The sequence below is a fragment of the Molothrus aeneus genome, chromosome W, assembly GCF_037042795.1.
Source record: "Molothrus aeneus isolate 106 chromosome W, BPBGC_Maene_1.0, whole genome shotgun sequence".
Classification (NCBI taxonomy): Eukaryota; Metazoa; Chordata; class Aves; order Passeriformes; family Icteridae; genus Molothrus; species Molothrus aeneus.
In genome coordinates, this window is record NC_089679.1 from 3,472,459 (window position 1) to 3,616,637 (window position 144,179).

The window sequence follows — 144,179 nt, forward strand, 5'->3', positions numbered from 1 at the left end:
CCACAATAATAGCAGCGCCTTTCGCTCAAAGGGACTTGAGGTCTTCCCATTCCTCTTGTACCTGACGGTACTGGCCTATCCTTGCCTGCTCCTGGTGGTGGACCTGCCCACTCTTTTGTTACCTTGGATCATGGGATAGAGTTGCTTGCCCCCACACTTTCACTAGCTATAGCAACCATGATCCTAGCCTTGGCCTTTGCTCTTTCTTCTTCCCTCCTTAAATACACCTTCAATGCTTCTCTCAGTAACTCATTAACGTCCTTCTCTTGCCAATCTTCAATCTTTTCCAGTTTTCTCTGTATATCAGGCCAAGATTTAGTAACAAATTGGACTTTTAGTAGCACTTGACGTTTTGTGGTGTCTGGGTCTATTTTGGAGTACAAGTGCAAGTTCCCCTTTAGGCGATTAAGCCAAGTAGCAGGAGTTTCATCCTTCTCTTGTGCACCCTCGAATGCCAATTTGGTATTAGTTCCTTTGGGAACTGATTCTCTGATTCCCTGAATTATCAAAGACCTGTATTCTATCATGGCCTTCCTCCCTTCCTCCTGATTAGGGTCCCAACTGGGATCTGCTAGTGGCAATTTCTGTTCACTTGATGGCACTTGGGGTCCCGTATGGTTATCTTTTTCCCAAATTCTTATGCTAGCAGCTCTAATCATCCGGACATCTTCTGGGGAAAATAATATATTTAAAATAGAATTCATCTCCCCCCAAGTATAGATATTTGGACCTAAGAATTGATCCACTTGGTTGGCAATGCCCACTGGGTCCTCAACTAAATTCCCGAACTTTCTTGAATCCTCTCACCTCAGAAGCAGTTAGAGGAGCATTCACAAAGCCAACACCTCCCACTACTCCTCCCATAGGAACTTCCCTGAGGGGAAAAAGTCTCTCTACCTTGGAGGTCCTGGATCGGGTACTGCAGTATGGCCCATCCTCAGACACAAAATTACTCATTTGAGGGGTATTAGCATTTACTTGGACTTGCTGTAGGTCGACAGCTGTATTTGGTGATAAGAGGTTACCAGGTAAGGAGGCATTTGTGTCCCAATTAGGAGGAGGTAAAGGGACAGCAATAGGAGGGGAAGAAAAGCCTGAGTGCATGTTAAGTGGAGCTGGAGGTGGAGAGTGCAACAGGTGGAGTAGGCACTCGTGGTGGTGCAGAAGCAACTGGAGGAGCCGAAAGGGGTGGTGAGGGAATGGCCACCAGGGGAGATACCGGATCTACCATAGAGGAAGGCAAAGAGGTAGAAGAAGGAATTAGAGGAGGCGATAATAGGGTGGCAGATGGGGGAAAAGCCGGATCTGCCATTTGAGGTGCCCGCGGAAGAGGATGATAAGGTGGAGGGGCATGAGGAGGCAAATAGTCCAGGGGGTCCCACCTTTTACTAATCTCTCTAACTCCAGTATCCCCTCTTTCATTCCCCTCTTTCTTCCTCTGCACCTTACAAATTCACACACCTTCATTCCCAATAGCACTCTTCAACCAACAAGCTACATAGAATAGTTGCTCAGGATCTGTATCCTCTCGAGCTGTCAGATAGTGACTCAGTTGTTGACACATCCACTTGTCTTTTGTCCCACACCACAGCCATCCTCCTTGCACATCTAACTCTGGCCGGACTTCTAAACAGTAATGAATCATCTTAACCTTATCTAATCTTTCTGTGGCCTCTATAGAATCCCATCTCTCTAGCAGTTCACCTAAAGGAGTATGGGGGGGGGGGGGTATATTTCTCAATCTCTTGCCTCTCTTCTTATTATTACAACCTCCCATTTTTTCAGGCCTCAACAAAAAAATCACCAAGGTGCCTCTACTCGAAAAGAAATGTACTGACAGGTAACTCAAAAGAAATCTCTTTTGAGAAGTCCCAGCCTCCTCCACCGAAACTCAAATTTGCCTGACCCCTTTCCTCAGGACTTAAAAAAAGAGAACTGCCTGATTTCTAGTTTGCCTGGTCTCCCTTGTCATGATTTACTTATCAAGACTTTAAAAACTCGAGACCTTGGCCACCTCCGCCGAGACTCGTGCCTGACCTCCTTTGTCAGGACTTAAAACAAAAACAATGGCCTGATTTTTAGTTTGCCTGACTTCCCTCATCAGGACTTATGTATCAGGACTTTAAAAACTTGAGACTCCGGCCTCCTTCGCCGAGACTCGTGCCTGACCTCCCTCGTCAGGACTTGAAAACAAAAACTGCCTGATTTTTAAATTGCCTAACTTCCCCTTTTAGGACTTACATATCAGGACTTTTGGAGTGCGTGCCACTCACACACTATTTCCTCCGCATGGTCGGAGGGGGGCCCTCTTTACCCCTTAGGAGGCGTCTCAACCACCAATCCCACTTGCTTCCCCCCGTTCCTGGCCAGCCCCCTCGCGGGAGTCTGAAAACGCGGTACTAGGGGAGCCTCACTCACCCCGAGGGTCTGAGCTGCTGGCCCTCGTCTCACACTCCACTCGCTCACCCTCTACTCCCGCCACCGGGTACTCTCACCGGTCTGGCACTCCTCCGCGTCACTGGTCCCAAACCGATCTTCTCTGGTCCTGATAGCCAGCTGCCCTGGAGGTCCAGAGTGGGCGGCCGTCCCAGTCGTGGTGTCCTCTTCAGGCGTGGCTAGCCCGAACGAGCGCCCAGCTGAAATAAATAGGGCAAGAGATCTTTCTCCTTTTTAATGCCTTTATTAAAAATCAGCTCGGGTGGGGAGAACCAACGGGTTGCACACACGCTGCCGCTGCTCCCAGGAGTGGCACAGAGGAGGAAGAAGAGTGCAGCTGTGTCTGCTGGTATGCAGGCAGAGCTGGGGCTTCCATCCTCACGAGAGCACCAGGACATTGCCAGTTTTTTAGTTTGACATTTGAGATCTTCTTTCTAGCCGATATCTTTTAGGTTAGGGTGAAAGGTAAAAAGGGTCTTAGCAGACACTGGAGTCCGTTCCTCACCTCTAGACATCACTTAGATCTCTTAGTTCCATGGTGGCTTGTTGTTTTAGGGGTTTTTCCTGCTAGATTTGGTGAGATGTTTCCACATTTGCATACCAGCCCCGATGTCACCTCCTCCTCACAGTCCCAGGTGCCATTTTCCAGGAAGCAGCAGGGTGATGCTCGACAAAGGGGGATTTCTAACCATCAACAACAGGTGATTACAACATGAAATTATTAACAACAAATAGTTAAAACTCCAACTTAGCAGCAAGTGGTCTAACCTGTTAACTCTGCAACTTTTTTTAAAAAAATTGACAACTTTTCTACTCATAACAGTCTGCACTCTGCTGCCAGAGGGACTGAGAAAAATGCGTTAGCAATGTCAGTTGCGGCAAACCATTTGGATGCTTTTGACTCCAGCTCATATTGGAGTTCCAGTATGTCTGGTACAGCAGGACTTATAGGTGGCATGACTTCATTCAGGCCCCGATAGTCTGCTATCAGCCTGCATTCCCCATTTGACTTTCACACTGCTCATACGGGACTGTTGAAGGGTGAGGGTGTTCTGCTGATTACTCCTTGGCTCTCCAGTCAACTAATTAGTTCATGGATAGGAGTTACAGAGTCTTGGTTTGTGCAATACTGCCACCAGTGCACTGTCCTGGTAGCAATTGGTACTTGTTGGTCTTCCACCTGCAGCAATCCTACAATGAAGGGATCTTCCCCCTGTCACTCCAGAGATCCAGATAGGTTCTGCACTCTTGTGCCTTGATGGCATCAGTGTACACTGTGCACCAGTATCTACTAAAGTTTTATACTTCTGTGGATTCAATGCCTTGCACATTGCCCAAAGCGATGAACTTTACCTTGGTCAGACCCAATATACATGGTGAAGCAGGTTGTCCCCCTGCAGGTCATGGAGGTCCATGGGGATGCAAGAATACACCCACAGCCTGTGGAGGAGACCCACACTGGAGCAAGTGGGTGACTGAGTAGGCTGTGAGCCTGTGGGAGGCCTGTGGAGAGAAGCCCACACCAGAGCAGCCTGTCCTTGAAGGACTGCACCCCATAGGAGAGTGACCCATGCTGCAGCAGTTTGGGAAGGATTCAGACAAGCAAGGGGCAGTTATAGGACCGTTTGTAGGAGATTTAAAAGAGCTGATCAAGAAGCTCCTGCCAACTTGCCAGCTATTCAGGGAAGCAATGTGTGGTCACAGGGTCATTTGCAGGAGATTTAAAGGGTTCTAGGGAGTGTGGTATGGCATTTTGCATGGCAGCAGGAGCAGGAAAGGCACAACCCGCTCCTGGTGGTGGGCTGTGTTAGGTGGGTGTAGTGTTTTGGCTTGTTTTTTGGTTTTTTTTTTCTTGTTGGCTTATTTTCTTTTTCCTCAACTTGGCTAGATTCAGCAATGGTTTACAGCCATTGTTGCTGCTGCCAGCAAGAGTGTGCTAATACGAACAGAACCCCCCAAGGAGCACACAGCTATCCAGGTCACTGGCTGCAGAGAGTGTCTGAGCCTGGTGTTAGTACCAGAGGACAGTGTAAAAGACACTTGCATGCGGTGTGAGCAAGTGAATCATCTGCTCTGTCTAATGGCTGAGTTTAAAGAAGTGGAAAGGCTAAGGAGTATTAGGAAGAGTGAAAGATAAATAGATTGGAGTTACACCCTTCCAACCCTGAGAGGACCTCAGCATGAGTCAGAGAAGCCCTGATCTTATTGCCATCAGGCAGAAGGAGGCCAAGTAGATGAGGGGAATGGAAATGGGTCCCTGCTTGGAGAGGTAAAATATTCCCCTCCTGACCCTCTTCACTTTCCCAGATGCCCTTACAGAAGAGGTACGAGGCCCTGGATCTAGAGGGTCAGGCAGATGACACTAGAGAAAAAAATCTGTTTGGAGGGTCTCCCAGTTGTACTCCATCTATCAAACAGATCACAGCCTCAGGTATTAGGAAGAAAAGAAGGGTAGTTGTACTAGGTGACACCCTTCTGAGGGGAACTGAGGGTCCTCTATGTTGACCAGACCCATTCCACAGAGAGGTCTGCTGCCTCCCTGGGGCACAGGTATGGGATATCACCAGGAGACTCCCTGAACTAATGTGGCCCTCTGATTATTATCCACTGCTGGTTGTCCAGGTTGGCAGGTTGGTTGACAAGAAGGGTACCAGGGTAATTAAAAAGGACTTTGAGGCTCTGGGTCAATTGGTTGATGGGACAGGAGCACAGGTGGTGTTCTGCTCAGTTCCCTCAGTAGCAGAGATGAATGACGAAAGGAACAAGAAAACCCATGTTATCAATAAGTGGCTTAAGGACTGGTGCCATCAGCACGATTTTGCTTTTTTGATCATGGGACAATTTTTATGATACCAGGCCTGCTAGAGTCAGATGGGCTTTATCTATTGAGCAAGGGCAAAAGGATTTTAGCTGTGGTTCGCCTTTTTAAAAGCCGCGCCGTCTTACGCAAGCAGCTTGTCTCTCCTCCGGGGAGAAGGGGTGGGGGAGGAGAGGCTGCCCAGATTTTCCCAGATTGGCTGTGGACTGAGTGCTTTCAGTTTTGTTTGTTGTAATAAGTAGCAATATGTTTGTTCATTAATTAAATCAATAGCTAAATAATTATACAATATAAAAGCAATAACTAAATAGCTAAAACCGCTTGATTCTTAAATGTGCAGCCACATATGGTTGCTTGGCTTGCAGGAATTGTATAGTGCTTTGGGAATTCCATGGTAAAGATATACCTTATAAGGAAAAGTTCACCCAGAGGTCACAGAGGAAGGCTGTAACAACAATCCCTAAACTCGCAAGAATTGCTTAGGCTTGCAGGAAGCGTATAGTGTTCTGAAAATTCCACTGTATAGATATGCCTTATAAGGGAAAGTTCACTCAGCGGTTAAAAGAGGAAGACTTGAAGCCTTCATCCCACGACCACCAGAAGGCAGAAAAAGACCCCCTAGCAACTGAACGAGCAAGCGCAAAAGACAGACCATGTCATCCCTGGACCCGGGAGAAGAAGGCAATAAAAGGTGAACTTTGGGGATAGGAACGGTGCAAGCCTGGAGGAGCGGAGACTCCCGGCCACCCAGCGCTGAACTTTGCTTATTCTTGCTTGCATAATAATAATAATAATAATAATAATAATAATAATAATTGTATGATCCTTAAATCCAGTGAATTCGTTTATCACAATTTGGTGCCGTGACTCGGATCCAGAAAACGGGGTTGGTTCGAGAATCCTGGGGGGGCGCCCCACCACCTGGTGGCCCTGGCCTTCTCACCCGACCCCTCATCTGGACTGACGAACCTAAATTCGAGAATAAGCAAGGAAAACACTGGTAACCCTGTAAACTTTGTGCATGAAGATCCGAGCAACGACGCAGGATGCATGAGTATACGAGGTGAACTGCTCGGTTGGGGTTGGGATCCCAGGGCACGGTGAATGAGACGTCCACCTGCAGACGACGTGAGAGGGACCCTCTAGTAGTGCGGTTCTCGTAGCCCGCGAGGGAGCAAGCCACGACCGAGGGGTTTTGTGTGTGTGTGTGTGTGTGTGGAGGTGCCTTGGAAGATGGGGCAGAAGAAAAGCAAGCCTTCTGATCCCATGGGGGAGGGTCCCCAGTTACCCCCAATACCTAAGGACAGTCCGTTAGGATTAATGATTAAGTATTGGGATGACTTTCCCTCCAGAAAGGGGAAGGATAAGGCAAAAATGATAAATTATTGCATGGTAGTGTGGGGAGGTAAGAATCTGGATTCAGGAAGTATATACTGGCCCATTTTTGGATCCTTCGAGGATTGGGTCTGTCAAGCCCTGAACATTTATGTGAATTCTAAAGAGCCGGTGAAGCCGGAGGAGAGTGCATATGCTAAATTATGGTTGTTAGGAAGTAATGAGCAAACAGCTAGGCTGTTCCCCCTTAAGGGAAGTCAAGGGGAGGAGGAAAAAAAGAAAAAGTCTCGACCGGAGGAATATGTTCCTATTTATCCTCCCCCGTATATACCACCAGCTCCCCCTGAACCCCCCCAAACGCACCCCCGGCATCGGCCCCGAATAGACAGCAGGTCACGGACTCCCTGGATTGCAGAAGGCGTACTCGGAGTCAGATGAGGACAGTAACTGAGGAAGGAGAGAGAAGTGGGTTGTTCCCTCTCAGGGAAATAGCATTAGGAGGACCTCAAGCTGGGATGGTGTTTGTCACTGTCCCCTTGAACTCGGGAGATGTCCGCGAGTTTAAGAAAGAGATGGGAAAATTATTAGAAGACCCTATAGGAGTAGCAGAAAGAGTGGATCAGTTCCTAAGGCCAAACATATATACTTGGGTAGAGATGCAATCCATTCTAGGCATCCTATTTACAGCAGAGGAGAGAGGGATGATTAGAAGGGCAGGAATGAGGATTTGGGACACCCAACATGTTCAAGTCCCGCGGCTGATGTGAAATGGCCCTTGCAAAATCCCAACTGGAACAATCAGGACCCCAACCATCGTGGTCATATGCAGGACTTAAGAACCATCATAATCCAGGGCATACGAGAGGCTGTGCCCCGGGGACAAAATATAAGCAAGGCATTCAAAGAGTGCCAAGGAAAAGGTGAGACCCCCACTGAATGGTTGGAAAGATTAAGGAAGAGTTTTCAGTTATACTCAGGGGTGGACCCAGAGACGCCAATGGGGCAAGCACTCCTTAAAACACAGTTTGTAGCCAAATCATGGGAGGATGTTCGAAAGAAATTAGAAAAGTTAGAGGATTGGCAGGACAGAGGACTTGATGAATTGCTCGGGGAGGCTCAGAAGGTATATGTTAGACGGGAGGATGAGGCACACAAAAGACAAGTTCGGATGATGGTGGCGGCAGTCAGGGAGGGACATCGAAACAACCCTCCACCACGAGAAAGAAATGGCATGAGGAGAGGTCCCCGGGATTTAGGAGGACCTCCAACTGAAGGGAAAGAAGGAACAGTGTGTTACTATTGTGGTGGAAAAGGACACATGAAGAGGGAATGCCAAAAGAGGCTTAGGGATGAGAAAATGTTCAAAGAGGATTAGGGGGGTCAAGGGCTCTATCTATTGGGGACCCAAATGTTATTGGAGCCCTTGGTAAAACTTAAGGTGGGTCCCCAGCAAACCCCCATAACCTTCCTTGTAGATACAGGGGCTGAGAGATCAACAGTTCAATCTTTGCCCCTGGGATGTAAGATTTCACCTTCCACAGTACAGGTTATTGGGGCAAAAGGAGAACCCTTCAAGGTTCCTGTAATTAAAGATGTCTTAATAGAATCAGAGAAGAAAATAGGGGTAGGATCACTGCTACTGGTCCCTGAAGCTGATTACAATTTATTAGGAAGATATTTAATGGTGGAATTAGGGATAAATATAAATATTGAAGAAAAACAGCTGAAAGTCAGGTTGTGCCCCTTACGGGTCACTGACGAAGAGAAAATCAACCCAGAAGTCTGGTATACCCCTGATACAGCAGGAAGATTGAATATAGAGCCCTTCACAGTAAACATTCAAAACCCAGAAATCCCAGTAAGGATAAAACAATATCCGATGTCAGATGAGGGGCGAAGGGGACTAAAACCAGAGGTAGAACGGTTAATTCAACAAGGGCTCTTGGAACCTTGCATGTCTCCCTTCAACACCCCCATCTTACCTGTAAAGAAACCAGACGGAAAATACCGATTAGTACATGATCTAAGGGAAATAAATAAGAGAACCATTGCCCGGTTCCCTGTAGTAGCAAACCCCCATACATTGATCAGTCAATTGAAACCAGATGATCACTGGTATAGTGTTATAGATTTGAAAGACACCTTTTGGGCGTGCCCCTTGAAAGAAGAATGTAGAGATTATTTTGCATTTGAATGGGAAGATCACGATACCCACCGAAAGCAACAACTAAGGTGGACAGTGCTCCCACAGGGATTCACAGAATCCCCGAATTTGTTTGGGCAGGCACTAGAGCAAATAATGAAATCCTATACCCCAAACCAAGGAATAACCATTGTTCAATATGTAGATGACCTTTTAATTGCTGGAAAAAGTGAGGAATCAGTTAGAGAAGAAAGCATTAAGCTTCTGAATTTTTTAAGCATCCAGGAGCTGAAGGTGTCCAAAAGTAGATTGCAATTCGTAGAAGAAGAAGTGAAGCACCTAGGACACCAACTTAGTAAAGGAACTAAAACACTAGACCTAGGGAGGGTTAAGGGAATCCTCTCCCTTCCTCCCCCAAGAAATAAGAGACAAATCAGGCAGCTATTGGGTCTTGTGGGATACTACAGACAATGGATTGAAAACTTTAGTAGTAAATTTTTTGTATGAAAAACTTACTGCTGAAGGTTTGATGAAATGGACTGAGAAGGATGATGAATCATTAAAATAATTAAAAGAGGAATTGGCTAATGCCCTGGTGCTAAGCCTCCCGGATGTTAGGAAACCCTTTTATTTGTTCGTTAACACTGAGGCAGGAGTAGCATTTGGGGTACTGGCTCAGGACTGGGCTGGCAGTCGAAAACCAGTAGCATTTATTTCTAAAATACTAGACCCCGTAAGTAGAGGATGGCCAACATGTTTGCAGATTATAGTGGCAACAGCCCTCTTAGTGGAAGAAGCTCTCAAAATTACCTATGGAGGAGAACTCAAAGTCTTTACCCCCCATAACATACGGGCAGTATTGCAACAAAAGGCAGAAAAATGGATAACAGACTCAAGACTTTTGAAATACGAGGGCATTTTACTGTCATCCCCTCAGTTGATACTTGAAACCACCTCTCTGCAAAACCCCGCTGAATTCTTGTTTGGAGATCCACAGGAGAATTTAACTCATGACTGCTTACATAGCATAGAAAAACAAACAAAAATTAGGCCGGACCTCAAAGAGGAAGAACTGGAAGAGGGAGAAAGGTTATTTGTGGATGGGTCCTCTAGAGTTGTTGAGGGAAAGCGAATCTCTGGATATGCGATTGTAGGAGGTGAAAATTTGGAAATAATAGAATCTGGACCTTTGAGTCCTAGTTGGTCAGCCCACGCCTGTGAGCTGTATGCAGTATTGCGTGCTCTAAAATTCTTGGAAGCTAAGGTTGGGACCATCTACACGGACTCAAAATACGCCTTTGGAGTGGTACATACTTTTGGGAAAATTTGGGAAGAAAGAGGGTTAATAAACTCCTGAGGAAGAGAATTAATACATCAGGAACTAATTACTCAGGTACTACAAGCTTTAAGAGGCCCAAAGAAAATAGCAATAGTACATGTTAAAGGACATCAAAAGGGTCTCTCCCATTTGATCAGAGGAAACAACAACACAGCAGACAGAGAGGCAAAGGAAGCTGCTCTCAGAAAATTCCAGGATCAGGGGATAAGGAGAACGCGAGATGATGAGGAAGTTCGAGTCCTGAGCTTTACAGCCCAGGAAAAGGAGAAATTAGACAAAATGGGAATAAAAGAGAATGGGGGTATTCGAAAATTGCCAGATGATAGGAAGGTACTGCCAAAATCTATGGCCTGAAGAATAGTGCAGCAACTGCATGACCAGACTCATTGGGGAACCCAAGCCTTAGTAGATCAGTTTACTATTAAGTACATGTGTATAAGAATTTATGATATAGCAAAACACATAGTTAGGGGATGTATAACATGCCAAAGAGTTAACAGACATCAGGCTCGAGAAAGGATTCCAGGAGGAAGGGAATTAGCACACTGACCTTTTTCACATGTACAAATAGATTTCACCGAGCTACTGAAAGTAGGGAGATACAAGTACTTATTGGTACTGGTAGATCATCTAACCCACTTTGTAGAAGCATATCCTACATCACGGGCTACTGCAAATGTGGTGATTAAAACCCTGCTGGAAGAAATAATCCCTAGGTATGGACTAGTAGAAATATTAGACTCTGATAGAGGTCCCCATTTTGCAAACAAAGTACTGAGAGAGGTAACCATGGCCTTAGGCACTAAATGGCAATATCACACCCCTTGGCACCCTCAAAGCTCAGGGAGGGTGGAAAGGGCAAATGGAGAAATCAAGAAGCAACTCACCAAGCTCATGGTAGAAACTAAAATGTCTTGGGTCAGATGTTTACCCATGGCATTGCTAAACATTAGAACCCAACCTAGGACGGATGTGGGAATCTCTCCGTTTGAAATGCTTTATGGAATGCCTTACGACTTAGAACTTCTGGGGAACCATCCTTGCATCCAAGATAGTCAAATTCAGGGTTACATACAACAGTTAATGAAACGGAGGGAGGAATTAAAACGAAAAGGGCTATTGGTACAAAGACCCCCTTTGGATATAATAATGCATAAGCTTAAACCCGGAGATAGGGTCCTAATTAAGACTTGGAAAGAGACATCCCTAACGCCTCAATGGGAAGGTCCCTATGTTGTCCTGTTTACCACAGAAACAGCCATCCCAACTGCTGAAAAAGGCTGGACACATGCCAGTCAAGTGAAAGGACCCATCACTGCAGACACCCCTTGGGAGGTGACCAGTCGCCCTGGAGATCTACAGCTAACCCTTCCGAAGGCACAGGAACCTGCGCCAGCTGGTAACGTGAATGACTGAATTAGGGGACAGAGAACTATACCGATTGAGACTCTTGGTAAGAAAACCCCTACAGGAACTGGAACAGGAGTTAAAGTGCCCTCTGCCGTGGAAAACCTGGAATGAACTGACGCTTGCTCTTTCAGTAGTGGCTGAAGTGAGGCGAGAATTATTCCATTACACTGAGTGTCTTAAATGTCGGGAATCTTCTTGTCGGGTGTGGGTAAAAATCTTTTGCGGGGGCTGTAAAGACAAATAGTGGATTCTCCAGTCACATTTGGTAGGGAGTGCATGGTGTCTTACTTGTGATTGGGATTGGAGAAGAGCAAATCCATTAAGAGCCTTAAGAGAATTTATAAGGATCCCTGGAGAGCGGGAGATCCCTGACAGAGAAGCAGCATCACTAGTTGAAAATCTAGAACAGAGAAGAGATTGGGCCCTGGCATGGGAATTCCAACACCAATTGCATAGGATCACACGCCAAAACCAGACAGTCATATTAACTACCTTGTGTAAGAAGGGAATCCACGTTCCTCTGGGGTGGCAAGTGAGGCCCGACGAGTGGAATAGCACGATTCGCCGCTATTCCCGAGTCTATAAACAACAAAAACATAGAGAACGTAGGGAAGAACGACGTAACTCTAGGAAGACAGGAGAAAGGGAATGAAAGGCAGAGGGTGGACCCTAAGTCGGTGTGGGACTCAGGCCCTGTAAAGCTTGCTAGGGACGGCAGAGAGTCTGTCGTAAAATCAAAGAAATCCTTTGCAGGAGACCCTTTTCCTGGAGGCCTGACAGCCTGCCCTTAGGAGTGGGGGCAGGAGTTAAGGAGAAAGCCCAAATAATGCACCCCCTGAAGACTACCCCTGCTGCCGAGAAGATAATGATCCCTGCAGACCGATGCACCCGGGCTGGCAGGTGAGGCAGAGAGGTAAGGAGTAGTGGGGGAGAGCAATGGACCACAGGAACAGGAACGGAGCACAGGAAAGCCCCAGGTAAAAGAGATATGAGTACGAAAGGAGAAAGAAATTTGTTGCTAGGACCCTGCCCTGCTTGGCGAGCTACCTTAATTATTATAACCCTGAGCCTCCCGGCTGCCTGGGGAAACCCTCATCAGCCTTACAAAGAGAACATGATCCCCCTAAATAAATGGACCCTGACCCCTGACTGGTCTCAGGCCTTTTTGCAATCTACCGGATCTATGGGGAATACCACAGGTTTAAGTTTACTAACATTAGTACTGCATGACAGTCTGCTGTACGCTAGACACGAATGGAAGAAGCAGAAAACCTGGCAGCTTCAAGGAGTAGTGGGAGAACAAATTAATATTGGATGTTGAATGGTTAATGGGTCTGACTATACTAACGCAATTGCAGTCAGTGTTTCCATGGGTCAGGAGGATAAACAAATAGCAGATTGTGCATACCCAATAACATGAGACTGCTGGCAAAACTTCACATTAACTCACACTGCAGAGGTAGTCTGTCTCTGGTCAAAAGATACACAGGGCCTTTCTTTTAAATTTATAATAGATACTAAAACGCACTCTACCACTGCTGAACCTCACAATATCACCACTCCACCTGCACCACCAGTTATACTCACCCCAAAAATTTTCAAAATTGGACCTTATATAATCAGGAAAACTGGTCAACAACAAATATTATTCAATCCAGTATGGTCTCTCAAACAGGTCGAACTGCTGATGCAGACCAATGTTTCAGACATCCAGCCAGCTTGTTCTCCGTTTTTGCAAACATCCTTTGAAGGCTGGACCATTTGGCTCCGGAAATGCAGCTCTTTTAAAACAAGGAAACTTAGAGATGTGACCGGTGTTCTAGGTACAGGATTGGGAATTCTGAATAGCATTGATTCGGAAGTACTAATGAACAAATTGGCTGCTACGACTAGAGATTTGTCCAAATTACAGCAACCACTGAAGTCATCTCTGTTAGCCTTGGGGACACACCAGTGGATGCTGTCAAACATTTTGCCAAATTGGGAAAGAGTAAATGTGAACGATCACAAATTGGTGATTGATGCACTCAGTGCTGCACAAAATAATGTTTCCTTAGCCCTCAGCTGTATCCAAGCACAATTGTGGATGCAGTCAATTTCTGCCTCGATTATAAGAGAAGGCGAGGAAGGCACTTTCCCCAGAGAAATTCGGAAAATAATCTGGGACAATGCCAAAGATTTTGAAAGAGAATTCCAATCCTGGTGGAAACTGGTAAATTTTACCTATAATGCTATTTCAAATACAGCTACTGCTTTTGTCTTGACCACACGCAATGCCTCTGTATATCTAGTTTTTCCTGTTATTGCATTAGGAATAAACCATGACGGAGCTGTTCTCTATCCTATGGAACATAGGGGATGGGCCCATCAGTTTGATGACAAATGGCAAACTGTTGATTTGGAATCTTGTATTATCTGAGAACAACTGGGGTTCATCTGTGAAGGCAATGTAATTATACCTCAAGATATCTGTTTAGACACGGAGCAAAACATTTGTCATTTTGAGATTCGTCCTAACGAGACTTCTAAAACAGTTCTTATATACATAGGCAATGGATGTGCGTGTTTTAGAACTATTTGTGATTCTATGCTTGTAGATGATATTGTGGTGGATACAAAGAATCACTCAAACTTCTGTGCTTGTAACTTCACTAAGATTACAGGTTGTGATATGACTTATGAAGCTAAAGTCACCTCTCACCACCTATTACAATCCAACTACACACTGCTTCACAAGCTAATGCCCACCCCGATTGGGATGAACTTCACTCTAGTGAGACAACTGATGCTCCATCAAGACTTGATCCAAATCCTTGAGAAAATCAAGGAAAGCGGACAGAAAACCCTAGTGACTGTTCATCATGACGTAGGAAAAATACACCGGGCTATAGAGAGGGTAAAGCAAGATGGTGAGCATAGGTGGTGGGATACCCTGTTCGGGTGGTCTCCTACTACCACAGGTGTCCTAAACAGTATATGCCATCCCATTGTTGTTCTTTTGATTCTGATTGTGCTTGGTTTCATTTTGTCAGCAGTTCTATTCGTTATGAATTGGAATATGATGAAAAAGCTAAGGAAATTAGCATCTATAATTAGTGCACATAGCTTAACTGATGAGGAAACTCAGTTAACGCTTTCTAGGAAGGAACTAAAAAGATTTAATGAACAAAATTGGTAAAAAAAAGGGGGATTGTAATAAGTAGCAATATGTTTGTTCATTAATTAAATCAATAGCTAAATAATTATACAATATAAAAGCAATAACTAAATAGCTAAAACCGCTTGATTCTTAAATGTGCAGCCACATATGGTTGCTTGGCTTGCAGGAATTGTATAGTGCTTTGGGAATTCCATGGTAAAGATATACCTTATAAGGAAAAGTTCACCCAGAGGTCACAGAGGAAGGCTGTAACAACAATCCCTAAACTCGCAAGAATTGCTTAGGCTTGCAGGAAGCGTATAGTGTTCTGAAAATTCCACTGTATAGATATGCCTTATAAGGGAAAGTTCACTCAGCGGTTAAAAGAGGAAGACTTGAAGCCTTCATCCCACGACCACCAGAAGGCAGAAAAAGACCCCCTAGCAACTGAACGAGCAAGCGCAAAAGACAGACCATGTCATCCCTGGACCCGGGAGAAGAAGGCAATAAAAGGTGAACTTTGGGGATAGGAACGGTGCAAGCCTGGAGGAGCGGAGACTCCCGGCCACCCAGCGCTGAACTTTGCTTATTCTTGCTTGCATAATAATAGTAATAATAATAATAATAATAATTGTATGATCCTTAAATCCAGTGAATTCGTTTATCACAATTGTGCTCACTGTAAAGAAGGTAGATTGACGTGCTGCAGGAAGCAGATATGGGTGCTAAGTTTTCTGCGGCACAGAGAAGCGTTTATACCCTAATTTTAGAAACCCTAAGTAGTGGAAACATTACGGTTTCCAAAGCAGTTTTGAAACGGTTTGTTCACTGGATATCTTTTCATTTCCCTCAGTTTACCCAGCAGAATGTTAATTCTGTCTGTGCCTGGGATAAAATTGGAGCCTTGTTAACAGCTAAAGCAGAACAGGGAGATGGGACGGTGTCTCAATTTTTTCCTGTGTTCCTAGTGATTCAGAAAGAAGTGCTGAAGAGGGATTTGAAAGGACAGCCAGAACAAATCTCCCCTCCTGTGGCTTCCTCTACCCCTCCCCCCAAACGCTCTGCCCCTGAACTGAGAGGGAGGAGCGAGGCACCCCGGCAATTTCAGGGTACCTGGCACTGCAACTGCTCCCCTGGCTTCCCACCTCTCTCCCAGTACCCTGGCCCTGGCAGTTGTTGTGCGCAGGCTGACAGAGCACCTTCCCTGCACTCCTCTAACCTAGTTCCTGTTACCCTGAAGTCCTGTTCTAACCCCCCCCCCCCCCCCATTCCCAAAATGGCTGCGACCACATGGTTGGCATTCAGGATACTGCTGACCACATGGCCGGAGCCCAAAATGGCGGCATCCGCGTGTTTCAGCCCTCCACCTACCCTTCTTCTCCCCACAATCCCTTTCGCCCACCTGTCCCCTCCGCCAACCTTTTCCGGTCCCACAACCCCTTCCTTCCGTTGGACGCTCCTCCCCCTCCCAGTGTGTCCCCGCCCCCTTTTGCGTCATCCTGTAACCCCACCCCTGGTTCCCACGGTTGCCCTGTCCCCCTGCCTGTTCCCCACGCCCCCTTGCCCAGGTCCCAAGAGGGTGGGGCCGAGGGCTAGAGGGGTGGGGCCGAGGGCTGGGGGGGTGGGCCCCTGCCTGGTTCCCATGGGGGTGGGGCAGGGGGAGGGGATGTCCCTCCTCCCAGTTACCAAGGTGCCGGTGTGGGGGGGGCAGAGGCAGGGGGTGTACCCCCTCCCAGTCTCCATGGGAGTGGGGTGAAGGGTGTTTACCCGCCTGCTTCCCAAGGCAGTGGGGCTGGGGGATGGGGTGGTCCCCTTCCCGGTTCCCAAGGCAGTGGGGCGGGAGGAGGGGGTGGTCCCCTTCCCGGTTCCCAAGGCAGTGGGGCTGGGGGATGGGGTGGTCCCCTTCCCGGTTCCCAAGGCAGTGGGGCTGGGGGAGGGGGTGGTCCCCCTTCCGGGTCCCACGGGAGTGGGGCTGAAGGGAGAAATCCTGGGGTCCAAAACAGGGAGGAAGAAGTCATCCCCTTGGTAGCCCCTGTTCAATACACAGGTGGTAGGGCTGGTCCTAGAACTTATCAGCCCTTCTCATATCACTCAAAGCGTGAGTTATGTAAAAGTCAATTAGAATTTGGGAGAAATAGTGAAATTTTTAGAAGCATGATGAGAGCTACATTAACATCCCTTGAATTTGTTCCTGCTGACATTGTAGACCTTTTCCGGTGCCTGCTTACCCAGTCAGAGTTTGATCTATGGGAAAGCTCCTGGAAGAGATCTCTCAGGGATCTCGTGGAAGAACTTAAGCAAACCCCTCAGGGTGCCAAAGATTTAGAAAATAATAACATTACTTATGAACATCTGTGCGGCGAGGGGGAGTGGGCTAAGCCTGAGGACCAAGCTCGGGTGTTGTCAAAATTCATCCTAGATAAGATTTCAAACGCTGCAGATAAGGCTTTAAACCAGCTACCAACTGCTGAAGCTAGTGGTAGTTTCCTTGACATTAAACAGTCTCCTTCAGCAAGTTCCTTGCAGTTTGTCGACCGTCTCCATGCACAGGTTGAGAGACAAGTACAAGATCCCAAGACACAGATGGAGACAGTGAAAGAGATGGCACAGAGGAATGCCAATGAAGTCTGCAACAGGGTGCTCCTGGGACTGCCTCTCAACCCCCCACCTACACTGGCAGAGATGATGGAAGCCTGTGCTAGGAAGGCGGAACTGTTTGCTGCACAGGAGGTGTGGTCAAGGCCGACAAACCCAGAGACAGTGGCAGCTGTATCTCCAGGAGTGAGGAGGCAACAGATGTCACCAGAACAACTTCAGCATGTCATTTGCTTCATATGCAAAAAACCAGGACACTTTTCCCAGGACTGGCCCCAAAGCCAGCAACAAAAGACACCCTTCACACCAAAAAACCCCGATGCCAGCACCCACCCACCTGGTGCCATGACATAAATGCAGTGGGCTTCCCTGAAGGGGAAACCTCCTTCAAAACAGAACAGGGGGAGGAAGGGAAGCGGGGTGTGGGAACACAAAATAACCATTTACAGGATAAAATCTGGTGGTGTCAGAGGCGTTTCAAGCTTGTGACCACCAAAGCTTTTGCTTTCAGGTCTACCCAGTGGACAGTCATTGGAGTGGACCTGCCAGAGGACTGGCAGAACTTAACAAAAGATCGCACAAGATTGGACAGTGAGTACTTTGTTATTGGGGACACTGCACACACAACTATGGAGATTGAGGTGGCTCCCATGACCATCAAAGGGGACATACCTAACCTCATTCTCCTGGCGCGCTGTCCACAGCCACCCTTCTTTTTGGCCAAGGGGCAAATCATCGCCCAGGCCATTCCTGTTCCAGCAGAAATTTCAGTAGATGACAAGGCACCAGGTGTATACTGGGCAGAAGTGGTTGGCGAGGACAAACCCGTTATGGGATGCAACCTAATGCGTGGAACAGACCATCTCCACATGGAAGGGTTGCTTGACACAGGGGCAGATGTGACAATCATACCTGAAAGGTTGTGGCTGTCACATTGGGACTTGCAGCCTGTGGCTGGTCAAATCCAAGGTGTAGGAGGATTCACATTGGCAAAGATATCAAAGAGTATTGTGCAAATTGAGGGACCAGACAGAAAATTGGCCAGTGTCCATCCATTTGTTACTAATTACAAAGCTCCCTTGTGGGGTAGAGACACCATGTCCCAGTGGGGGCTCAAATTGGTCATCCCTAAGACACTGCAGGATTTTTAGAAGCGGCCACTGTCGAGCGCCCCGCTCACAAATTAACATGGCTGAAAAATGACCCAGTCTGGGTAAAACAGTGGCCACTCAGTAATGAAAAGATAGAGGCGCTCAAGGAGCTTGTGGCAGAACAGTTGGCTAAAGGACACATTGAAGAGACATCTAGCTGCTGGAATTCCCCGGTCTTTGTAATAAAAAAGCCAGGGAAGGATAACTGGTGGCTCCTCCATGATTTAGAGAAATAAACAAAAGAATTGTGGACATGGGGTCTCTCCAACCAGGGATGCCCTCCCCAACAATGCTCCCCCAAAATTGGCAATTGGCTGTCCTAGACATCAAGGACTGTTTCTTCCATATTCCCCTACACCCGGAGGATGCACCACGGTTTGCCTTCTCGGTTCCCACCATCAACCGAAAAGCCCCAATGAAGTGCTACCACTGGAAAATATTGCCTCGGGATGAAATGCAGTCCATCCATCTGCCAGGGGTACGTGGCTTCACTGCTGTCCCCAGTGCGTGCCCAGAAAAAGGAGGCAATCATCCTGCACTACATGGATGATGTGCTTGTGTGTGCCCCCGATGACATAATACTCCAAGACACACTTGACCTAGTGGTTAAAGTTTTAACCTCTGCTGGATTCCAACTGCAGGAAGACAAGGTTCAGAGGATGCCACCTTGGAATTACCTGGGCTTGCAAATCACTGTGCAGACTATTGTTCCACAGAAATTGGAAATTAAGACTGATCCCAAAACCCTAGCAGATCTCCATTCCTTGTGTGGGTCTTTGATCAGGCCTTGGCTGGGCCTCACCAACAGGGACCTAGCTCCCCTTCTCAATTTGCTGAAGGGAGAGAGAGAGCTAGCCTCTCCAAGGGAACTGACCCCAGAGGCAAAAACCACCCTCCAAAAAGTGCAGAAGGCTTTGGCCAAGAGGCAGGCTCATCGTTATAAGCCCGAGCTGCCTTTCGAATTCATTGTTTTGGGGAAGCTACCACACATACACAGGTTGATATTCCAGTGGTTTGAAGTACAAAAAGATCCACTTCTAATCATAGAGTGTGTTTTCCTCTCCCATCAGCGATCCAAAACCATCACACAGCCACAGGAGCTAATAGCTCAGCTGATCTGGAAGGCCAGGTTCAGATTGTGTGAGCTGGCCGGTTGGGACTTTCAGTGTATTCACCTTCCAGTCCACCTTGCTAAGGAGGGAAAGAGCTTTCCCGAGAGGTTGACCAAAAAGAGGTTCAACAACCTGCTCCAGAGCAATGCCAGTCTCCAGCTATCCCTGGACAGCTACAGTGGACAGGTATCAGTCCAGGCCCCATCACACAAGCTGTTCAACAAGGAATTCCACCTCATTGCTCCTGAGAAAAGGAGTTGTAGGCCACTCAAGGTGCTTACAGTTTACACTGATGCGTCCGGAGCATCCCACAAGTCGGTGATGACTTGGAGAAATCCCCAGACTCAGCATTGGGAAGCTGATGTTGAGTTTGTGGAGGGGTTGCCCCAGATTGCTCAACTAGCTGCAGTCGTAAGAGCCTTTGAGAAGTTTTCGGAGCCAATTAATTTGGTTACCGATTCAGCCCATGTGGCGGGAGTAGTGTCCAGGGCGGAGTAGGCAGTTTTCAAAGAGATCGAGGATGGGCATCTCCACAGGTTGCTCTCAAAACTAATTTATTTGGTTTCGCAGCGGGAGCACCCTTTCTATGTGATGCATGTGAGGTCACATTCCGATTTGCCAGGCGAGCTCGCAGAAGGTAATAGCAAAGCAGATTCCCTTTCCACCCCAGCAGAAATGGCACGCCTTCCAGACATCTTTCAACAGGCAAAGCTAAGTCACCAACAATACCATCAGAATGTTCCAGGTCTAATCCGTCAGTTCCAGTTAACACGCAGTCAGGCTCAAGCCATTGTGGCCACCTGTCCCAATTGCCAGCTTCAGGCAGTGCCATCCCTGGGTGTTGGGGTTAACCCCTGAGGCCTTGGGAGCTGTGAAGTGTGGCAGACATCACACACATTCCCAGTTTTGCTCGTATGAAATACGTACATGTCAGCATAGACACATACTCAGGTGCGGTTTATGCCTCTGCCCATGCAGGGGAAAGGGCTGCGCATGCCAAACAACACTTGCTGCAAGCCTTTTCAGTATTGGGGGTCCCCAGGGAGATTAAGACTGACAATGGCCCAGTGTATGCCTCCAAGGAGTTCCTAGAGTTTGTCCAGCAGTGGGGAGTGGAGCATAGAACAGGCATTCCCCACTCCCCCACAGGTCAAGCTGTGATTGAGTGTGCCCACCACACACTCAAAGAGGTCCTGGCTAGGCAGGGCAATTCTGCAGTGTGGATGACTCCACAACAAAAGCTCTGCAAGGCCTTGTTTACCATCAATTTTCTGAATTGTTCCTTTGAAAACATGAACCCTCCGGTAATACGTCATTTCAATAATAACAATCGGTTTAAGTTGTCACAGCGTCCACCAGTTCTCATTAAGGACCCAGAAGCCTGGGAAACCAAGGGTCCTTATGAGCTCATCACCTGGGGGCGTGGTTACACGTGTGTATCCACCCCCTCAGGCCCTTGATGGATACCCCAAAAGTGGGTAAAACCTTTCGTCCCCAAAAATCCAGCTCCAGCAGATGGGGATAAGAAGCAAGCAGCTGTCACTTCCAAGAGAAGACGCCGCCGGAAAAAGAAGGAAGAATCTCCCTAAGAGAGTTAGCTGCATTCCGGCAGACCCATGAAATTGTATGTGTTTTTTTTAAAAAAAATGTTTGTTTTCCTTTGTAGATCAGAAAGTCTACCTCCTACCTAACCTCATGATGAGCCCTGTCCGAGTTGTCATCCTGTTCACGCTGTGCAGTCTCACAGCTGCGTGGATCGTTCCTCAGCCACTCCAAAACATCTGGGTGACCCTGGCACATACGCTCCAACAGGAAAATATATGCCTGTCCACAGCAGCAGCGAAAGACCCAATGTCTACCTGCCTGGTAGAGATTCCATTGCAAGCTGGAGAGTTCACAGATAAATTAGATATGCTTATACCTCCCCCAAGTCCCAAACCAAATCACACACAACCACATAATATCCGTCACCAGCGAGCTGTAATGATTAAAAACCCCATAGAGGAGTGGCTTCCAAAGTTACCCTGAGCTGCTCAGGAGCCTCAAGAGTTAGAGCTCTTGGGCTCCTCCCCTGCACCATACTGCATACACTTCTTTATCCCACGTTCCGACACCAAACCTTTTAACAACATTAAACAGTATCGAGAGGAATTCACTGCCAAAAAGTGGTGTAAGGTTTTAAGCCATGTTGCAGCAGACAATCCAGACCATTCACATCCCAAGAGCCTCCCCAAAGGTTTGTTTTTAATTTGTGGGGATCGGACATGGGCAGGAATCCCTTCTCAGCTTTTAGGAGGGCCATGTACCATCGGGCGGTTGTCCCTGTTGACACCCAACCAAACCATGATTAGCAAGTGGACTCAAAAGAGCAATTTGGTCAGCAAAATTCATAAGAGAAGCGTAGACAATTTGGACCCAAATTGTGATGCAGACATCTTTCATTGGGCCAAGTCAAAGCAATTCGCTGTATCCCTGTTCTATCCATGGGTTGCAGCAGCCAAAGCTCTAGGTGAATTGGGCCACCTAGAGTGCTGGGTAGTCAAACAGGCAAACTTGACATCCACGGCCATCAGCTCCCTCCTAGAGGACAAGGAGATTACCAGGCAGGCCACACTCCAAAATCGTGCAGCCATAGATTTCCTCCTGCTGCTGCATGGACATGAGTGCCAGGAATTTAAAGGACTGTTCTGCATGAACCTAACATCAAAAGCACCCAACGTCCACGCAACTCTCCGAGAAATGAAAAGCCTGATTGGACGAGTCAAGCAGGAATCCGAGGACTGGTTCAGCGGATTGTTCAAGGACTGGGGACTCTCGGGGTGCTGGACCTCTATAATTAGGACAATTTTGTTGGTTTTTGTTGTTCTTTTCCTTGTCATGTTAGCATTTGGTATTCTACGTCACATACTTTTAAAGGCTATCAACGGTTTGGTCTCCAGTACCGCCGAAGTCAACTGCTCAGAGTTTGTGCAACTAAAGTAAATTGGCAGGCCCGCAAAACAAGAGTGGTGGACAAATTCATAATCAGCAGCAGAAATAGTCCGATGCATTTCCTTTTAATTTTAGTTAACAGAAAAGGTGGAGGTGTTGTATTGCACTAAATAGTTTATTTAGTAGTTGTTCTGCACTGGGTAACGGGAATTTTGTACTGAGTGTGGTATGTCATGTAGATTATTCCCCCTTCCTCATCACATGGTTTCTCCCCATGCACTCCTTTCTACACACCTGGTGGTCTGCCCCATGGATACCCCTCCCCTCGCCCCTCCCCAATGGCATCCCATTGGCCACAGTCCTCTTTCCCTGCCCCCTTTCCCCTGGGGGATAAAACCCCACTGCAGGTAAAGGTTCGGCCTCTTTTGCCACCTGGGTGGTTGCTGCAGCCAGCAGCGTCCCATCACAAGCCAATAAACAGGATACTCGTCCCCACGTGGTGGAAGAGCGCTCCTCGTCTTTTATCTTCAGTCCATGCAGGTCCGTGTGGGCTTGGGTTCCAGCTAGCCAGATTGGACCCATACAAAGCCCAGAGAACACGGATTACTGCAGCCCATGAGTTGGCAGGACTGATTGAGAGGGCTTTAAACTAGGTTTGAAGGGGGAAGGGGATAAGACCAGACTCTCCAGAGATGAGCCTAAGGGTAGTAAGCCAGAGTCAGGGGTGAAGTCAGCAGCCCAGCTGAAGTGCATGTACACTAATGGCCACAGCATGGGTAACAAGCAAGAGGAACTGGAAGTCATTGTACAGAAGGAAAGCTATGATGTAGTCACCATCGTGGAAACATGGTGGGATGACTTGCATGACTGGAGTGCTGCAGTGGATGTCTACATGATCTTCAGAAGAGACCTGTGAGGTAGGAAAGGTGGAAGGGTGGCTCTGTATGTTAGGCAGGCTCTTGACACTATAGAACTTGAGGTTAATGACAATAAGGTTGAGTGCCTATGGGTAAGAATTAGGGGAAAGGCCAACAAGGCCAACATCCTGGTGGAAGTTTGTTGTAGACCACCCAATCAGGATGAAGAGGTGGATGAGTTATTCTATAAGCACCTGGAGGATGTTTCAAGATTGGCAGACCTCGTTCTTGTGGGAGATTTTAACCTGCCAGATGTCTGCTGGCAACTCAACACAGCTGAGAAGAAGCAGTCTAGGAGATTCTTAGAGTGTATGGAGTACAGCTTCTTGTCACAGCTGGTGAGCCAACCTACCAGGGGTGAGGCTCCACTAGACCTGCTGTTTACAGAGAAGGGCTGGTCGGAGATGTGGTGGTTGGAGTCTATCTGGAGTACAGTGACAATGAAATAATAGTTTTTAATATTTGGTGAAACAAGGAGGGACATCAACAAAGCTTCTACACCAGACTTCCAGATGGCAGACTTTGGCTTATTCACAATGCTGATTTGGACGGTACCTTGGGAAACAGCCCTTAAAAGCAAAGGCGTCTAGGAAATATGGACATACTTCAAGAAAGAAATCTTGAAGGCGGAGGAGCAGACTGTCCCTATGTGCCAAAAAATGAGCTGGCAGGGAAGACAACCAGCTTGTCCAGGCAGAAAGCTTTTGAAGGAACTCAGGGAAAAAAAGACAGTGTATTGAGACAGAGTAGAAATCCATTTTAGGTAAAATGTACATCTTTGAATTAAGTCTGCAGCTTGCAAACACAACTGTTTGGTCTAACTGCCTGTTCTCGCAAAAAAACCTATGCTCGAAGAAACTGCTTCAGCAAAGGACAGAGATAAAGGGGGGGCCCTTGAACTTTGAAACAGACGAAGAGACTGGGAGACAGGGCAGGGTGACTCAGGAGTTCTTTCTGTACTTTCTGATAAAAAAACTAGCTGCAAGGGTAACTAGCTACAAGGATAACTAGCTGCAAGTGTAATGCAAAATCAGTAAAATGAATATGTATGAACCTATTGTGAAATTCCATGCATATGGATTAGTAAGGGAGATAAAAAGGATCTGGAGTTCCAGAGGTATGCATGTCTTTTAAGGGGAGCAGTCCCCACATGCTCCAGCGCTGTAATAAACATACTGGCTTTACAACTTTTACAAAGTTGTGGAGTTTGTTTTCTTTTTCCGTAATTCAGTATCACTTTTGGAAAAAGGGGCGGGCAACTCAGGAAGTGTTTAGGATGTCATTAGGTCATGTAGAAAGAAAATTAGAGAGGCAAAAGCTCAATTAAAACTTAATCTGGTCACTTCTGTGAAGGATAATGAAAAATGTTTTTATAAATACATTAATAATAAAAGGAGGGGCAAGGAAAACCTCCATTTTTCCTCCAGGGGGAAATATAATTACCAAAGATAAGGAAAAAGCTGAGGTACTTAACACATTCTTTGCCTCAGTTTTCAACAATAAAACAGGCTGTCCTCAGGACAACTGGCCTCCTGAGCTAGTAGATGGGGACACGGAGCAGAATAGCCCCCCTGTAATTCAGGAGGAAGCACTTAGTGACCTGCTGGGCCACTTAGATGATCACAAGTCTATGGGACCAGATAGGATCCATCCTAGGGTGATGAGGGAGCTGGCAGAACAGCTCACCAAGCCGCTCTCCACCATTTATCATCAGTCCTGGCTCACTGGGGAGGTCCCAGATGACTGAAAGCTGGCCAATGTCATGCCCATCCATAAGAAAGGCCAGAAGGAGGATCTGGGAACTACAGACCTGTCATCCTGACCTTGGTGCCTGGCAAGGTTATGGAATAGATCATCTTGAGTCTGATCACACAGCACCTACAGGACAATTGGGGGATCAGACCCAGCCTGCATGGATTAAAGAGGGACAGGTCCTGCCTGACCAACCTGATCTCCTTTTATGACCAGGTTACCTGCCTGGTGGATTCTCGGAGTCTCTGTGGTCAAGATGACCCCGATGTGTTAGAAAGTCTCTTTTTCCCAGCCCCGCAATCGAAGGAGTCAGGATTCCTTGGCTCTGGTTTTCGAGGTTGTTTATTTTCTCTTATCTAATGCATTCTTTTTCTGACCCGCTGAGGTCTGTCTAGCAGGTCGGTCCGTGGCACACTGCACGCCCCTGAGGCGGAGTTAGTTTTTTTATACTAAGAACTACGTGTACTTTATTTACAATAATTTTCCAATACCTATCACCTATGTTAGACAGTCCGTCTCTACTCTAAACCAATCCAAAAGTGCCACCATCACCCAGAAGATGGAGGCTAAGAAGAAGAAAGAGGAAGGACAAGTCATGCCCAAATCCCTTCATCTTGGCTACTGAACCCTCATTCTAAAACCCCAAAATTCTACTTTTCCACCCTGTGACAAACTAACTACCATTCTACTTTAACTCTCATGGCTTGTAAATCTTCACATAAAGTTGGTAATTTTCTCCATGGGTTAAAATCAAAGGCACAGGTGTCTTTGGCTTTGTGCCAAGGTCTCTGAGCTCCTAGCCAGGGGCTTGAGCCATCCAGGACAGCCAGAGGGATGTCCTGGGTTCCAACAGTGGATGAGGGGAAGGCTGTGGATGTAGTGTACCTGGATTTCAGTCTCCCATAGCATGTTCCCAGAAAAGATGGCAGCCCTTGGGTTGGACAGGTGCACTCTTCACTGGGTTAAGAACTGTCTGGACAGCCAGGTCCAGAGAGTGGCAGTGAATGGTGCCACATCCAGTTGGTGGCCAGTCACTAGTGGTGTCCCCCAAGGATCAGTGTTGGGCTCAGTCCTGTTTAATATCTTTATTGATGATCTGGATGAGGGGATCGAGTCTACCATTAGTAAATTTGCAGATGACACCAAGCTGGGTGCGAGTGTCAATCTGTTGGAGGGTAGGAGGGCTCTACAGAGGGATCTGGACAGGCTGGATAGATGGGCTGAATCCAATGATATGAGGTTTAACAAGATCAAGTGCCAAGTTCTGCACTTTGGCTACAACAACCCCCTGCAGCACTAGAGGCTGGGTACAGAGTGGCTGAACAGAAGCCAGGCAGAAAGAGACCTGGGGGTACTGATCAATGGCAGACTGAACATGAGCCAGCAGTGTCCACTTGGCTAAGAATGCCAATGGGATCCTGGTCTGTATCAGAAATAGTGTAGCCAGCAGAAGGAAGGAAGTGATTTTTCCACCGTACTCAACAATGGTTAGGCTACACCTTGAGTGCTGTGTCCAGTTCTGGGCCCCTCAGTTTAGGAAGGATGTTGAGATGCTGGAGCATGTCCAGAGAAGGGCTGATGAAGGGTCTGGAACACAAATCCTATGAGGAGTGGCTGAGGTAATGGGGTTGTTTGGCCTGGAGGAGGCTCAGGGGAGGCCTTATCCCTCTCTACAACTACCTGGAAGGAGGTTATAGCCAGGTGGAGGTCCGCCTCTTCTCCCAGGCAACTAGCAATAGACAGGAAGACACAGTCTTAAGCTGTGCATGGGGAGGTTTAGGTTGGACATTAGGAAGAAGTTCTTCACAGAAAAGGTGATAGGCATTGGAATGGGCTGCCCAGGGAGTTGGTGGAGTCACCATCCCTGGAGATATTTCAGACTGGGTGTGGCACCTAGTGCCATGGTCTGTCACAGACATATTTTGTGAAAAATCCTTTGCTAGGATTTTTTCTCCTGAGAAGCTGAGAAGCCTCAGAGGAAAAGAAAAACAATAATTAACTGCTGCTGTGGAATGCAACAGGTGGATCTTTGACTGGTCTCATGTGGTTGTTTTTAATTTATGGCCGATCACAGTCCAGCTGTCTCGTACTCTCTGGTCAGTCACAAGATTTTATTATTATTCCTTTCCTTTCTTTGCTAGCCTTCTGATGAAATCCTTTCTTCTATTCTTTTAGTATAGTTTTAGTATATAATTTTCTTTTAATATAATATATATCATAATAAATCAGCCTTCTGAAACATGGAGTCAAGATTCTCATCTCTTCCCTTGTCCCGGGACCCCTGTGAACACGACCACAATGGTCTAGTTGACAAGGTGGTGTTACGTCATGGATTGGACTCAGTGATCTCAAAGGTCTTTTCCAACCTAGCTGATTCTGTGATTGTGTGACTGTTGCCTGTGGGATGGACTCAAGTTGCAAGTTTGGAGAGAACTGCTGCTCATGAGATGGACTGATGTTGGAGATGTTTGTGGAGAACTATCTCCCATGGGAGGGACCCCATGCTGGAGCAGGAGAAGAACTCTTCTCCCTGAGCAGCATGAGAAAAGCAGGTGATGAACTGACCATAAACCGCATTCTCCGTTGTAGTGGGTTGACCCTGTCTGGATGCCAGGCATCCACCAAAGCCACTTTCTTACTCTCCTCTGCAGCTGGACAGAGGAGAGAAAATTTAATGACAGGTTCACGGGTTGAGATAAGGACCGGGAGAGAGATCACTCATCAAATACTGTCACTGGAAAAACAGATTCATGTCGCTATAGGACACAAAATAAAATGACACGCACGCTGGAACCTCCAAGGTAAAAAAGAAGGGACGTTTATTTTCTGACTCCAACATTTATAGACTTTCAAAAGTGACAGTGGATTGGAGGATGAAAGTGCCACCTCTCCAATGACACTGGACAAACCAACAGTCCATCAAATTTCTCCTCCTCCAGAAAAGAATGTAAAACAGTAATTATTTACATAAAAGTGCGTAAGAAACTTCATTACAAGAATGTAAACATCAGAAGGCTTAGAAGAACATCGAAGAACAGGGTGTCATCTCACCCTTTTTCCGTTTTAAAAAAGAAAAATTAACAATGCTAAAAGGAAATATTGACAATGTTCAGTGTCCACTCGTGGAGGAATCATTGGAGTGATCACTCATGTCGTCTGCATCTGAGTCATCACTCGATTCATCCACTTGATGACTTTTGCTTTGGTCACGGTTTCCAGTTTGCCTGTCGGCTGGATTCTGTCTCTGTGAACGCAGGTCAGGACGAACACACTTCGAAGGTACCCAGTGTACCCCAGTATCTATGGATACACACGCATCCCCATGCCCCAAAGCGATAAGGTCATAGGGACCTTCCCACTGTTTGGTGACTAAATTCCGCACCCGAACCTTTGCTCAAGGCTGATGCGTCTCGTCCGCAGCCTGCAACGAAAGGTGATGATTCAAAATGAAAGGATTATTTGAGTTCTGTGGCACAGTAAGATGGCATACAAAGCTTTTGCCAACCGACTGTGCGGGGTTTCACCCTGCATTCCCCATTTTTGTTTTTGAAGAACCCGCTTCAGAGTACCATGAAGGCATTCTACAATAGTTTGACCAGTCAGAGAATGAGGGATACCAAACTTGTGCGAGACACCCCACAGCTGCAGGAACTGCTGCACCTTCTGAGATGTGTAAGCAGGACCATTGTCGGTTTTCACAGCAGAAGGTATGTCCAGAACAGCAAAGGCCTGCCTCCAGTGGGCAAGGACATTGCGGCCCTTTTCTCCAGTGTGAGCAGAAGCCCACATTGCAGAGGAGAACGCGTCCACAGTGACACGCACATACTTGAGCCGGCCAAACATGGCAATCTGGGTGACATCGGTCTGCCAAAGCTCCAAGGCCCTAAGGCCTCTGGGGTTTACCCCTGCTGGCAAAGGCGCAGTGAGCATGTGACAGTTGTCACATGACTCGACAATGTCACGAGCCTCAGTTGGCGTCAGCTGAAACTGCTTCTGCAAGGTATGTGCATTCTGGTGGAAAAACCCATGCAATGCATTGCCCTGCACGAGTGTGTCAGGCTGAGGTGCTACTCACGCTGGGTTAGCCAACTTGTCAGCCCTCGCGTTACCTTCCACTACAAACCCTGGCAAATTGGTGTGACTCCTCACATGCAGAACGTAGAACAGATGAACCTGGGCCTGAATGGCACATCACAAAGTCTTCAGAAAATGAAACAAGGCAGGATTACTGACCTTCAAAACTGAATGACCCAACCCCTGTGCGATGTCGGCCACATAGGCAGAATCTATGACCAAATTGAAAGGTTCCTGGGAAAATTTCTCAAATGCCATGACAACAGCCTTCAATTCAACCAATTGGGCTGACCCATCCTCATGACCTTCCAGGACCTGCCACTCAGATCCATCCCTCCAAGTAACAATGGCCTTCCCTGTTTTCCCCAAACCATCAGTGAAGACGGTGGGTCCTTGCACGGGGTTCCTGGCTATTTTTGGACCGCAAAGAGATTTGTGTGAATTTAGCCACCTGAAGTAGCTTGTGGCTGGGCAGATGATAAGTGATCTGCCCTGAAAAGTTTTCCAGAGCACTTTGCAGGGACACACTGTTTGCAAAGCTCCAGTCAAAATCCTCCCACTGTACCAGGAGTATGATTTTTGCGGGATCCACACCCATCAATTGCAAACACCATTGCTGGCATTTGATTATCAAGCAAGCAATTAGCTCAGACAATGCAGTTGCTATCTTCTGCAGCTGATGGGGCAAGAAAACCCATTCCAAGATGTGCAAGGAATTGGACCATTTGTCACTCCATTGGCCAATGATGCCTGTGGGATGCGAATCTGGAGTGGTAATGAACACAGTGACATCAACGGAGGGATCAATGCGATAAACCGGGCAAGCAGAAACAGCTCGCTGAACCACCTCCAGCACCTGACATGCCTCAGGGGTCAATGTGCAAGGAGACTTTAAATCAGAGTCTCCTTTCAACAAATCATACAGAGGAGACAGTTGTGCATTGGTCAGTCCCAAGTGTGGATGTAACCAAGTGATGACACCTACCAATTTCTGGTCATCATTCAGTGTTGTCACCGAATGCACAAATTGCACCTCCTGGTGTCGGATTGTCTGTTCCAGAATTTTGACCCCCAAATACTTCCAAGGAGGTTGTTGTTGAACCTTTTCTGGAGCCACCTGCAGCCCATGAGAATGCCCCCATTAAAAATCTGTCCCGATGTGCACCCCCCACGCGGATAGAACATCCCTTCCGCAGAGGTCAGCAGGAGTTGAAGTAACACGAGGCCAAATTAAGGCCACCTGTCCCTCCGGATTCGCAACCAGCACAGGCTGCTGGCTCACGTAGCATTACGCCGTTCCTCCCAATCCCATGACAGGCATCTTCACCAGATTCAGGGGCCACTCCGGGGGCCAGGTGGCAAGGGAGAGAACTGTGACGTCCGTGCCACTGTCAAGAAACCCGTGGAGACAGATCTCCGTTCGATCGCGCCAGGTATGGACAGGGTACACAGCATCTCGGGATGTTCTTTGGTCAGGACAGTGGTCCAGTAAACTTGAGGTGGCCCAGTGGATCCAAAGCCACCATCTCCACAAGACCAGTCAACTGTCCTGTGAACAGAAGATTTAAAAGGCACAAGTTGAGCAATCCGCGTCCCTTTCGGGATAGTGACAAGGGGGGGGGGGTGGAGACCATGGCACAAATCTGTCCCATGAAATCCGCATCAATAGGTCCCAAGTGCACAATGATGCCTGTTGTAGTGCGTTTTTATATTTTGTAATATTTTGAAGTAGTTTTGTTTTGTATTCCTATATTTTTCCCAAATGGTTTATCCCAGACTGTACTCCCCTCCCTTTATCTGTGTTATCCCTCTCCTGGGATGAGATCATCCCCAAACCCCCACCCTGGCTCTCTGTCAATCACTCAGCATCCCATCCCCCCCATCCAGAAGTTTCGGTCCAAGTTGTCGAGTGATTTGCCAGAGGCCAGGGGTCAGCCCCCCAGGCCTAGTCCCATACGCTGCCCTATATGTCTATCCCCCAGTTCCCATCCCTCAGAGATACCTATTGGTTGGTAAAATGTTATCTACTTTTGGTTTCCTGCTCCCTTGAAATGTGACCTTCGGAGATCTCCCGGGGCTCTCGGCAGGAGGCCCCCTGAGGCGCAGGAGCTCCTTTGGGATCTGAATAAAACCATGGACTAACCCCTGCTAAGAGTCGGCCCTTTATCTTCTACCGATGTCTCTGGTGTCTCTTGTGCTGCACAGGCGCCCAGCCCAGGTGCCCTCAGTACCCTCGGGGCACAGACAGTGTCTCCCCGCTGTCGGCCGTGTCGGGGCTGCCCTCCCCGGTGTCTGCCGACTCGAGACTGGCCCAGGGTTCCTGAGAGGCTCGCAGAGAGATTGAGACATTTTGGCGACCAACGTCGGGCTCTGAGACCATCCCCGGACCTCATGGACGGGGCTCGGACATTATTTCAGACTGTTCGCAAAGCCTTTGGCCGGCAAGCTACCTTAGAAGAACACACTCCGTTTTAATGAATTGCTCCTCTGTGCAAGAAACTCTTCCCTCAAGAGTCAGTTTCAGGTAGAAGTCACCATCCCAGGACCTCCTGTTTTCCTGTCCCACAGCTGGATTGGTAAGTTTACCTTCTTCCCGTTTCTCCCCTCTTCGGGAGGGGGGGTGTTTCCCTGCCTTTGTTTTCAGGCTCGCTGCAGAGAGCCGAAGTTTTTTTTTCTCTATTTTTGGCAGGCTACCAGCTTCAGGTTTTTCTTCTCCCCCCCCACCTGGGTTGGTGAAATTTGAGATACAAAATTTAAAATCACAGCTACAATGGGTGCAAAGCTTTCTGTATCTCACAAAGATGTCTATTACCATTTTTTGAATTTTCTTAAGAGTGAAAAAATCCGATTTTCAAAATCAGATGTTAAACAATTTGTTAGATGGCTGTTTCTTCACTTTCCCGATGTATCAACTGAAAATATTAGTGATTTGGCTTTTTGGGACAAAATTGGTAATGAGTTATTGAGAGCAGGGAAATCTGGTGACACATCTCCGTCAAAATTTGTTTTTTTAGCCCTGCAGATAAGAAATGTTGTAAAATCTAATTTAAAGATGCAAGAACAGCCATCCGGAAACAGTTTCAACACCTCTGCTTCCCAGAAACCCGATCTACCCCCCTCCAAGTTACGTTCTCCCTCTCCTAACCCTCTTTCCTCACCCCCAGCCCCGGCACAGGGCATTCTGAAGAAAGTTACACTCCCTAGCTTCCCTCAGAAGCTCCCTGTCTCCAACCCGGACAGTTCTAGTCAAATTCCCCGGGACCCTACCCTTTCCCCTGCTTCCCCAGGTTGTGAAACCCCGTCCCACAATCTTAGTGCCCGCCTTTGTACCCCCGATTCGCTTCAAGTAACTTCCCCAGACCATGATGGTGGATACCACATGGCAATGCCTGGTTCTTCTCTCCACAATCCTTTACGCTCTCCCAACAACCCATTCTGGTCAGAAAACCGCGCCCCTGAAACCCTCCCTCCCGGCACCCTCCCGCCGCCCCCCTCCGCCCCCTCAGGGCTTTGCCCGCCAGCCGCGGCCTCCCTCCGCCCCTCCCGCAGCCCGCCCTCCAGCTCCCAGGTCAGAGAAACCGGAGGTGCTGAGTTCGGCAGCCAGAAGCCGGAAACATCACTGGTTCTTTCTGCAGCCCCTGTGTCATATATTTCAGATTTAAACGGGGGGATTCAGCCACATTATACCCCCCTTTCTGTTGATTCTGTCAAAGAACTTGCCAAAGCCCAAAAAGATTTTGGTAGATCAAGTGAATATTTTAGAGGACTCCTTAAAGCTACACTTTCTGCTAATACCTTAACACCCGCTGATATCAAACACCTTTTTACCTGCCTGTTATCCTCATCTGAATATCTCTTGTGGGATGCAGCATGGAAAAAAGGATTGAGAGAAATTTTACCAGCTGTGTGGGCTGATGAAGCTACTGCCCATGATGTTTATGGTAAATTGATATCTCTCGACCATCTCTGTGGACAAGGGGAGTGGGAGGAAAGAGCAAGTCAGGCAGAGGGCATTCCCAGAAAGGTTTTCAAAGAATGTGCTAGAGCAGCTGAGAAAGCTTTCTTTGGGCTCCGTCCTGGTGTTCCGCTTGAAAATTATTTGAAAATAACACAATCTTCATCTGAGTCCTTTTTGAGTTTTGTGGAAAGGCTGAGAAAAGCTGTCGAATTTCAAGTTCAGAACGAAAGAGCCAGGATGGAAATCCTCACCGAGATTGCTAAAGAAAATGCCAATGACAAGTGTAAAGCTGCCATCCTGAGCCTGCCTCTCGAGCCAACACCAACACTACAAGCAATGTTAGAAGTGTGTGAGAGGAAAGTTACCATCACTCTTGCTGACCAGGAAGAGAGACCAAAACCACAGAGAAAGATTGCAGCTGTGGACGCCCCTGATCCACCATCCACCAACCAGCTTCAGCGCGTCACAATGCCACAAGAGAGAATCTCCAACTCTAATCAACCTTGCCATCTTTGTGGGAAGTTAGGGCATTGGATGCCTGACTGCCCTCTGAAAAAGCAGTTTTTAGATTTTAAATACAATAACCTTGAAGATCAGAATTCCCCAAAAGACAACCTTTCAAAAAACTGAATAAAGAGCGCTCTTTTTCCCAGCGCTATGACAAAAATAGGGTGTGTTCAATTCCAGCACAGGACAGGGCCGAGCCTGAGCACAGCCGTCAGCACCAGGAGCGGAATGCATTTCATACAGCAGCGCACCAGCAACACCAACACAAACCCACTGGCAAAGGTAAAAAAGTCCTTGCCATGAACATTTTGGGGACAGTAAAATGGTTCAATGTAAAAAACAAATACGGTTTCATAACCCGGAATGATAACAAAGAAGATGTGTTTGTTCATCAGACTGCTATAAAAAAGAATAACCCCAGGAAATATCTCCCCAGTTTAGGAGATGGAGAAATTGTGGAATTTAATATAGTACAAGGAAGAAAAGGCCCCCAAGCAGCCGATGTGACAGGACCTGGTGGAGTTCCAGTACAAGGTAGTAAACATGCTCCAGACTACAAACCTATAAAATATTATCTACATCATAGAAGTCCTCCACATGTCTACCAAGGAAATAGAACCCAAAACCAACAACCATCAAGCCAAAGCAACAGCCTAAAAGGAAGAAGAGCACAGAACACTGGCAAGCTGCCCTGCATTCAAAAGCCCATGTCAATAATAAAAGAACCTTCCAGTCCGATAAGTCCCACTTCTAATACCCTTCCCCAATTCCTGTGGCCTTCCTACCCCTCTCCCACTTTCCCCTTTTCCCTTCCATTGTGCTATTACCCCTTTTTTATGTTCCCACAAATTCCTACCACCCTTTCCCCTCTCCCATGGTCTCCCTCCACTAATCCCTATCCCCAGAGTTCCTTTAGAATACCAGAGGGAGCATGAAGTTTCCCTAAAGTAACCATCCTTTTCTTAAACTAATGATTTTTATTTGGAGTTTCCAACAGGCACACCACCACCTACACTGCCTTGTGCAGAGTCTATCACAGCCAACCACTTTACCACAGGAGACAAAGAAACAGCCCCTGCTGAAAAAACCTTTTCCCGACTCAGTTTCCTGAAAAACCGCGTCTTTTTAGTGTTTCCCCTTAATCTGAACTCAGCCCCTCTACCATCAGAATGAGCCCCATCCTTCTGCTGCTCATGTTGACAGCCATCCATCCAAGTCAGATGTGGAAGAGTTTGAAGGTCTCTGTTGCCTGAATCGTTGCCTGAATCTGTCATCCAAAGCTGAGGATGTCCACAAAATCATCAGAAAGATGCAACAAATGGTCCAAGACATCAAGCAAGAAACAGCAGACTGGATGGATGGACTTTCCCAAAAATGGGGACTCTCGGGCTGGGTCAGATCCATATTGAAATCTGTATTTTTAGTTTTGTTTGTTTTTCTTGTTATTTTGATCAGTTTTGGGATCATCAAGAGCATCGTGACCAAACTGATATCGAAAGCTATTTCCCCTTTAGAGATTAATCAGGTGACTGTTCCCACCTCTTCTGAGGAGGAGACAGAAACCTCTGCAGAATTTACAAACCAGCCTTGGTTTGCTTGATGCTTGATATCACTCCGAGCTGAAATTTAATGTCTAGGTGCCTCTCCTTTTTTTTATTTAAACGAAAAGAGGGAGATGTTGTAGTGCGTTTTTATATTTTGTAATATTTTGAAGTAGTTTTGTTTTGTATTCCTATATTTTTCCCAAATGGTTTATCCCAGACTGTACTCCCCTCCCTTTATCTGTGTTATCCCTCTCCTGGGATGAGATCATCCCCAAACCCCCACCCTGGCTCTCTGTCAATCACTCAGCATCCCATCCCCCCCATCCAGAAGTTTCGGTCCAAGTTGTCGAGTGATTTGCCAGAGGCCAGGGGTCAGCCCCCCAGGCCTAGTCCCATACGCTGCCCTATATGTCTATCCCCCAGTTCCCATCCCTCAGAGATACCTATTGGTTGGTAAAATGTTATCTACTTTTGGTTTCCTGCTCCCTTGAAATGTGACCTTCGGAGATCTCCCGGGGCTCTCGGCAGGAGGCCCCCTGAGGCGCAGGAGCTCCTTTGGGATCTGAATAAAACCATGGACTAACCCCTGCTAAGAGTCGGCCCTTTATCTTCTACCGATGTCTCTGGTGTCTCTTGTGCTGCACAGGCGCCCAGCCCAGGTGCCCTCAGTACCCTCGGGGCACAGAGAATGTCTCCCCGCTGTCGGCCGTGTCGGGGCTGCCCTCCCCGGTGTCTGCCGACTCGAGACTGGCCCAGGGTTCCTGAGAGGCTCGCAGAGAGATTGAGACAGATGCCCTGAAGGGTGGCATTAGATCTCCCCATAAGGAGAGCACTCATGCCCTCACCCAAGGGACCAAAGGCATCCAGGGGGACCTTGTGTTTTTTGCAAGATTCTAAGACAACTGTTGCTATGGTGCAGACATCAACACCTGCTGAGCCGTGGGTGCTGGCTGCAAGCTGGCTAAGCAGACCTCCATCGGCTCCAGGGTCTGGAGAGAAGCTTGTGTCTGGGCACGTCTCCCCTTCACGCTCTGCTTCTTGTTTTCCTGTTTCCCGAGCCTGGCAAAGCCTGGCCATTAACATGAACAGTCACCTTACAGACATTTGTCATATGGTTCGGCCTTCCACACTGACCACACCAAAACATGAGAGTTGTGACCTTCTGTACCTTCTTTCCCTGTTTCTTGCTAGCCTGAGCATTCCCCTGCTGTTGCTGCCTGCCCTGTGGCACTGCCCAGACCGGCTGCACAGCAGTAGCCAAGGCAGCCATCTTATGACCTGAGGTGCCTATCTTTGCACAGGTCTCTGCCATCTGGGAGACAGAAGGATCATCAGGAAGAACCTCTATGATTCTCCTACAATCGGCATTGCAGTTACATCTCGCAAGGTGTGTAAGCACAAGCTTCCTTGCCTCAGGATCTCCCACCTGCTTCTCCACAGAGGCAGTCAGCCTCCCTGCAAATTGTAAGAAAGACTCATCAGCCCCCTGGACAACAGTCGCAAATGACTGCTTTGGAGCAGCCAGTTCTATGGTCTGAACCAACACTGTCATGCCTATTGTCTGGCACTGGTCAAGCGAAAGGGGATCGAAGTCAACTTGCCCATTAGGACCAGCACAATTGCCTGTGCCCTACAGCCCATCAGTGCCAATAACACACCTGGGATCCTGCAGACCCAGCATAGCATTCCATTCCACTGCCCTGGCTGACAACTGAGTCCATATAGACTGAAAAATGCCGAATTCTGCAGGCAGAAAAAGAACATGAGCCATAGAGTGGATGTCATAAGGCATCAGTAAATCAGCAGCAAGCACTCGAAGCAGCTGCATGACTTCAATAGACCTGCATGACTTCAATAGACCCCAGACCATATTGCCCAACCTTATCACAGAGTTCCATCATAGCTTTCCATGATAAAGGTTGATAGGTGTTATGAGTCACACCCCTAAGCACAGGGAAAGCCTGGCAACCCCCTGGTAAGGTGGCAGCACCTGCTAGGTGGGTCCCATGGGCCCCACAGGGACAGAGGCAGATGCCTGACTGGGAGGCAGCTCAACACCACCCAACATCGCGTCCCCTGCAGCATCAGCAGGGCCAGAGGAGCCATCTCCGCAATCCAGCAGATGCTGTGCAAAGGCACAATTAATAATTTCCTCTATCTTAGCTTTGACTTCTCGCCAGAACTGCCCATTTTCCCTGGGATGTACAGTCACCTAGCACGGAGGGAGTGTCCACAAGGCCGTCGAGGAAGGTCCACGGCCCCAGGAAACCACCGGTCTCCCACTGGCCGTGTCACCATTTGGGCTAAAAGTGAACACCTCAGCGTCCTCTCGCGCTGCAGCCCCGGTATCCGCGGGAGACGGGCCCGCGGGGCCCGTGCTCACCGGCAGCCCAGCAGTGCTTTCCGCTACAGCACGGGCAGAGGACGCCGCAGTAGCGGACGCAGGTCCCATCAGGGCTCAGAGATCCGGTGCGGATCGGAGCGAGACCTACGCGAGGCCCCCCTCCCCCAGCACGGGGAAGGGATGGGGCGCGGAGAGAGAGACACGGCTCGCCGAGCTGCGTCACCGCCCCGCGCCCCGGCCACGCAGGGCGGCACGGGGGCCTCCGTGACTGCCTCTGGGAGGGTCCCGCCCATGACGCGAAACCCCACAGCGGACACCGCCCCCCTGCCCCCCCCGCGAGCGGAGCGGGGCGAGCTGCCCACCCACCGTGGTGGGGCCTGACGTAACACCGACCAATGCACCACCTCCGGCGGCTTCCACTGCCTGCGCATGCCCGGCAGGCTGTGCAGACTCAGAGGCGGTCGATACCACCCCCCCCGGAGGACGAGACCGGCACAGAAGCGGACGAACCCCCTCCCGTCACGCCCAGCGGGTATTTCGTGGAAACACCACAATTCTGACAAAGTTTTGTCACCGAATCAGACTCAAGCAGAGACGGAGGCTGAGACAGGGACTCCTCGCACCCCTGAGCGCCGGGAAGGCACAAAAGGAGGGCGGTTCCCCCCCGCCCCGCCGCCTCCGCCGCCCGCGGAGGGGCGGGGTCAGCCTAGCCGACTCCACAGGGCCCCCAGAAGCCCGCGGGACTCCGCCGACTCACTGGCCGCTCGGAACCAGCTGGCCGGGAGCCCAATCCACCCTGGGGGAACAAACGTCGCTATCCGAGACGGAAACGTCTCCCATCTCACCGTCCTGGGGGGGAGGGAAGGGTTCGGCTTTGCGCAGAAATTTGAATTCCTCCTTGTAGGTGTCCAAGACGGAAGGGTGCCCCTGGGAACTCCGAGAGCTACAAAATCCAAACCCCCATCAAACTCTTTCCATTGCACCAGCAACGATCCCATGTCTATACTACAATCATCAAAGAGAGCTTCCATGAGGTTTTCTCCCAAGAGAGACCACGCCTCCCTGCAGAACGCTTCCTCAGGGTCTGAAAAAAGGGAAAGGGAAGCTCCATGAGACCCTTCCAGAGATCCAAAACCAGGGAATCCTCCATGGAGATCACAGGGGTTGCCACTATCACAAGAGCTGCAGGCAAAGTGCCAAATGGCTCGCAGTCACTGCGTCACAGCAGGAAGGGGGGGGGGGGAACTCTATGACCTCAGCCACATCTGTCTCACACACAGTGGCCACCAGATGTCGCTATAGGACACAAAATAAAATGACACGCACGCTGGAACCTCCAAGGTAAAAAAGAAGGGACGTTTATTTTCTGACTCCAACATTTATAGACTTTCAAAAGTGACAGTGGATTGGAGGATGAAAGTGCCACCTCTCCAATGACACTGGACAAACCAACAGTCCATCAAATTTCTCCTCTTCCAGAAAAGAATGTAAACCAGTAATTATTTACATAAAAGGGCATGAGAAACTTCATTACAAGAATGTAAATATTAGAAGGCTTATGTGACTGTGGTCACAAGGGTTTTCAGGATGAAGAAGAGATGAGAATGTTGACTCCATGATCAGAAGGCTTGATTTATTATTTTATGATATATGTTACATTAAGTCTATACTAAAAAGAAATAGAAAGGAAAAGGTTTCTTCAGAAGCTAGCTAAGCTAAGAATAGAAAAGAATGAATAACAAAGATCTGTGTCTCAGACAGAGCAAGAGCCAGCTCTGCCATGAGTGGTCAGGAAATCCCAACATCCACAGGAGACCAATCACAGGTCTACCTGTTGCATTCCACAGCAGCAGATAACCATTGTTTACTTTTGGTTGCTGAAACTGCAGCTTCTCACAAGGAAAAATCCTAAGAAAGAATTTTTCATGAAAGATGTCTGCGACATGTCACTTTTTTTTATTTAGTTAAATTAAAATGAAAAAGTGTTTGTAATTTTCTCTGCTGTACTCACGCCAAGGAAAAGACAAACACTTGACAGGTTATCTGTTGCCAATCAAACTCCACTCAAGTGCTCCTGTGGAATGGTGGAATGAACTGGGAATTTCTTCACCTGTAGAACATAAAATTCTATCATATTACTAAAACAATTTTGCAATATAAGAAAATGCAAGAACAATGCAAAGAAAATTCAAGTCCAAGCAGCTGAGTTTCAGGAAAAGTCTATGGTCTGAAGATGTTCCTCTTTGCCATATCTGAAAGTTTCTTTTGGTCCTGAAACAGGCTTGCTACAGAAAAGTCCACCAATAGTTATCAAAAGTCCATTGACAGTCTTCAAACAATTTTGAGAAAATTTCTGAAATGTCTTGCCACAGCCCTTTATTGAACAACTTGGGCTGAAGCCAATCCCTGGCTCCTCAATGCCTCTGAGCTGCTGCCAGCTCTTTCACCCTTTTTTATTCAATTTAATTTTTTTTTTTTTTTTGTCTTGTCAGAAAGAGCAGCAGCAGCAGAGGAGCCAGAGAGAGGCCCTTGGGGGCCCTGGCCCATGTGGAAGGATCAGGAACCCCAGACCTGGCCCACAGAAAGGTGGCCCAGGACCAGAAGGGGGAAGCAAAGCCCCCAAACCCAACAGGAGGCCGGGAGGTGGCCCTGGCCCAAGCAACCAAGCCAGACAGCCCAGGCCCAGCCCCCGAGGCAGGCTCTGCATCGGCACAGACCCGCACCCTGCTGCCAGTACGATGGCAGAAGTGGTGACCAAACGCTTCCTTTCCCCAAAATCACCGAGGCATGCCGGCAATGGGAAGACAGGAGCTGTCCCGAGAATCTTCGTCTCAGGTCTGGGGATGTCCTTTCCCCACAGCAGACAAGCGATGCTCGCTTCCTGCTGTGCCCTCTGCCTCTGCAATGCAAATGCACCAGGTGTTCCTCCCATCTGCCTCACGGCACCACCGCCACCCCCTCTGGACTGGGGACCAGAGGCAGAACTTTCGGGACCCACCTCCCCCTCGCCGCTGGGGCGCGCAAGGGGCGGCAGAGAGATTCACATCCCCCAGGGGGAAACCCTGGACCAAACAGCCCTCAACCCGCCAAAAATGCTGATCTTGAAAACAGGCAGCCGGGCTGCACCCACAGCCAGCTGTCGGGCCATGCCTCCTCCACGGAAGGACAGGCTGACGCCCTCTTCCCCTGTCCCAGCTCCCCCCGTAGGGGCAGCCCCGGGACAACCCGAAAAACTCGGGGAGGAAGTCACGCTGGATGCAGGAGGCGCCGCTGCAGCTGCCACCGGCTCCAGGGAAGCCTCTGACGCAGACACGGAGGACGGAGTCCCCGCAGGCGGCAGAACTGCCGGGGCGGGCAGCGGGGCCGCCTGGGGAGGCGGCGGGGGCGGCGGGGGTGGCACGGGGTCGGCAGCATCTTCTGCGCCGGACATCGGCCGCAGAAGCGCAGTCGCAGAAGGCGGCGGAGCCCGCACAGGAGACAGCGGGACGGCCGCGGGGCAGGCCGCGTGGAGAAGCACCCGCACTCGCGGGGTGGGTTGGGGCGGCGCTGGCGGCGCTGGCCGTGGCGGTGCTCGCGGCGCTGGCCGGGGCGGCGCCGCCCACTCCCATCCCCCCCGAGAGCAACGGGAGGGGGGAAAAAACAGCTCCATCTGAGCATGCTCCGAAGACGCAGTAAAAAAACTTCGGCTGCCGGCAAAACTTCGCCCCCCCGCTGTGGTTCAGGGGGGCTGGAAAGCAGCAGAGCGTCCCCCTCCAAAGGGTCTTCCCCCGGAATTGGGGGAACGGGGCTTTCCCCTTGCAGTTAGCAATCCAGGGAAAAACAGCTGCTCTCCATTTCAAGACTAGAAAGAGCTTCAAAAAGGTTGGATAAATCGAGGGGCATCCAAACCCACGGTATAAAAAGAATTGGAAAATGGAGCCCATACACTCCCAGACAAACATATCGAGGGCATATAGCACATTCGTAAAAAACCCAAAGAGCTTTGCCCATCGAAAAAACTCATAGAGATCCGTCTCCAACAGGAGAATTCTGTCCTCTTCACCCCATTTTTGCCAGAGGGCAATAAGTTTCTCCTCTGAAGGGGAGAATGGAACCTCATCCTCTAGGGGAGAAGTCCTCCAGATGAGCAGCCACAAACTGCGAATGGCCTCATCTTTAGGAGGGGAAAAACCAACAGTACCTTGTGACAGTGTCCAGGACTCTCTGGCTATCTGCACGGTGCTGCTGAGCTTTCTGAACATCTTCCTGGAGGCTTTTCAGAAGGTTCTCTTTGTGGTCAGCCTTGCTGAGAACTCTGTCCAAATTTGGATCTTCAGTTCTTCAGCTCCTGGCTAGAATCCACTCCTGTGGTTACTTGTGAAGCAACCATCAATGCCACACATTCGGGGTTTACCCAGTGTAGCAATGCTCCTCTGGTGGTCTCACCAAGTGATGATTGTCCTCCTCAGTCGAGGGGTCACCAATTGTGACTGTGGTCACAAGGGTTTTCAGGATGAAGAAGAGATGAGAATGTTGACTCCATGATCAGAAGGCTTGATTTATTATTTTATGATATATGTTACATTAAGACTATACTAAAAAGAAATAGAAAGGAAAAGGTTTCTTCAGAAGCTAGCTAAGCTAAGAATAGAAAAGAATGAATAACAAAGATCTGTGTCTCAGACAGAGCAAGAGCCAGCTCTGCCATGAGTGGTCAGGAAATCCCAACATCCACAGGAGACCAATCACAGGTCTACCTGTTGCATTCCACAGCAGCAGATAACCATTGTTTACTTTTGGTTGCTGAAACTGCAGCTTCTCACAAGGAAAAATCCTAAGAAAGGATTTTTCATCAAAGATGTCTGCGACAGGCTTAGAAGAACTTAGAAGAACAGGGCGACAGACTCTAATTAGTGATATGAAGTGAATTTATTACTAACAAAACCAAAGCAGGATAACAAGACGTAAAATATACCCTTAAAAACACCTTCCTCCCACCCCTCCTTCCTTCCCAGCTCTACCTCCTACCCCAGCAATGCAGGGAGATAGGGAATGGGGGTTGATGCCTCAGGTTTTTATAATTTTCAGATTCTGTACTGCTTTAGTGTATAGTTCTTCGCTTCATATTAGGGGATAGCAAGCTCTCTTCACAGTGTAGGTAGACAAAACTATTCCTTCTCTAGCTGGGGACCAAGGACAACCAATCCAAATTTCAGGACCAAGAGCATAAACAACATGGACTGTAGGCAGAAAACAAGAAGGATGGGACTTCATAACCTAAAGCTATAATTGGACAATTAACTCCAATATGCTAATGGAACAGAACTTATAAAAGCGAGAGATGTCGTGAATGGTCATCCATTTTGTGACCATTTTGGGTTCATCTTGGGTGTAGCCCTAGCTGGGCTCTTGTACTGCCCAAGGTCTATCCATTGAGGCCTTTTAATAAATACGTAGTTTATTCTTTAACTCCATCTAGCCTCTGTTTTAGGTCAGCCTGTGGTGGTTTGACAGGAAATGTGTTTTCTGGGATGCTGTGGTTAGGCCAATGGATGTTCAGATTTTAATATTGGCATCTAATGTGGCCATTGGGACATTGGGGATCCGCCTTTGAGAACACGGGGTTAAAAGCAGAGCTCTCCTTTGGGAGGCTCTCTTGGGTTTCCGGCGGGAAAGAGTTCGGGTCTCTCCCCCGGCCCAGATGCTGGCTGGGCGGGGGGAGGGGAAAAGCCATGTGGCCGGGAGAGGTAGGCCTGACCCTGGGGGTGGAAGGGTGGAAGAGAGAGAGAGAGACACTGGGAGCCATCGGGCAGCCCCCCCTGGGAGACAGAGAGAGAGAGAGAGAGAGCCGGTGCCTGGGACTGTTACCTTGAAACTTGATAAACATGTACCTGTGCCGGCAGCACGGCTGAGAAGGAGAAGAAGGGGGGGGTGCAGCCGGCCACTTGCAGGAGCTTTTAACCCCTTTTTCGGACAATGAAAACTTTACAGAACATTGACCTTTCCTAGAAGAGAGATAGAGTGGAAGATGAAGAAGGAAATGGGCAAGTGTGAGAGAGGTCTGGGGAAGTGAGAGATGTTGGAAGAATAGAGAGGAATCTTAGTGGGAAGAGATGATGGAGTGGCTTTTGCTGGACTCTTTTTGTACAGCCATGGACAGAACCATGTTCCTTGTGATACAGAGACTGTATCTAGGGGGAGGCAATGCCTCAGGACGAAGAGGGTTCAGTGTGGGTACCCCTCGGCCCCAGGGGGTGAAAAAATATGGGGGGGGACAGGTGTCCCAAAGGAGAGACCGTGCCCTTTTTGGATCGGGACAAAGCATCCTTAAAAAGACAACCCTAGAAGCAGCTCTGGTACATGTTCAGTGGTGAGAGCACTGGACATGAAAGGAAGAGGTCACGACGGCAGATGTACTCCGGTCGGTGCCACGAGTGACATGGAAACACACGAGGCTTCAGCTGTGTTTCCAGGGGAAGCCCATGGTACAAGAAGGACTCCTCTCCTCTTGATGAACTGAGGATTGATTGTCTGAAGGGTGGTGCTGGACTAAGAGTTGGTGATTTGAGGAATAGATGTATTGTGTTGGAAATTTGGTGGGGGGAGGAGGAAATGTATTTGTAAGGTTTTCATTTTCCCTGTGTGTGTGTTCCTTTTTATCTGTAGTTGTAGTGTAGTTAACAAAGTTTTGTTTTCTTTCTTCCCTAAGTAGGAGCCTGCTTTGCTTATTCCTGGTCACATCTCACAGCAGAAACCAGGGAGAGGGTATCCTCATGGGGGCACTGGCATTGTGCCAGTGTCAAACCATGACACAACCTCAGTTCTATTTTGGGCCTATTCTGTGGAGACTGCATTTTCCTATAAAAATAAGGATATGAGAGGTGCTTGCCATGGGTAAATCCTGAGCAAGCTTTATTCTATCTCTTTGGATTCTGGCTTCACATTTGCCAGTATAGCCCTGTCATGGTTTGACACTGGCACAATGCCAGTGCCCCCATGAAGATACCTTCTCCCTGGTTTCTGCTGTGAGATGTGACCAGGAATAAGCAAAGCAGGCTCCTACTTAGGGAAGAAAGAAAACAAAACTTTGTTAACTACACTACAACTACAGATAAAAAGGAACACACACACAGGGAAAATGAAAACCTTACAAATACATTTCCTCCTCCCCCCACCAAATTTCCAACACAATACATCTATTCCTCAAATCACCAACTCTTAGTCCAGAACCACCCTTCAAACAATCAATCCTCAGTTCATCAAGAGGAGAGGAGTCCTTCTTGTACCATGGGCTTCCCCTGGAAACACAGCTGAAGCCTCGTGTGTTTCCGTGTCACTCGTGGCACCGACCGGAGTACATCTGCCGTTGTGACCTCTTCCTTTCATGTCCAGTGCTCTCACCACTGAACACGGACCAGAGCTGCTTCTAGGGTTGTGTTTTTTAAGGATGCTCTGTCCCGATCTAAAAAAGGCACAGTCTCTCCTTTTGGGACACCTGTCCCCCACAATCTCTCCTTTGGGACACCTGTTTCCCCCATATTTTTTCACCCCCTGGGGCCGAGGGGCACCAACACTGAACCCTCTTGGTTCTGTGGCCATTGCCTCCCCCTAGAATGCAGTCTCTGTATCACAAGGAACATGGTTCTGTCCATGGCTGTACAAAAAGAGTCCAGCAAAAGCCACTCCATCATCTCTTCCCACTAGGATTCTTCTCTACTCTTCTACTATTTCTCACTCGCCCAGACCTCTCTCACACTTGCACATTTCCTTCCTCATCTTCCACTCTATCTCTTTTCTAGGAAAGGTCAATGTTCTGTAAAGTTCTCATTCTCCAAAAAGGGGTTAAAAGCTCCTACAAGTGGCCGGCTGCACCCCCCGCTTCTTCTTCTTCTCAGCCATGCTGCCGGCACAGGCCCATGTTTATCAAGTTTCAAGGTTGCAGTCTCAGGCAGCGGCTCTCTTTTTCTCTCTCTCTGTGTCTCTCAGGGGGGGCTGCCCGATGGCTCCCAGTGTCTCTCTCTCTCTCTTCCACCCTTCCACCCCCAGGGTCAGGCCTACCTCTCCCGGCCACATGGCTTTTCCCTCCCCCTGCCCAGCCAGCAGCTGGGCCGGGGGAGAGACCCAAACTCTTTCCCGCCGGAAACCCAAGAACACCCTCCCAGGGGAGAGCTCTGCTTTTAACCCCGTGTTCTCAGAGGCGGATCCCCAATGTCCTAATGGCCAGGTTAAATGCCAATATTAAAGTCTGAATATCCATTGGCCAAAAACACAGCATCCCAAAAAACACATTTCCTGTCAAACCACCACAAGCCCTATTATATCTATTTATTTATTTTTGTCCTTTTTTGCCTCGATGCAGCAAACTATGAAACAGCACATTATTTCTCATTCTGACATAGCATTGTTCTTGTTACGGAGACCAGATTTAGAGGTCACAGACTGTAACTCACTGTGTGTCCTCAACTGCTAATACAAAGGAACAGAGGGCCTTCAAACCTGATATGAACTAAATAAAAAGGAATGCATCTTGTGGTATTTGTATCAAATGTGCAATACTATTCACTGCAAGGAAAAATTCATCTTGCTAATTTTTTTTTTTTCCACACAAAAGCTCTGACAAATTAAACCTGTATAGGAAGTAAGGAAGATGAAGTGATCAACCAAGAGCTTCTAAGCATTACATCTTTGGAGTCCTGTATTCAAACAGAACTAAATATGCTGGACCGAGACCACAAGAAGCATTCAGCCAAACTTTTGTAAATGTGTGTATCAATAGCTGCCTGCTAACACTTTCTGTTTCAGCTTCATCAGCTGTCTGGGGGGGGGAAAATGGTTTGAAGTGGCAGGTCCACTTAGCTTTTGAGTCAGTGATGTCACGAAAACATCACATGCTAGTCTTTTTATGAGAACAAGGGTATGCAAAGAAAAAAACAATTTAGCTTAGAAAAAACAGAACCTTGAAAAAATTAACACATGGAAGAAAAATTATTTGGTACATCACTGCAGAAAATCCCCTTGTAAAAGCTCAAAAAGATTTCCATAAATTACTTCTGATTACTTAATTACTTGTGAAAGTGTGGAAAAATGAAATTAAAAACAGGGTTGGAGGGTAAAAATGTCAACAAAGTGAGCAAAAATAAATCACAGGACTCGAAGATCATGATTAAAATTGGTCTGAAAAAAGGATCCCTACAGAGTAAAAGATGCTGCCTGAGGAGTGCCATCTAATGCATCAGTCAATCTTAGATTTAGGCCAGTCATACACATCTGGCATGAAGGATTCATATTCATAGGTCCAAACCTTTGATCGAACGTAACAGTTCTTGTCTGCAGGTTCAGGGTAATGGAAAGCCATGTTGTTTGCATTCAAAAATTCCATAACCTGAAAACTTAAATCACCATGCAGTTTGTGCCTTTTAATACAGTCACATAATACCTATGCTTCCACTGCAATATATTTAGGACTGACAAACTGGATAAAGACAAACACTAAAGTATTTTTACAATTCCTGAATGCCTTATCAGGGATCTGAAAACCTAATTTCAGAAATCAAAGGAGGATAATTTTGGCCCATCATCACTATCAAACTGAAACATCCAACAAACTCAAAATTTTTATGATTGTCTCCTATTAATGGCACAAAGAGCTGTGTTTTTTTGTCCCCAAGCACCTAGTGTTCAAGGGTCATATTGTATAATTCAGCAGGTTAATGTACACATAAACCACTTTTAGTACAATCCACTTTTATGCTTCATACTCACCTTGACAGCGATATAAATAGAAACTTCCCTAATATTAGACAGTGGAGGATAAATTCTTCCTTGTGCAAGTTCTTCATCAGTCAACTGTTCTGTCAATGCCTGAGTAAGAAAAACAAAGAAGTTTTTTTTCATGCATCCCTAATGGGATTGATAACATGCTAAAAAACCCTAGAGAAACAAATTGCAATGTTTTTAATACTAGAGTGCTCTCAGAGAAGTAGTATAAGGTAGTCAAAATCTCAAATTTCTGAATGATCAACTTTTCAACCTGTGCTCTTATCAGTGAATTCTGCTTGCAAGCATTTAGTAAAAAAAGGTCCTTTTTTTGGAGGCTGAACTCCCCATAACCATGGGAGTTTATAAGAGTGCAGCAATGCCTGCAGGGCAATCCAGGATATTGCATCTGGCTGAACTGGAGTTCATTTCCCATAGCAGCCCTCACATTGCTCTGCTTTGCACTGGTAGCTAGAAAGGTGTTGATAACACACCAGTGTTTTGGCTACTGCTGAGCAGCGCTGGCACAGCATCAGTGCTGTAGTGCTGTCTTTCAACATACCCCCATTAGGGGCTGGGAGGTGGCAAGATCCTAGGAGGGGATACAACTAAGGCAGCTGACCCAAACTGATGAAAGGGATAGTCCAAACCATATGACATCAGCTCAGATATCAAAGCTGAGGGAAGGAGTATGAACAGAGGGCATTCACCATTTACAATGTTTGCCTTCTGTAGTGTCCTGGGTAACCCAAAATATTATTGTATTCCATATCTATCTGTGCTCAAAATTGTTATTGTCTCTTTAAGACCCTCTGGTCAGAAACAAAACCACGGGGCCTGCAGGTGCGTGTCTTTTTAAAGTTGGGGTCACTCAGGTTGAGCTCTCTTGCCCTTTCCCTTTTGTTCGTGCAGGGAGAGAGCTGAGGCAATGCGAGCAATGCCTCTCTTTTGATTTCCTTCAGGCGGGTTTTCCAAGAGTCTATGTTTTGCAGTCTGGCACTAGCCTCAAGGCAAATTCCATGGCATTGTGATGTTATAAATGGGTAATATGATTGGCTCTCGCAATTAATAGATGTTATGTTAGAAAGGTATGCTGTATTAATCCTCTTAAGTAGTGTGTGAAATATAGTTTTAGGTTATAATAAATGTTAAAATATAAACTATGCAACTAGCTCAAGAAAGGGATGAGATAATCAAGAAATTCTTCGCACAGAGATAACAGCAACAAGACACTAAAATCCCAAAGAGAAGAATTATTGCCTCCTTATCGTGAAGAACTAGTCTCCTTGCAGACTCCATGGAGTCTGACCATGATTTACAAGATGAAGGGGGGAAGTTGACAATAACCAGAAAGCACCCTTTGTTTGAAAAGGATTTTTGAATCATGTATGAGATGAATGAATATGCAACTGGCTATTGCTTTCAAGGGTTAATCCTTTGTTAGTGAGCTGTGCATTCAAAAGGAAAGCGTCTGAAGATTTGTAATTCATTGCTTTTGTTGTCCTAACTCAGAATATCCAAATTCTTATTGCTCTAATTTGTATTACTATTTTTATAACAATTTTATTACTATTAAACTTTTAAAATTTTAAAAGAAGTGATTGGTGTTTTTCACATTATTAACACCCAATCTGACTGGAAAGGACCCTCACCATCTACTTGGGTGCTTCAGGGGAAAAACCTGGGACCCAGACCCCCTCCCCCTTCCCAGAGGGGCGTCTTCCTGTCTGCATGCGGCAGCTGCTACACAGAAGTCCGGCTGCCACTGCCTTCGGCTTTTTCGCTACACTCTAACTGTTATAGATATGTATTAGAATATTGGCTTTTTGAAAATATTAAAATAGATTCTATATTTATAATGTTAAAGAAACTTTACTATAAAGATATAGTTTTTATTTTTGTTAGACATGGTATTGAAATAGCTGATGTAAACATGCTTGTGTTAAAATGCCTGCTTGGTTGGGATAACATTCAATGAAGGAGGATCACGACTGTTTCCATAAGAGAATTTTCATATTTTGGCCTTATCCTGTGACTTATACAAAGAAGAGGAAGAATTACAACTTCCATCAGTGCCATACCATATACCCAGTTTGATTCATCCCAATACTGGACATGCTAGCTGGGTTAAATGTAAATGTTTAAATTGTGGAAAAAATTGGTATTGTAGTTCACAAAATCAATGCTCTTGTTGCATGAAATGTCGAGCATCAAATCTATCCACTATCCAGATAGAACTCAGAACAACTGAAATAATTAGCAAAAAGGAAGTGACGAGGAAATAGAGGGCAGGACTGGGTTGGCTGCTGTACTCGCCACCAAGATCATATACACCTCACCTGCTATGGGCAGCAGCCCCATAGGCAGGGAAGGTGAGGATATAAGCCATACCGGACTTCTGTTATTCCTTTTTCTGTCACTCTTTTTTTTGTCTTTTCCCTTTTGGGATACCAGCAAAATCATGTCACAAATGCTACTGAAAGCTTTACATGGAAAAACCCTGAGGTTCCTTTTTTATTACACACACCCATGTCAACAGTCACTGTTATAACCCATCCAAATTAAGTACCTGTATGCATAACGGGAAAAAATATTGGATATTGGAAAACTTAGGAACAAGTGGTAATAGGTTGGGAAGTGAATGTCCAAAAGGGGAGAGATGGGTTTGTTTCACATTTACCCTTAGGGGTATAGTCCAAGATTTGGTAAAAGAACAGTGAGTAAACAAAAAGGTAAAACCAGCACAGCAATCTAACTCTATTAACCCAAATTTATATGCTCAATCGTATTATAAGGCTCCAAGCAGTTATAGAGATAATGACAAACAGAACCATTTGAGCATTGGAATTAATATCAAGTCAACAAAGGCAAACACAAACCGTAGTGTATCAGAATAGGTTGGCTTTAGACTATTTATTGGCTAAAGAAGGGGGTGGATGTTTGTGGAAAATTTATACTTTAGATTGTTGAAAATAGATCGCAACGGGGATGTCATTCTGGAAAAAGCAAAGGATATCAGAAAAATAACCCATGTACAGGTCCAAAACCGGGAATCAATAATAAAAACTAGCTGGTAGGATTATATATTGGGAATGGAATGATGGAAAAAAGCTAGGCTTCTTCCTGGTTTAATATTTCTTCCTTGCTTGATTCGGCTAATTACCAGCATAGTCCAAAGCGTGCAAGTGGACAAGAATTATTGCTCAAGCTAAATGATTTATAAAGAAGAAAAGGGGGGTTTGTTATAGATACATATTATAATATTGGCTTTTTGCAAATATTAAAGTGGATGCTATATGTATAATGTTAAAGTAGCTTTGGTAAAAAGATACAGTTTTTATTTCTGTTATACATGGTAGTGAAATAGCTGATGTAAGCATGCTTGTGTTAAAATGCCTACTTGGTTGGGATAACATTCAATGAACATATGATGAGGACTCCTACTACTGATATGCCAGCTATCAACACTTACCATCAGTAGAAAGTATGGACCAAACTCCAAAAACTGGAGGTGATGATAAGAATGGACTAAAACCACAGCCAAGAAATGCACATGCTCTAAAAAGGTGGACCCAAGGAGGAGACATGCTAAACAATTCTTGGAACATGTAAACTAGTTTGGGGAAAAGTCTTAATATGCATAATTTTTAATGAATATGTAAGAGGCTGATGCAATAGAAATGGTATATAAAGGGTGTTCCTGAAATAGCAGGTGTGCTGTTGGTGGAATGCCAAGAGTCACCTGGTCGTAGATCTTTGCTTTATTGTCTTTGTCTCCTATTGTCCTTTATTAAACTTTTAAATTTTTCCAGGAGAGTGAACCCTGTTTTTCAGATAGCCCAGCACCCTGTGTCTGCCCAATCCCAGCAGCTCCTGCTAAGGCTGCAGATTTTTCTGTTACACTTTGTTTGCCATACAGGGTGTGCCCACCTCTGCCGTTGCAGCCACTGCTCTGTGGTTCCAGCTACAGCCCATTCTGCTGTCCAGAGGGGCACTGAGACTGGCTGCTCCTGTGGGTTTGTAAAGGAAGCTCCTTTTCCATCTCTTCTGCCATCACGCCTGCCATTACCCACTTGCAGAGAGGTAGCCAAGCTTGCACCACAGTGTCCCCTTCAGCCGTGGGGGAATCATTGCACCTGCCCTGCCTGGCCAGGAGCCAACAGTTCCCTTGCCAGCTGTGATCATAACTACGCCAAAGGGGAAAGTGCTTGACAGCTGAGAGAAGGCTGTTAATGGGTTTCTGGTGTTGTTTGTTGTTGTGGTTGTTTGTTTGCCTTGTTATACATACATACTATAAAGAACTATATATACTAGTAAAGAACTGTTATTCCTTTTCCCATATCTTTGCCTGAAAGCCCCATAATTTCAGAGTTATAATAATTTGGAGGGAAGGGGGCCATATTTTCCATTCCAAGGGAGCTTCCTGCCTTCCTTGGCAGACACTTGTCTTTCAAACTAGGACAGGGAGGTAACTCATTTTGGAGTGTTCGCCCTTTAACTTGTCTTTAACCAAGACACAGAGCAACTGCTACACTTGCTGAAGCCCTGATTCCTGGAAAGTGGCCAGACATCACTCATTGATGAAAAGTAGAGAACAAACATATTTTTTTTTCTGCTTTTTTTATGTGCACACAAACTTTTGCTTTTTCCTTTAGTAAACTGCTTTATCTCAACTTATAAGTTGTTTTCCACCTTATTTTCTCTCCCCTGTCCAGCTGGGGAGTGATAGAGGACTTGGTCTGCACCTGACATCCAGCCAGGGTCAACCCACAACAGATGCCCAAGCATTTGGCCAGTTGATTCATTGGCTACTCTGATGTGGCAGTGTCGCTGTCGAGGCGGTCACAACACAAAGCAGAGACCACAAGCAGTCTCAGTTGGCAACTCTTTATTATTGAACATGGCTGACCTTTTATACACTTTCCAATTGTTTATGCTTCTTCTACCCTAACTATTGGCCACAATAAGTCAACATAACGCTATTGGTGAAAAGTTACAGTGACTTCAACTAACTTTCTAAAAATATTTTGTCCAGCTGCAAGGTTCTCTTATCTTTCTTCTCTCGGTCTCCTTGGTTACAGCCTTGGAGAGAGCTCCTTATCAGCTTCTTCTTGCTTTTCAGCTTCTTCTCGCTCCTTTAGCTAACAGGCCCGCTGTTAGCCCCTTCCACAATTCCCCCTTTTTGTTTTATGAACTGTAAATACAGCTGCTATGGATTTTTGCAGGGCCCTTTGCAAAAATCCAAGCAGACAGGGGAAAGACAAAACAACAATCAAAACCATCAACAAAATTCCCATTCTTAATACAATCGTTCCTGTCCTTCATCCATCAATAAGTACTGATATATGGTCTTAGCCAGTGTCATCCGCATGTTCTGCTTCAGCTGCGGAGCCATCCAACCAATCCTTTCCTGCATGCTCCAGGTAAGGTTTAACACAGCGAGCAGGAACCCATCGAGGACCATTATCTGTCAAAACACAAGCATAACCCCTCCCCCAGGTTCCACTGGACCAGACCACATACCAGTAATTAAATCCTTGACCCATACCTTGACATTTCTACGGAAATCTGGTTGCTTAGAATTCAAAGAAGAAAAATGGTAAAAGATTGGAGATAACTGTGAGTCAGGTAGGGGACGCAAAAAGGTTAACACATAAACAGCTTTATCTAATCTCACTTGAGGTGACTCCTGTTGCATTCCCCCTTTTTGTTTTTGAACCTGATGTTTAAGAAGTCTGTGAGATCTTTCAATAATTGCTTGGCTCGTGGGGACATGTGGAATGCCTGTAGAATGCTCAATGCCCCAAGCACGAAAGAATGCTTGCATTTTCTGTGAAGCATATGCTGGGCCGTTAATCTGTTTTTATGTGACACGGAACACCTAGGATAGAAAAGGCATGATAAAAATGACGAATAGCATCACGAGTTTTTTCTCCTGCGAATGCTGAAGCAACCATTGCATGAGAAAAAGTATCAACTGTAACATGAACATACTTAAGGCGACCAAATTCTGGCATTTTAGTAACATCTGTTTGCCATTTCTCTAATGCGGAAAGACCCCTAGGGTTGGTACCATAATACTGAGTGACATGAGTAATGTGACAGTCAGGACAAGAAGAAAGGATTGATTTTGCTTCACCAGGAGACAATTTGAATTGCTGCTGTAAAGCTTGAGCACTCTGATGAAAAAATTGATGAGATAAAATTTCCTGCTGCAACACATTCAGAACAGTTTTGATTGCAGCAGCAGCTACTAGAGAATCTACATAGGCATTGCCTTCAACAAAAAATCCTGGTAATGATGTATGGCTACGAATGTGCATGATGAAGTAAGGATGTTTTCGAGCACCAATAACTGTCCATAACTTCACTAACATGATAAACAATGGCTTCTCTTGAATATTATACAACACTGCTTGATCTAAATGCTTAACCAAATTGGCAACATAAATGGAATCAGTAATTATATTTACAGGACCAGGAAATAAAGTAAAAGCCAAAAGAACAGCACAAAGTTCAACCAGTTGAGGAGATCCCTGCTGAATCATTGTCTCATATTCCCAGTGATCATCCTTTCTCCAAGCCACAGCTGCTTTTCCGGTTTTCCCGGATCCATCTGTAAAAACTGTTATACCTTCCACTGGAACAGAAGAACAAATTTGTTTCCCTTCAAAAGGAATCTCTTTATTCAGTGTTAGAACAGGATGAGAAGGCAAATGGTATGTTATTTGGCCTGTAAAACAAGATAAGGCAGATTGAGTGCTAGTCACCAACATACCTAGATATTTCCAAGGTATATGTTCCTGCACTTTCTCTGGAGCAATGATCACACCAAAAGCCTTCAAATTTGTCAGAGCACATTGTTTAAGAGCTGATAACTGTTGTTTGTTGTCAGATGCCAACAAGATATCATCCATGTAATAACAGTAGCAGTTTTTAAATTGCTCCCGCACTTTCGACAAGGCCTGTGCCACAAACCATTGACAAATAGTTGGCGAATTTTTCATGCCTTGGGGAAGTACCTTCCATTGATATCTTTTATTTGGGTTCAGCATGACTTACAGAAGGCATAGTAAAAGCGAATTTTTCTTTGTCCTGCTCAGCCAATGGAATAGTGAAGAAACAATCTTTCAGATCAATGACAACTATTTGCCATTCCTGTGGAATCATCGTAGGTGTAGGAAGGCCTGGTTGTAAAGCTCCCATTGTTGCCATTACAGCATTTATCTGCCGTAAATCATGTAAAAGTCTCCATTTTCCCGATTTCTTTTTTATTACAAAAACAGGGGTATTCCAGGGACTAAATGATTCCTCAATATGTCCCACTTGCAATTTTTCTGTGACTAATTCTTGCAGGGCAGTAAGCTTTTCAGTAGTAAGGGGCCACTGGCCAACCCAGACAGGCTTATCTGTCAACCATGTCAGGGCCACAACTGGACGTTCATTGCCCTGCATCACAGTGTCCCCTATTAAAAATCCGTAGTAATTTTGACACCCCATTGAGATAAACAGTCTCATCCCCACAAACTTTGAGGAGCATCGGCAACATAGGGTCTGATGTTAGCTTGTTGGCCATCAGGATGTTTCACATTAATTACAATGGCTGACAGGCCACCTGTTGTAGCACCACCCAACCCCAGGAGTCCAAAACTTGCACGAGTGAGAGGCCACGATTGAGGCCAGCAAAGTCGTGAGGGTACTGTAACATCTGCTCCAGTGTCAATCAAACCTGTTACTGATATAGTTCCTGGATGACATCCACTGGCGGTGAGAGTGCATGTCTTTTCTGGACGGCTCTCCATTACTTTCTCAGTCCAGAACACTTGAGGTTACTCCTGTCGATCCAAAACTTCCTGTGCCGTGACTTCGGTCCACTGTATTTGGAACAGAACTCACAAAAGGTACAATTTGAGCAATGAAAGTTCCTTTCTGAATAGTGGCAGGAGGGTCATCGATGGATACCATAGTATGAATCTGTCCTAAACAATCAGCATCAATAAGCCCTAGATGCACATGAATACCTCTAAGGAGAGAGTATTCTCATGGAGGCACTGGCATTGTGCCAGTGTCAAACCATGACAGTGTGGTACTTGATCTCCCTATCAAAAACGCATTCAATCCCTGTCCTATCGGACCATAGGCATCAAGGGGAACTTTACATGTTTCTTTTGTTAGAATGGTTACTGTGTCAGCGGTGGGTATATCAATCCCTGCGGGCTCGCTTGTTGACCCTGAGTATTGTTCCCAAATGGGTAGCTTTGCAGTGCTGGGAAGGCCCGCATTTGCTGTTGTGGTGGTTGTTGGTGTATTTGTTTCCCCATGTGCCCCTTTGCGCTCCTCTTTGGGTTTCCCAGCAATAGCTGACCATTTGCATGATATTTACTCCTGCATTGTTTAGCATAGTGCCCAGGTTTAGCACAATGATTGCATACAACATCGCTGCTTGCACTTGGCTTAAATGTTGTTTTCCGGACAGTACACTGTGACCTTACGTGCCCTTGTTGTCCACAATTATAACATTTTGCTGAAGGTCTTAGCACTGCAGCAAGAGCTGCCATTTTATGCTCAACTGAACCAACTTTTGAGCAAGCAGTAACCATTTCAGACAATGTGGGTTCCCCAGGTAAAGTGTCAATAATCTTTCTGCAGTCTGGGTTTGCAGTTTCTTTAGCCAATTGTATACACAATTTGTCTCGCAAAGTTTCATCATCTACCTGTTTTCTCAATAGCTGCAGCAAGTTTTTCCGCAAATTGCAAAAATGGTTCTCTCATTCCTTGTTGTATAGTGACATTTTTCTGTTTTGGTGCTGCCATTTCCATTGTTTTAATTAAGGCACTCATGCCAATTTGCTGAGCTTGTGCCAAAATTGAAGGATCCCACCTTGCCTGTAAATCTGGGTTAGCAAAAGGCCCAGTGCCCAGTAGGGCATCAACACCCACAGCATGACGAGGGTTGTGTTGAGGCAACTGCATATTTGTTAAAGCTGTGCGCTCAGCCACTCGCCTCCAAGTGTCTTGAAATACACCATATTGTACTGGCTGGAATAGAATTGTAGCAAGATGCGTGATGTCATAAGGTGCAAGCAGATCTGCATTAATTACACATATTAATTGCATTACCTGTGAGGAATTAATACCATACTGAGCCACTTTTGATTGGAGATCTTGCACAACCCTCCAGGCAAAGACGTGATGACTGTCATCCTGCCCTGTTCCAGGAGCTGCTTTAAAAACTGGAGAAGCCATAGGGTTATCACAAGCAACATTTGCATTAACACTCTTCTCCTGAGGTACTCTTGAAGCACCTAACCTTTCTATGATGTCCCAATTCTTTTCTTCAACTGCTTTCCTCCTAACAAATTCCCAAAACTCCTGAGGGTGTCGAGGAAGCACAGTTACTTGACATGGAGGCAAAGTCCATGGGGCAGTAAGGCTAGAACTCTTAGGAGGTAAAGTGACCAGAGCTCCTTGCCCCAACTCAGGTGTTACTGCAGGCGACTCATCACTTGATTTGCTGTTGCTGTCACTGTCAGGTAACGGAGGATACGGCCTTGCAGGTTGTTCAAGCAGCTCAGAGGGGAGCGGGGGGGGGCAGACGGCTGGACTAGAGCAGAGGGAAGCGGGGGGGCAGATGGCTGGGTTTCTCTCTCTGCTAAAGACATTTAAGCTAACTGGCATAGTGGTGTAGTATATACAGGCACCATTGCGAGCTGCTGTGCAGGTGTGAGATAAAGAGGTTTAGGGGTCTGATAAGAAGATGCTATGGCAGGTTGCCCAGAAGTTTTGGCAGCTTTCCCAGAAGCTTTGGCAGCTCTCCCAGAAGCTTTGGCAGCTTTCCCACAAGCTCTGGCAGCTTTCCCGGAAGCTTTGGCAGGTTGCCAGGTAACTTGCATGGCATCCAGACCTTCTTCAAGAATGGATTCACCAAGTTCCCCATCAGAGGCCCCCTCTGCCTCATCCCCCCCGTCAGGTTCTGTTATCAGCCCCAACTCTTCGTCCGCATCCCGCTCTGCTTGTTCTCGCTCTGTTTTCCATTCCTTTAACGCCTCAAAGAGCAATCCCCAAGTAACAACTAGATCGACAACAGTTTTATCTCCCGCTTGGATGACTTCCCACAGTCTGTCCCCGACTTTTTCCCATGCCTTAACACTAAATGCTGTGTCGGGATCAGTGCCAAAATCCTGTGATTTAGCCCACAGCAATATACTACGAAGGGCATAGTCTGAAGTATTAATTCCCTTATTTCTTAACAAAACTTTCCATGTAGCCAAAACATTTTCTTCCTCTTTAGATAAATTATGTCCTATTATTACTAGTTGGTGGCTCACCTACTTCCAGGTGTCTTGATAGGAGAAAATCAGGTCCGGACCTCCCTGTGGCTTCCACCTGGCACTCTCAGCTATACCAACGCCGTCTCCCCCACTACGTCCCAGTGGATCACGGTTGCCAATTGCTAGGACCCCGTATGGGCCCCCACCGACTATGTTCTTATCATGTCGGCGATCAACAGATGTCGCTGTCGAGGCGGTCACGACACAAAGCAGAGACCACAAGCAGTCTCAGTTGGCAACTCTTTATTATTGAACATGGCTGACCTTTTATACACTTTCCAATTGTTTATGCTTCTTCTACCCTAACTATTGGCCAAAATTAGTCAACATAACGCTATTGGTGAAAAGTTACAGTGACTTCAACTAACTTTCTAAAAATACTTCATCCAGCCGCAAAGTTCTCTCCTTATCTTCCTTCAGTTCCTCACTTCTCTCGGTCTCCTTGGTAACAGCCTTGGAGAGAGCTCCTTATCAGCTTCTTCTCGCTCCTTTAGCTAACAGGCCCGCTGTTAGCCCCTTCCACAAATGTCCTTCCTGAACTTAGGGGACCAGAACTGGACACAGTACTTGAGGTGCAGCCTCACCAGTGCCGAGTACAGGGGAAGGATGACCTCCCTGCTCCTGCTGGCTACACTATTCCTGATACAGGCCAGGATGCCGTTGGCCTTCTTGGCCACCAGGGCACAATGCTGGCTCATGTTCAGCCAGTTGTCAACCAGTACTCCCAGATCCCTTTCTGCCTGGTCACTGTCAAGCCACACCGTCCCCAGCCTATAATGCTGCAGGGGGTTATTGTGGCCAAAATGCAGGACTCGGCACTTGGACTTATAAAACGTCATCTTGTTAGACTCTGCCCATCCATCCAACCATCCCAGGTCTCACTGCAGAGCCATCCTACCTTCCAACAGATCGACACATGCTCCCAGCTTGGTGTCATCTGCAAATTTACTAATGAAACACTCAATGCCCTCATCCATGTCATCAATAAAAATATTGAACAGAACTGGCCCCAGCATAGACCCCTGACGGACACCACTGGTGACTGGCCACCAGCTGGATGCAGCACCGTTCACCACCACCCTCTGGGCCCAGCCATCCAGACAGTTCTTAACCCAGAAAAGAGTGCTCCTGTCCAAGCTGTGGGCTGCCAGCTTTTCCAGGAGTATGCTGTGGGAGACAGTGTCAAAGGCCTTGCTGAAGTCCAAATAGACAACATCCACAGCCTTTCCTGCATCCACTAGGCAGGTCACCTGGTCATAAAAGGAGACCAGGTTGGTCAAACACAACCTACCCCTCCTAAACCCATGCTGTCTGGGTCTGATACCCTGGCCATCCTGTAGATGCTGCATGATGACACTCAGTATAAATTGCTCCATTATCTTGCCAGGTACTGAGGTCAGGCTGACCGGTCTATAATTACTAGGATCCTCCTTCCCACCCTTTTTGTGAATGGGTGTCACATTGGCCAGCTTCCAGTCATCTGGAACCTCGTCAGTGAGCCAAGACTGTTATTAAATGATGCAGAGTGGCTTCGCAAGCTCATCTGCCAGTTCTCTCATCACCCTGGGATGGATCCCATCTGGTCCCATAGATTTATGAATATCCAAGCATCTCAGTTGTTCTCTGACTGCCTCCTCTTGGATAATGGGGGGACCATTCTGTTCCCTGGCAACATCAACCAACCCAAGAGGACAGTTATCCTGAAGGCAAGTTGTCTTCCCACTAAAGACTGAGGCAAAGAAGGCATTAAGCACTTCTGCCTTCTCCTCGTCTGCAGTTACTAAGTTCCCTCCCTCATCCAGTAAAGAACAAAGGTTGGTCTTACCCTTCCTTTTACCATTAATATATTTATAAAAACATTTTATTATCCTTTACAGAAGTCGCCATTTTAAGTTCAAACTGAGCTTTGGCCTCCCTATTTTTTTTCCTACATGCCCTAGCAACCCCCTTAAATACTTCCTGAGAGACCTGACCCTCCTTCCAAAGATGATACATCCTCCTTTTATTCTTAAGTTCCTTTAAAACCTTCTTGCCCATCCAAGCTGGGCATTTACCTCATCAACTCACCTTTCAGCACACAGAGACAGTCTGTTCCTGTGGCTTCAAGATCTCTGATTTGAAGCATGCTCATCTTTCCTGAACTTCTTTAGTTTTAAGGGCTGCTTCCCAAGGAACTCTCTGAATAAATATCCTAAGTAGGCCAAAGTCTGCCCTCCAGAAGTCCAGTGTAAGAGTCTTATTGGTGTTTTTCCTCATTTCACCAAATATCAAGAACTCTATCATTTCATGATCACTTGGCCCCAAGCGGCCTCCAACCACTACATCTCCCACCAGTCCATCTTTATTTGAAAACAGCAGGTCTAACATAGTCCCTCCCCTGGTGGGCCCACCCACCAGCTGTGACAAAAAGTTGTCCTCCATACACTCTAAAAATTTCCTGGACTGCCTCTTTTCTGCTGTATTAAGTTCTCAGCAGATGTCTGGTAGGTTGAAGTCACCTACAAGAATAAGGACTGATGATCCTGAAACAGTATCTAGCTGCTTATAGAATAAGTTGTCCACCTCTTCTTCCTGGTTGGGTGGACAATAACAGACTCCCAGTAGGATGTCAGCCTTGTTGGCCTTCCCCTTAATTCTTATGTATAGGCATTCAACTCCATCTTCATAAGTTTCAATACCTATGGCATCAAAAGCCTCCTTAATATAAAGGGCCACCCCTCCACCTCTTCTCCCTTTCCTGTCTCTTCTGAAGAGCTTGTAGCCATCCAGTGCAGTGCTCCAACTATATGAGTCATCCCACCATGTTTCTGTGATGGTGACTACATCATAGTTCTGCTGTTGCACCATGGCCTCCAGCTCTTCTTGTTTGTTACCCATGCTGCATGCATTAGTATACATGCACCTCAGCTGGGCTGCTGATTTCTCTCCTAACTCAGGCTTATCACCCTTGGGCCTGCTTCCAGACAGCCAAGATGCATCCCCTTCCCCCTTCAGACCTAGTTTAAAGCCCTCTCAACAAGGTCTGCCAGTTCACGAGTTAAAAGCCTTCTGCCCTTAGCTTATTCCACCCTTCTATCCCCTATACATTATCCCACCAGCTAGTTTTTAGCATTGGTTCCCACTCTTGGACTGGTACATGGGCTATTTTTCTAATATTCTTGGCTATATCCAGGATGGCATCCCCATTTTCATCTATTTTCAAACAACAATGTGATGTATTAAATTTTCCACAAACACCCCCTTCTTCAGCTAATAAATAGTCTAAAGACAACCTATTTTAATACACTGCAGCTCTTGTCTGGCTTTGTTGACTTGATATTAATTCCAGTGCCCAACCAGTTCTGTTTGGTATTATCTCCACAACTTCTTGGAGTCTTGTAATATGATTTAGCATATAAATTGGGGTTTGATAGCCCCAGCTCCCATCTTGTGCCCAGGTGGCTGGCCCATATGTTTCCAATATGCATTCAGGAGGCCATTCCTCATCTCCCCACTTTTGAAATCCTCCAATCAATTCCCTTTTATTTCTTTTTAGGTCCTCATAAATTGGTACTCCTAATTGATCTGCATCTGGTCCTGGAAAAAGAAAAAATCCTGACTGTATGATTCCCAGAGGACAACTCCCTTTCCACTGGGAGGGGAGTCTTGGGTATGCTCTTTTCCCACATATCCAAAATAAGCCATCTGGTGCTTTCCAATAATAATTTTTCTGTTGATTTATATTTTCCCAAAATTTGGAAATTTCTGGGATCCCAAAATGAGGATTCTTGCCTGTATCGTTACAATGGAAAAGTCTAATTTTGTTATTATACTTGCAATTTTTTCTTTTGTTTTTTTCTGAGTCCAATACAGAGTTGGTTCTTCTGGGATCCACCATGTAAGAGTTCCATTACTGACTTTATATATCTTACAGGGAGTATTTCCTGCTTCGCTAAGAAAATTTTTCCCAGTGCATCAGAGACATTCTTTTCCTATCACTGCTGAACTTAGAATCCACCCTTTGGGTCAGTTTTCCCCCTTTATAATTGTCCGGTTCCACTTAAGGAGTTCAAACAGACCAAAGCTACTGCCTTTCCATGGCCATTCCTCTGTCATCAAAGCCCCTCCACAGACTCAACAGTTGGTTATGATAAGTTCCTTATTCTTTCCACCAATTCTATGAACAGGTTTCTCCCAAATCTCCAGATATCTATTTCCTTTTCTAATTGCTGGTTGAGTTTCATATACAAATCTTGATGTGAGGTTCATACAGACTTAGATTGCTGTGCTGGCTTTGCCTTTTTGTTTACTCACTGTTCTTTTACCAAATCTTGGACTATACCCCTAAGGGTAAATGTGAAACAAACCCATCTCTCCCCTTTTGGACATTCACTTCCCAACCTATTACCACTTGTTCCTAAGTTTTCCAATATCCAATATTTTTTCCCGTTATGCATACAGGTACTTAATTTGGATGGGTTATAACAGTGACTGTTGACATGGGTGTGTGTAATAAAAAAGGAACCTCAGGGTTTTTCCATGTAAAGCTTTCAGTAGCATTTGTGACATGATTTTGCTGGTATCCCAAAAGGGAAAAGACAAAAAAAAGAGTGACAGAAAAAGGAATAACAGAAGTCCGGTATGGCTTATATCCTCACCTTCCCTGCCTATGGGGCTGCTGCCCATAGCAGGTGAGGTGTATATGATCTTGGTGGCGAGTACAGCAGCCAACCCAGTCCTGCCCTCTATTTCCTCGTCACTTCCTTTTTGCTAATTATTTCAGTTGTTCTGAGTTCTATCTGGATAGTGGATAGATTTGATGCTCGACATTTCATGCAACCAGAGCATTGATTTTGTGAACTACAATACCAATTTTTTCCACAATTTAAACATTTACATTTAACCCAGCTAGCATGTCCAGTATTGGGATGAATCAAACTGGGTATATGCTATGGCACTGATGGAAGTTGTAATTCTTCCTCTTCTTTGTATAAGTCACAGGATAAGGCCAAAATATGAAAATTCTCTTATGGAAACAGTCGTGATCCTCCTGTTTGAAGTGGAAGTATTTCTCCCCAAGGGGAGTGTTGGAGGTGTCTCAGGACTTGTCCAGGCAGCACTTGAAACCACTGGTGCAAGCTTGGCCTTATTTCCCAATTAGGTGTGATTCTTTGTACATTCCTTGGTTCACTTGCGTCTTCCCAAAACATTACCACCCAGTGTCCGCTTGAGAGTCAATTTGGTATCAGCCGGTTTAGATGTGATAGTCCACTCCTCAGGTTCCATCACAGGTCCTTTGATTCTTCTGGCATGGATCCAACCTCTTTCTCTGGTTCAAATTGCTGCCTCAGTTGTCAGTAGTACCTGAAACGACCTTCCCATTGTGGAGTTAAAGATTGTTCTTTCCATGTTTTCACTAGTACTCATTCCCCTGGATGGATATTATGGATTTTAAATTCTAAAGGTGTGGTTTGAGGGATTATCCCTTTCAACTGCAAATTTTCAAGAGTTTTTGCAATTCTGGTGACATATTTTCTAACACTCATTTCCCCTACTTCATAAGCAGCAGTTTCATGTTGGGTGGTCAGAAAGGGTAATCTGAACATCATCTCATAGGGTGACACTCCCAGGTCTGACCTGGGTTGTATTTGGACCCTCAATAGAGCCAAAGGTAAATATTTTATCCACGACATTTGGGTTTAAATCATTAATTTTGTTAAAGTTCTCCTTAAAGTCTGGTTCATTCTTTCTACCTCGCCCAAATTCTGTGGATGCCATGGGGGATGTAATTCCCTTTTATTCCCAAGGCTTGAGTTATTATCTGTAAACTTGATGATGTAAAATGTGTTCCTCTATCTGAGTCTATTCTATTAACCATTCCATACCTGTGAATAATTTGTTCCAAAAGGGTTTTACATACCACATTAGCTGTAGCTCTGACAGTGGGAACTGCTTCTACCCAATGAGCTAAATGGTCTATTACTACTAATAAAAGCTTCCACCTCTGCACTTGGGGAAGTTCAGTAAAGTCCACTTGGGTACTTTGAAATGGTCGCAGAGCTAACTCGTGGTCTCCTAATGTTGTTTTTCTCATTACCTTTTTATTCACCTTTTGGCATGTTATACATTTCTCAGTTATTTGTTTTCCCAATCCAAAAATTCCAATGCACCCATAATTCCTTAAAAAGTGATCACACAAAGCCTGAGTGCTCCAATGAGTTTTTTGATGCATGTCTTCTAATATTTTCTGAGTAAGTGGCTTATTAAGTAACTGTCTCCCATCAGGAAGTTTCCATTTCCCAGACTGATCTTTCTCTCCCCCTATCTTAATTCCTTTTCTTCTGCTTCACTAAACTTTGGAACTTCCAATTCTTCCTTATCTGGGGTCAAAATTAACATAACCCCCTTTGGTCCCATTCTCTGCTGCATCTTTAGCCTCTTGATCTGCCAAATTACTCCCTTGTATTTCTGAGGTCATTCCCCTTTGGTGTCCTTTAACATGTACTACAGCAATTTCTTCAGGCAATTTTAATGCCTCTAAAACCTCTAAAATGAGTCCTTCATGTATCAGTCCCTTTCCTATTGAATTTAGTAACCCCCTTTCTTCCCAATTTTTTCCAAAGGTGTGTACTACCCCAAAAGCATACTTTGAATCAGTATATATGGTTCCTTTCTTGTGTGCTAAATATTCCAGTGCTCTTTTTAGAGCATATAAGACACAAGATTGAGCCGACCAATTTGAAGGTAATCTTCCTTTTTCAATCGTCTGCATTTTTTGCCCATCAACCAATGTGGTAATCACATATCCTCTGAACAGAGAGAGACATAGCTCTCCCAGGATTTTCCTGGGAAGCTGTGAGAAGCTGTGAGAAAGCTCAAAGAAAGAATTAAAACAATTACTGCCTCAATCTCTGCACCTTGCAGTCAATCACTGTTTGTCAAAGATGTTTACAAGAAGGAATTGTCCCTTCTTGACCAATAGGTGAGAGAAGATTCCTAAAGGCCAGTCAGGTCTTAGGTCCACCGCTGTTTCTATAAGAACTGTGGATTTCTAATAATAAAGTGCCTTTTTATGCCTTCTGATGATGGAGTCTCTGTATCACCTTTGTCTGTCCCCAATACCCCTTCGGTGATAAACCAAGGCATATCCTGATATTTTTTTCCCTTGTATGCATCTGGATGAACCATCAACATATATTCTTTCCCCTTCTGGAAGGGCTTGTTCTACTAGATCTTCCCAAACTTTAGTTTGGTATTGGATTAAATTTTGTGTAAATTTGTCTAAACAAAAATTTGTCTAAACAATTTTGTGTTAAATTACTTTTTGGTTCCCGATATAAAAATTGTGCTGGATTCAAACTTTTGTTTACTTCTAGTGTTAAGTCATCACTGTCTATCAATATTGCTTCATATTTTAACATCCTAGAGTCTGTTAACCATTTTTCAGCTTTTTGATTTAACACATTTCGAACTGCATGAGGTGTACACACAATTAGTTTACTTTCAAAAGTAATTTTACAGGTCTCCTCTACCAAAATAGCAGTAGCTGCTATAGCTTGAATACATACTGGCCAGCCATGGCTCACTGGATCCAACAATTTTGATAAATAAACTACTGGTCTCTTCACTCCTCCCCATTCCTGAATCAAACTCCATGAGCTACTCCACCTTCTACATTTATATACAGGTGGAAGGGCTTTTCTAATGAAGCTAAGCTCAAAGCTGGTACCAAGGCTAGTTTCAACTTCAGTTGTTCTAATTTATTATCATCTTCCCTGGTCCATTTTATATCATCTCCCTCTGTCAATTTTTCATATAAAATTTTTACTGCCTGTGTATACCCTTCAATCCATAGTCTACAATATCCCAATAATACAAGCAGCCTTCGAACTTTCTTCTTTGTAGAGAGAGGGGGAAGAGATAAAATCCCTGCAATCTTCTCAGGATTTAGCTTTCATCTACCTTTGCTTATTAAGTGACCAAGATATTTTACTTGATTCCACAAATTGTAGTTTCCCTTTCGATACTCTTAATCCTTTTTCTCGAAGAAAAGTCAAAAGTTTTATAGTAGCCTCCTTTACTTCAGCTTCCCCTGATAATAAAAGATCTTCCATGTATTGGGTAATTTGTATTCCAGGAGGGGTGGGGAAAGTTTGTAATATTTCTTCTAAAGCTTGTCCAAATAGGTTTGAAGACTCAATAAATCCCTGTGGTAATTTTGTCCATCTTAGTTGCTGCTTTCTCTCAGTATCCTGCCATTCAAAGGCGAAAATATTTCAGCTTTCCCCTGCTAATGGGCAAGCCCAAAAAGCATCCTTAAGATCCACTACACTAAACCACTGATGCTGGGGTGTGACTTTACTTAAAAGAGTATAGGGATTGGGTACCACTGGGTAACAGGTCCGAGTTCTCTTGTTAATTTCCCTTAAGTCTTGAACTAATCTATAATTCCCATCAGACTTCTTTACTGGGAGAATAGGGGTATTATGAGGAGACATACAAGGTTCCAGTGTCCCATCCTTTATCAATTCTTCTATTACTGGCTTTAAGCTTTCTCTTCCTTCTAAGGATATAGGGTACTGACAAACACGTATGGGACATTCTTCTCTCTCAATCATGACCCTTATGGGGTCAATATTCAGTCCCGTCCCGTCCCCCCGTTTCCTTCCCCAGCCCAAACCTTTTTGTTAATCTTTATTTCATCTTCTTGGCCAAGTTTCAACACTTTTGCTGTCTTCTTCCCTTCTTCTGGTATGACTCCTATTCCTAACTGCACCTCTAAGTCTCTCCCCAATAAGTTGCTACCAGCTCCAGGAACTAATAAGACATGTCCCATCCCTATTCTGGTTTCCCCTTCAATTACTATATTTTAGTGACAGGAACTTTAAACCCTTCTCCTTTTGCTCCTGTTACCTTCATAGTGTGATTACTGACATCACATCCCCCTTGGAATATTTACTACACAAGTTCTCTCTTCACTAGTATCAACTACAAATTCTAATACCTCCTCTTGGGGGCCTACTTTTAAAGTTATAAAAGGCTCCAGCTGGTACTTATCCCCCAGAAAATAGAGCCCATGACCTCCCTATTCTTGTTCTGGGTGTATCTCTTGGAATATTTTCAGGTCCTTTTTTAGGTGAGGGCATTCCCTCTTATATTGTCCCGCTTCCACACAATAGAAATAGGCATTTTTAGATTGCTTCTGGGATTTTGATCATGCTGGGGCTCTGTTTCTTCCCTTTTCCCTGTCTCAAAAACCTAAATTTTTGGGAGTGGTACCTCGGGGCTTCAGATTCCTCTGGAAGTTACTCTGTCACATAGTGGCTATCATTACTTTTGCTTCCACTTTGGCTTTTTCTTCATCTCTCAGTATATAAACCATTTGAGCTTCTTTTAATAGTTCATTTAGTGATTTATTATGCCAGTCCTCCATCTTTTCCAGTTTTTTTCTAATATCTGGCTGGGCATGAGTGACAAAATTAACCCTCAATAGGGCTTGCCCCGCTATGGTATCAGGGTCTATTCCAGACCAGAGTACTGTTTCATATGCTTTTGGAGCCTCTCTAACCACTCAGTTGGGATTTCTTCCTTTCCTTGCTGTCCCTCAAAATCTTTTCTGACATTTTTGCCCTCAGGGTGCCGCCTCTTTTATTGCTCTGATTATCAGATTACAATAATCATTCCTATGTCCTTGCCCCACCTCTTCATTTTGCTTCCAGTTAGATGTTATTGGCATTTTCTGGTCCTCTGGTGGACCTTGTTGATTCTCTCTCTCCCAAATTCTCATTCCAGCAGCTCTAATCATCTGCATCTCCTCTTGGGAAAATATTATTTTCATTATTGACTGAATTTCTTCCCAAGTAAAAATGTTGGGACCTAAGAATTGATCTAAATGTTCAGCTGTACCTATGGGATCTTCCAATAATCCTTTAATTTCTTTTTTAAAATTTCTGACTTCTGAAGAAGTCAGGGGGGCATTTACAAATCTTGTTCCTCCTTGGACCCTTCCCATAGGTGCTTCTTGTAATGGGAATAAACTAACCTCTTGATCCCGACCTTTTTGTTCTTCAATCTTTATAACCCTTTTCCCTTGTTTTGGAGTAGTGATAGGAGAGGGATTGTCAAGTTGCTTTTGGGTTTTAACTGAGCTCCTAGTATTTTGGTATGGTGCCCCTCTGTTAGGAAGGGGTTTCATTTGGACAGCGGGAGCCGGTATCTCCGAGGGAACAGAGGCAAGGGCGGGGGTCGGCAGTGAAGCCGAGACCACCAATGGGGCAGAGGCAGGGGTGAGAGTCAGCAGTGAATCTGAAACTGCCAATGGGGCAGAGGCGGGTGTGGGAATGAAGGCTCCCAGCACAGACGGGGGAGGCAGGGCCCTCATCATGGGAGGAGGGAGAGCTCCTGGCACAGGCAGAAGAGCTGGAGCTCTGGGCACAGACTGGGGAGGTAATATTTCCAGGGGTTCCCAGCCCTTTTCTTTCTTTTCCTCTGCTTGCTCTGTCTCTGGGGTTTTTGATATCTTAAAAACTTTTACCCTCAGGGATCCTGTGTCTCCTGTCCAACAAGAGGCTGATTCTTTTTCTTCTGGATCAAATGGTTCTTTTGAATTTACAAATAAATTTAAGGCTTGGCAAATCCAAGCTTCAAGAGACCTGTATCTTGGCCAATAGATGTGGTTGGGTCTTATTTCCTTTTTTGTCCATTCTATCATACAATACTGAATCATCTTCAGTTTATCCTTTCCTTTGTACAAGGATCAATATCCCAGTCAGCTAGCTTAATCCCCAGGAGACTATCTTGGGCTCTGTCTGCTGGCACCTTTTTACTCCTTTTTTTCCTTGAACCCAACTTACTGGTTCCTTGTCCCATTTTTCCAGGATTTTACTTGTTCGTCCCTGGCCTCTGTTTCCCTGCTCCAACCCACTCCTCCGACAACTTGAACACCTCCCACACTTCACAGCACAGAAAATCCTTCCTCTCCAATAATATAATACAATCCACTTCCCTCCAGAAAATAAACTTTAAATCAACAATCCATATTACATAATGTGGTGGTTTGACAGGAAATGTGTTTTTTGGGATGCTGTGTTTTTGGCCAATGGATATTCAGGCTTTAATATTGGCATTTAACCTGGCCATTGGGACATGGACACGCCTCTGAGAACATGGGGTTAAAAGCAGAGCTCTCCCCGGGGAGGGTCCTCTTGGGTTTCCGGCAGGAAAGAGTTCGGGTCTCTCCCCCGGCCCAGCTGCTGGCTGGGCAGGGGGAGGGGAAAGCCATGTGGCCGAGAGAGGTAGGCCTGACCCCGGGGGTGGAAGGGTGGAAGAGAGAGAGGGAGACACTGGGAGCCATCGGGCAGCCCCCCCTGAGAGACACAGAGAGAGAGAGAGAAAGAGAGACGCTGCCTGGGACTGTAACCTTGAAGCTTGATAAACATGGGCCTGTGCCGGCAGCACGGCTGGGAAGGAGAAGAAGGGGGGGGTTCAGCCAGCCACTTGTAGGAGCTTTTAACCCCTTTTTGGAGAATGAGAACTTTACAGATCATTGACCTCTCCTGGAAGATAGAGTGGAAGATGAGGAAGGAAATGTGCAAGTGTGAGAGAGGTCTGGGTGAGCGAGAGATAGTAGAAGAGTAGAGAAGAATCCTAGTGGGAAGAGATGATGGAGTGGCTTTTGCTGGACTCTTTTTGTACAGCCATGGACAGAACCATGTTCCTTGAGACACAGAGACTGCATTCTAGGGGGAGGCAATGGCCTCAGAACCAAGAGGGTTCAGTGTTGATGCCCCTCGGCCCCAGGGGGTGAAAAAATATGGGGGAAACAGGTGTCCCAAAGGAGAGATTGTGGGGACAGGTGTCCCAAAGGAGGAGACTGTGCCTTTTTTGGATCGGGACAGAGCATCCTTAAAAGACAACCCTAGAAGCAGCTCTGGTCCGTGTTCAGTGGTGAGACCACTGGACATGAAAGGAAGAGGTCACGACGGCAGATGTACTCCGGTCGGTGCCACGAGTGACACAGAAACACACGAGGCTTCGACTGTGTTTCCAGGGGAAGCCCATGGTACAAGAAGGACTCCTCTCCTCTTGATGAACTGAGGATTGATTGTCTAAAAGGTGGTGCTGGACCGAGAGTTGGTGATTTGAGGAATAGATGTATTGTGTTGGAAATTTGGTGGCGGGAGGAGGAAATGCATTTGTGAGGTTTTCATTTTCCCTGTGTGTGTGTTCCTTTTTATCTGTAGTTGTAGAGTAGTTAATAAAGTTCTGGTTCTTTTTTCCCTAAGTAGGAGCCTGCTTTGCTTATTCCTGGTCACATCTCACAGCAGAAACCAGGGAGAAGGTATCTTCATGGGGGCACTGGCATTGTGCCAGTGTCAAACCATGGCACATATACTTTCATTCATTCATACTCACTCATTTTTATTTTTTTAATATGTCTCTCTCACTCATTTTCGCTCACAACAAGACAACAATAAGATACCTTTTATTTTCAAGTCACTTGTTAATATCCATCCACAGGTATTGTAAAATCTCAAATGTTGTTGGCCAACCCCAGATTCTCTTGGGTATTGTATCCCACACTTCCCATAGCCCCCTGTGTGTCCCAATCCCTCAATCTGGCAACTTTTTTAGACGGCCCTCCCTTTTATCCCATTTACTAGTGGATTGTGCTAGGAAACCCTCGGCTCCCTTTCTCCAAGGGGTCCAACCTGAGACCCAGTCCCAGTCACCCCAGTGGATCTTTCACTCTTCTTATGTCTCGCTTCATTTCCTCGCTGGCCGGTTTTCTCACAAAAAACTCAGAACTGCAGCCCTCAGAAACTCTACAATCACTTTGCAGGTCTGGAATAGCCAGCCCATGTCTCACTCACACACCATTCATCCCCCGTATCTGCCCCCCAAAAAATACTTGTAATCCTATCTTCTTCTTCAGGTCTTCATGCACAAGAATTGTGGGGCTAGCTACCGTGGTTCTTAGGGAGCCTTTTCCCTTTCCTTTGCTTTATGTGTCTCTTTTTGTCCATGGGGTGGTGACCTGCAACTGCCGATGCACACCAGAAGAAACGAAGTGAGGCCGCTGAACTCGGCAGGGCCTGCCTTCCCTGCTCAGAATCTCCAGGGATCTTCGGAGGCAAGGTATTACATCCTGGACAAAGCGCCCAAGTGTGAAAAACGAGGTTCACTCTCCTGGAAAAATTTCAAAGTTTAATAAAGGACAATAGGAGACAAAGACAATAAAGCAGAGATATATATGGCCGGGTGCTTGGCATTCTGCCAAGAGCACACCTCCTATTTTGGAGACGCCTTTTAAATACCCTTTCTATTGCATCAGTCTACTGCATATTCATAAACAATAATATATATATTAAAACTTTTCCCCAAACTAGTTTACATGTTCCAAGAATTGTTTAGCATGTCTCCTCCTCGGGTCCACCTTTTTTCTTGGCGGTGGTTTTAGTCTGTTCTTGTTATCATCTCCAGTTTTGGCTTTTGTCCAGACAGTAAGTACTGATAGTTTGGCAAAGGTCATCATCCTATGTTCATTGAATATTATCCCAATCACCAGGCAGTTTAACACAAGCATACTATATCAGCATACACTACTATGTCTAAGTTTATTTAACAACAGAAATAAAAAAATTATAGCAAAGTTACTTTAACATTATACATATAGAATTCATTCTAATATTTGTGAAAAGCCAATATTATAATATGTACTTGTAACACACCATTATGTCAGGAGTCATAGCCTACTCTGCTTCCACACTTACCTTAGCAGCCTCTAGGAAAACCTTATCACTAATATGTTGAACACTGCTGAGGACCACAGCAAGAGGCACACCTACAATAAAATTATTTCCAATTAGGGCCACATAATTTTTAAATATGCAGCCTGCAGCCGAGAAGCTGTGCATCATCTAGAATGTTATTTAAAAAAAATCTTCCCATAGCTTTTTACACATTTGGAAAACTATTACCATGTGTGCTAGTCATTTACCTTAATAGGTGGCTTTTGACAAGGCATTGTGATGCCAAGATATTTTTTTGCCTTTTCTTTTATATAGCTTTTATGTATCCTCAGTACTCTAAGCATGCATACTTGTAATTCCTTAAATCTGATAATTTAGCATAGTCCTAGTATTCTGTTAGTCCAGGAGACCAAATATCCTAGATGCCTTGCAGTTGGAGGCCAGAAAGCCCTACATTATCTTGAGAAACCAAGGTCCTCTATAGAAGACATCCTGTAAACTAAAGATTTCACCCATCCAGGGGGGAATTCCTCAGGATGGGAGGATATCACGCTATTCATTCAAGCCTCTCATTGGGGCATCTTTGTTAGATATGCTGATTTGTAAAGTCTATAAAATTGTATATGCGATCTATCGAGTGTATGTGCGTTTCAGTGCATTCCACCTCAACGAAGTGGTGCACCATAAGGATCCTTATTAAATACCACGGTAAAAACCTTTTATGCCTTAACCGTGTCTGGCTGTTAATTTTTAGGACCAAGGAAAAGGCATCAGTTGGAGCTTAGCAGCTCAGGGAGGAAAGGGAGAGAAAAGGGGCGGCAGAGAAATATCTCTAGTGCTTTTTTTCTACCCTCGCTTGTGCAGACATAACATCAAGAAGTGCATATTAACACTTATTATCTCCTTCCTTGCAAAAATAAGCAGAGGAACCCATAATGCAGCAGCTCTCAAAGCCTTTAATAACACCCTTTTGTTTTCTTAGAAATATCCAGTTGAGTGAGCTCACTGTGCACGTCACATATGTAGCACATGCCTAACATCCATCCTTAAGTGATTTTGCTTTCATTCATGCTTCTGATTTGAGTTCTTGTGGTAGATTGTTTTTCTGTTGTAATCTTAAGGTGTTGCTTATTGTGAGTTTATAATGGTTTGGTCCATGTACCCCGTTCGGTTTCCCCAATGGTTTTGCCCTGAAGTTGTTTACTACTATTTTCCCGCCTAATCTTATGTCAGTCCCCATGTCAATCTCCCTTGCGCCTCCCTGATTTCCAGACCCTTCCCTGCCAATCCTGGAAGTACTGCCCTCTTCCCTTGTTCATCAAATGTAACCCCATCCCTTTCTCTAGAACCTTCCTTGTCTATCACTCTTCCCTCGAAGTTCCATTGGTGTGCCAAGCCTGATCCCCTCCCGTGTCATCCCCTATTAGTTACCTAGAATCTGATCCCCGCCCTACGTTCCTCCCCTGATGTTCTACTATTGGTTATTCTCCTGTAGTACCCTCCCCTGTTCTTAAGTTGCTGTTACCCAGTTGGAGCTCTGTGACTTGTTCCTGGACCCTCTTGGAGATTAAACCTTCTTGAGAACTTATACAAGTGGCCCCTCTTATCTCCTTTGTTCTGGCTTCCTCGACTCGGGATTCCTATCAGCAGCCGCACAGAGCAGCTTTGCTTCCTCAGGGAATTAGGCAGCCCTGCTCTACTGCCACCCAGACCAGCTCAAGGGGCGGATAGGGGGCAGCCACTCTTGGCATAGGCCAGGAGGTGAGGGCTAACTGGAGGATCACCAAGAGACTGCCCGTGTCAAGTTCTCAGCTTATAATGCTGGAATACCTCTTTATGCTGCTTCACTGACTGTGCCTCTGTATAGCAAGGGAACATGAGAAGACATGCTAATAGCTTAGACTTAAAGTTTAAGAGAAGATATTTTTATTTATTATCTGGAAAAATATAAGCATTGTTTCCTTGGCCCAGTTTGAAGGTTCTTTCATGTTTCAGAGTCACCAGCTCAAAGGAACTGCCACTGGCAAACAAGCAATGGCCCTGTTAAGTAGGAATAATCAGTCAGGCAGTTTCTAAAGAGCCAACAGTGTGGAGCAATACAGTCATCATGAAATATAGGGAGACCAGAGTCCTACAGTTCCCAGTCAGCTCTAAGACTGCATCAAAAGACACTCGAGGACACTGCCAAATGTAAGAAGGCAAATGGCTCTACCAAATGCAACTGCATTCAAGCACATACTTAAAATCCTTGCTGACTCAATTTCTATAATCCTAGAAAAACAACAACCAAACCCACTCTTTCCAGTAGGACCTGGAAGAGATCATAGAATCAGTAAGGATCTGCATGAATCTGCAACTGCAGAACATGGAATATTTTTGCAGCAAGCATCTGGAAAGCAAAAGGGGCAAGCATACATGTTGAATTGTGCAGCTTTCTAATGCATGGAAGTAATCTATTTATCATTGTTCTTTAAGATAGCAATGACTTAGAGGAACTACTCACACACAAAATGAAGTACTTGTGTGTTGACCATTATTATAACCATAACAATGTATCAGGAACCATGGCCACAAGCCAGGACCCACCATCACAGGGACTGTTCAACAATGTCTGAGTAACGGCTACTTCCAAAAGGTGACTGAAATAAAAGTCCAGTAACAAAAGGTCACTTGGTCACTGATGGGTGAAAGAAGGGTGTCGCAGACATCTTTTAATGAAAAATCCTTTCCTTAGGATTTTTCCTCCTGAGAAGCTGAGAGGCCTCAGGAACAAAATGTAAACATTGATTATCTGCTGCTGTGGAATGCAACAGGTGGATCTTTGATTGGCCCATCTTGGATGTTTAACATTAATGGCCAATCACAGCCCAGCTGGCTCGGACAGAGAGTCTGAGACAGCTGCCTTTGTTATCATTCTTTCCTTTCTATTCTTAGCTAAGCCTTCTGAAGAAACTTTTTCTTCTATTCTTTTAGTATTGTTTTAATGTAACATATATCATAAAATAATAAATCAAGCCTTCTGAAACATGGAGTCAAATCCTCGTTTCTTCCCTCATCTGAAAACCCCTGTGAACACCGTCACGGGAGGGACTACTGAATTGCGGAAAAAAAAAACAAACTCCGCAACTTTTGTCAAAGTTGTAAAGCTGGTATGTTTATTACAGTGCTGCGTGCATGTGGGCATCGGTCCCCTCAAAAAGACATGCATGCATCTGGGAACTCCAGATCTCTTTTTATCTTCCTTACTAATCCATATGCATGGAATTTCACAACAGGTTCATAAATATTCATTTTACTGATTTTGCGTTACACTTGCAGTTAGTTTTTTTTATCAGAAAGTACAGAAAGAACTCCTGGGTCATCCTGCCCTGTCTCCTGCAGCCTCTCCGTCTGTTTCAGAGTTCAAGAGGCCCTTCTTTATCTGTCTTTTGGCCGAAGCAGTTTCTTAGAGCATAGGTTTTTTGCGAGAACAGGCAGTCAGACCAAACAGCTATGTTTACAAGCTACAGACTAAATTCTAAGATGTACATTTCACCTAAATCAAAATGGATTTCTACTCTGGAAAATTTCCACTCTGTCTCACTACTGTATCATATTTTTATTGCTGATTGCTCTGAGAAAAGTGAATAATACAGTTTGTTTATCCTTCCTTCGAAAAGGATTTTAATTGACACAAACTATTACAACTAATCCAGAATCTGGAGTGTGAACAATACTCTCCAGATAAATGACCCTTTCCTCAAGCAGTAAAACCCCTGTAAGCAAAAACTCTTGACTTTCTTCTGAGTAACAGGTTTAATAACATTATTTTAAAATATTTAGGGCTCCTCAGGACTATTCAATTTGAGAACAAATTACCAAAGAAGCTAAAGACTCAGGCACTATGTCTGAATGTTAGGGCATATCCATGACAAAAGTCTTTTTGTGTAGGGAGCAAAACATATGGATGCATTTGAGGACAGGACCCAAAGATGATGCAAATTAAAACACAACAAAACCCCACAGGCTATAGAGTGGCAGAGGACACTAAAGCATCGTCAGGCTTTTACAAGTACCATGTAGTGGAAAAAGAAATAAAAGGTTAGCAATATCTTAGTTTCCTCACTGACTGGCTAGTTTAACCTAAAATTTCACACCAGCAAGGGATAGGCTGTTCCCAAGCCCAAGAGACACATAGGGTTGATGGCTCTGATCCCTAACTGCCTGACAAACTTTGTTAGCTAAATGACAAAGAAAGTAGAGATTATTTTCTAGGTAATTACTGTATCTTGAAAGGAAAAATAAGGAAAAATATATTTTGAATGGCATACCTTGGATAAACGGAGTACATTTCAGAGAACTAAAGAGCATTATGAAAACTGTTGCCTTCTTGGGAAGGTAGCGGCGACCTAGTTTCGGAGTTCAGCACGGCAATCCCCTTCCGGGACCTCTCGGGCCAGTAACGGACGCTAGCACCAATGTGGTGGACGGTTAAAGGCGATTTATTCTTCTGTCTCAAGGGGTTTTATGGACTAAGGGGTTTCTCTACGTCAGAAAGGGGTTTGGCTATACTTTCTAGGGTTAGTATGGAGTGGAAAGTTACTGGCATCTATAGGTTAGGGGGGCTACATGTTTGGCTACATTCCAAGGGTGATCCTTATCTCTGGGGAGAGGGGCAGAAGGAGTCCTGTAATTTTCCGTCACAGCCCGAAATCTTCCGAACGCCTGTCCCTTACCTACCACACTTCCCCCCCCTCTTTCACAAATGAACGAGGTAGTCCTATACATAGGCACTGAAATGAGGTAGGAGGTTGAGATCTGACTAGGGAAAAGGGTCTTGGGAAACCTGAGTAAGTTTCTGCCAGGCAAGTCTCTTGTGACTGGCAGTGTTCCCTGTTGAATTCACAGTAATTGTTGCTGTCCCACGAACAGGATGCTAGCCCGTTCTAGGCGGGCCTGAACGAATGAGACTAGCTTGTTCAGCAGGCATGGCCCGAAGGTAATAGCTAAAAGCAGCATTGCAAATGGACCTATTAGGGTAGAAATTAGGGTGGTTAGCCATGGTGATCGATTGAACCAGGATTCGAACCAGCCCTGTTGGGCTTCCCTGTCTTTCTGTCTCTGAGCCAGTCTGTTTCGGAGTTCTGCCATGGAGTCTCTAACGACTCCTGTGTGGTCAGCGTAGAAACAACATTCCTCTTTCAAGGCGGCACACAGGCCTCCTTGCTGCATGAGCAGGAGATCCAGTCCTCGCCTGTTCTGCAGGACCACTTCTGAGAGCGAGGAGACTGACTTTTCTAGAAAGGAAATGGATTTCTCGATCCTCTGCAGGTCCTCATCGATGGTCATCTGCAGCTGGGACAGTCCTTGGTGTTGAGTTGCTAGGGCTGAGACACCTGTTGCCGTTCCAGCCGCCCCTAGGCCGAGCAGCATTGCGATAGTTATACCTGTTAATATTTCTCTCTTGTGGAGCCGGCTGTTTTCTTCGAAAAGGTGGTACACCTCTTCGTCTGAGTGGTACAGGACCCTAGGGACGATCAGAACTTGAACACAAAAGTCGTTAGAGTTATCGAATTTGGCAAGAAACACGCAGGGACTCACTCCAGATCTCTGGCAAACCCACATCCCAGATGCGGATGGGACTACCCACTTATTATTCTTCCTGTCGGGCTCAACTACTTCGGTGCAGACGTCGCCTTTCCGCTTAGCTAGGGTTGCATTGCCAAAGCATCTGCCCTGACCTGTGACTTGACTCAGGGTAATTCCTTTGCAGGGTGTGTCCCATCTGCACTGGCGAGGGGCGTCGGCTGTGGAATAGCTGAAGGGGGTATCTAAAGCGACTCCTTCGTAAAATGGGGGTTTAACATCGTAGCAAAGCCAGCAGGAGTTGGTTAGGTTAGGGTTAGATTCATTCAGGGATAGAAAGGTAGCTTCTAACATGCGAAGGATTGGGTCCGAGCCTGACCTGGCTGAGCGGCCTATCTGGAAGGCTTCCTCATCGCCAGTCGGGACGTCGGTGACCCTTGTGGGCAAGGCTTTGGGGTAGGTCATGTTTCTCCCTTTCTGTGTGCTTTTGATCACTTTGTTGGGCCCAACTGCTCTGGGGAAGCTGTGCCGGCTGGGGTCAGCTTGCCGCGACATGACCTGACTGACCACATCTGAAGCAGGCCATCACAACTGGTTAGGGTGTGGACGGCTGCTTGAAGTGGGGTCAGCTGCTCTTCCCTCACAACATGCTTAATCATGTCAGCCAGGCTGGCCCCGGCCGGCAGGGAACGCAATATATCTTTGGTTACGGTGTTACATTGCTGCCGAAGGCAGTCGGCTACCACCGGGCCTTTTGCGACAGCGGGTAAATTAGAAGAGTCCACCGCAGCCTGAAGGCGGTCGACAAATCGTGTAAAGCCTTCACTCTCCCCCTGTTTGATGGTCGACCATGGTGTCGGTTTGGCCACCACCCTGGATGCGGCGCGTATAGCTTCTCTGGCCGCCCGGGAAGTCGCCCTGACTTCCTCAATCCGAAGCTGCGCAGCTTGTTGCTGGGGCGTGGCTACTTTGTCATGCTTCCCCAACAACCTAGATAAACTCGACCCGTGGAGTGGCTGCCCTTCCCCCGCTGTCTGAGCGAGCATGGTTGCACATTGGTCCGTCCATTCCTGTTTAAATATTATCAAACCCGCCCCATCAAAAAGCATACGGCTTATTTGCACTATATCAAAAGGGAGTAAATCATCATTGCTAAAAAGACCATCCACGAGAGTGGAAACCACCCCTGAGTTAATTCCTTTTTCTGAAATAGCTTTTACTATTGTCTGAATGTCTTTAGTATTAACGGGAGTATACGTTCTTTGCTGGTTCCCCTGGGGTCCTGTAATTCTCACCAGGAAGGCATGCACCGACGCTGCGGGTGCCCATCCCGCGCATTCGATTTTGATTTTACCCCAATCGGTGAGTTCGTATTGGGGCTGGTTCCCGACTGTGTTAAAAGTTTTATTTGGTTTCATCCGAAACCGCATTGATTCTGTTTTCTCTGCTTCCGAGTCGCTGCTGGACTCGGTCGGCTCCGCAGGGCGGTCTGGGGAGCTGTGGTTCCCTTCAGAGTCAGAAGTCGACTGCCAATAAACTTCCGGTTTCCCCTGCCGTTTTGTTCGGCTTCGGCCCCGCTCCTCCCCTCGGGGGCGGTGCCGCTCCCGCCCCCTGGGCTCGCCCTGCCTCCCGCAGGGAGGGATCTCTCCCATATATGGTGGCAGCAGTGGGCGCGGCTCCCGAGCGAGTGCCCGCCTGTCGGGTTCGGCTGTCTGTCTCTGCCCCGACACGGGTAGAGTGGTTCTTGGGTGGCACGCGTTTCAAAGGACGAGTCTGGACTCTTCAGCTTTTCGGTCTTCAGATTGTTTACTGTTTCTTATCTACAAAATTTTCTGTCTGCCCAACAGAGGTCTGATCTGCAAGACAACCACAGGCACTCTCTGACCACCCATGGGCGGTCATGTCTTTTTATACTAAAATCTATGTACATAATATTTACCTTTATTTTCCAATACTTTTCACCCATGTTAGCAAGTGCACTTTCACCATAAACCAATCCCCAAGTGCCAACATCACCACAGGAGATAGAGGACAAGAAGAAGAAAGAAGAAGGATGAGACACGCCCTGATCCCTCCATCTTGTCTCCATAACCCCCCTGTACCAAAAACCTTAAAGTCTATATTTCACCCTCTAAATGTGTCCCTTTTACACCCTTCACTCTAAAGTGATTCTCATGTCCTCAAACTCTTGTTACTTCTGTAGATGGATCAAAATCAAGCCACCAAACACTCTTGGCAACATTCCAGGATTTTCGAGACCCCCCCAAGGGTTCTCCTGGCATCTCTGGACATCGGGAACGATGTGCTGAGATCCCACATCTCCCCCTTCTGTTTGCACCAAGAAGACTTCTTTGGCAACTTGACTCATGACACGTCGCACACACAAAAAGATGCATGGGACGATGAGCATGAGGACTAAGAGTATTATTAAAATATAAAATCCCATTTTTAAAAAACCCTCTCCATAAGGGAGAAAGATCAAAAAATCCTGCCACATCATCAATCCATGACCCAGTGATTTCGCCTAGTTTCTTTATACTGTCTTTTATATTTTGAATACTTTCATGAATTGATCTTGAATGATCCGAGAGATTCATGCAGCACATTCCCTCAAACTCTTCACATCCATGTCCATGAGCAAGCAATAGATAATCGATTGCTGCCCTATTTTGAAGAGTTGCCTCTCTCACACTACTTATGTCTTTTAACATATCACTCAAAGCGAGAGAGACTGATTGAGCATGCTTGCTCAACCAACAACCCATGTGGTCCAGTTGAGTCAAGGCCACCCCCGACACTGTCTGAGGTGAGAAAATTGCTGCCGCAATTCTCCTTGCCTTGTCCCAGGTGTACACTTCATCATCACAGTCTGCACTGTAATGTTGCAAGGACCTTTTCTCTTTGTGTTTTTGCTCTCTCAATACTTTCAAATCTGGTGACAACATTGAAATCCTCCCAATGCTGCATGGACCTCCCTTGGCATTTGCAGGAATGCCGTGCCAAATTCTGTCCCCACAAATTAAAAACAACCCACGTGGCAATTGCACTGGGACCTGGATTGATCCTTTGGCTGTCGTCACAGTGTGATTGCACCAAGCTGATGCGTTTCTATAATATTTGTGATTTGGTGTGACATCAACGCTGTTGTTTGTCCTTGACACATTCGAAATTTCGAATTTCATGCATAGTTCCATTGTTGTGGACCCGAAAATTTCCAATTCCTGCGGTTCGGTAGAAGCCACAGGTAAAAGATGTGTCCAAGCACACCATTCATTCACAGGATCTTTGATGACCTGCGAAATCTCCATTGGAGAATGCCCTGGAATTGGCCATTTATCCACTGGCAACCCAACCATGCATGCTGTGAATGGTTTCCCTGGTTTCGAATGTGTCAGGCAGATACTTTCTAAATTTGCTGCCTGGGCTAACGTTTCCCAAACATTTTGTTTTGGTTGACTGACGGGTAGATTTGCTCCATTGCTTAAAGCAACAGATGAAAGCATGAGCATCATGAAGCTCATAACTTCACCCTTATGAAAAATCATTGTCATGCTTCCACTCAAAGCCACAAAGGAAAAAACCCCCAAAGTTTTTATTCTTTTTGTCCCTCTTCTGAGTCGTTGTTCACAACTTGAGTTTCTTCCTCCGTCTGTGTACTCGTTTCTCTGCCTCTGGGATCTGTGCTCTCCTGCTCTCTTGTCCGAAATGGCTTCACATGCTGCGCTGACACCCACTTCAGCCCTCGCCCTGTGGAAACACAAGCGAAACCCTTGCCCCAAGTGATTAGTTTGAAAGGACCCTCTATTTGTCCTGTCTCTGGGTTTCTGATCAAAACTAAAGGATTCTCCCTTAGTTTTGCCTGAGAGCTGTTTGAAAAATGCCTCATGATTGGTGGATTGGGTTCAGAAGACGAACTGTTAAGAAAATTCAACACATACAATGCTTTGTTTAACTTCATGTGTGGTGTCGCTTCTGGCTCCCCCCTTTTCTGCCTGTCCAAAAGGGATTTCAGGGTGTGATGTGTTCTTTCAATGATTGCCTGACCTGTGGGTGAATGTGGAATGCCAAATGTGTGTCTGACACCCCATCTTTTCAGGAATCTGTCAAGCACCCTGCCTGTATATGTTGGACCATTATCTGTTTTTATTTCTTGAGGCACACCTAATGATGCAAACGCTTGTAAAAAATGTCGACAAGCATGTTCTGCTGTTTCCCCTGCATGTGCTGAAGCAAAGACTGCCCCTGAGAATGTATCTACTGAAACATGAACATTTTTGAGTCTCCCAAATGATGGATATTTTGTGACATCTGTTTGCCACAGCTGAAGACTTTGCAGTCCTCGTGGGTTGACTGCTCCTGTTGAAGCAGGTGGTTGCACGAGTTGACAATCTGGACAAGCACTAATGATTTCCCTCGCCTGAGTTTTTGTGAGACGAAAGGATTCCATCAGCGCCTGCGCATTCTGATGAAAAAATGCATGACTCAGTCGTGCTTGCTCAAAAATGTCCGGAAGTGTTTGTGAAATGGGCATTGTCAATCTGTCTGCCTGAGCATTCCCTTCCGCTAGAAATCCTGGAAGTGTTGTGTGCGCTCTGATGTGAGTGATGAAATATTCTTCTTTCCTGCTTTCTAGCACTGTTTTCATGCTCACTAGATAGGAATATAAAACTTCGTTGCTGACTTCTTTCAAGAGCGAACCTTCCAATCGCTTGACCACACCTGCAACATATGCAGAGTCTGTGACCAAATTGAGCGGTTGTTGGAACAACTGAAATGCTCGGACAACAGCTGCCAACTCCACAATTTGTGGAGAGCCTTGAACCGTCTTCACGTTTGATTCCCATTCCCCTGTCGTTGAGTTCATCCACGTGATCACTGACTTGTGTGTCTTTCCTGAGCCATCAGTGAACACTGTGATCCCGTCCAGAGGTTCTTCACTTATTTTTTGCTTTGCTCTGTAGCATATTTGTGACTGCAACATTCTATGTTGTGGAAAGTTGATGGTGCAAGCTCCTGGAAAAGCTAACAACGCAATTAACAAATCTTTTGATTTCTGCATCGCCCAATCGAAATAATCTTTCTTCAAAGGCAGATAAATCTTTGAAAATTCTCGTCCCGCCATTGTCAGCAATCTTGTTCTCCCCTTTATGATGATCTGTGCTGCCATCTCCAAATCTGTCAGAATTGTCTTTGAAGGCCTATAGGGTAAGAAAATCCACTCTATGATTATCAAAGGATCTCTCTGAGACGCATCCCATTGGAAGATCAAACCATGGAATTGTGCTTTCTTTCCCAACACTGCTAACTGGAAAGGCAATGATTCAACGAATCGATGTGCCTGTCTCTTCTGAATGGCATCTGTAACTTTTTCCAACTCCTTCTTCACTTCCTTTGTGAGCGTCCTGGGAGATCGAATGTCTGCATCTCCTCTCAAGAGATCAAGCAATGCTGGAATGTCACTGTTTGTGATTCCCAAAATCGACCTCATCCAATTGATTTCCCCTAGAAGTTGTTGTAAATCATGCAGATTGTTGACTCTTGTGCTGATTTCCATCTTTTGAGGCCTTATTGTTTTCTCCGAGATTTTCCACCCTAGATATTTCCAAGGTGCGACCTCCTGAATCTTTGAAACACTGATTTCCAGACCTGCCTTTTGCACTTCTGCAATCACACAGTCACGAGCCTTTTGCAGCTCTTGTTGTGTCGATGCCGCAATGAGCAAATCATCCATATAGTGAATGATCCTCACCTTCGGGAATTTCTTCCGCGCTGGTGACAAAGCTCGTGCCACGTACCATTGGCAGATTGTCGGCGAGTTTTTCAGGCCTTGAGGAAGAACGACCCAATGGTACCGCTGCAGAGGCGTTTCCTTGTTGATACTTGGAACTGAAAAGGCAAGCCTCGGAGCATCATCCGGATGAAGCGGAATGCTGAAGAAACAGTCCTTGAGGTCAATGACCACAAGCGGCCAATCTCTGGGAATCATCGAAACAGATGGAAGACCCAGCTGAAGCAGTCCCATGTCTTCGAGGACTTCATTGATCTTCCTGAGATCGTGCAACAGCCTCCATTTGCCTGACAGCTTCTTTTTGATGACGAACACTGGAGAATTCCAAGGGCTGTTTGTTGGCTTGATGTGCCCCTTCTGCAACTGTTCTTGGACCAGGGTTTTCAATGCACTCAACTTTTTTCGCTCCAGGGGCCACTGATCCACCCAGACTGGATCATCTGTTTTCCAAGTCAACTTCAATGTGAAGAGTGCCGCAGTGACCCCGACTAAAAATCCACCTCGATCTTCGTGCCCCATTGTGCCAAGAGATCTCGTCCCCAAACTGTGATTGGCTTCTGCACAACGAAAGGACGAATGATCGCCGTCTTGTTTCCTGGTCCCGTGACAACGATGGCATTCTCACTCTGCAGACACAGAGAAACTCCCCCTATGCCTGAGAGAGATCCCAAGGGCGCAATCAAGCTCCAGTTGCGAGGCCAAAAGATGTAGGATATTACTGTGACATCTGCTCCTGTGTCGAGCATGCCTCTGACCTCTATTGTTCTGTCTCCACAAGTTAATTGGCATGTGAGCGTGGGTCAATCTCGACCTATGTGTTTTACCCATGTGGTATGTATCTCGACATGTTCCCTCAAAGGAAGCCCTTCTTCATCGAAGATTGACATGACTTCAATGGCGTGTGGTGGCAGAGCAAAAGCTCTCGCGATCTGAGTGTTTTCCGCCACGGTCAATGGTGGACGAAGTGCTTTTGCTAGAACTGTCAGTTCCGTATTTTTGTCTGCAGAAACAACTGATGGATAAACAATAAGTCCAAGGATTCTGCTCCTGTCCTGTCCTATTATTAAGAAATCTTGTTTTTTGTATGAATCTCCGCGGATCCCTGTTGGAACCTCCGCATGACTTTCATCCAGAAAGCAAATTAATTTGGAAGTTGCCAGTGTGCACTGTGCTCCTGGTGGAAGGAGTTCTGGGTCGCTTGAGAATCAACTGAGGAGTTTGCTGAGGGCGTCTGCTTGACGATCCCCGATGATTGTCCTGTTGGTTGTTGTGTCACCGCCATCACTTGTGTCAACGCGCGCTGACGGTTTGTGGGCGCGCTCCTTCTCCCGTTTCCCGGAAGTGGTAAAGGATTCCCTTCCACGTCTGTCTGGGAAAAACATTCCTTCACAGAGTGTCTTCCTCTTCCACACCGCGCACAGAGTGGCTTTGCAGGTTTTTGTGTCTGCACTTGTGCGTGTGCATGTGGACAATTCTTTTTCAAGTGTCCAAACGCCCCACATTTGTAGCATTGTCCTCCTGATGGATTGTTCTTCTTCTGGATAGTTGCAAGAACTTTATTTATGTTTTCATTCTGTTGTTGGAGTACCTTTTCCAGCATCTTTTCAACTACCTTGTCCTGATCTTCTGACTGCCTCTCCGGGTTTCTTCTTATCTGTTCTCCCCATTCTCCTCTCAGCTCATCCCTCACGATCGACGCGACGTGCTGAGGTGTTCCCACTCTGCTGCATGCCTCCACCATCTCTGCCAAGGATGGCCGTCCTGGCATTGCGCTGATGACCCGTTGACAATCCGGGTTGGCATTGCCGAAAGCTAGACTTTCCATGAGAGGTTGCTTCGCCTCATCAATCGTCACCTGTCGATCCACAGCTTGCGAGAGTCGATCTATGAAAGATGAGAATGGTTCTGTGGGACCTTGCCTGACGCATGAGAATGGGACGTCCGGAACTCCCGCCGGAGCAATCTGCAAGATTGCTTTGCATGCTGCTTCTTTGATGTCATTCAACACCCGTCATGGAAGCCGTGCTGCTTGCTCCACTGGATTGTCATCTGGAGGATCTCCTGCCAACTGTGCTTCTGTGAGGTTTGCGTTTGGCCCGCCTTGATAGCTGGCTCTCAACTCTGTGAGATATCTTCTCCATCTTCTGTCCCAGATAAGACTTTGTGTGTCAGTGAGAATCATCGACACAAGACATCGAATGTCGAATGGCGTGAAATCATACGTATTGAATGTCCCCTTCAGGAGCTGTTTGAAGAACTGCGAATTCAGACCATTGTTCTGAATGGCCTTTGATAAGTCTTTGATCACTTCGTGACCCAACCTTTCCCACCTTGGATTTTGACCTTGTGCATCATATGTCACTGGCATTATTATGTCTCCTGATCCTCTGATCAAACCCTTTTCTTTTGATAATTCATTTCTAATTTCCTTCCAGTCTATTGGTTCTATCGGTTGTTCTTCTTCTTCCTCTGGAAACTCCATTGGCCATTGCCTGCACAATGGTAATCGTGGAGGCTCTTGGTGATCCTTCGCTCCATATTCTTTGACTTGAGGTCCTCAGTCTTGCTCCTAAATCTGAAAAAGAAACTTGAGGTTCTCTTGAACGCGTTCTTTTTGCTGCATCAAAAGACTGCAGAAGATTCCTTGCTGCTTCCGCTGCTGAAAGCATCCATGCTGGAATTCCCTCTCTTGCTGTAATGTGTATCATTTCTTCTCCTTGAGGCTGTGTTTCATCTGAACCGTCTTCAACTTCATATGATCCTGAAGTTGATGGAATATTATCCTTTTGTTGTGTTGTTGTTGTTGTTTTTATTTTCTTTAATGTAGCTTTCTTTTTATAAATTGTTGGAAAAAATTGTTGCATTGTTGCAGTTTGGCCAGCAGGTGATGTGGTGGCGCTGTTGAGCAGGTCTGACATGTCCTGCAATGTGATCGTCCCTCCACGAGGTGGCGTTGTCGCCTGCCTGGACAACCTTGATGACGACACGAACTCGATCGGTTCCTGCTCAGCAGACTGCAACGCTTGCAACCGTGTTTGAGACCGAGTTTGCATGGCTGTTAACTGAGCTGGCATTGAGGGTTGAATACTTGAATGTTTCTTTTGAGTGGAAGGGGTTTGAACCATAGGGTTTGAGACTAAAGGCATCGAGACCGGAGAGGGGGTGGAGCCCCGGGATGTCGAACCCCGAGCATGGCCCCTCCTCTTCGCCCCAGACATCACAGAGGATCGGACCCGCCCCCGACCTCGCTCCGCAGGCACTCCCTGCGCATGCGTGCCTTCGGGGACGCCCCCTGCCTCCCCTGTACTGATGCCACTGTCTCCGTCCCGCTCCACCTCCTCTCCCTCTGATTCCTGCGAATTGGGATGGTACGCTCTTAGAGAACGACCTGCCTCCTCGATATCGCTGGGAGAAAACCTCATTTCATCAGGGAGTGGAATAGTGTCATCTGTGTCTGAGTCGGAGTCTGAAGCCCCTGCACTCTCTGGGGTCTCAGGACGCTTTAGGGTTCCCTTGGGTTTTCGGGATGGTGGGACTGAAGGCAATGACATTTTTCCTTGACCCCTTTTCTCGGGCACCTTTTCCCCCAGGCCAATCGGGATCAGAGCCTATCTCTGCTTTGAGCCTTGCTCTGCTCCCTCTGCCCCTGTGGGACTCGCAACAAATTGTTGCCTGGCTGACCCTCTTAATTGAGTCAAGGTCGCCTCTAACATAATTCTTGCTGAAGACAGCAATTTCAAGGCTGTCTTATCATCATTGGTGGCTAGAAAATATAAGTGTCTGTTCTTGCCAAAAGCCTACTTCAAATAACAACCGTGTTTCTGAGTACGGGTAATTACACCGCACCCACAACTGCAGCAGTGGCTCTCAATTGTCAGCGTCCGGCTAGCTCCAGCACTGCTAGCAGCACGAGGGGGCACTTCTCCCGAGAGCTGGCTTCGGGATAGCGCCTAAGGCAGTGCCCAGCTTGCGGCTGTAGGCACACCTTGTGCAGGACGGAGTCTAGTAAAGGCTGCAATCAGCAGAAAGAAGACGGCGGACTCCAACTGTGGCTTAATCCAGGCTATAATGAACCCGGAGGGACCGACAGGAGAAGACGGGGGGGGGGGGGGGGGGGGGGGGGCTGACAACAGGTTTTAAGGGTAGGGAGGGGCCAGGCATTGGGCCAATGGGGGTGCAGTGGGGAGTGGGGTCCAAGGGATTGACACGTGGGTAACTCCAACGGGAAACATTCTGGGGAGGGGCCCCGGTTCCTCAGCCAACCATCAAACTCCCCTGCTGGAACATTCTAGCAGTAAGGGTGGGGAGTGAGAGTGATTGGCAGGGTACCGGGGAGGGATCAGAAGAAAAAATACAAGGGTTTCCAGGGAAACCAGGGCGGAGTTTAGGGGATACATTGTTGGCTGGGGTGGAGCCAGGAAGACAGACAGCTCCAAAGGCGGGAAGGGAGAACTGGGGCAGAACCATTTTCAGACAGAAGGGGATGGGAACAAACCAACCTAATAACTTAACAAAACACACTACAACATCTCCCCCTTTTTCGTTTTAAAAAAAAATCAAGTGAAGGCTTAACACACATCTTGCGGGTCTTGACCTTCAAGTTCAGAGTCCATGTGTAAGTCTTCAGCGTCTTGTAACGCAATAGACTGTCCCTCTTCTTCGGCCGACACTTGATTAACATTAGGGGGGGACGTCAACTTAACTAAAAGTCCTTTATCTAATCTCCAAACAACCGTTGACGCAACCAAAACTGCAAGTATAACTAACAGGACTAGCAAAGCTGTCTTTAAGATTGAGCTGATCCAACCGGAGAGGCCCCAGTTTTTGAAAAGGTCCCCCAGCCAATCCGATGTGTCTTGCTTGATCTGATGGACCATGTCCTGCATTTTTTGAATGGAGGCTCTCGCGTCCTTGGCCCGGGATGATAAATTCAAACAGCAGAGGCCCTTGAGCTCTTCGCACCGATGGTTATGTAAAAGCAACAGGAAATCAATTGCTGCCCTATTCTGGAGTGTTGCCTTCCTCGTTATTTCCTCGTCTGATAGGAGGTCTGATAAGGTGGCTGATGTAAGATTAGCTTGCTTAGCAACCCAACACTCTAGGCGAGCCAATTCTCCTAGTGACTTAGCCACCGACACCCAAGGTAAAAACAAGGTGGCGGCTACAATTTTTGGCTTGGACCAATGGATAATTTCAGAGTCACACTCCGGATCGAGATCCTTAAGGTCTCTTTTGGACCGGACTGATTCCGGGGCGGCTCTTTTCACCTTCCAATCATTAATTTTGGTCAGGTTGGGTGTAAACAGCGACAGCCGACCCAAAGTTCAAGGACCTCCGACCAGGCGAGAGGGGATGCCTGCCCACGCTCGGTCTCTGCAAATAAAGAAAATTCCCCGGGGTAGGGACAGCGGCTCGCTTCCCAGGGTGGATGCAATGGGTATTTCAACGGCCGTCTCACACCACTGGGCAGCAACGTATTCATTCTTTATTGGTTTTATACGAGTATACCTGCTGTCCCAGGGGACTGGGGAAAACCAAAACAGAAAACAAAGCGAGGCATTAGCGGAGCCGAGCAAATCCAGTTCTGGAGGTTCAGAGATCAAAGGGGCCAGCCCCTTGATTCCGTCCCTCCAGACATCGCTGGGATTCCTACGGTGAGAAAGGGTTTGGGTCACGAGTGGGACAAGGGAGGAGTTGAAAGGGGAGGGCAACTCGCCGGGAGAGAGAGGGATCCCCACGAGGCAGGTCGACATCGGGTCCTCTGCTGATGCCATACTGAGGCAAATGTGTTCTTGGCCGAGGGCGTTGGCTAGAGTTCTCCAAACGTTGGCCCTTGGCTGGGGGATGATCCACGGGCTCGCAGGTGGGATAACGGGCCACAGAATGATGGCCAGCAGGAACATAACTGAATAGGGAGCCATCCGGAGGGAATAACTAAAACAGCAAGAGAACAGAGTTAACAAAACAAAGCTTGAGGTTTGGTTCTGCCCTCAGAGTGGGGTGAGGTTTGAATAGGAGGGTTTCCGCTTCCTTCTCCAGCAGGCCTCCTCCACCTGTGCCACACTGCCAGTTTGTCTTGACCACTTAGGGAGGAAGGGCCTGACCCACTTCGATGGCACCCACTTTAAACCTGAGGGGGTGGATACGCAGGCGTATCCCCTTCCCCAGGTGACCAGGTCGTCTGGCCCTTCTGTCTTCCAGGTCTCCGGATCTTTGACTAAAACCGGAGGCCTGGCGTTTAGGTGCAGCTGCTCATGGTGACCGAAGTGCCGCACAATTGGGGGATTTAAGTTATCAAATGAACAGTTCAAAAAGTTGATGGTAAAAAGTGCCTTCGGCAGCCGGACGTGAGGGGACTCCACCTTCACAGCCGTTCGTTGTTGTTCGAGTACCCTTTTCAGGCTCTGGTGGGTCCTCTCTACCACGGCTTGGCCTGTCGGGGAATAGGGGATGCCGGTCTTGTGCTCTACTCCCCATTGCTGCAGGAAGCTCCTTAGCTCCCTGGACTTGTACGCTGGGCCGTTATCAGTTTTGATGACCTTAGGGATGCCCAGAACAGCGAAGGCCTGCACAAGATGCTTTTTTACATCCACTGCTCTTTCCCCTGCGTGGGCAGAAGCATAGACAGCACTGGAGAAAGTGTCAACAGAGACGTGAACATAACTGAGCCGGCCAAAGGAGGGGACGTGAGTCACATCCATCTGCCACACTTCACAGCTAGACAAGCCTCTGGGGTTTGCCCCAGAGCTGAGGGACGGAAGCTGATGAGATTGGCATTGGGGGCATGTAGCCACAATTGCCTTGGCCTGCACTCGTGTGAGTTGGAATTGACGGACAAGACCAGGGGCATTCTGATGGAACAGCTGGTGGCTAATCTTTGCTTGATTGAATATGTCAGGGAGTGGGGCCATCTGGGCTGTGGCAGCAAGGGCATCAGCTTTTCGATTGCCCTCTGCAATGAACCCCGGCAGGTCAGTGTGTGATCTGACGTGCATCACAAAGAAAGGTTGCTCTCGGTGGGAGACTAAAGTAATCAACCTTGAGAGCAAATTGAACAAAGGTATGTTAGACACCTCTTGAAGGACTGCGTTCTCTGCTCTGGACACTACACCTGCGACATATGAAGAATCTGTAACCAAATTGAATGGTTCAGAGAACCTCTCGAAGGCTCTGACGACAGCGTCCAACTCAGCTACTTGTGGAGAACCCTCCACTTTAGCAACATCAGCCTCCCACTGCTGAGTTTGAGGATCCTTCCAAGTCACTACGGACTTATGGGATGCTCTGGACGCGTCAGTGAAAACGGTCAGGGCTTTCAGAGGGGTTTGACTCTGAACCTTTTTTATTGATAATGCGAATTGGACGTCCTGATTAAATAATTTATGGGCCGGCCGATCAACAGCAATTTGACCGGTGTAACTGTCCAGTGCAAATTGTAGTGTCTCGTTTTCCTCAAGCAGCCTCTCAAGGGTTTTCTTTTTGAATTGACCCGATCGCAATTGAATGGGAATGTGAATGCAGTCAAAATCACAGCCTGCAAGCTCCCTGATCCGCGATCTTGCTTTGCGGATGAGTTCTGCCACCAGCTCCTGTGGCTGTGTCATTCTCTTGGACCGGTGATGACTGAGAAAAACCCACTCTATAATCAGAAGAGGGTCTCTCAAGCCTTGGTCCTTGCCCCTAACTGGTTTGTCCCATTGAAAGATCATACCATGTAGGTGTGGCAGTTTCCCCAAAACTATGAACCTGAATGGCAGACCCGGTTGATATCTGTGGGCCTGCCTGGCCGAGATGGATTCCTGGATTTTCTCCAATGCTGCCTGGGCCTCTGGGGTGAGTGACCTGGGAGAGCTGAGCTCCTCTCCCCCTTTCAACAAATTGAAAAGGGGGGCTAGGTCTTCAGTTGGAATGCCTAGCCAAGGCCTCACCCAATTTAAAGACCCACACAGTTGATGGACATCCGCTAAGGTCTTTACCTTCGTTTTAATAGCCAATTTTTGCGGAACAATGGTCCGCTTGGTGATTTCCAAACCCAGGTACTTCCAGGGTGGCATCCGCTGAATCTTGTCTTGTTGGAGCTCGAACCCTGCAGCAATCAATGCATTGATTGTCAGGTCAAGCGCATGGGCAAGTATGTCATCGGTCGGAGCACAAACTAATATGTCATCCATATAGTGATAGATGATAACGTCCTCCACGGCTGTACGAATTGGGGACAGCAAGGAAGCCACATACCACTGGCAGATGACAGGGCTGTTCTTCATGCCTTGTGGAAGAACACGCCAATGGTAGCGTTTCCTTGGGGCTTCACGGTTGATGGAAGAAACCGTGAAGGCGAAACGTGGTGCGTCATCAGGGTGTAAGGGAATTTGGAAGAAACAGTCCTTTATATCTACGACAGCCAGATTCCAATTTTGTGGGAGCATCGCTGGGGACGGCATCCCTGGTTGGAGAGATCCCATGTCTTCAATGATGTTGTTAATTTTGCGGAGGTCGTGAAGGAGCCGCCACTTGTCTTTATTAGGTTTTTTAATCACAAACACTGGGGAGTTCCAAGCCGACATGGACTCCACCAGGTTTCCTTTAAGTAACTGCTCCTGGACGAGCTCATTGAGCGCTTTCAATTTTTGTTTGTTGAGCAGCCACTGTTCTACCCATACTGGTTCATTTGATTTCCAATTCAGTTTCTGGGTAGAGCGCTCTTCAGTGGCCGCCGCCCGAAAAATCTGGGGAGCTGTCGGGAGGTCAATTCTGGCTCCCCATTGGGCGAGGAGATCTCTCCCCCACAGGGGTTCTGTGTAGTCTAAAATGAATGGGCGTACTGACGCCAATTGCCCATCCGGACCCTGAATTTGGACGATGCTCTTAGATTGTCGGGCCAATTGCATACCCCCAACACCTTGTACGCGCCCAGCCACGTCCTGCAGTTCCCAATGTGACGGCCATTCCCGAGAGGGAATGATTGTCACATCTGCCCCTGTGTCCAGGAGACCTCTGATTGATCTGTGGTCCCCTCCCCTCGAGAGTTGGCAAGTAATTCGGGGCTTTTCTCTCCCCAAGACTTGAGCCCAGGCTACTGTTGGAGGGGTGTTCTGCCGAGATGGTGAAAGTAGCTCTGGACACAGCCTCAACTCTGGCACTGGGATGGCTTGAGCCACCACTTGGCCTTTAGGGAGGAAGAGGGGAGGGCAGACACAGTACAGCCCCATCGAGAACTTCCCTGGGTCAGCTGTCAACAAGCCCGGGATGACATTGATCTCGAGTGGAGTGAATTTTGTGTCTCCGACAACGACATACCCACAACGTCCAAGCCGTCTCCACTGGCCGGGGCACTCTGGGCACACGGTCACCAGCTGGAAATCAGTGTTTCTTAGATGCAGAGGTCGAGTCAGCTGCAACCTATAGGGAGCAGATTTAGATGTTGTGGTCAGAATAGGCTGTGGCTCAAGACAGGCTAAACAAGTCAAGTCTGGTGAGAAAATAGCATTGGGCACAGGCGGTTCTCCCCCTTTCCCCTCCCCGCAACATGTTATTGAACCCGCCTTATTTTTATCGTAGCGCAGGGGGGGACTGCGCTCAGTCTTTAGTTTTTTTTGTGGGGGATTCCCCCTCTGTGATTTCCCCCTTTTAAAATCCATGAACTCCCGCCTTAGGGGGCAGTCTGGCATCCAGTGCCCCAGCTTGCCGCACAGGTGGCACGGAGAGACTGCCTTCCCATGTGGTCCCGGGGAGGATCGGGGTGTTGGGTGGTCGTTGACAGGAATGGCGTCTACTAAGGAATCATCCAGGGTATCAGCAGCAGCAGCTGTTTGGCGAGGTGGCATGCGGGCCCTCTGGTCCGGGTCTCCTGCTGTTATGGTGACCCGATGCATGCAGACTTCAATCATTTGCTGCAGGGTTGGCGGAGGATCTGGTGGGAGGCTAAGGATAGCCTCCTTGCAAGCGGGATTGGCGTTAGTACGGGCCACCTCCTTTAAGAGCTCCGCTCTGGTTCCCTCGCTTTTCACCTGCAACTCAATAGATTTGCAAAGCCTTTCCACAAATACAATGAACGGTTCATCTGCGCATTGCTTAATTATTGAGTAGGAAATGGGGGGTGCAGTTGATGGTAATCTTAGGAAAGCTCTTTCTGCCGCCTTACTGCTTTCCCGCAATGCCTCAGGAGGGATGACCCTCGCCTGAGTGTGCCCGTCTGCCCAATTCCCCACGCCACACATATGATCAATTGAAATCATCTCCCCATTTGAGTCAAGCCCAGTGCGGGGATTTTCCCACAATGATGGTAACACCTCTACCACTTCCCTTCTCCATATTGTCTCCCATAAAGATAATTCAGTTGGGTTCAGAAGACAGGAGAAAAGGGTTCGGAGATCACTAGGGGTGACCTCCGGCCCTGCTATTGTGGCCTTCAGGATCCCCCGGAAGTACTCACTCTCCCGGGAGAAATCCTTTTGGGCCTTACAGAGCTCTTTAATCTGATGGTGTGGGAAGGGAGTCCACTGAGTCACCACTCCTCTCTCCCCTCCTGGATGGTAAGTAACTGGAGCTGCTGATGGAATAGGAGCAGGCTCTGGCTCAGGGGTTCCCACCCCTCCCCCCCCGGATGCCGAAGCGTGGGAACCAGAAGGGGGAGCGTGGGAACCGGAAGGGAGAGAGGAGGGGGAGTGGCCGAAGGACTGGGCGGAGGACTGGGCAAGCTGGGCGGGAAACACAGATGTCAAAGTCCCCGCCCCAAGGGAGGAGTCAGGGGGCGGGGTTAAGTAAGAGGGAGGAGGGGTGGGAGGGACCAGCAAGGGAGGAGGGGCAGAGGGAAGCTGGGAGGGGTTGAGGGACAGGAGGGGGTTCTGGGATAAAGAAGGAGAAAAGGCGGGAAAAACCATGTGGCCTCCTCCATCTTGGGCTCCACAGGAGCCATCTTGTGGAGGGAGCTGAGACTGAACAGAGGGGTCTTTAACAGGGATTTTTTGAACTGGGGTTTTAACAGGGGTTTTTTGAACTGGGGTAGCAGGGGAGTGGGAAGAACCCGGAGAAGTCTGGCCAGGACTCCTCGGGTGGGGGGATTGGGAGCCTTGAAAGCAGCCAGGGGAATGGTGGCCACCCTGCGCCGTGCTGGGGCGAGCTGCTCCTCTCAAGATCCCAGCTTTAGGAAGAGCAGGGGAGGAAGAAGGATTAGGGGTGGAAGGGCAGGGAGAACAAGGGGACAAAGTAGAACTCGTGGAACCTTTTCCCAATTTCGAAGATCTTAACACTAGCCTGATTTGGAATACCCAATAATTGATCTCAGCTAGAGAGCAATCCCCGGATTTAATTTCCTTTTGTAATTTGCTGTAAACTGCGTCCCAAAAGTGGGAGTCACAAAACTGCTCCGGGGAAGCGTCAGGAAATTGGGAAAATATCCACTTCACTAGCTTTTTTAATACTTTTTTATGAACAACAAAACCCCTCCCAGAAAGGATCCCCACAACTTGGGCAGAAGCTGTCTTCTGTGCCGCAGAAAACTGCGCACCCATGGTGAAAGATATTAAAATCTGCGGCTTACAGTGCACACCACCCGGGAAAAATGAGTAAAGAAAACAAGAAAGAGCCCCCCACCGGTCCCTGCCGAGAAAGAGCTGCGCAGCGAGGAAAGGAGAGAGGGTCCACTTGGGGACAAATTAGTTAGAAAGACAGGGAAAAGAGAGAAATGCTCACCAATCCCGGCGAGGGCTAAAAGAAATCCAAGGGTGGTGATTTCCGCTGCAGGGACGACTCCTCGGGTGCAAGGAGCTGCCATCCCCAGTCCCCTGGAGCGCCACCCACCAAAAAGGGGTCTGCTCCCACAGGGGTAGTCCGGCGGCCAGTGGAATTAAAAATCCTGTCCGCAGGGTCCGGCGGTGTCCTCGGACCTCGGCGTTGGGCGCCAAGAACTGAAGCAGTGGCTCTCAATTGTCAGCGTCCGGCTAGCTCCAGCACTGCTAGCAGCATGAGGGGGCACTTCTCCCGAGAGCTGGCTTCGGGATAGCGCCTAAGGCAGTGCCCAGCTTGCGGCTGTAGGCACACCTTGTGCAGGACAGAGTCTAGTAAAGGCTGCAACCAGCAGAAAGAAGACGGCGGACTCCAACTGTGGCTTAATCCAGGCTTTAATGAACCCAGAGGGACCGACAGGAGAAGATGGGGGGGGGGGGGGGGGCTGACAACAGGTTTTAAGGGTAGGGAGGTGCCAGGCATTGGGCCAATGGGGGTGCAGTGGGGAGTGGGGTCCAAGGGATTGACACGTGGGTAACTCCAACGGGAAACATTCTGGGGAGGGGCCCCGGTTCCTCAGCCAACCATCAAACTCCCCTGCTGGAACATTCTAGCAGTAAGGGTGGGGAGTGAGAGTGATTGGCGGGGTACCGGGGAGAGATCAGAAGAAAAAATACAAGGGTTTCCAGGGAAACCAGGGCGGAGTTTAGGGGATACATTGTTGGCTGGGGTGGAGCCAGGAAGACAGACAGCTCCAAAGGCGGGAAGGGAGAACTGGGGCAGAACCATTTTCAGACAGAAGGGGATTGGAATAAACCAACCTAATAACTTAACAAAACACACTACAACACACAACAATAATTCTCTAAGCTTTTTCTTTGGGATCCCCCTAGTGTGTGTGTCTGCCACGCCCTGTAGGTCGGACAGAATCTCTATTTGTTCCTGGGAAAGTGTACCCCCCATGTTCTTAATTCTTGACCTTCTCACCGAATTTCTGTCGTCAGAGCAGTCCGAAGGCTCCTGGTCTCTGCCTGCAGGTCACAGGAGATGGATTCGGAGGCGCCTTTCTGATTCCGATTCGGGCTGTCCTGCTATGAACTTTCTTCGGCTGAAGTGGAGTGCGATGTTCTCTGTGGCTGCTGCGTCTCCAAACTCTCCTGGCTGCTTTCTGGCTGTTTTCCCAAGGAGTTATCAGTGCTCTCCTGGGAATGAGTCCAGGATTTTCGAGACCCCCAAGGGTTCTCCTGGCATCTCTGGACATCGGGAACGATGTGCTGAGATCCCACACCCGCCCTCTGTCGCACCCCCACGCATGCGTGTCTGCTGGGATCCACAGCTCCCGGCCGGGCATGGGCTCAGCGCTGGTTTCCCGCGCATGCGTGTCCGCGGCTGGCCGCGTTTCCAGGTTCTTCCCGCCGCGGGCCGACGGGCTCCACCCCTCTTCCCGGCCACCCGCGCCATGTTCGAACGGGTAAGGCGGCGGATCCCCTCCGCCGCCCGCCCGCGCGCTTGCCTTCTCGATATTTCGGGCTTCTGCCGCCAATCCCTCCCAAAAGGACCGCGCGCATCCCTCTGCTTCTTGCCCTAAGTCGGCTATCGGCGGGGAAGGGATGGGCGGGGGGACCCGCGGGCATTCCGGGGGGTTCCGGAGGGGGTTTGGGCCCCGGCGGGTCCCTTGAAAGGGTCAGGGGGTCCCCCGGGGGCTCTGGGGGTTCTGGGCTCGGGGAGGGATGGGACGCGCCCGGCCCCCGCGTTTCCCTGTTTTCAATCGGGTCGCTATCAGGGGGGGTTCGCGTTATCGCCCCCTCCCCCAGCTGTGGCGTGATTAACAAACAGGAACGCGTGGCATTCCATGTCTCCCGTTCTTCTAATGCTTTGCATAGGGCTGCTTCTGCCTTCCCCCACGCTTTCAGACTTTTGCTGCTGCCCGTGGCTTTTGTGTCTTCTGCTAACGCGACAGTGCATTTCTGCCACACCTCAGAATGCAATATATCTATGGGTCGGTCAATGACCCCGAGCTCGAGGAGTCTCGTTAAGGCGAGATTAAAATTCCTGAGCTCACATTTGATTCCCCATTGCATATGTATCGAACTTACGACCTTCGCTATCGCTTCCATACGAATTGCGGGTCCCGGGGCGTCCCCCTGCTCCGCCACAGTCGTTCCCGCCGCTGTGGCCGCTGTCCCCTGGCCAGGAGTACCCCCATCGCCCGGACTTGTCGTCCCGGGTTTCGGCACCACTATGTTGCCTTCTTGGGAAGGTAGCGGCGACCTGGTTTTGGAGTCCAGCATGGCGATCCCCTTCCGGGACCTCTCGGGCCAGTAATGGACGCTAGCACCAATGTGGTGGATGGTTAAAGGCGATTTATTCTTCTGTCTCAAGGGGTTTTATGGACTAAGGGGTTTCTCTACGTCAGAAAGGGGTTTGGCTATACTTTCTAGGGTTAGTATGGAGTGGAAAGTTACTGGCATCTATAGGTTAGGGGGGCTACATGTTTGGCTACATTCCAAGGGTGATCCTTATCTCTGGGGAGAGGGGCAGAAGGAGTCCTGTAATTTTCCGTCACAGCCCGAAATCTTCCGAACGCCTGTCCCTTACCTACCACAGAAAACAAACATTGTAATTGAAGAATAATAGGATCCTAGAATAGTTTGTGTAGGAAGGGGCCTTAGATCATCTAGTTCTAACTCCTTGAACTTCTCCAGGGATGGGGCATCAGTAAATGTATATAAAATACAACCAAGGACATGTTGGATAGGGCTCTGAGCAACCTGGTCTAGTGGAAGGTGTCCCTGCCCCTGGCAGTGGGGTTTGGAACAAGATGATTTTTAAGGTCCCTTCTAACCCAAGCCATTCTAGGATTCTATGATACTGAAACACTGTTCAACTCACTACTCTAGTTAATGCAAGATATCTGAGAGATACTAAACCATCTTATGTTAAAAGTGTGTCCAAATAAGGGCAGTAAAGCTGGTGAAGCTGTTCAAGAGCACAAGTCCTATGAGGAGCAGCTGAGGCTGCTGGGGAGGTTTAGCCTGGAGAAAAGGAGGCTCAAGGGAGACCTTCTCCCTCTTTCCAACTACCTGAAAGGAGGTTGTAGCCAGGTGAGGGTCAGTCTCTTTTCCCAGGTAACAAGTGACAAGAGGAAACAGCCTTGAGCTGTGTCAGGGAAGGTTTAGATTGGATATTAGGAAAAATTTCTTCACAAAAGGGTCATCAAGCCCTGGAACAGGCTGCCCCAGGCAGTGGTGGTCTCATCATCCCTGGAGGGATTTAAAAGGATGGGATGTGTAGATGTGGCACTTGTGGAATGTTTGAGTGGTGGGCTTGGCAGTGCTGGGTTAATGGTTGGGCTTGATGATCTTAGAGGACTTTTCCAACCTAAATATTCTATGATTCTACTGTTAAAAGATACAATCTAGATTTTGTCCAAAGGCTTTTATTCCTGCCTAGAGCTCACTCTGGACCTGCAAATCTCTGTAGCAAGAGTTCCCTCTGAACTGATAGGCCCAGTAACATGAAAGAGAATCTGGGTGCCAACTGTACATGATGGAATTATATCCTTCCCAGTGTGAAGCTAACATTGCTGAGATTGTAATCCTGGAAACTGAACCATGCTAAAAGTGGAAGGAAAGAGTTTATAAGTTCTGCATCAAGAAACAAGGAAAGATCTTCACCAACCCATTTTCACATATGAGTCACTTGATTTGGGGTTGTGTTAAAAAAAAAACAAACAATAAGTCCTGTGGACAGGGGAGAGATCAGAGCCAGCTGGAGTCTATAATGTAAAGGAAGGCACTACCAGCAAGTTCAAAGTGTTAAAGCTAGTGCTCTATCTGCCTGATGTTTCCTTGCCCCCATCTCCTTCCCCTCAGGCTCTCTTCAAAGATGATTAGTTTTATATAAAAAGTTGTGCAATAGGATAAAAGACTTGTTTCATTAAAGGCAAAACCAAGGTTTGGGTGCCCTGGTAATAGTGTTATTAATAAAAGACAAAACAAAAACAACCCCAGAAACCCAATCTCTGCTAAGCACCCCACAGAGTAATGGTCTTGAGGTAACAGTGCAGAAGGAAGTGTGTTTAGTCTTGGTTCACTCATTTCAATGCTTGGTGGTTGTCTTGGTTTGGAAAGACAGGAGTCTGCTAAGGAAGGCAGGAGCCTCCCATGAAATGGAGAATGTAAACCCTCCCCACCCCTCCAAATTGCTATAAATTTTAAATTAAAGGGCTCTCAGGCAAAAATATGGGAGCAGGAAATAACAGTTCTTTAATAGGGAAGGAAAAAAAATAAAAGGATAAAATAAACAATGCCATACACTAGAACAACACTGACAGAGTCAGAACCCAACCTGACACCCTGTGGGGTGTTGGTAGCAGTCCAATTGGAAATGTGGCTGCAGTCCTCCTGAAGTGTCAGGTGTGGTTCTGTTGGAGCAAGGGGGTCCTGTAGAGAAGGATGTATTCTTCCTCTGAAGATCCAGTGGAAGAAGAGACAGCTGCTGTTCCTCTGGGGAATCCAGTGGAGAAAGCCGTGCTGGTGTCTCAAAAACCTCTGGATTATATCTGGGTAGCAATGCTTGGCTCCTCCCTCTGGGCGGAACATCTCATAATGGGATGTTATAGTTCTTATCAGTCATGCAGTGACATGCAATAGTCTGTTATCAGCAGATGTCCCCTCCCGAGGGAGGTGTGATTGTGGTCATTCAAAGAGAGAGATAAGGCAAACTGCCCACTTGACAAAAGATAATCTGCCATACAGATGGTAATTGAAAACATCTTGCATTGCAATCTGGAACAGTGGTGCCAGTGTACAAGACACAGACTCTGCAAGAGGGGAACATAAGGACAGAGGAGCACCACCTGTGCTGCAAGCACAAGTCTTCACGGGTCACTGTTAATGATATGGGCTCTGACCCGCATGACCTGAATAAAAAGTAGAATTCCTGGACTGATGCAAAGACATTACCTGCTTTAAGGACTTAACCATTACGTTTTAAAGGTGGCACCTAGTCTCTATTATGATGCTAACATAAGATGTTTCCTTAAAACTCAAATTTATTTAAAACATGTTTAAAACCTGTTTAAAACAGTTACTTGATCAAGGGTATGATACAGTACCAAGTGTTTATTCTTTTAAAAAGTAATAAAAATATTTAAGGCATTTTAAGCTTTGCAAAATGTCATTATTTAAAAATCAAGACTTCTTTTCAAATCACCTCCATTTACTTTTGCCAGAAAACAAAAAAGATCTGTATTATTATTTCAGGAAGCCCACGTAACAGTGTGTTCTTGACTTCTCACACTCAGTAAATAGTTCTATCACCCAATGGGTCAGTATTTCTAAAGATTACTTACCTCTGTTAACATATATGCTTCCTCTGCTGTGCATTCAGCTTTTATTGTAGGATTACTTAGTGCAAATATTATGGATCGCTCATTGATAGAGGCCATTGCTTTGAGCACATTCTGAGAGAAGAGTTGCCCAGCTCCTGCAACTCCTGAAGTAAATAGAAACACATAAAAATAGAATCAAGACTTGACTGCCTCAGGGCAGATGACAGCAACTGTAGATTAAGTTCATGTAACCCCTAAAGCCTTCCACTCAGAGCAAAGCATCATAGGCTTTTTCTAGCAGCAGGAGATGGAAACCAGGCACTACTCATGGCTACATAAAATTCTTATTTTCACAGGAATATCTAATTAATGTGTTCCAAAAACCTATTTTACATTATTTTTTGTATTGATCTGTGCAAAAAATGCTGCCCTGGATAAGCAAGTGGGAACTCCAGGTTCTTCACAGATTATTCATCCTAGCTGGATGTTAACTGTGCAATGCACATTCCATTGAGACCACATCCAAATACAGAGGTAGAAATACATAAAAATAGCATAAATTTGTACATGGGCTACAAACTTCAGGATAGTTACTCTGCCAAAAAACCTTTATTTTTCAAATAAATCATGTGCAAAGGAAATTTCAGAGTTGTACCAGGAAATACCTATAATCCTTTCTGACCTCTGCAGACAGCCACAGTTATAAATAAATACCTATATGCATGAGTGACCTTACAGGTATTGGTGATCTGCAGCATGGAATAGCTCCTTCAAGCCATGCTGTTGTCAGATTTTGACCAGAGAAGCTGACTGGGGAAAGGAAGGTCAGAAAAACCCCAAACCCTCAAGTTAGGAAACTCCTGTAAAGCAAAAAGTGCAGTATTTGTGACTACTCTCTCCCTTGCTACTGGTGTAGGGAATGTGTCTGGGATAAAGGTTACATTTTTGTCTGCCTGACTTTTAGTGTCCTTCATTAGAGTTTCAGTTTATTGTAGCCATGCAGTACCTGAGAACATGCTTAAACTTTTCCAAGAAAGTTTCATCATCAGCTGGACAAGGACTAGAGGAAGCAGTAAACAAGGACACAAGATATGGAAGGAGCATGACAGCTGCAATAAAGGATGCACTGGGAGCTAACCTACAGCTCAGTATATTTTCAAGAAGAAAATTGACCTCACATTTTCATATTATTTACAGCAGCAGAAATGTAGACCACTGTCACCAACCTCATTGGAGACATGTTAGCAAAGTAAACACAGCAAATAACCAAACTATGGAAACACAGAAACAAAAGTAACCTTACTTACCAATGGTAGCTGAAGGTTGAAGTACATTCACTGCCTCTACAAAGGTCTTTGGTATCTGCTCTGAAGCCTGATGTGTAAATGGTTCTTGATTGGAATCTACATTTTGCTGTTGGCCCTATAGATAAAACATTGATTCTTTTTGTGAGAAGGACACAGAAAGGACCAGACATCTATATTGTGGTATTTCAAGGCATGGTGCACCCCTACCTGAACCAGTAAACCATATTTGTCAAACATCCATATTCTCCTATAGGCTTTCACTGCAGCAACACCACTTTCCATCATAGCCATAACAATGAGGTTGGCAATTCCCAGGGCAGCCTTGTGGATAAAAGGACTAGCCACAAAAGAAGTCTGTCATCACAAACAACATGCTGTTTAACAGCCCTACAAAAAGCATTTAATAAGTCAGCTCTGAAAGACAAGCAATGTGTGGCTAGATGGGGGCAGACTCCTGGGATCAACAGTGTCATGCCTTCAAGCAAAAGAGAGAGGCAGCTCTTCTGGGTACTATGCCCCCATGCCTGTAGCAGTTCAGCAGCCACAATAAATCAGACCAACCAGACAGTGAGAACAAGTTAGTACTGCAATCCTTCTGTCAAGAAAGCACAGCATAGTACTCTGTGCCCAACTGCTTTCCAAATCTCTCTCTACTCCTGTTCCCTGTGATTTATTTGCCCTTGTAGACAGAGGGCAGAAAGTAGACACTGGTAGTGCTTCCCTCCATGTCCCTTCTCTTGGCTCATTGCATATGCTGTGAAGGCTGGCAGAAGAAATAAGGTAGAGGGAGATGCAGAGCAGGGCTCAGTGCTGAGGCAACAACATAACACTGGCCAATTACTGCAATCAGGACCTTCCCCAGATGGAGAATTTTTAGTCAGTTAAGTTGTCAGCAGCACCACAGAAACAATTTTGCTGATATACCAAGAAGCACAGTGCTGGTTGTGACACTGCTGACCCAGTAACTAACTAGTGTCTGCTGCAAACAGCCACTGATTTAAATTAATAAGAAAACCACTGTGTACTTCTCTCCAATGCCATAAAAATTAACAAGATGTTCTTACCCTCTTTTTACTAAACCATAATTTTATGGTAAATTCCCCTTCAACTACACACAAGTCCCTGATGATTTTTTCAAGGTCATGCAAGAAAGTGAAAACTGTCGCTATAGAGCACGACACGGCGCAAAGCACCAAGACTCCATCAGAAGGTTGTATAAGAGAGATTTATTATAGCAACATGTCCTTTATAGTTTTTCAAGATATTTACATTTACTTAACAGACACATACACCGCCCATTGGTCATAAGAAACAAAGTTCTCAATAGGTGAACAAGGAGCCACGTCATTCTGTGAGCCAACTAAAGTCTGTATCTTTTAACTTTCTCTCTTTCATCAAGTTGTCATAGTGATAGCCTTGGTGTCTTCCTTGAGAGGTACAGGGCTTTCCTTATCTTCAGGGAGCCTTTGCTGGCTCACAAGAACAGCACGAAAATGTCTTTCCTGCAATTGCCCCTTTTTGTATTTGACCCGCAAACACAACTGCTAAGGACTTCTGCAGGGCCCTTGCAAAAATTCAAGCAGACAGAGGATCCATTTTTCATTCACTTACAGATAACCAACTTCTACCAACTCCACAACACACACCCTCACAATCTTAATGTTCATATACAAACAAGGCCCATAAAAACAGATCTTCAAATACCATTACAGACCTCGCAATTTTCAGATGACACATTTGTAGCAGAATGGCACCTTCACCTCTAATCAAATAACTTTCTCCCACACAGAATCAGAGACCAAGTCACCTGCCTAGTCACCACTTCGAACCAAGTAGCATCCACTTAACTTTACAACTGGTTGCTGCTATCATACTGGGCAACCAACCTAGTCGCTCAAAGTGTGGACTTCAGCTACTAATTCAACCCCTATGCAAAGGCAACACTTCTCCCTTAGGTGCATCGAATTCCCCTGTTTTGGGACTGTCGGTACCCTGCAAAAGGAAATGGTACAAGACACATTTCTCAGTACTACCAAACTCTCTATAAGAGAATTCAAAGAACAGAAGGAAAAGTAACATCCACTAACTTAAATTTTGGATGTTCAGCATAAACCTATAACTCTCTTTACTCTGTCTCGAATTACCATCTTTACCACACATTCCTTGAGGGTCCATGCTTCCATCCACCTAATAACCAATGCAATTACCTACTCATCTTGCTTCAACTGTAGAACCATCCATCCTGTCCCTTCCTGTGTGCTCCAAATAAGGTGTAACACAATGGGCAGAGACTCAATGAGGGCCATTTTCTGTTAAAACACATGCATATCCTCTTCCCCGTGTTACTAATTCCACTGGGCCAGTCCACTTTCCCGTGATTAAATCTTTTACCCATACCTTAATACCTTTCTGAAAGTTTGGCTGTTTTGAATTCAAAGATGAAAAATGATAGAATACAGGAGACAATTGTAAGTCAGGTAAAGGATGCAGAAAGTTCAACACATAAACGGCTTTGTCTAATCTCACTTGAGGTGACTTCCTCTGCATTCCCCCTTTTTTGTTTTTGTACCTGGTGCTTCAACACACCATGAGCACGTTCAATAATTGCTTGGCCTGTTGAAGCATGAGGGCTACCAGTAGAATGACCAACACCCCAGGCACAAAAAAACAAATGCAATTTCTTTGAAACATACGCTGGGCCATTATCCATCTTTCCATGTGGTGGAATGCCTAAGATGGAAAAGGAATGGCAAAAATGATGAATAACATCCCGAGCTGTTTCACCTGCCAACACTGAGGCAACCATGGAATGAAAAAAGGTGTCAATTGTAACATGAATATAATTTAGACAGCCAAATTCAGGCATTTTTGTAACATCTGTTCACCATTCTTGCAAAGGGAGTAAGCCTCTAGGATTAGTACCATAATATTGCGAAACATGAGACACATGACAATCAGGGCAAGAAGAAATAATTGACTTTGCTTCACTATGTGATAATTTAAATTGCTGCCGTCATGCCTGAGCACCCTGATGAAAAAATTGGTGAGATAGAACAGCTTGCTGTAACACATTAGGCACCATTTTTACTGCTGAGGCAGCCACAAGGGAATCCACATAGGTGTTACCTTCAACAAAGAATCCAGCTAGCAATGTATGGCTACGAATATGCATAATAAAATAAGAGTGCTTTTGATGACAAATAACGGTCCACAATTCCAACAACATAACAAATAACGGTTTCTCCTTTACATTATACCACACAGCTTGATCCAACAGTTTCACTAAATTAGCAACATAAACAGAATCAGTAACTATATTTACTGAACTAGGAAATAAGGTAAAGGCCAAAAGTACGGCACAAAGTTCAATTAACTGAGGACACCCTTGTTGAACCATTGTTTTATATTCCCAGCGGTCATCTTTCTTCCAGGCTACAGCAGCTTTTCCAGTTCTTCCTGATCCATCTGTAAAAACTGTTGCACCTTCCACTGGCACAGAAGAGCAAAGTTGTTTCCCCTGAAAGGGAATCTTCTTAGTGAAATTCAAAATAGGATGAGAAGGTAAATTATACGCTATTTGACCTGTAAAGGAAGATAAAGCAATCTGCTTTGTATGACAATAATTACAGGATCACAGCCTAAGATTTCATGGCAGCGTCTGCGACCTTTGATGATGATGCCTGAAAAAAGCTCATACAGACCTGGAGCTGTTTTTTGGGACCTGAAAGACAAAAATATCCACTACAAAATATGCAATTTATGTTCCCATTTATCATTCCATTGACACAACAATCCACATGGTATTTCATCATCTCTCAAAATAAATAATTGCACACCAACAGCAACACCCAAGCGAGCTACTTACGAGCAGCTATTATTGAGTGAACCCGTCTCTGTGGCAAAAGAGTGGGATGACTTGTTAGTAGAGGTGAAAAGCCAACCGAGCTGGGTGATAGCTGGTTGCCTGTGAAACGAATCTAGGTTCACTCTTAATTCTTCTCCAAGGAAAACCCACGAACCCTAATGAAGCAAATTTAAGGGCTATTTAAAGGGGGTACAGCTCCTTTAAAAAAGAATACAATCTCTACAAGTGGATAAATATTGATTTCCCAATTACACTGTGGGCCCTCAAGCAGCCATCAACAGAGTCTGTTAAAGCTCTACACTACAAAAATATAAGAACTTTATGACTCCCTCCCCATTAACAGGCTAACCTATATTTAAATAGGAGAATTAATGCTAGAATGAGTAACCAGGGTCCTCCCTCTACGACGCAAACTTACATCTGTACATTATTAACAAATCACCAATATACAACAAATCAAACAAGCAGAGTATTAAATATCTTGTTAATCTGACAGAGGAGCGTCCATTAAGAAAGATTAAAACCTGTAAAAGGAACTAGGCAAACCCGTCAAGGGTATTTTGAGTGGTGTTTTCAAAACAGTCATGAGTTGCAATCTGCTTTATGACAATAGTTCTTCTACAGTCTTTTTTGCTGCAGCAGTCAAATGTCTCTCATCAGTAAAGGAAGTAATCCCGGATAGTAAGTCAAACAAAGGTTGCAGGTGATGATTGGTTATCCCCAAGTATGGCCTAAGCCAAGCTATTGCACCAACCAATTTTATGTACGTTAGTAGTGGTTTTAATTTCAATGTCCTATTTTACAGGTTGAGGCACAATTTGCGTGTTGGTGATTATCAACCCCAAATACGTCTGAGGCATCTGCCTTTGAACTTTCTCCGGGGTGATAACCAAACCAAAAGCTTCTATATTTTTCACAGCACATTGTTCTAAAGCCAATAATTGTTGTTTATTTTCGGACGCCAATAAGATAACATCTATATAATGATAGCAATAACAATTGCTAAATTGCTCTCAGACCTTAGATAAAGCCTGTGCCACAAACAATTGACAAATACTTGGAGAATTTCTCATTCCTTGAGGCAAAACGGTCCACTGATATCTTTGGCCCGGTTCCTCATGATTTAAAGAAGGCATAGTAAAGGTGAATTTTTCCTTATCCTGATCAGGCAATGGAATTGTAAAAAAGCAATCTTTCAAATCAATGATAATTATTTCCCATATACCTCTTGTCTAAATAGTCACTGTGTCAGCTACCGGTATATCAATCCCTGCCGAGCCTCTTGTGGCCCCTGTGTATCGGTCACAAATGGAGAGCTTTGCAGTGCTGGCAGGGCTTGTGTTTGTCATTGGGATATTTGTGTCTCCACACGCCCCTTCGTGTTCTTCCAGTTTCCCTGCACTTGTCGACCACCCGAAAAAATCTTAACTTACAAAATTTAGCAATATGGCCAAAGTTACCACAACGAGGACAAGGCACTTTACGGGTCCAAACTACCCTAGAGTGTGCACATCGTCCAGCAGTTTGAGGGCATTGTGTCTTCACATGCCCTGATTCTTCACAAGGAGAACATCTGGGCGAGGACTTCATGACTTTTGCCAAAGCAGCCATTTTATGCTCAACTGAACCAACCTTTGAGCAAGCAACTACAAGATCAGACAGCGAGGGATCTCTCGCTAAAGAATCAATAATTCTCCTGCAATCATCATTCGTGTTTTCCCGTGCTAGCTGTCTGCATAAAATTTGCCTCAACTTATCATCTTCTACTTGCTTCTCAAGGGCTGCAGCAACCCTCTCCACAAACTGCAGAAAAGGTCCCTTCACCCCTTGCTGGATGGCAATATACTTTGGTTTAGGAGCTGCCATCTCCATTGTTTTAAGTAAGGCACTCATAGACAGCTGCTGGGCCTGTGCAAGAACCAGGGGGTCCCATCTTGCCTGGAAATCCGGGTTAGAGAATGGTCCATTGCCCAGCAAGGCATCAACTCCCACAGCATGACATGGATTGTGCTGAGGTAACTGCATATTGTCCAATGCTACTCTTTCAACCATTTGTTTCCAGATAGCTTGAAACACATCATACTGCACTGGCTGAAACAGAATCGTAGCAAGGTGAACAATATCATAAGGTGCAAGTACATCAGCATTTAGAACATGAATCACTTGCATCACCTGCTAAGAGTTAACACCATATTGATCAACTTTTGACTGGAGATCCTGCACAACCCTCCATGCAAAAACCTGACGGCTATCTTGTTGTCCCGAATTAGGAGCAACTTTGAAAACAGGAAAAGCCACAGGCCCACCAGAAGCAGCAGCATCAGCCATCTCCATTCTTTTAGGTAGACCTATTTTCTCTAACAAATTCCAATCTCCCACTTCAGCTGTTTTCATTCTCACATGCTCCCAAATTTGCAAAGGGTGTCGAGGAGTCACAGCCACCTGGCAGGGAGGCAGAATCCGAGAAAGAGCAGGCCTGAATCTGCTACAAGGTCTGACAGAAACGCATTCCTGCATCTTTTTTGGTGTACTTATAACTGACAGTTCATCGTCAGAGCTATCACTAGACAAAGAAGGACACAATGTTAAAGATTGCATTTGTTCAACAAGTTCGGGGGGGGGAATATGGCTCAACGGGGGGTGGAGAGGAGGCAAACGACTCGAAGGGGGGCAGAGGAGGGGCGGATGGCTCAAGGGAACATGGAGAGGAGGCAGATGACTCGAAGGAGGGCAGAGGAGGGGCGGACGGCTCAAGGGAAAGTGGGGGGGAGCAGCCGAACCATGGGAGGGTGGGGAGGGTGGGGGAGGAGCAGCCGATCCAGGGGAGGGTGAGGGGGGAGCAAACGGCCCAGGGAGAAACAAAAAGGCTGATGACCCAGCCTGTTTTTCACTTCGCTTCTTCTGTAACTTCAGTTTTGCTAATTGCTGTGCAGGCATAAGATACTTTGATTTAGTACTCAGTTCAACTAAATGCTGAGCAAGCGAAGTATACACAGTTTTATTATAGTCTTTTGGAGATGAATACCTAGGAACAGTGTTAGCCTGCCGTTTGATTCTCACTATAGAAAACCCTGGGGGAACCTCCACAGCAGCTGCAGCAGCCTCCTCAGGTGGAGATTCATCAACAGGCTCAGCTTCATCTTCCTCCTGTTCCTCTACTTCAGTTTGTAGCTCTAATTCCTGTTCCTCCAATTCCTCCCCTCTATCTTGTTCTGCTTTCCATTCCTGCAATGCCTCATACAACAGTCTCCAGGTAGTAGCCAAATTGACAACCGTCTCATCCCCCTTAGATATCACTTCCCATAGTCTCTTCCCAACCTTTTTCCATGCCCGGACACTGAAGGCAGTGTTGGCATCAGCTTCAAAGTCCTGTTATTTACACCATATCAGTAAACTACGAAGAGCATAATCAGAAGCTTGAACATTTTTTCTTTTCAATAAAGCTTTCCACGTGGACAAAACCGTCTTTTCCTCGTTTGATAAATTATTTCCCCATTATTTTTCCCAATCGCTCACTGTGACCGTGGTCACAGGGGTCTTAGGATGAGGGAAGAGACGTAGATCTGACTCCATGTTACAGAAGGCTTAATCTATTATTTTATGATATATATTACATTAAAACTATATTAAAAGAATAGAAGGAAAAGTTCTCGTCAGAAGGCTAGGCTAAGAATAGAAAAGAATGAATAACAAAAGGTCTGTGGCTCGGACAGAGAGAGAGCCAGCTCTGCCGTGATTGGCCATTAATTCCAAACATCCACAAGAGGCCAATCATGGATCCACCTGTTGCATTCCACAGCAGCAGATAATCATTGTTTACATTTTGTTTCTGAGGCCTCTCAGCTTCTCAGAAGGAAAAATCCTAAGGAAGGATTTTTAATGAAAAGATGTCTGCGACAGCTCACCTCGAATCAGACGTCTGAATTAGGTCCGGACCTCCGCAGCGTCCTTGCTGCCTTCATTCATTATTAGGGTACCCTTCAACTTTTTCTCTTTTTTCTCTTTCCTTTTTTACAGTCCAGTTGCAATCATGGCAGGCGCCCACCAGATGTCGCTATAGAGCGCGACACAGCATAAAGCACCAAGACTCCATCAGAAGGTTGTATAAGAGAGATTTATTATAGCAACATGTTGCCTTTATAGTTTTTCAAGATATTTACATTTACTTAACAGACACATACACTGCCCATTGGTCCTAAGAAAGAAACAAAGGCCTCAATAGGTGAACAGGGAGCCACGTCGTTCTGTGAGCCAACTTAAGTCCATATCTTTTAACTTTCTCTCTTTCATCATGTTGTCATGGTGATAGCCTTGGTGTCTCCTCGAGAGAGATACGGGGCTTTCCTTATCTTCAGGAAGCCTTCGATGGCTCACAAGAACAGCACGAAAATGTCTTTCCTACAGAAAATCTTGAGTCCTTGCAAATGTTAAACACCTTTTACATCGTTAGCTTTAAGCAGGTAGTTAAGTCTGTTTATCTGTTTTTGCTGCCTTTATATAAAAAGTTCTGAAATTGAATGCAGAGAATGTGAGGCTCTGCAAGTCCTATAGAATGAGAAAATATACAGTAAAATCTCTTGTTGCTCTAGAGCACTTAGGAGAACTCACCTCTCCTGCTCCAAGGAACAGCACTTTCTGCTCTGCAAGTGGTTTACCAGTAGCTTTCTGTGCTCCCTGCAGTCCTACCAAGGCCACTGAATCTGTCCCTGCAAAAGCAATGCAAATCTAAGGTGAGTTGAACATATCTACATGGCAGATCATGGTTTTAGGCAAAACTTCTGCAAATACGTTAAGGATCATAAACAAAGGGTATACCTTGAATATCATCATTGAAGGTACAATATTTCTCTCTGTGTTTTCTTAAAAACCAAAAAAGCATTGTGGTTTCCAAAGTTTTTAAATTGGATAAGTGTGTTCTGGCCATACTGAGACAGAGTGGAAATTTTCCAGAGTAGAAATCCATTTTGATTTAGGTGAAATGCACATCTTTGAACTAAGTCTGTAGTTTGCAAACATAGCTGTTTGGTCTGACTGCCTGTTCTCGCAAAAAACCTATGCTCTAAGAAACTGCTTCAGCCGAAGGACAGAGATAGGGAAGGGCCCTTGAACTCTGAAACAAACTGAGAGGCTGCAGGAGACAGGGCAGGATGACCCAGGAGTTCTTTCTGTACTTTCTGTTAAAAAAACTAACTGCAAGTGTAACCGAAATCAGTAAAATGAATATTTATGAACCTGTTGTGAAATTCCATGCATATGGATTAGTAAGGAAGATAAAAAGAGATCTGGAGTTCCCAGATGCATGCATGTCCTTTTAAGAGGAATGATCCTGACATGCGTCCAGTGCTGTAATAAACATACCGGCTTTATAACTTTCATAAAAGTTGTGTAGTTTGTTTCTTTTTCCACAATTCAATACCTATAGAACATGGCAAATATTGCTATCACTAGCTACAAAGAAATATAATCCTTTTAAAACAAATTCTGCATGTAATAATTATCTTTGGAAACAGGATGTCTTCAGGCCTTTCACTGCTTAAAACGGTTCCATTTCCATTTTGTGCATATTTAACAAATAACTACAAGCAGCATGTTCTAAATCACTGAGAAAATCACTACAGAGCCAAAAATGCACTCATGTATTTTGACTTTTAGTTCTATCTTTATTCCTTAAATGACTGTTTCTAGGACAGTGTGTTAGGGGGGGTTTCGTGCCAGCAGTTTTGCCATACTTCCATGCAGAATATTCACTGCCATATCTGTCTGTAATGGCTTACATAAATTCCTCAATTAGGTCATCATAGACCTGTGAGCGATCCCTTTTTTGGTATAGGCCTATATAAAATGGATCTTTTACGAGTGTCTGAAAATGAATAAATCAAAGAGAGCAGTAGGATGAATCACTTCCTCAGTAAATGTTTTCCAGAATTCACAGTAACACATTTCACACCAAAAGATACTGCTTTTATATAGCCACTGTAACTGCCTCTAGTATATATCAATGTTCAGTAATTTCAGCTAGTACTTGAGGTTGGTGATGGCTGCTTTTAAAACAGAACAAATCAATACTATGAACAAACTGCTTTAATAAATCTGATTCACATTTCCAGCTTCTTAAAGTCAGGTCAACCTGACTGTCCATTTTAGTGTCCCAGCATTCAAATTACTTCCAAATGCACCATTTCACTGCCAAATTAACTGGTCTTTTTCAATCACTGATATGTAACTGTACAGTGGATTCCAAATAATTTACCCTTACATAAAATAGTTGGTTTTATATTGAATAAAAATACTCAAATAAAAATTTTTCTCTTATAGTACTAAATACTCAAATACTTTTCATAGGGATAACTTATGGCAGGTCAAGTTCAGTCAAACTCACTGTATTATCAGTTCCAATGTCGATGCACACATGCAAGCATTTATCTGGATGTATTCCTGCACAGGCTGTATACAAACAGTTTTCCTACTGGAATTCCCATCCCATACACACCTAGGTCTCCAAGACCCAATATTATTTCTCCATCAGTGACGACAACAGCCTGAAAACAAAAGCAGGTAAAATTATAATCATTGTAATTTATAAAGTTTAGAGCAATACCAGTTGAGGGGTTTTTACTGGGGAAAAAAATCAGGTATGCTTGCACAGTCAAACAAAGAATAGATTACAAGGAATATTTCAGTTGAAGCAATAATGCTTAAATGATAGAATCTGCTATGCTCCTTTTTCTTTGCTGAAATCAACTACCCAAATTCTTGAAAGCTAAGTGAGAAGGATCCATGCTGCTGTGTGGACCTGCAGCTTGTAACTTGGGTTTATGATTTCCACTTGTAAATCCAGACATCAAAAATTTGTACAATTCTATGATGATATAAAGTATCAATCACCTCATCTCCCCTTGTGGTTCTCAATCCCACTGGGTGATACAGGATTTAACAGGAAAATTTGTGCTTTCCACCTACTAATGTGTCCTAATCCGAAGACAAGATCACCTTTCCTACTGCTATGTAACACAGTAAGCAAGACCCAGAGTGCATTCCCCAACTTTATGAAGTAAAATAAAAAGTTTGGCAAGTCTAGTTCTCATCACCATTGTTTACTCAATCCATAAACCTCATATTCAGGATAAAATGTTGCTCTTCAAGATATGCATTATCTTCATTAGCTATATTTTGCCATCATGGTCAAACAGCCAAGGATGCATTATTAAGTATTTACATTTCCATCAAATACTAAGAAATCTTAAGAAGCTCAACTGGGATTAAAGAACAACTAGGAAAATAATTATACAGTGGTAGTATCTTAACATCATTCTCTGGCCAGTTGTTCACAATTGACCTTACATGGCCTCTGTCTGAGATAGAGATAAATAAGCCTCTGAAAGAAAAAAAAAGTAGAAACATTTTATAGGTGGCAATTAGAAATTTCCCCTTGCTTTGTAAAGCTAAATGTAAAATTGAAAGCATTGTAATAATGGATATAAATTACTCAAAGGAGAATTTTTAATACAAGTGCCTATTTGGCTACTTTAACACTCTAAAATAAGAACACAGATAATATACTTTTCATTATGCTACCTGGATTTTACACTATTACAGATATTCACCTTTAGAACTCCTCTAGGGCAAAACACCTCTGGTGTTATCATCAGACATGATATGAAAAGGGAGCATGATCCTAAAGTGTGGCTTTACCTTAATGAATCTCTGTTCATTACATTACACAAGATGAGGGGAGAGAAAAGAAAGGAAAGACAGGGACTGAGCATACTGTCTTCTCCAAGACCAAGAGAACACTGCTTCCCACTGCTGAGTGCTCCTTCATAGGAACATGGGAGGAGAGGCAAAGGAGCAGAAAGGAGCAGAGATGAAGTGTCTGTATTTCTTCTGCTCAAGCAAGCCCTCTTGCTAGGAGAAAAGGCGGCATGAAAAGCTCAGCAAAAGTGGTAACCGATAAATTACCAACACTTGGAAAATGCTGGTTCTTCGAAAGAAAGGAAGCTGAGTACCATCCCTAGTTCCAATCCATGCTGCTCTTTCTTGTACAGACAACTTCTACAGGGGGATGGTTTTCAAACTGGTCTTTAATACATACAGAGACGCGGAAGAGGAAAGGAAGTATGTGAGAACTAAGAGTACATCTTTGACATCCCTTGCCCCACATCAAGAACAAAACCACGCGTTTCTTACTGTTTTTATCATAGCAGCCATGTCCTCATGGCAGCAAAGGATTAGCCCTTCTTCCACACAGCATCCAAACTCTCAAGCAAAAGGACTCTAGAAATATACTTTGAATTGTGGTGAGAATATAATGGAAATGAGCTGAAATGACTGCCAGTCTGAACTGGTTTCCTCAACAGAGATAATAACCTGAAGAGATGTTTTAAAGTCACTGCTGAACCCAGACCAGATCCCAGCCAAGCCATATTTACTGTGTTAGAATAACTGAAATCTGACTCCCAGTAGCACAGCTTTAATACAGGGGCTATCTGCATCCAATGGAATCTGCTGAGCTACCATGAGTCAAGCCTGTCTCTTCCTGCTTTGCCAACATCTGTCCTCACCCACTGCTCGCTGGCCTCTGCTCCTGCATTTAAGATGTCATGCCGTGCTGCTCTGCAGAGCACTGTGAAAATTTCTCTAGCACTGGGCCCCTTTGCTACCAGCACAAAAACATTGGTCACAGTTCCAATCCTGCCAGAACCATGATTAGCCTGAGTTTCCTCCAGCAAATCTGCTGTACAGGGATGCAGGCACTCATGTTTCTGCCTCTGTGCAGGCTGTGTGCAGGGTTGCACAGGAGAATATACCTAATGAATCTATCTGAAGTTACCCTTCTTGAACAGAGGGTGAGATCAGATGACCTCCAGAAATCCCTTTCAATCTACACTTTCCTCCAAATGTTCTGTCCGGACACAGATCCTAAGACTCACAGATGTGATTTGGAGTTGGAGAAAGCCACAGCACTCTCCTCAGAATTAAAGAGCTGTACTGCATCTAGGAAGAGCTGGAAATGGGGCTGAAGCCCTGCACTTGTAGTATTTAGTGACACATTATCACTTCTGTTTTCAAATGTTCTGTTTTCCAATATAAACTGGGTCTTGAGATATTATTTAATCAACTTTTACTGCCCTGAATTGGCACAAATCTTGTGTAGTTGAATCCAAAGAAAAATGAACCTTCCAAACTTTAGGCAAGTATACAGAGAAAATGATAACAAAAATAGCAGCAATATTGATCTATTGTTCTTACTTTGATTTCCTGTAGATGTGTCCATACTGGGAGCAGGCAAGGCCTACTGTTGGTGTGTATGCAATTGGCATTAACCATTCAATATAATCTTGTAATACTCTATAGAATAACTTTTAATTTCTCTCTTGGATTCCCATTATGTAGATATACCTAAAATTAAGCATAAAGAAAAAAAAAAAAAACAAAAACAAAAACAACCCAACCATTTATTGTTTCACATTTATGCTTATAAAACAATGTGAAAAATGCCAAAGCAAAATCCACACTTGCTTAATATTATTTCTTCATGGAATTCCTGCTTTCACTCAAGTCAGGCTTTAAGCACTAAGCAAAAGTTGGAAAAGAGAGAGTAGCAGTACTAAACAGCTGAAATAAAAATACTGGATGTGACATATCATGCATGCTAACAAGTTAATGTGCAAACATACATTATGATAAAAGATAACTCATGGATTTGTTACAGGATACAGCTGGGAGTCTCATTACTGCTAAAAAAAATTAACAATGAAAGTCTTTCACCCCAAAAATGTAAGGTCCTAACAGGTCTTGTTAATCTTAACATTAACACAGTTATAAAACAAATTAACTTCTAACAAAAAGTTAATATTGAAGGATTTACCTAGGTGTGTAAATTAAATCTGCATTTTTGCAAATTTACCTACCAGTCTACATGTACCAAATCATATTCAGTCTTGCTGACCCGACAGCAAAGATAATGAATTAGTGATTCTTCTTAGGTTACAGCAACCAGTACGGATTACATGACTGTTTCAGACCAACAAGTGATATGATGTGGATTTAAGTAATCTTTCCGTTTTCATGAGAACAAAAACTTATTTATATGGTCTAGTAAGCCTCAAACCATTCCAGTGTTTCTCTTGCCTTTAGGAGACTGCTTAAGATTACATGCAGATATGCAAAGGCTTATATGGAAACAGTAACAGGATGCTAAAAATATGTCATTCTAAAAAAAAAGAAATAAAACCCAAAACAAATCAAAATCCTTCACATTCTTTTTATTTTTAACCAAAGTAGTAGGTTAAAGAAAAAAAGGACTAGTATAGAAAAAATTACACATTATGAGACTCAAAATTCTAACCCTGTAATTCCTTTCTAGCATTAACTGCTATATATGATAAACACTGTTTTTCATAACTATTAAACTCTTGATTTACCTTCATTCTAGCATATTTTACCAGCATGGGCTAGCTGTTCCTTCCTTTCCTCCAATAGTTCTATGCTCAAACAACCTGCCAAACAAATTTATATATTCCAGAAATACATATTACAGATTACAGCAAGATCTGCAGCTTTGTTACTGGCTAATTTGCACACATTCTTTTTCGTTACCTTATGACTATGGAATATGAGAAAAAAGCTCCCCAACCACATTTAGCCACATGATGAATGCATGATTGATTAAAGCAGTTTTCTGGGCAAAAGTGAAAAATAACCTCTGACAAAAACCCAGTGGAGGCACAAAAACTTTGTTTGGTTATCCCCATACAATATTTTTTAGCAATTTCCATTTATTGTATGACAAAACAAGGTCAGAGGAGTGCTTACTTTTCCAAGGGGTCTGTCTGTCATTTTTGAAAAATTCTTATGGAAAAGTAAGGCTTGAATGTCTTGTGTCTCTATTTTAGGAGGCAGAAGTCTTTGCAACCCAAGCATTTGTCGTTCATGTAATGTATAGGCCATACCCTGCAAACAAGTGAGGTGAGAAGTAGCAGTTCTTCCTCTAGCATTTCTCTGTGTAGTGTATTTCAATCTGACACTTCTGACTATCCACTGCATCCTTTTCTCATGGCAGGTGCCACAGCAAGCAGAGTTTTGTCAGGAAAATTAATCCACAAACATCAGAGGTTTATGTCCAAAAAGGAGACAGAGGAGTCCTTTTACTTTATTCGAATAAAGGTGAGACGCCATAGGGCATTCCCCTGGGGTCTCTCAAATTTTTGGAGGATGCAGTCTCCTTTTTATCCTAATTTCCCGGTCACATTTCCCTTCTCTCTTTCCCCATTGGATGAGGTACTTGAGAGGTAGAGACTTCCCAGAACACCTGATACCGAAGATTTCCCTCTAATGTATAGCCGTCCCTTTTAATTTTTAATTCTTATGGAATTTAGGGGTTTTCCCCATTGTTTCTTTCATCTTTCAATATCCAATTTCATTTATCAGCAAACCTACAATTTATTTGTAAAAGCAAATATCTTTTTCCATTCATCAATCAGTGGGATCCTTCCCATTGTTTCTTTTATCTCCAATGCTAGTTTTATCTACCAGCAGACCCACAGCTTGTTTGTAAAGACAAATCCATCATTGCTCTCAGTTTGGATATATTTGCCTCTGCTGGGGTTCTCCTCATCTTCTTTCGGTATCCCTTTTGACCACAGCTTTTCCACAACCCTGAGGCCTTATGCCCTTTGCCAGATTTCATTTTCCTCTGTGAAACTGGAGAACAACTAAGCAATCCCACTGCAGACAAAGGTTTAAAAGGAAAATAGCAGCTGCTTGAATTGTTTCATAGGAACATAAGGTTGACCAAGAACATGTGGACCATCCAGTCTGGTCCATACAATCACGGACAATAATATTTAGTTCACAAAGGTTTATATGAATGCCTCTGTTGGCTGCTTTTTTCTACATATTTTCAGTAATCCAAACAGATCCCAAATTATTGAACTGTCCTAATACTTCTATTGAGATCACAATTCAACCAAAATCCTTCATTTTTACTTAAAGCTAGAACTAATCTATTTGTCTGCTACCAAAAAGCCTAATTTGTAACAAATTAGGTTTCTGAACAGTTAAACCACAAAAATATCCCATCATTTCCATTTTTCTCTGTTTCAAGGTAAACGAAGAGTTTAATTTTATTGTTATTTAAATATTTTGAATTATTTAACAATGACATTCAATAAAACTGGCTTTTCACTTAGAACACAAAAAAGCCTGCCGTGAGCTACCTGCTAAGTGGAGACTGACAGGCATCTTCATGGAGCAGTTAACTCCTAGGTGTAACTTTGCAAAATGTTAACTGATTCAAGTCCAGATTCACAGCCAACCTACCTCAAAGTGTTGACCCCATTTCCAACAACAATTAAACCCACTTTAAGTTTGCCACTTCAAAAGAGCAATGATAAACTTTCCTTATGTCACACTATCCAACTGGGGCAGTTCAGTGAATGATTAATATTTGTGATGCAGGAGCCGAAAACTCAGGAAAGCCTTTGCTGTGTCAAGGTTGTGCATCAATCTGTGAGCAAAAGGAGAATCTGATAGGAAAATGTCTGATAGTTGTAATGTTTTAAAAGAGATGGAAACAAGAAACATCAGTTCTGCTCACAAACAACACTGCCTTAGCTTACTAAAGCAGTTAGATTAAAAAAACAAGATCACATTTAACTTTCCCCACCCTGGAAGCATAATCTTACTGTTAATTTGAAAAAAAAAAGGTTTAAAAAAGCTTTCTAAGGTTTGTTTTGCATCTTTGTCATGGTTTGACACTGGCACAATGCCAGTGCCCCCATGAAAATACATTCTCCCTAGTGTCTGCTGTGAGATGTGACCAGAAATAGAGCAAAGCAGGCTCCAGCTTAGGAATAAAGGAAAGAACTTTATTAACTTACAATATGAAAAAAGGAAAACACAGAACTCAGAATGAAAATCTTCCAAAAACATTCCTCCTCCCATCCCTCCTCCTCCCCAATTTCCACCCCCACATGAAATAGAACCTTAGATTCTCAATCCAGTTACCACCCCTCAGATAATCAATTCTCAGTTCATCACCACCCTTCAGATAATCAATTCTCAGTTCATCAAGTAGAGAGGAGTCCCTCTTGTACCATAGGCTTCCCCAGGAAACACAGCTGAAACCTCTTGTGTTTCCATGTCACACGTGGCACCGCCCGGAGAACATTTGCCATTGTGACATCTTCCTTCCATGTACAGTGCTCTCACCTCTGCACATGGACCAGAGCTGCTTCTAGGGTTCCCCTTTTAAGGATGCTTTGCCCAATTCCAAAAAAGTGACAGTCTCTCACTTTCAGGACACCAGTCCCCCCCAAATGCACCCCCTGGGGCCGAGGGGTCTCGAGAACAGAGATCTTCTTCACTGAAGATTGAGGGCACCACCACCCTCCACATCCGTTGTCTCTGTTCATGCCACTCCTTCACATAACATCACTGCAGTCTCTTGGCTCCAAGCCATTGCCTCCCCCCTAAATACAGTCTCTGTGTTACAGGAAAAAAGGTTCTGTCCACGGCTATACAAGAAAAGTTCAGCCAAAGGCCACTCCATCATCTCCTCCCACTTAGGATTCTTCTCAACTCTTCTGACATCTTTCACTTGCTCAAACCTTCACCACACTTGCCCATTTCCTTCCATTTTATGTTTGTCTCTCTCCTAGGAGGGTTTAATGTTCTGCAAAGTTTTCATTGTCCGAGAAAAGGGTTAAAATCTCAGGCTCTGCCTGCCCAGAACTCCCACGGCTACCCTGCTGGGCACCTTCTCAGGCACCTTCTCGCTGCACACCCCCCCTCCCAGCCCGCAGCTGGGCAGGGGAGGTGTGACCTCCTTCACCCACCCGAACCAAGAGAGCGTTCCCTTGGGAGTTCTCTGCTTTTAACCCCCTGTGTTCTCAGAGGTGTATCCATGTCCTCAGTGGCATCACCGAGGGCCAATATTAAAATCTGAGCACTGATTGGTTTGACCATAACCTCCCAAAAAACTCACTTCCTTATCAAACCAGGACAGCCTTGCAATTACATTCCAAATTCCTCCTGCAATCAGAAAAGTTACAAGAAAAAGATTAGTGTTACCTCACTGTAGAATAAAAGATAAATCCATATTTTCATCTCTGCTTATGTTTGAATACACTTTCACTGGTATTTGTAGAAAGCATACCCATTAACAAAAAATCTCTTAATTTAGAGTCTATACAGTGTAATTCAGCGCATTTGAATGGTTTCTAACCAATATAATTACTCATTAGGAAAAACATCATTAAGAAAATTAGTATTTTTACATAATTTTTCTAATTGTGTATTTAAATCCCATTTAATATCTATTGTTTTGATTATACTGATTTAAGAAGTCCACTTGCTTTTCTGCACTAATTCTATACTATGCTCTAAAGTAATAAAATATTTGAAGAGCTAGAAAGCAAGAAAAAGAACACAAAAACCCTGTGTTTTGCAAAAAAAATTGTTAATAATTTCTTTCAACAACCTAAGAATTTAACCCTAAAATAGAATTGTTTTTATTTCTATTTTTGCATTTCTGACCTTTCACATAAGAAATTAGACATTAAATACTGTACTCAATTTATCCTTTTTTCTGCTAGTAGTTGCGAGTAATTCACAAACCATCGTTTTCTTTCCTCATTTAAGTGATATTCTCAAGTATTCTTACAATACTGTCGGTAAATAAATTCCAGGTGACAGTTTATTCTTGAACTTTTTACCATTGCTGTTGTTTATTTTTTCCTGTGTGTAACACCCACTTTAGCTACATGATTCTTTTTTCTGAAACCAATTTGAATAATCAAAAATTTCCATGGACAACACCACCAGGTAACAGCATCAGCTGGAAAAAAACCAAAACCACACAGTAAATGCCTTTTTTCCCCCTATATTGCAAAGGACCTACTTTAGTTTCACTGCTGCATACTTCACAAGAAATATTGATTCTCTGGGAATATAAATGCATCTTCCAAAGTTGCATAGAAGTGAACCATGGAAACACACATCTCAGCTATCTTCCCCCTTCCCTTAACTACCCACTAATTTGTTAAAATCAGCAGTTTATGTCTTTTTAAAACAACCATTTCTCAATACATACTATACTTGCAGTGCAAGCGATTTAGGATACAAATCTGAGTACAGGTAATAAACAACCATAATATTTTTATGGATACTTTAGGTACTACAAAACCAAAATTTATGCCAAAAGATTTGACATATTAAGAAGGAAAAAAGCTTAGTCTCTGTGACGGTGTTCACAGGGGTTCTTGGATGAGGGAAGAGACGAGGATCTGACTCCATGTTTCAGAAGGCTTGATTTATTATTTTATGATATATATTACATTAAAACTATACTAAAAGAAGAGAAGAAAAGGTTTCATCAGAAGGCTAGCTAAGAATAGAATAGCAAAGAATGATAACAAAGGTTTGTGGCTCGGCTCTCTGTCCAAGCCAGCTGGGCTGTGATTGGCCATTAATTACAAACAACTCTATGAGACCAATCACAGATCTACCTGTTGCATTCCACAGCAGCAGAGAACTATTGTTTACATTTTGTTCTTGAGGCCTCTCAGCTTCTCAGGAGGAAAAATCCTAAGGAAAGGATTTTCCATAAAAGATGTCTGCGACATGTCTCTTTTCAGAGAAGACAAATAAACACTGGTCAGTAAACCACCAATGTTACTAGCTTAAGGCATGTCAAAGACTAGAATCCCTTCAGTGGTACCATACTGGCTCCACTGAAATTTTACTCTAAACTAGCTGAAATATCTCACTTGCAAAACCTACATACTCACCATTAGAAACTTTCAAGTCCCTTAAAAAAAGTCTAACCAATTTCTGATTTCCACTATTAGCATGACACTAGGACATGGTTTGTCCTTAATTTCCCTGTACAGTGAAACCAGTGTCCTTAAAGTATCTGGGTCCTTAATATCCAAGGAGCCCTGATCTGGAAGGGGCTCACAGCTGGTCTGTGAGTCAGAAAGAGTTATTTGAAGAAGACAAGCTGATAAGAGTTCCCTTTGTCCCAGAAAGGAGTTCTATCAAGGCTGTCAGCATGGAAACGGAGGAGAAGAAGAGATAAATGAGGGGCCTGCAGTTAGATTTTGGCGGAAAACAGTGGTGGAGATCGCCTTGCTCCAATGAACATTATGCTGATTTATTGTGGCCAATGAATTGGCATAAACTTTGTAAAAATGTATAAAAAGACAGCATTCTTCAAAAATAAAGGAGAGAAGCCTTCTCAAATACATGGTGTTCTTCTGTTTGTTATGACCGTCTCAACAGCGACACCCTGAGGTTAATACTCAGCAGAACAGGTACCCATCTATATTCAGTCTATTCATATTTTCTTTTTCCTTGTCTTTAGGACACCTGGATTTGGGATAATGTTTTTGAACTGAAAGAGGGTAGATTTAGACTAGACATGAGAAAGAAATTTTTTATTATGAGGCCAATTAAACACTAGCACAGGTTACCCAGAGAGTTGGTAGATGCCCAATTCCTGCAAACATTCAAGGTCAGGTTGGACGGGACTCTGAGCAACCTGGTCTAGTGGAAGGTGTGCCCGGCTCACGGCAGGGAGGAATGAGTTAGATGACATTTAAAGGCCCTTTCCAACCAAAACCATTCTATGATTATTAGTGTATCTGGAGTTACAATAACATGAAACATGGTGAATTTGAAAGTGGTACTAAGTAATTCCAGATGGTTTTTTACATGACAATTACATCTTACCACATTAAGATGCTTTAGTTTCTGCACAGGCCTAACTCAGACATCTGAATGCCATTAGCCTCCATTTAATCCTTGTTCCAACTAGAACAGAACTATAAAAAGACCCCTACACTTGCTGTATTCCAATTCATTATCTTTGTCCACAACCAACAGCTGCCTCTTGTTTTGGATTTGAGATTGCAGCTTCATACAGCACCTCACAGGATGGAGATTTTCCTTAAACTAGTGTGCCTGAAAGCTGCAGTATTACAAATTTCCTAGCCTTTTCCCTCATTTTATAAATCATAGTGCAGTTTGACAGAACCAGTGAGCAAATCCCAGTAAATCAGGAGACACTCAGAAATTCTTATTAGTGGGAGGGATGTTCTCAAAGGTACTTAAAAGTTTTGATGACCCACTGGTAGGGGACATGATGTTCATTGTAAATTCTCATCAGGTTGAACAAAGACACCAGACAAAAGTCAGGGAACTCTTATCTCTTTATTGTACAGTCACCATAATTCCAGCAAACAGCCCACTGTTTAGACTCAAAATATGTTGGACAACAAGCCCTTAATTTTGTACAGTACACTTTAATAAGTTCTCAACTCCCATAACAAACTCCTCAAAAGTGCTGGCTCACAAGCCACAACACACTTCCACAATCTCCCCACTCCCACAACAAACTTCAGCATGGAGTATGGGGTAGAATATGCAAGCCATGCTTTACCCAGGAAAAGCAATGGGGAGAGAAATATAGTCAGAAAAGGGAGAAAGAGAACAAAAAATATCGCCAGTCCTTAGATCCCACATTGGTCCTGCCACATGGATGGTCCAGAGCTAGGGTTGTGAGACAAAGAAGGCAAGAGAGGAAAAGGATGGTGAGGGGGCAGAATCCACTTCCTTTTAAAGTTAACCTGGTGCACACCTGTTGTGGTTTAGGAATTGTCTTCCTCAATTTAGTACTAAAAAGAAAACCACAAGCCACTCCCCTGTCCCCTCAGGTGGGAGACCCAAAAGGCAGAGATCCTGGGGTTGAGATAAGAACAATTTACTGAAAACAGCAATGAGATAAGAAAACAAACAGTAACAGCAACTATACTAATAACAAAAGCGTACAAAGAGATTTACATGCAAAATGCTCACCAATCCTGGGACAATGAAACAATGATGGATGGCTTCCCTCCACCTACCATGCTTTCTCCACCAGAAAAGGAACACCAGTTCTTCTTGGAAGCAGTCCTTCCCTCCTCCCTCCCTCCCCCCCCGCCCCCCCCTCCCCGGATATAACATAAGGTGGTATCAAATAACCATGTCTTTGTAGCAAACCCCATGGGGCTGGGTAAGGCCCCATGGAGAATTGAACAATAGGAACTGCTGAGACAGCAAAATAAGTTCCTGTCTCTCTGACCCCCACCCCAAAGCTTATCTCTGTAACCCTATAGGCTATGTTACCTAACCCTTACTATTGGTCAAGTTTGGATCCCCCTTAACCCTATAAAAGAGGACTACTTTAACCCATTCGACAGAAGAAGAGCTGTTGCTGGGACCCTTCACAGACTCCCCCAATCAAACCATCGTTGTGGAACCGCCAGGACCTCCTTCTCCTCTCTCGACCGTCTGCTGCAGCCTCAAGCCAAGGGCACCCTACCTAGCAAGCTAAGAGCTGAGATCCTAAGAGAGCTGATACCACTATAGAGCTGGCAGTCACCAAGCTTGCTAAAGAGGGTAGCCCGCGGCATCGGCCTCTAGCTAGCCTAGCTTTCGGGCACCCTGTCTCCCTGAGGACTGGGCTCACGGGCTGTCTTGCACTGCTTGATAATAAGGCCAGAATAGAGGCTTTATTATATGTCTTGGCCACACTCCCTCCCACTGGTCTGGGCTGGAACCAGGACAATGCCTCTTACATAAACTAGGCTCTGTTTTGTTCACACCTGCACAGCTAGCCCTTTAAGTCCTTCTCCAGGAAGTGAGTCTCGGGGAGGACTGAGCAGGAGTCTCAAGCAGGAAGTTGTCTTAGAATAGCGCTGGCCCACCTCCACAGGACCTTCTCTTCCAATCATGTCTTTCGTGTCATAACAGTCAGAATGTTTGAGACAAAAGACACATCTTCTACAAGATCCCAGCACTTATTTAAGGGCCAAATTCCTTCTGGTTTCCACTAGGATTAAATGCCTAGAAGCATACTGTAATAAATTGTGTTTAACTCACATGAATTACTTTTTGGTTTTCTTTGACCTACTGTGCTAGGCATTCTTTCTCTGAGTGTTATGTACTGACTTTCACTTAGATTAGTTTCCTTAATCCTTTATACAGCTCAAAAAAACCACCAGGTGCCCTTTCTAAGATGGTACAGACAAAGTAGGAAGCACATTTAGGAGAAAATCCAGCTCACTTCAAACACCACAAATGAATTAATTAATCCACATGGACAAATTTATTGCAACAAAACCTATGTACTGCTGTGGGGAAGAAAATAAAGATGAGTAAAATTAGTGTTGACAGTTTTTTTAGATAAGACAAGCTCACATTGAATCACCACATACTGTGCCTTTAATCCAAAAAACTATCTGGCACTGGGATCTCACAACAACAACACAAAACAAGTGGGGCTATAAATACCAGCAGATAAAAATTCTAGTTGCCTATTTTGCGTGCAGGTAAACAGGAAACCTGAATCCTGCAAGCATGATCTTTACAGCACCACAGAATAATACTGAGAGGTTTCCAAGTACAGAAGTACTAGTGGTGATAATTTTTTCCCCACCTACAAAGTCTTGCAGGCATATATGAGGGGATACTTTTAACTGATAGCATAAATGCTCTCAAGCATTCTGAAAACCCATACAGTTTATAACAAAAACCCCATTCAAAGCCCCTGATAAAAATCTAAATACAGAATATGTTCAACCATGCTACTGTTTGGAAAATGAGTTAGCCTACTTCACAGGGAAAATTTAATAAATGGTTTTCATGTAGCTTCTAATAATTGTTAGAACATATTCAGCAGTATATCATAGCCTTTGAAGTAGCATCATAAACATCTTGAAAATAAAGGAGATTTTACATTGGATTGTGGTCTGCTTCTCTTAACTCTGCTTCCTTTTGCTAAATCAAAGTTCACTATTGTAGAAGATGCCTCCACTGCAAATTAATGAAGTTCATTCATATGAATCAAAGGCGTCTGCTATCTCAGCCATATATTCAAAGTTTCTCTGTGTTCATGAGAACAGTGTAGAATATGGAAATCTCCCTTGATTTCTTTCATCCTTCATTTTTTAAAACTCAATTTTATATCTTAATTCTTCCAAAACCAGCATAATATATATATTAGAGTGTATGGCTGACACAGAACAGCAATCTACTCCCTGCTGAACTGTGAAATGACCCAGATCTTCACCAGGTTACTCAGCCTTTAAAGACCACCATCTCTCCGCGGACAAAGATACCACCACTTCTTATACCACCTCTGTATATGTGGAACCAGATGTAAATCACTTTGGCTGCTGAACCAGATTTAGCTAACCCAGAGTAGCTCTCATTTACTAATTTTTTCCTGAAAAAAAAAAGGGAAAAAGAAACAGAAAGCCATGACACACTAGCAACAAAAGTCATCCAGCCTCTCTAGGGTTTGTTTCCAAGCATCAATGGTTATGGTAAAGCTGTACATTGCAAATCATGTGCATCATAACTGTAATGGTTCAGCTACACCATACAGCATCTATGAATATCTTAGAGCCATTTCACTAAACTGCTATTTTTCTAACTGAGCAGATGCCATTGCTTTTGTTCTCCTTTAATGGCATTAATCCTACAATTAAAAAATAAACAATAAATAAATAAAGACAGCAGAAACAATAAATAAATAAAGATAGCTTCCTTCCTTTTTTCCACCCATCATGCCAACAGCTCATGGGTTCTGAGCAGAACAGCAGATCTAATTTAAATGAGGTGCAATACTACCTACCAGCTTTGGCATTTACAGTGTTTTTTCAAACAGATGGTAAAAGCTAGTTACATATTAAACAGCTTAATCTTTTTACATTTAATTCCCTTTAAAAGCATGCAGATCTCAAAGAAGTTGATAAAAGTTGCAGATGCACAGGCATGCAACCTCCAACCAAGAAGCCCTCCATCTCCAAATCAGTTGGGCAGGACACAAAATCTGTGGTGGGACTTTTGGGCTGGGTGTGGGCATGTTTGTACACATTGTTTCCATCAGTTTTCTGCCTTCTAGGATCTTTCTTCAAGACTGATCAGAAACTGCTGGTAGTACATCTCATGCACTGCATTTCTTAGTGACATGACAATTACCTTGTGCATTACATCTCCACATCCTGTTTATCTTGGTTTGCCCAAGAAGGCAGACGGGCATTGTGCACTCTAGACCCTGGCTGCTTAACCAAACTAACACAATCTAAAAAGTATTAAAATAAAGGAAAACAAATGTGTCAAAAACAAGCATGGTGAGAAAGGGCAGAGGAAGGGGAAGGTAATATCTGCTTTTAATCTTCAAGTTCATACAGTCTTTTCTTCACACTCTCTTCTCCTATCCTATTGATTTTGTCCAACTAGCTTTAGGTTAGTTTTTTTCATTAGGTTTGTTTATTCCAAACTGGAAACACACTGTTTGGCTATTTGCCAGAACACCAATTTGAGAGGCATAGTCAGTACAGGAGTATGCTATTAAAGAATTAAATAACCAAACAATGTTGAGGAACAGAGTCATGGAAAAAAGGGTAATGGAATCAACTGTACAAAATACAGTCAGGTACTTAGTAACAGGAACTGATGTCACAAGGTAGAAAAATCACCAACTAAAACGCTGAAAGCATCACAAATTATTCATTCACAAATTTTCTGCAAGCACACAGAAAGCAAACATAAAAAATAATGTTACAGGTCACATATTTCCAGTGAAGATAAAAACATACTGATACCACTCTACATGGCAGAAAGGACAGTGATCCATGATCAGGGATCATCTACTCATGCATCACATGTTCTGTGTTGGAAGAAATCCTGGCCCTTCAGACAGAATCTGAAGCATAACCACAATATAAATAGCAATTTAATTGCCAGTAGTAAACAAATTAGATTGTCCTAACAGTATTCTAAGCACCCAACAAGCTTAAAATGCTGCCTTGGCACAGCAGGGATCTCCAGAAGAATAAAAGGTCCTGAAGCCAATTAACTGAAATTTGAATCCCTGTCACAGAACTGAAATCAAACATAATGGAAGATTGTAAACATACATGGATGCTGGCAGTACAGTTACAGTTGGTTCTGCAATTGTTTGGCTGCAACAGCAAGGGCATTACTGATATAGCTCATGACTTTTTACGAGCTACCTTGACAATAAACACTTGAAAGCTGACCTTCAAACATAAAATCCCAAATCAGTTGATGGAGGCACAGTGTGCACCTACAAAAGGCAGGTAAGTGTTGTTGTTTTATTTCTAGAGTCTTATACTGTTGTATTGTTGTGGTTCTATTTCTAGAGTCTTATACTTTTGTATTGTTGTTGTTTTATTTCTAGAGTTCTATACTGTTGTTATCAGATTTTTAAAGTTTATATTTCTTTGGTGTGTTCTTACGGCTGCAGATCTTCATAGCTCAGACTTTTTCTTCTGCATGTTGTTGTTGTTTTTTTTGGGTGTGTGTTTGTGGTGGTGTTTTTTTTTTTGTTTTTTTTTTTGTTTTTTGTTTTTTTTGGGTTTTTTTTGTGTTTTTTTTTTTTTTTTTTTTTTTTTTTTTTTTTTTTTTTTTTTTTTTTTTTTTTTTTTTTCCCCCCCCTCAGTTCAGAGCTCCTTCAAGGCTCTCTCTGACTGGCTAACTCACCCCCTTTTATCTCAGTTATCTTCATTAGTCACAGCTGCAGCCCAATTAAGGACATCGAAGCTGCAGCCTATCAAGGACAACTGGGACCTCTCGGGGCAAAGCCTATATACAGATATTCAAGTACAATACATTTCCTCTACTATAGGTAAGTGTTGTAGTGTGTTTTTATATTTTGTAATACTTTGAAGTAGTTTTGTTTTGTATTCCAATATTTTCCCAAATGGTTTATCCCAGACTGTACTCCCCTCCCTTTATCTGTGTTATCCCTCTCCTGGGATGAGATCATCCCTAAACCCCCACCCTGGCTCTCTGTCAATCACTCAGCATCCCAGCCCCCCATCCAGAAGTTTCGGTCCAAGTTGTCGAGTGATTTGCCAGAGGCCAGGGGTCAGCCCCCCAGGCCTAGTCCCATATGCTGTCCGATATGCCTGTCCCCCAGTATCTATCCCCCAGAGATACCTATTGGTCAGTAAATGTTATCTGCTTTTGGTTTCCTCCCCCCTTTAAATGTGAACTCCGGACATCCCCCGGGGCTCTCGGCAGGAGGCCCCCTGGGGTGCAGGAGTTCCTCCGGGACTCTTAATAAACCTTGGACTAACCCCTGCTGAGAGTCGGCCCCTTCTCTTCTACCGATGTCTCTGCTGCGGCGAAGGCAACCAGCCTAAGTGCCCTCAATACCCTCGGGGCACAGAGAGTGTCTCCCTGCTGTCGGCCGTGTCGGGGCTGCCCTCCCCGGTGTCTGCCGACTCGGGACTGGCCCAGGGTTCCTGAGAGGCTCGCAGAGAGACTGAGACAGGTAAGGATGGGAAAGAAAATTAAAAAACAAAGTGTAAGAGAAAAACCTACTCCAGTGGCAAAGAATAAGAGGAGATTAATTTCCACAAGGAGAACAGGTGGTTTGTTAGTGATGCTGCCATCTTGCAGTTATTTTAGGGCCCACACATATTAAAGGAGAGCAAATGTTCTGTAGAGTTGATAGGGTCTTTAAAAACAAAACATAAGCAAATAAAACACGAGTCATAAAATTATGATCTCAGCAAGCTGCCAGCAAGAGATAAAACCCTTTATCTGTGCCTGTATGTAGATTACATATATATATATATGCACATGAGACACTGTGGGCAAGAAAAGCACAAGGGGTAAAGTATTTTGTGTTTAATCATGCATTTATTTCTCTGCTGAATTTCCAAAATATATTTCTATACAGATACTGCATCCAGTATCAAGCAGTACTAATACATTAGGTCATTGGTTGGAGACAGGTATGACAGAAATTACCAATGACCATGGGACAAACAGCTTGGTTTATTGTTCAGCACCCCCTTTTATAGGGGGGTTCAAAATTCCCAAGCTTGGACAACAGATTGGTCAGGGGTCTCAGCACCGCCCAGCTCCCTGGCCAATGATATGTCTGCATTCAGGATCGAATAAGATTGGCTGAGGTCCCCTGGTTGAGTTCAAATCCATCCTATCATTGTTCACCCAGGGACTTGTTTATTTCTTTTCTATAATGAACTAGGCTTAGCCAAATTGGATTTCTGTTTATGGCCAGATTTATCTGTCCAGCTACAGACCAGCTGTGCTGTGACACAGTACCACTTCACAAGCTTACAAATCCATTCAAACAGATGTCAGCCTTAATAACAGACTGATACAACTGAGATGAACAAATGTGTAAAGGTTTTTCCTCTCACAAGTATAATTTCTTGGAGACATTAAAAACAAAAAAATCAACTGCTATTAACAAGCAAACAATAAGAAATGACCTGTTGTTTTTGTTTCTGAATATGGTTGCATAATCAGCACTTGGAAAAGCTTACAGGGCTTGAAATAATTTCCAATGGCATGTCAAAGTGTTTATAGCTCAGAAAAGTCCTGAGCTAATCTGATCTTGACAAATCACGCCAATCTACTCTTTTCTCCTTACCTGACACAGCAATCCAAATTTTACTTTTGCAGTCAGCCAGTCTCCAACTTCTACAGTTCTCTCTCTCTCTCTAGCAACCTGCATTCATGCAATATCAAGGCATCTCACTACCCTACACTGTATAAGAAACAGCAAGAAACATGACTGCAGGTCTGTAGTTTGTCTTCTTCCCTTTCTTTTCAGGACACTTTGGTGTCATGCTTGCCAAAAAGACTCACTGGAACAATTCTCCCCATAGTTACAGGCAGAACTTTCAATTTTGAAAATAAAGGGGGGGACAGAAAAGTTTTTCTGTGGAGAGGAAAGAGTCCAGCTTCCATAGCTCAATTGTTCAGGAAATGCCCTGTCAGAGGCAGTTAGATTTGTCACCTTTCTTGGCCGTTTTAGACATCTTGGATCAGCTACCAAAAGCCCTCATCTCATTTCTTACTGGTTTTAATTCACACATTAATTGTTTCAAGATTCCTGAAGGCTACTACTACTCTGGAAAAAAAAAAAGATTGGGGATGGAGGTTGTGGAAACATGAACATTTTTGTGAAGGGAAAAAAAAAGAAGCTAATTTCTCAGGAGAAATTAATCCCAATGCATGGAATTAACATGATAACTCTACCTCCCAGCTAGCTCCACTCAAGGCTTAAGGTTAGATGCTCTCTGTCTGACACTCTGCACAGGGATGTTTCTTAGTGATTGTCCTGGTTTGAAAAGGAAGTGAGTTTTTTTTGGGATGCTGTGGTCAAACCAATAGGTGTTCAGATTTGAATATTGGCACCTGGTGATGCCACTGAGGACATAGATATGCCTCTGAGAACACAGGGGGTTAAAAGCAGAGAACTCCCAGAAGGAAGCTCTCTTGAGTTCCGTCAATGAAAAAGGTCAGACCTCCCCTGCCCAGCTGCGGGCTGGGCGGGGGAGGGGAAGCCACGCGGCCCGGTGAGGTAGGCCGGGCCTTAGACAGAGAAGGGAGGTGAAGGCCCCTGCAAGATAGAAGGGTGGAGGAACACTGAGAAGCATCGAGCAGCCACCCCCCACCTCCCAGGAGAGAGAGAGAGAGCTGGTGTCTGTGCTTGTGCCACCTTGAAATTTAATAACACAGCCAGCCAAGAAAGAGAAGGTGGAAGTGCAGTGAGAAAGTGCCCAGCAGGGCAGCATAGGAATTCTAGACAGGCAGAGCCTAAAATTTTTAACCCTTTTCTTGAATGATAAAAACCTTACAAATGCTGATCCTCCCAGAGTTGAATGAGAAGAGAGATAAAGATTAAATAAGACGAAATGGACCACAAAAGAAGTTGAGAAAAATCTTAAGTAAGAGAGATGATAGAGTAGCCTTTAGCTAGACTTTTCTTATATAGCCATAGACAGAACTATTTTTCCTGTGACACAGAGACTGCATTTAGGGGGAGGCAATGGCTTAGAGCCAAGAGAGTGCAGTGATGTTATGTGAAAGTGTGTGAACAAAGACAACAAGTGAGGAGAGTAGTAGTGCCCTCCGTCTTCAAAGAAAAAGACCTCTGTTCTCGAGATCCCTCAGCCCCAGGTGGTGAATTTGAAAAAGACTAGTGTCCCAAAAGTAAGAGACTGTACCTTTTTTTTATAACTAAGCAAAACATCCTTAAAAAGAGAACCCTGGAAGCAGTTCTAATCCATGCACAGTAGTGAGAGCACTGTACATGGAAAAAAAATGTCACAATAGCAAATGATCTCCAGGCAGTACCATGTGTGACATAGAAACACAAGAAGTTTCAACTGTGTTTCCAGAAGAAGCCTATAGTACAAAAAAAGACTCATCTCTCCTTGATGAACTGAAAATTGATTATCTAAAAAGTAGTGATAGACTGAGAGTTGATGATCTGAAGAGTAGATGTATTAAAAATTCAGTGGGGGGAGGAAGAATGTTTTTAGAAAGTTTTCAGTCTAAAAGTTCTGTGTGTGTTTCTTTTTACATATAGTTGTAAATTAATAAAGTTTTTTTTTTCTTTATTTCTGAGTTAAAGCCTGCTTTGCTCTATTTCTGATCACATCTCACAGTAAACACCAAAAAGAGTATATTTTCATAAGAGCACTAGCATTGCGCCAGTGTCAAACCATGACAGTGATATAGCTTGGTCCCAAATCCCAGTCTTCCAGGAAAAAGCCAGAACTAGGACAGAGAGGCTAATACTTTATCACTTGCAAGACTAAATTCAGAATTAACTTTTGCAATCTATCAAATAAGACTCTCTATCTGTTTAAGCTTTACTTTAATTCAACCAGTCCAAAACACAAGCCAGTAATGAGCAACAATCAGCAATTCTTCATTTGGCACAAGGAAGCAGTGGTATTGACTGTGCAAGCCACAGCAAACCAGAGGAAGCAGAGGCTAATAGAAGCAGGCATTATTGGAAGTCCTTGTACAGTATTTGCCCAAGTAGTAGACTTGAAATGGTCGCCAGCTTCTCCATCTTCTCCATCTTCTGTACCTTTTTTTGGTTGTGGCCTAGTGTACCTCCTGGAGGTGGTTTAACCCTGAAACAAGGTCCATTTTACAATTACCAGATGAAGATAAGGTATTTGAAAATGACACACTAGTAACCTTGTTTGTTCGTAGATTTAACATCAGTGGCTTGCCTTTTTCTTTTGAATGTGTGCTGCACGTGCCATTGCACAGGGAGCCGCAACTACTCTTACCTGAGAGAACATTTTCTTTTTTATATTGCACCTGGGAAAAGAAAATAATTCAGATACAGAGGCAGTGGAACTAATGTTCATATTTGTTGGCCATCTGTTGTAAAAGAAATAGGTACATGCTAGATAAGACTCTTTTCTCTAACACCATGAAAATAACAACTCAACATTGCCTTGTGGCAGCCAGGAGAAAGAAAAAGAAGGAAGACTACAACAAGAGCACACAAGTGAGTGGAGACAACATACAGAGATACTAATGAGAGCTAGCATTATGTTGCAGGCAGCAGTCAGCCAGCAACTGGCACCAGTGCAAATACCAGGGAGGATAGAATGACTTGGGCTAGTGCAGCAAAAAAAATTTAAGCTGAGTTTCTCCAAGAGCTTTCTGACAAAGAAACATTGTGGCGTGAACAACAGAAAAGAAAGAAACTATGTTTATTAGCATATTAAAACTGGATTAGAAGAAAATGTCAAATAAAAATGGCAAAAAAAAACCAAAAAACCCAACCAAAAAAAAACCCCAAAACCACTGAACTTTAGATTCCGGGCTTAGATTTTTACAATTCCAAACCTAAAAAAAACAGGTTTATTTTCAGAGAGAATATATCTTTTTAAACAAAGGATGTTTCCCTTACAAAATAATTGTTAGCACCACATAAAAGCTTAGTTCTTAATTTCACCAGGTGATAACTCTCAAACCAATTTTATTCAACTGTTAATTGCAAAGTCATTGGAGCAGAAATTATAATTTTTTACATGCTTGTATAAAACAGTAGCACAAGGAAGGTGTACTGGACTCATCTCTCAACATTATTTCACGAAAACAGAGAGACAATAGCAATCACAGCAAGACCTTGCATAGGACTATGGTCTGTATGGAGACACATTAAGATGGCAGGCCAGAAAGGACAGATGTACACAGCTTGTATGTAGTATCATGCAGAATTCTGACACAAGGAGAAGAAGAAAACCAGATCCCTTTAGCAAAAGGCCTATACAGTCAGTGGAAGAAGGCAGAGATCCCAGATCAGCATGGCAGGGAACCCCTCTCCCTCTCAGCTGGTGTGGGTGGGGAACCACCACATCTGCTGCTCCATCATATCCCAGCCCAGCTATATGTTCACATCCAAGACACACACAAGGACAGGAAAGCAGGTGTATTGGTTTGACAGGAAATGTGTTTTTTGGGATGCTGTGTTTTTGGCCAATGGATATTCAGACTTTAATATTGGCATTTAACCTGGCCATTGAGACATGGACACGCCTCTGAGAACACGGGGTTAAAAGCAGAGCTCTCCCCTGGGAGGGTTCTCTTGGGTTTCCGGCGGGAAAGAGTTCGGGTCTCTCCCCCGGCCCAGCTGCTGGCTGGGCAGGGGGAGGGGAAAGCCATGTGGCCGAGAGAGGTAGGCCTGAGCCCGGGGGTGGAAGGGTGGAAGAGAGAGAGAGAGAGAGACACCGGGAGCCACCTGGCAGCCCCCCCTGAGAGACACAGAGAGAGAGAGAGAAAGAGAGCTGCTGCCTGGGACTGTAACCTTGAGACTTGATAAACATGGGCCTGCGCCGGCAGCACGGCTGGGACAGAGAAGAGGGGGGAGTTCAGCCGGCCGCTTGTGGGAGCTTTTAACCCCTTTTTGGAGAATGAGAACTTTACAGAACATTGACCTTTCCTAGAAGATAGAGTGGAAGATGAGGAAGGAAATGGGCCAGTGTGAGAGAGGTCTGGGCGAGTGAGGGATAGTAGAAGAATAGAGAAGAATCCTAGTGGGAAGAGATGATGGAGTAGCTTTTGCTGGACTCTTTTTGTATAGCCATGGAAAGAACCATGTTCCTTGTGATACAGAGACTGCATTCTAGGGGGAGGCAATGGCCTCAGAACCAAGAGGGTTCAGTGTTGATGCCCCTCGGCCCCAGGGGGTGAAAATATGGGGGGGGACAGGTGTCCCAAAGGAGAGATTGTGGGGACAGGTGTCCCAAAGGAGAGATGGACAGACCCATGTTCCTTGTGATACAGAGACTGCTCAGTGTTGATGCCCCTCGGCCCCAGGGGGTGAAAAAATATGGGGGGGACAGGTGTCCCAAAGGAGAGATTGTGGGGACAGGTGTCCCAAAGGAGAGACTGTGCCTTTTTTGGATCGGGACAGAGCATCCTTAAAAGACAACCCTAGAAGCAGTTCTGGTCCGTGTTCAGTGGTGAGAGCACTGGACATGAAAAGGAAGAAGTCACAACGGCAGATGTACTCCGGTCGGTGCCACGAGTGACACAGAAACACACGAGGCTTCGACTGTGTTTCCAGGGCAAGCCCATGGTACAAGAAGGACTCCTCTCCTCTTGATGAACTGAGGATTGATTGTCTAAAAGGTGGTGCTGGACCGAGAGTTGGTGATTTGAGGAACCAAATGTATTGTGTTGGAAATTTGGTGGGGGGAGGAGGAAATGCACTTGTGAAGTTTTCATTTTCCCTGTGTGTGTGTTCCTTTTTATCTGTAGTTGTAGAGTAGTTAATAAAGTTCTGGTTCTTTTTCCCTAAGTAGGAGCCTGCTTTGCTTATTCCTGGTCACATCTCACAGCAGAAACCAGGGAGAAGGTATCTTCATGGGGGCACTGGCATTGTGCCAGTGTCAAACCATGACAGCAGGTATGATACATTTTTAATGAATGAGACAGTACATGGTTTGAATTTTTAATTTCTTCCAGATGGAAGCAAAAATTGGATTCAGGAACTGTCTTGGTTCGAAAAGACAGATGTCTGCTAAGGAAAGCAGTAGCCTCCCTTGAAATGGAAAATGTAAACCCTCTCTCTCCAAATTATTGTAATTTTGAACTTAAGGGGCTCTCAGGCAAAAATATGGTGTCAGGACCCAGGACATCCCTCTGGCTGTCCTGAGCAGTCAAGACCCCTGCCAGGGGTCTCAGAGACCCTGGCACAGAGCCCAAAAGGCCTGTGGTTTTGATTATGACCTGTGGAGCAAGTTACCAACCTTAGATGAAGATCTGCAAGCCATGACAAATTAAGTAGAATGATAGTGAATTTATCACGAGGTGAAAAAGTAGATTTGGGGCTTTTTTAGAATGGAGGTTCAGGGGGCAAGATGGAGGGATCTAGGCGTGTCCTGCCTTTCTCCTTCTTCTTGGCCTCCATCTTCTGCTGTGATGTTGGCACTTTTAGATTGGTTTAGAGTAGAAGCTCACTGTCTAACATAGGTGATAGGTATTGGAAAGTAATTGTAAACATTGTATACGTAGTTTTTAGTATAAAGACATAACACCACCCCGGGGGCAGAGAGAATGCCTTGGACTGTCTTGCTGAGCTGACCTCGGCAGGACAGGAGAAAGAATTTTATAGATAATATACAATTAACAACCTTGAGACTGAGAAATGAAGAGCCCTGACTCCTTCTTCAAGCGCTGGGCTGGGAAAAGAGACTTTCTAACATTTCTCAGGGTCACTCTGACAAGCTAGAGACCCCAACAATATGGGAGTAGGAATAACAGTTCTTTATTAGGAAAAAATAAAAATGCAGTAATACAAAAGAACACTGACAGAGTCAGAATACAACCTGACACTCTGTTGGTAGCAGTCTGATTAAATGGTGGCTGCAGTCCTCCTGGAGTGACAAATACAGTTCTGTTGAAGCAGTGATCCTGTAGAAGGGTGTCGTTTACTTCTGAAGGTATGGTGGTGGTATAGATGGGCCTGGTCTTCCTCTGGGAATCCAGTGAAGAACACAGCTGCTCATCAGGGAATTCAGTGGGAAAAGGATACCCTGGTGTCCCAAAAGCTCAGGTTATATCCAGGTGGGAATGCTTGGCTCCTCCCCCTGGGCAAGGCATCTCACAATGGGATGATGTAATTTTATCAGTCATGCAGTGAAACTCAATGACCCATTAACAGAAGATATTTCCCGGAGGGAGGATTGGTTGTGGAAGAGATAAAGAAAAACTGCCCCACCTGGTTTTAACAGGTGGCCCAATTAACAGAAGATAACTGCCCCACCTCTAACAGATGGCAATAGAATACACACCCCCAGCTACATCTTGCAACCTAAGACAGGAACAAAACTTCATTATCTTAAATATAGCCTGAATACTTTAGAATACCTTTCTATAATCAAATTTACACATAATTAGCTTTTAAGATGGCAGACTGTTACAAGTTACAATTTGATGATTTTCTTCCAAGCATTAAAAATATGCAAACATTTAATATTTGTCATCATTGCTTATACCTGAGTTTCTCTTCTACCCCATTATAAAGCATACAGGGAAGCAGGTCTGACATTCATCAGGATTCCTTTCTCTCATGGTTTATTTATTTGTTTAGACTTAGCAATTTGAAAAAGTTCCACTTAAAGGACACGCGTTTAGTTGTTTGGTGGTAAATAACAAATTTACCGTGTGGAAACAGGAGAAATGGAAGCCTTGCCAGCACTACAAATATTGCCTTTTAGATGGTAATTCCTACCTGAACCAGAAAGCAGTGGACTAAGCACAGATGGTCTGGCAGAACTCAGGGCAGCTGAAAATCAAGATAAGATAAGGAAAATTAATTTTGGGCCACAAAACAACCAGCCTTCAGGAATGGAAAATTCAGTCTTAACTGTTTTTAATTCTGGTTGCTCATTTGCCACTGTTACATGGTTGCAGATCCATTGCTCATGCTCGTGAGGCTAAAAATGGTCTGTGATTAGTGTCACAGCAAACCTTTGCTCACATCCCATAAGTCTGGTGTTAGAGTGGCTTCAATCTGTCATGAACAAATACCTTAAAGAATTAAAAAGTAGGACAAACACCACACCTTATCTTAAATAAATTTAAAATACTTCATTGCATTTAGTGAGCATTTAGAAGCAAACAAAATTGTGGCCCAGATTTCTCCTAACTTGATCAGTTAAGTCTCTAATTAATGAGACAGAGAAAAAAAAAAGACTTTTCAGTGGTGATTCAAACTTTACTTTCTTCTCTCCTCTGAAGTGCCACACCAGCACCTAAAATTATTCTCTTCATGGATGTATCTCAGGTCCATAAAGCAAGTGGGAGAATCAGGCTTCATTTTCCACTCAGTCCTTCTGTTTAGAGCTAAGAGGTATGATCCAGTTAATTTATAACCAGCATATGTTGCAGTGTGTTAAGTTATTAGGTTGGTTTGTTCCAATCCCCTGCTGTCTGAAAATGGTTCTGCCCCAGTTCTCCCTTCCCGCCTTTGGAGCTGTCTGTCTTCCTGGCTCCACCTCAGCCAACAATGTATCCCCTAAACTCCGCCCTGGTTTCCCTGGAAACTCTTGTATCTTTTCTTCTGACCCCTCCCCAGTACCCCGCCAATCACTCTCACTCCCCACCCTTACTGCTAGAATGTTCCAGCAGGGGAGTTTGATGGTTGGCTGAGGAACCGGGGCCCCTCCCCAGAATGTTTCCCGTTGGTGTTGCCCACGTGTCAATCCCTTGGACCCCACTCCCCACTACACCCCCCATTGGCCCAATGCCTGGCACCTCCCTACCCCTTAAAACTTGCTGTCACCCCCTCCCCCCTGTCTTCTCCTGTCGGTCCCTCCGGGATTCATTAAAGCCTGGATTAAGCCACAGTTGGAGTCCGCCGTCTTCTTTCCGCTGGTTGCAGCCTTTACTAGACTCCGTCCTGCACAAGGTGTGCCTACAGCCGCAAGCTGGGCACTGCCTTAGGCGCTATCCCGAAGCCAGCTCTCAGGAGAAGTGCCCCCCCGTGCTGCTAGCAGTGCTGGGAGCTAGCCGGACGCTGACAATTGAGTCACACTGCTGCAAGCATAAAACCTGACTGGTTACTCAGTCCTGAGCTCTCCTTCCTCTGCTCTTCTAATTGTTTCTTATTACAGCTGAGTTTTCAGGTCCTGTCCAACCCTGGCTGCTGTAGGTGTCTCAGATAGTGAAGTCCTGCTAAGCACAACCTGTTCAGGTGCCCCAGACAGGCTCCCAGCTGCAGGCAAACTTAACAAGCAGCTCAGCTCTTTAAGTGAGATCAGCTCTTTGGTGAATTCAGCTCTTTAGCAATTTCAGCTGTTTGCTTGCTAAATGCCTTGGCAGACGCAGCGATGAGAGAGGAGAACAGCTGTGTGAGTTTCCACAGATGTGTCTTTATTGGCAGCCTCGGCAAAGGGTGACAGTGACAGCTCTTCTGCTGAGCTGGGCAAAGGCAGGTGTTTATATAGGGTATGTGGGTTTTGGGAAACAGTCCAATAGTAAGGGTCAAAGTGGATATGACCTATGGTCTTACAGAGAGATAACAAAGATCCAAGGCGGAAGAGGGGTCTCTTGGTCCAGTCATCATGACTAGGCATTTCTTAGGCAACTGATCGCTGGGGAGGCCTTGCAGGCCCTGTGCCTGCTACAACTCCACTTCCTGTATTTAGAAAAAAGGAGTTCCCTATATGTTGTGTTGTGTCTGTATAAGTTGGACTGTTCTGTTCCCCCTATCATGTAATGGTTCTGCCCTGGTTCTCCCTTCCCTCCTTTATGCTGCCAGTTATCCCAACTCCTCCCCAGTTGCCTTGGAGATTAATGTACCCTTTCTCAAATCCCTCCCCGGTGTCCTGTCCGTCACTCGGCGCTCCCACCCTTCTCTCTAGAACTCTCTAGAAACTTCCAGCTAGAGCATCGAGTGATTGGCTCAGGGGCTGGGGCCCCACCCTCAAGTTATCCCCATTGGGGTTTTCCCTAAGTCAATCTTTTGTATCCCACTCCCCTCTGAAACCCTATTCGTCCAAGGGCTGACTCCTCCCCTGTGTCCCTCCCTCCTTATAAGCTGCTGCAACCCCTCCCTCGTTCTCTTTGGTTGTCGGTTTCCCCTGGGACCCAAAAAACCTGGATTCACCACAGCTGGAGAGCACTCTCTTCTTATTTCTGCTGACTGTAGCCATAAGCCAAGCCACATCCTACCACAAGGTCGCGCTGCTGTCATAGCACAGAGCGTTTGCCTTAGGTGCTGTCCCGAACCACGGAGATTGGGATAGTGCCCCTGGTACTGCTAGCGGTGCTGGAAAGCTAGCCAGGACGTCCGAGAAAGACAATTTTTCTCCAGCTGGACCGCTTCACCTATAGTTCTTTTAAAAGCAATGAAAAAGGCACAAGAACATAGCTAATACAATGACAATTACAAGGAAAATCCACAAAATTCCCTTAACCAAAGATGCAACCCATCCTGTTAATCCCCATTGACCAAAAACGTCATTGACCCAGTCTCGGTTATTTTCTACTTTTAGGTCCTTCACAAGTTCCTTCATTTTCTGGATGTTTGTGTGCATGGATTCCGAGTGTGAAGAGAAATTGAAGCAGCACATTGTGACAGTGGTCACAGCAGTTTTCAGGATGAGGGAAGAGACGTAGATCTGACTCCATATTTCAGAAGGCTTGATTTATTATTTTATGATATATATATTATATTATAACTATAGTAAAAAGAATAGAAGGAAAAGTCTCATCTCAGAAGGCTAGCTAAGCTAAGAATAGAATGGAATGAAAACAGAGGTCTGTGGCTCGGACAGAGAGAGAGAGCCAGCTCTGCCGTGAGTGGTCACTAATTCCAAACATCCACACGAGACCAATTACGGATCCACCTGTTGCATTCCACAGCAGCAGATAACTATTGTTTACATTTTGTTCCTGGAGCCTCTCAGCTTCTCAGGAAGAAAAAATCCTAAGAAAGGATTTTCATAAAAAGATGTCTGCGACAGCACATCCCTTTGAAGTCTTGGCAGCCATGTCCGTGGGCAAGCAGTAGGAAGTCAATTGCTGCTTGATTTTGAAGTGATGCATGTCTTGTGGTTTCCTCATCCTTTAAAAGATCACTCAGGGCAGCAGATGTAGCGTTGGCTTGCTTACTAAGCAAGCACCCTAGGTGATTTATCTCACCAAGGGCTTTAGCTGAAGCTACCCATGGTAGGAAGAGGGAGATAGCAACCCTTTTTGGTTTATTCCAATTGTATAATTGGGGATCACAATTTTCATCAAATTCCGTGTAGGATCTTTTGTGGTGTTTTAATTTGCTTTCTTTTTTCCAATTATGTAACAAGGTGATATTTGGCATGAGGGTAGAAAGTTTGCCAAGGCTACAGGAACCTCCCTGGAGATGCGAGGGGATCCCAGCCCATACCTGGTCACCATTGATGAGAAACGTTCCCTTGGGTAATACTTTGGGGTGGAGAGAGGATACACAGATCATGTGAGCAGTGTAATTACACCAATCTGGATAGTTAGAGGCTTTGTTAATGGGTGATATGTCTTTTCAGTATGTGTTTTTTGTCTGGTCAATTTCTGGCCAATTATTCTTCGGACATCTGAAGTAAAATTTCACACAGTGTGTTGCTTTGGAGGATCCCAGCAGGTCCAAATCTTGGGGTTCCTCTAGAGCATTGGGCAGCATTTTTGTCCACTAGTCCCAAGTATCTACCAGGTTGGTTCTCTTACCTGTGGTGCGGAGGAGCTCTGAATTATAGACACCCCAGTTATCTGCTGCAAAGGGAATCCCTACCAGAAATGTGGAAAGTGGGTTATCAATGCTTCCCATGGACAAGCACATGTTGTCCTGTTTTGTTGTCCTGTTTTAATGTCCTTGCTAAGGTTACCCAAACATTATGGCTAGGCTGTGGGCTAATCCAGCCTAAGGCACACGGTACCGCGAGGAGCATCCAGGCCGCAGTGAGGACAGCACCAATGGAGATATTTTTCATCTTTGGACAGGGATGGGGTATCTGATAGGGAATATAAGCAAAATTTGTTATCTTTATGGTGGGAGGGGAGGGTTAGGGTTTTCCCCCTTGTTGCTTTCCTCCTTTCCTTCCCCCTCCCCCCCCCCCTTTTTTTTTTCTCTAAAAGCTAAGGATGAGGGAGTGGGTATAAGATTAGGGGTTATTGGTAAGAGTTTAGAAAGGGGAATAATAGGGTTTTTTAGGGTAAAAAGGGCTAATAACATGTAATTCAGAGAACAATTTGTGTTCAGGCTGTGTCTGGCTTATGGCTTGACTGATGCAGCAGAATGTTGTTAGCTTTCTGTTTTGCTTGCTGTCGCATGATGGGACGGTCTTCTGTATGTGGACATTCGGCGACACCTTTGTCTCCAGGCAGAACTGGTCTGGTTTTGAGGAGGTCTTGTATTTGACTCGGGAATTCTTGTCAGTGTTTGTGGGAGTAGTGTTTGCAGTGCCTAGGTATGGTTTTATGTTTTTTCCTGGGTGCCATCTTGGGCCAGATGGTAGTAGAACATACGCATACCCTCTACCCCAAGTAATCAACTGGAAAGGCCCAGAAATTTGGTGTGTTTCTGGGTCTTTCACTAGCACCGGTGGTTTCTCAGTGAGCTTTGCTTGGGTGGTATTTGCAAAGTGGCGAAGTATTGGGGAGTCAGGCTCCGATGTCGTACAAATTATGAAGTTGATGACGTAGAGAGCCTTGCAGAGTCTTTCAACAGGAGATATGATTTTTGTTTCTCTTCGCTGCTGATTGAGGACTCTTTTGAGGATTTGATGTGTCCTCTCTACAGTGGATTGTCCTGTGGGGTTTGCAGGTATGCCTTTCTGGTGTTCTATTCCCCACTCACTGAAGAACTCTTTTAACCTACGAGCGGAATAGGTAGGTCCATTATCTGTTTTGATCTTTTTTGGTACTCCCAGGGTAGCAAAGGCGAGGAGGAAATGCTTAATGGTGTGCTGTGTAGTCTCTCCTGGATGAGCTGATGCAAATATTGATCCAGAAAATGTATCAACTGATACCTGCACATATTTAGACCTTCTAAAAGGTGGGAAGTGATTTACGTTTGTCTGCCACCGCTGGCAGCTGTTCAGGCCTCGGGGATTGACTCTGGTACCCATAGATGGTATCTAGTAACTTTGGCAGTTCGGGCATGTGGCAACAATAGCTTTTGCTTGATCTTTCGAGAGTTTGAACATTCCCATAAGGGCAGGCACATTTTGATGATAAAATGCATGTGAGAACTTTGCCTGGGCAAAGATGTCAGGGACGTTAGCAGTTTCTATTGCTATGGACAATGCGTCTGCTTTCCTGTTCCCTTCTGCAATGATACCTGGGAGGTCAGTGTGTGACCACACATGCATTATATGGTAAGGTTGCTTTCTGTGGGAGATTAGGTGTATTAATTTAGAGAGCAGTTGGTACAACTTTGGATTGGAAAACTCTTTGAGAAGAGCATGTTTTGCTCTCATAGCTATACGAGCAACATAGGCTGAATCTGTGACCAGATTAAAGGGTTCGTCTTTGAATTTCTCAAAGGCTCTGATGTCACCATGATATTTTCTGAAAAATCCCTTCGCCAGGATTTCTTCTCCTGGGAAGATGAGAAGCCTCAGCTTCTCCATGTTGTGCTCCTCTGGAATGTGATTTGGAGAATTGTTTACCCAGCATGTGATTGTTTTTAATTAATGACCAATCACAGCCAGCTGTGTCAGACTCTCTGTCATGCGTTTTTATTATTCATTCTTGTCTAGCCTTCTGATGTATCCTTTCTCTTTCTTTAGTACAGTTTTAGTTAATAATTTCTTATAATATAATATAATATAATATAATATAATATAATATAATATAATATAATATAATATAATATAATATAATATAATATATCAGCCTTCTGAGAACTTGGAGTCAATTCTCATCTCTCACCTCGTCCTGGGGACCCTCACAACACCACAACACTGACAACAGCTGCTAACTCTGCAATTTGTGGAGATCCCTCCACTATCTGGACATCAGATTCCCATTCTTGGGTCTTAGGGTCCTTCCAGGTCATTACAGACTTCTGGGATGACCCTGAGCTGTCTGTAAAAATGGTTAGAGCTTTGAGAGGTGTTTTACTTTGGACTCATTTTGGGGTCAGATTAAAGGCTGCATGAAAAAGTTTATGTTTTGGGATATGGATGGAAATTTGGCCTGTATAGCTATCAAGGGAGAACTGGAGATTTTCATTGGTCTGGAGCAAATGCTCCAGGTCCCCAGAGGTCAGTGGCAAGTATATGCATGTGAACTCACACCCTGCAAGAGAGCGGAGGTGAGTTCTGTCCTTTTTAATTAGATGTGCCATGATTTCTTGGAAGGTGCTAATTGTCTTTGAAGGTTGGTTGTTTGTAAAGACCCATTCAAGTATCAATAAAGGGTCTCAAAGTTGAGAATCCCACTGTAAAATTGGTCCATAGAACCAGGGTGCTTTTCCCAGAATGACGAACTGGAAAGGTAGGCTGGGCTTGAAGCGATAGGCTTTGCATGAAGACAGGGCTTCTTGGACCTTGCTGATGGCATCTCAGGCTTCTGTTGTGAGAGTGCGTGGAGAGTCTAGGTCTCTGTTGCCACGGAGAAGGTCGAACAGGGGAGTGAGGTCCTCTGTTGTAATTCCCAGCAGGGGACGTACCCAGTTAAAGGATCCACACAGACTATGTAAGTCTCTTAGGGTTTCTGGGTCGTCTCGGATGGCGAGCTGCTGGAGTACAATGGTCCTTTCATGGATCTAGAATCTGAGATAAGTCCATGGGTTGGTGTACTGTATTTTGTCCTCATAGATCTTGAATCCAGCTTTTTCTATGGTTTTGATGGTCTTTTAAACTGCTTTGTCCAAGTAAGCTTTTTCTGATGCACAGACCATTATATCATCCATATAGTAGTAGATGATTGCATCTGGGAATAGGTTCCGAACAGGAGACAGAATGTGAGCAATGTACAACTGGCAAATGTGAGCAATGTACAACTGGCATATAGTGGACTAGTTTTTAGGCCTTGAGGAAGATAACACCAATGATATCTTTTGAGTGGAGCCTCTCTGTTAAGAGAGACAACGGAGAAAGCAAAACATGGAGCATCCTGGGGGTGCAGCAGATGCTGAAAAAACAGTCTTTAATATCTATGATGGCAAGTGTCCAGTCTCTAGGCAGCATCGATGAAGACAGGCCAGGCTGGAGGGGGTCCATGTCCTCGATGACCTCATTGATTTTGCGAAGGTCATGGAGGAGCCTCTGTCGCCCTGTTCTTCTAAAGTTCTTCTAAGCCTTCTGATGTTTACATTTTTGTAATGGAGTTTCTCATGCACTTTTCATGTAAATAATGATTGTTTTGCATTCCTTTCTGGGGGAGGAGAGAATTGATGGACTGTTGGTTTGACCATTGTGGTTGGAGAGGTGGCACTTT

The 144,179-nt window shown here is 45.2% G+C and overlaps 1 pseudogene; it reads right to left on the reverse strand.

The window, feature by feature from the left end:
* Positions 1-46,716: 46,716 nt before the first annotated feature.
* LOC136568501 (NAD-dependent malic enzyme, mitochondrial-like) lies at positions 46,717-114,532 on the reverse strand (annotated as a pseudogene).
* Positions 114,533-144,179: the final 29,647 nt, after the last annotated feature.